General features: G+C 43.2%; 24 protein-coding genes, 2 long non-coding RNA genes and 1 other non-coding gene across 54 annotated transcripts; 11 read left to right on the top strand and 16 right to left on the bottom strand.

The window, feature by feature from the left end:
• The first annotated feature begins 5,418 nt into the window (after positions 1-5,418).
• On the top strand, positions 5,419-17,134 carry LOC108162388 (serine/threonine-protein kinase GA29083). Of its 3 annotated transcripts, XM_017297104.2 has the most exons (7): positions 5,419-5,687; positions 5,842-6,039; positions 13,956-14,601; positions 14,676-15,720; positions 15,797-15,942; positions 16,019-16,168; positions 16,242-17,128. In XM_017297104.2, exons 3-7 carry the CDS (start codon positions 13,957-13,959, stop codon positions 16,521-16,523), a joined length of 2,268 nt encoding a protein of 755 aa, XP_017152593.1. In that variant the 5' UTR covers positions 5,419-5,687; positions 5,842-6,039; position 13,956; the 3' UTR covers positions 16,524-17,128. The 3 variants fall into 3 exon arrangements, with proteins under 3 accessions (XP_017152593.1, XP_017152594.1, XP_017152592.1); XM_017297105.2 differs by lacking the exon at positions 5,842-6,039; XM_017297103.2 differs by lacking the exons at positions 5,419-5,687; positions 5,842-6,039 and adding an exon at positions 13,790-13,892 and having other exon boundaries at positions 16,242-17,134.
• A 321-nt stretch (positions 17,135-17,455) lies between these two features.
• LOC108162391 lies at positions 17,456-18,485 on the top strand. Of its 2 annotated transcripts, none has more exons than XM_017297108.2 (2): positions 17,456-17,560; positions 17,622-18,485. In XM_017297108.2, exon 2 carries the CDS (start codon positions 17,648-17,650, stop codon positions 18,350-18,352), a length of 705 nt encoding a protein of 234 aa, XP_017152597.1. In that variant the 5' UTR covers positions 17,456-17,560; positions 17,622-17,647; the 3' UTR covers positions 18,353-18,485. The 2 variants fall into 2 exon arrangements, with proteins under 2 accessions (XP_017152597.1, XP_033250039.1); XM_033394148.1 differs by lacking the exon at positions 17,456-17,560 and having other exon boundaries at positions 17,569-18,246; positions 18,322-18,485.
• A 116-nt stretch (positions 18,486-18,601) lies between these two features.
• Positions 18,602-23,684, top strand: LOC108162387 (vacuolar protein sorting-associated protein 41 homolog). 2 transcript variants are annotated; one of them, XM_017297101.2, is made up of 12 exons: positions 18,602-18,691; positions 18,745-18,873; positions 18,937-19,107; positions 19,169-19,286; positions 19,342-19,695; positions 19,756-20,083; positions 21,444-21,512; positions 21,751-22,152; positions 22,210-22,396; positions 22,466-22,705; positions 22,767-22,893; positions 22,963-23,684. In XM_017297101.2, the coding sequence occupies exons 1-12, from the start codon at positions 18,665-18,667 to the stop codon at positions 23,346-23,348; spliced, it is 2,538 nt and encodes an 845-aa protein (XP_017152590.1). In that variant the 5' UTR covers positions 18,602-18,664; the 3' UTR covers positions 23,349-23,684. The 2 variants fall into 2 exon arrangements, with proteins under 2 accessions (XP_017152590.1, XP_033250038.1); XM_033394147.1 differs by lacking the exons at positions 18,602-18,691; positions 18,745-18,873 and having other exon boundaries at positions 18,993-19,107; positions 19,155-19,286.
• LOC108162389 (beta-1,3-galactosyltransferase 6) lies at positions 19,987-21,623 on the bottom strand. The gene has a single exon (XM_017297106.2). The coding sequence runs from the start codon at positions 21,296-21,298 to the stop codon at positions 20,153-20,155; it is 1,146 nt and encodes a 381-aa protein (XP_017152595.1). The 5' UTR covers positions 21,299-21,623; the 3' UTR covers positions 19,987-20,152.
• Positions 23,600-25,170, bottom strand: LOC108162390 (60S ribosomal protein L5). Its single transcript, XM_017297107.2, has 4 exons — positions 25,064-25,170; positions 24,628-24,891; positions 24,113-24,550; positions 23,600-23,888 (listed from the first exon to the last, which is right to left on the bottom strand). Exons 1-4 carry the CDS (start codon positions 25,064-25,066, stop codon positions 23,694-23,696), a joined length of 900 nt encoding a protein of 299 aa, XP_017152596.1. The 5' UTR covers positions 25,067-25,170; the 3' UTR covers positions 23,600-23,693.
• Positions 25,171-28,604: 3,434 nt separating this feature from the next.
• LOC108161912 lies at positions 28,605-31,360 on the bottom strand. Of its 5 annotated transcripts, none has more exons than XM_017296322.2 (3): positions 30,745-30,835; positions 28,894-30,685; positions 28,605-28,814 (listed from the first exon to the last, which is right to left on the bottom strand). In XM_017296322.2, the coding sequence occupies exons 2-3, from the start codon at positions 30,649-30,651 to the stop codon at positions 28,692-28,694; spliced, it is 1,881 nt and encodes a 626-aa protein (XP_017151811.1). In that variant the 5' UTR covers positions 30,652-30,685; positions 30,745-30,835; the 3' UTR covers positions 28,605-28,691. The 5 variants fall into 5 exon arrangements, with proteins under 5 accessions (XP_017151811.1, XP_017151813.1, XP_017151810.1 ...); XM_017296324.2 differs by lacking the exon at positions 30,745-30,835 and having other exon boundaries at positions 28,894-30,420; positions 30,474-30,563; XM_017296321.2 differs by having other exon boundaries at positions 28,894-31,359.
• Positions 31,361-31,415: 55 nt separating this feature from the next.
• On the top strand, positions 31,416-32,550 carry LOC108161917 (iron-sulfur protein NUBPL). Its single transcript, XM_017296331.2, has 2 exons — positions 31,416-31,703; positions 31,765-32,550. Exons 1-2 carry the CDS (start codon positions 31,514-31,516, stop codon positions 32,472-32,474), a joined length of 900 nt encoding a protein of 299 aa, XP_017151820.1. The 5' UTR covers positions 31,416-31,513; the 3' UTR covers positions 32,475-32,550.
• LOC108161918 (deoxynucleotidyltransferase terminal-interacting protein 2) lies at positions 32,508-34,088 on the bottom strand. Its single transcript, XM_017296333.2, has 2 exons — positions 33,368-34,088; positions 32,508-32,905 (listed from the first exon to the last, which is right to left on the bottom strand). The coding sequence occupies exons 1-2, from the start codon at positions 33,851-33,853 to the stop codon at positions 32,534-32,536; spliced, it is 858 nt and encodes a 285-aa protein (XP_017151822.1). The 5' UTR covers positions 33,854-34,088; the 3' UTR covers positions 32,508-32,533.
• LOC117189210 lies at positions 32,965-33,265 on the bottom strand. The gene has a single exon (XR_004473266.1). It is a non-coding gene; the product is annotated as a small nucleolar RNA U85 (small nucleolar RNA).
• A 106-nt stretch (positions 34,089-34,194) lies between the features above and the next one.
• LOC108161913 (RNA polymerase I-specific transcription initiation factor RRN3) lies at positions 34,195-36,652 on the top strand. The gene is made up of 6 exons (XM_017296325.2): positions 34,195-34,662; positions 34,730-35,211; positions 35,275-35,766; positions 35,830-35,999; positions 36,062-36,311; positions 36,380-36,652. Exons 1-6 carry the CDS (start codon positions 34,450-34,452, stop codon positions 36,600-36,602), a joined length of 1,830 nt encoding a protein of 609 aa, XP_017151814.1. The 5' UTR covers positions 34,195-34,449; the 3' UTR covers positions 36,603-36,652.
• LOC108161914 (zinc finger protein 28-like) lies at positions 36,567-38,082 on the bottom strand. Of its 2 annotated transcripts, XM_017296327.2 has the most exons (4): positions 37,889-38,082; positions 37,440-37,819; positions 37,219-37,376; positions 36,567-36,884 (listed from the first exon to the last, which is right to left on the bottom strand). In XM_017296327.2, the coding sequence occupies exons 1-4, from the start codon at positions 37,985-37,987 to the stop codon at positions 36,874-36,876; spliced, it is 648 nt and encodes a 215-aa protein (XP_017151816.1). In that variant the 5' UTR covers positions 37,988-38,082; the 3' UTR covers positions 36,567-36,873. The 2 variants fall into 2 exon arrangements, with proteins under 2 accessions (XP_017151816.1, XP_017151815.1); XM_017296326.2 differs by having other exon boundaries at positions 36,567-37,376.
• Positions 38,083-38,183: 101 nt separating this feature from the next.
• Positions 38,184-38,951, bottom strand: LOC108161921 (60S ribosomal protein L21). The gene is made up of 2 exons (XM_017296337.2): positions 38,844-38,951; positions 38,184-38,710 (listed from the first exon to the last, which is right to left on the bottom strand). Exon 2 carries the CDS (start codon positions 38,690-38,692, stop codon positions 38,213-38,215), a length of 480 nt encoding a protein of 159 aa, XP_017151826.1. The 5' UTR covers positions 38,693-38,710; positions 38,844-38,951; the 3' UTR covers positions 38,184-38,212.
• A 162-nt stretch (positions 38,952-39,113) lies between these two features.
• Positions 39,114-42,990, bottom strand: LOC108161916 (uncharacterized protein YJR142W). Of its 3 annotated transcripts, none has more exons than XM_017296329.2 (4): positions 42,603-42,990; positions 40,772-40,905; positions 40,035-40,695; positions 39,114-39,965 (listed from the first exon to the last, which is right to left on the bottom strand). In XM_017296329.2, the coding sequence occupies exons 1-4, from the start codon at positions 42,673-42,675 to the stop codon at positions 39,766-39,768; spliced, it is 1,068 nt and encodes a 355-aa protein (XP_017151818.1). In that variant the 5' UTR covers positions 42,676-42,990; the 3' UTR covers positions 39,114-39,765. The 3 variants fall into 3 exon arrangements, with proteins under 3 accessions (XP_017151818.1, XP_017151817.1, XP_017151819.1); XM_017296328.2 differs by having other exon boundaries at positions 39,208-39,971; positions 42,603-42,989; XM_017296330.2 differs by lacking the exon at positions 42,603-42,990 and adding an exon at positions 41,361-41,582 and having other exon boundaries at positions 39,208-39,971.
• A 609-nt stretch (positions 42,991-43,599) lies between these two features.
• LOC108161919 (mitochondrial import inner membrane translocase subunit Tim23) lies at positions 43,600-44,897 on the top strand. 2 transcript variants are annotated; one of them, XM_017296335.2, is made up of 5 exons: positions 43,600-43,832; positions 43,956-44,238; positions 44,299-44,468; positions 44,528-44,705; positions 44,766-44,897. In XM_017296335.2, the coding sequence occupies exons 1-4, from the start codon at positions 43,781-43,783 to the stop codon at positions 44,641-44,643; spliced, it is 621 nt and encodes a 206-aa protein (XP_017151824.1). In that variant the 5' UTR covers positions 43,600-43,780; the 3' UTR covers positions 44,644-44,705; positions 44,766-44,897. The 2 variants fall into 2 exon arrangements, with proteins under 2 accessions (XP_017151824.1, XP_017151823.1); XM_017296334.2 differs by having other exon boundaries at positions 44,758-44,897.
• LOC108161920 (thyrostimulin beta-5 subunit) lies at positions 44,881-45,774 on the bottom strand. The gene is made up of 2 exons (XM_017296336.2): positions 45,557-45,774; positions 44,881-45,475 (listed from the first exon to the last, which is right to left on the bottom strand). The coding sequence occupies exons 1-2, from the start codon at positions 45,574-45,576 to the stop codon at positions 44,983-44,985; spliced, it is 513 nt and encodes a 170-aa protein (XP_017151825.1). The 5' UTR covers positions 45,577-45,774; the 3' UTR covers positions 44,881-44,982.
• Positions 45,775-45,855: 81 nt separating this feature from the next.
• On the bottom strand, positions 45,856-49,184 carry LOC108161911 (kelch-like protein 10). 2 transcript variants are annotated; one of them, XM_017296318.2, is made up of 5 exons: positions 48,674-49,184; positions 48,311-48,595; positions 47,897-48,161; positions 47,738-47,823; positions 45,856-47,662 (listed from the first exon to the last, which is right to left on the bottom strand). In XM_017296318.2, exons 1-5 carry the CDS (start codon positions 48,991-48,993, stop codon positions 46,267-46,269), a joined length of 2,352 nt encoding a protein of 783 aa, XP_017151807.1. In that variant the 5' UTR covers positions 48,994-49,184; the 3' UTR covers positions 45,856-46,266. The 2 variants fall into 2 exon arrangements, with proteins under 2 accessions (XP_017151807.1, XP_017151809.1); XM_017296320.2 differs by having other exon boundaries at positions 45,856-47,619; positions 47,701-47,823; positions 48,674-49,183.
• A 947-nt stretch (positions 49,185-50,131) lies between these two features.
• On the top strand, positions 50,132-50,886 carry LOC108161922 (thyrostimulin alpha-2 subunit). Its single transcript, XM_017296338.2, has 2 exons — positions 50,132-50,625; positions 50,687-50,886. The coding sequence occupies exons 1-2, from the start codon at positions 50,323-50,325 to the stop codon at positions 50,777-50,779; spliced, it is 396 nt and encodes a 131-aa protein (XP_017151827.1). The 5' UTR covers positions 50,132-50,322; the 3' UTR covers positions 50,780-50,886.
• A 292-nt stretch (positions 50,887-51,178) lies between these two features.
• On the bottom strand, positions 51,179-54,299 carry LOC108161910 (carnitine O-acetyltransferase-like). 6 transcript variants are annotated; one of them, XM_017296315.2, is made up of 6 exons: positions 54,135-54,299; positions 53,743-53,825; positions 53,033-53,674; positions 52,520-52,968; positions 52,207-52,458; positions 51,179-52,143 (listed from the first exon to the last, which is right to left on the bottom strand). In XM_017296315.2, the coding sequence occupies exons 2-6, from the start codon at positions 53,767-53,769 to the stop codon at positions 51,585-51,587; spliced, it is 1,929 nt and encodes a 642-aa protein (XP_017151804.1). In that variant the 5' UTR covers positions 53,770-53,825; positions 54,135-54,299; the 3' UTR covers positions 51,179-51,584. The 6 variants fall into 6 exon arrangements, with proteins under 6 accessions (XP_017151804.1, XP_017151803.1, XP_017151802.1 ...); XM_017296314.2 differs by having other exon boundaries at positions 53,747-53,825; XM_017296313.2 differs by lacking the exon at positions 54,135-54,299 and adding an exon at positions 53,915-54,097 and having other exon boundaries at positions 53,747-53,825.
• Positions 54,300-56,749: 2,450 nt separating this feature from the next.
• LOC108162427 (scavenger receptor class B member 1) lies at positions 56,750-79,226 on the bottom strand. 4 transcript variants are annotated; one of them, XM_033394199.1, is made up of 10 exons: positions 78,384-79,226; positions 63,351-63,442; positions 62,928-63,088; positions 62,718-62,862; positions 60,728-61,156; positions 60,534-60,651; positions 59,805-59,971; positions 58,573-58,698; positions 57,890-58,480; positions 56,750-57,448 (listed from the first exon to the last, which is right to left on the bottom strand). In XM_033394199.1, exons 1-10 carry the CDS (start codon positions 78,400-78,402, stop codon positions 57,293-57,295), a joined length of 2,004 nt encoding a protein of 667 aa, XP_033250090.1. In that variant the 5' UTR covers positions 78,403-79,226; the 3' UTR covers positions 56,750-57,292. The 4 variants fall into 4 exon arrangements, with proteins under 4 accessions (XP_033250090.1, XP_017152644.1, XP_017152642.1 ...); XM_017297155.2 differs by lacking the exon at positions 78,384-79,226 and adding an exon at positions 77,143-77,224; XM_017297153.2 differs by lacking the exon at positions 78,384-79,226 and adding an exon at positions 69,969-70,606.
• Positions 79,227-79,868: 642 nt separating this feature from the next.
• On the bottom strand, positions 79,869-81,155 carry LOC117189144. Its single transcript, XR_004473212.1, has 3 exons — positions 81,112-81,155; positions 80,238-80,980; positions 79,869-80,130 (listed from the first exon to the last, which is right to left on the bottom strand). It is a non-coding gene; the product is annotated as an uncharacterized LOC117189144 (long non-coding RNA).
• Positions 80,812-86,532, top strand: LOC108162425 (meiosis regulator and mRNA stability factor 1). The gene is made up of 8 exons (XM_017297152.2): positions 80,812-80,899; positions 81,572-81,702; positions 81,886-82,681; positions 82,746-82,877; positions 83,007-84,806; positions 84,881-85,142; positions 85,225-85,895; positions 85,960-86,532. The coding sequence occupies exons 2-8, from the start codon at positions 81,683-81,685 to the stop codon at positions 86,161-86,163; spliced, it is 3,885 nt and encodes a 1,294-aa protein (XP_017152641.1). The 5' UTR covers positions 80,812-80,899; positions 81,572-81,682; the 3' UTR covers positions 86,164-86,532.
• On the bottom strand, positions 86,488-93,405 carry LOC108162429 (congested-like trachea protein). Of its 5 annotated transcripts, none has more exons than XM_033394201.1 (7): positions 93,308-93,405; positions 93,107-93,239; positions 92,871-92,998; positions 92,498-92,639; positions 92,007-92,439; positions 86,821-87,000; positions 86,488-86,763 (listed from the first exon to the last, which is right to left on the bottom strand). In XM_033394201.1, exons 4-7 carry the CDS (start codon positions 92,615-92,617, stop codon positions 86,576-86,578), a joined length of 921 nt encoding a protein of 306 aa, XP_033250092.1. In that variant the 5' UTR covers positions 92,618-92,639; positions 92,871-92,998; positions 93,107-93,239; positions 93,308-93,405; the 3' UTR covers positions 86,488-86,575. The 5 variants fall into 5 exon arrangements, with proteins under 5 accessions (XP_033250092.1, XP_017152651.1, XP_033250091.1 ...); XM_017297162.2 differs by lacking the exons at positions 86,488-86,763; positions 86,821-87,000 and adding exons at positions 88,272-88,581; positions 88,654-88,833 and having other exon boundaries at positions 93,308-93,401; XM_033394200.1 differs by lacking the exons at positions 86,488-86,763; positions 86,821-87,000 and adding exons at positions 88,272-88,581; positions 88,654-88,833 and having other exon boundaries at positions 93,111-93,239; positions 93,308-93,401.
• LOC108162428 (platelet glycoprotein V-like) lies at positions 89,621-91,967 on the top strand. Its single transcript, XM_017297160.2, has 4 exons — positions 89,621-89,779; positions 89,846-90,155; positions 90,214-91,061; positions 91,122-91,967. Exons 1-4 carry the CDS (start codon positions 89,696-89,698, stop codon positions 91,890-91,892), a joined length of 2,013 nt encoding a protein of 670 aa, XP_017152649.1. The 5' UTR covers positions 89,621-89,695; the 3' UTR covers positions 91,893-91,967.
• Positions 93,406-94,160: 755 nt separating the features above from the next.
• LOC117189049 lies at positions 94,161-94,470 on the top strand. Its single transcript, XR_004473104.1, has 2 exons — positions 94,161-94,215; positions 94,274-94,470. It is a non-coding gene; the product is annotated as an uncharacterized LOC117189049 (long non-coding RNA).
• A 4,306-nt stretch (positions 94,471-98,776) lies between these two features.
• Positions 98,777-102,000, bottom strand: LOC108163668 (guanine nucleotide-binding protein subunit alpha homolog). Of its 2 annotated transcripts, XM_033393271.1 has the most exons (7): positions 101,599-102,000; positions 101,171-101,499; positions 100,606-100,744; positions 100,323-100,528; positions 100,116-100,247; positions 99,915-100,054; positions 98,777-99,839 (listed from the first exon to the last, which is right to left on the bottom strand). In XM_033393271.1, exons 1-7 carry the CDS (start codon positions 101,600-101,602, stop codon positions 99,479-99,481), a joined length of 1,311 nt encoding a protein of 436 aa, XP_033249162.1. In that variant the 5' UTR covers positions 101,603-102,000; the 3' UTR covers positions 98,777-99,478. The 2 variants fall into 2 exon arrangements, with proteins under 2 accessions (XP_033249162.1, XP_017154580.1); XM_017299091.2 differs by having other exon boundaries at positions 101,171-102,000.
• Positions 102,001-105,891: 3,891 nt separating this feature from the next.
• Positions 105,892-107,651, top strand: LOC108163084. Of its 2 annotated transcripts, XM_017298163.2 has the most exons (4): positions 105,892-106,072; positions 106,368-106,838; positions 106,998-107,220; positions 107,322-107,651. In XM_017298163.2, exons 1-4 carry the CDS (start codon positions 105,988-105,990, stop codon positions 107,533-107,535), a joined length of 993 nt encoding a protein of 330 aa, XP_017153652.1. In that variant the 5' UTR covers positions 105,892-105,987; the 3' UTR covers positions 107,536-107,651. The 2 variants fall into 2 exon arrangements, with proteins under 2 accessions (XP_017153652.1, XP_017153653.1); XM_017298164.2 differs by lacking the exon at positions 106,998-107,220 and having other exon boundaries at positions 105,896-106,072; positions 107,322-107,415.
• Positions 107,652-107,847: 196 nt separating this feature from the next.
• LOC108163083 (monocarboxylate transporter 13) lies at positions 107,848-115,484 on the bottom strand. Its single transcript, XM_017298162.2, has 5 exons — positions 115,154-115,484; positions 111,537-111,630; positions 110,019-110,246; positions 109,839-109,965; positions 107,848-109,774 (listed from the first exon to the last, which is right to left on the bottom strand). Exons 2-5 carry the CDS (start codon positions 111,625-111,627, stop codon positions 108,259-108,261), a joined length of 1,962 nt encoding a protein of 653 aa, XP_017153651.1. The 5' UTR covers positions 111,628-111,630; positions 115,154-115,484; the 3' UTR covers positions 107,848-108,258.
• Between the last annotated feature and the right edge of the window lie 11,041 nt (positions 115,485-126,525).

The raw sequence follows: 126,525 nt of genomic DNA, 5'->3' as shown, positions 1-126,525 counted from the left end.
CGAACAGCATTTCGTCACAAACTGCATTCGCCTAGAGTCCGGAGCTTACTCCGTGCGTTTGCCAACCAAATTCAGTCTAGAGGAATTAGGAGAATCGTATCAGCAGGCGCTACGTAGATTTCTCAATTTGGAGAGGAAGCTAGCAAAAAATGCACAGCTTAAGGCAAAATATATGGAGTTTCTTCAGGAGTATCGTGATTTAGGACACATGTCGCCAGCTTCGCGGCAGTCAGACCTCCCGCAGTACTTCTTGCCTCACCATTGCGTCCACAAGCAGGATAGTACAACCACCAAATTACGCGTAGTGTTCGATGGATCTGCCAAAACAGCGTCTGGAGTATCACTGAATGATGCGCTTATGGCTGGACCCACCATCCAACCTAAAATTCTGATAACTCTGCTTCGTTTCCGCTTTTTTAAAGTCGCCTTGTGTGGCGATATCTGCAAAATGTACCGCTGTGTACGCGTTTCCCATCCCGATACGCACGTGCAGTGCATCCTATGGCGCAATGACCCGAAGGAGGAGATTCAGGTGTTCAAGTTGGAGACTGTTACTTACGGAACCAAACCTGCCGCTTTCTTAGCAATTCGTGCTATGCATCAATTGGCAAATGATGAAGAGTTGCGTTTTCCGCTTGGCGCTGATGTTGTTCGAAGAGATTTCTATGTCGATGATCTCATATCTGGAGGGGACAGCATTGATTCTGTCATCAAAATTCGTCAGCAGGTAAAGGAGCTACTTTCGAAAGGATGTTTTCCCATACGTAAATGGTGTTCCAATGAACCCGCTGCTTTGGAAGGCGTATCGGAGGCGGATCGCGAAAAGTTCCTTACCTTTCATGACGGGACTGAAGTAACCAAGGCGCTTGGTCTAGTTTGGGATCCCACCACGGACAATCTTCTGTTTAGCTTCGCTCACGTCGGAACCGCTGCAGGCCCAATATCGAAGCGTTCGGTCCTGTCTACACTAGCTAGGTTCTACGATCCTCTAGGGCTCATCTCTCCCATCATCACAAAAGCTAAAATATTTATGCAGTCGCTATGGAACGAAAGCCTAAAATTGAATTGGGACGAAAGCCTGCCCCAGGATCTACATACGACTTGGATTGAGCTGACTTCGCAGTTGTCGATGGTTAAAAACTTTAAGTTTCCACGTTACGTGCTTCGGCAGCAAGCCAGATTAGAAATGCACGCGTTTTGTGATGCGAGCCAAGCAGCATATGGCGCCTGTGTATACATGCGTTCGGAAGCTCTTGGCATTGTGCAAAGTCATCTCTTATGCTCTAAATCCAGAGTCGCGCCCTTGAAAAGTATGACTATCCCCAAGCTTGAGCTGTCCGCTGCCCTCGTATTAGCCGAACTAGTGTCCACCATAGTTAAGGGATTATCAGCTCCATGCCAAATACATTGCTGGTCGGATTCGTCCATAGCCCTTGCCTGGATTCGAGAATCACCATTGAATTTTAATATATTTGTTTCTAATCGAGTTCAGCGGATTCAGGAGCTCACCGCTGGAATGACTTGGCATCACGTGCCCACAAAGTTGAATCCTGCCGACATCATATCACGTGGAGCCACGCCCGCTGAACTAATGGATAGCAGTCTTTGGATCTCTGGACCACCATTCTTGCGTCTTGAGAGCTCAGAGTGGCCTGCAGGCTTGCAATTGCCGACCGATGTACCAGAACGTCGTCATGCAGCATTGGTTGTTTCAAACGAAAGGGATGTATCGTACGATTGCAAATTTCAAAACTCATTCGGATCCATGCAGCGCGTCTTTGCTTACATATATCGATTCTACATTCTCAAGGACAAAGGCATAGCGCGGTCGAAGGGTCAACTTACCGTAATCGACATCAAAAATGGTACGCATTTGCTCATAAGGGCAATACAGCAGCAACAATTTTCGGAAGAGATAAGGGCCCTCGCCAGCAAACAGGCCCTACCCCCAAAAAGCACGATGGCCTCACTGAATCCATTTCTGGATAGCTTTGGATTGCTGCGTGTTGGAGGCCGCCTCCAAAATGCCGAATTGGACTACGACGCGAAGCACCCGATCCTGCTTCCTAAGGGACATCCTGTCACTGTCTCTATTATTATCTTCTTTCACGAAAGGTTTCTCCACGCAGGAGCTCAAGGATTGCTCGGACTGCTTCGGCAAAAATTCTGGCCTATTGGCGGACGCAAATATGTTGCGGGAATCATTCGCAAATGTGTTAGATGCTTTCGTTTGAAGCCAGTGCTGAGGGAACATATCATGGGAAACTTGCCTGCGGATCGCGTAAGGACTAATCCAGCATTCCACACAACGGGCGTTGATTTTTGCGGACCCTTTTATCACAAGTCGGAAGTCAGAAGCAGGCCTCCTATCAAATGTTACATCGCTGTCTTCGTATGCTTTAGCACCAAAGCAACTCATTTGGAAGTCGTTCGGGATCTATCTACAGAATCCTTTCTGGCAGCATTAAGGCGTTTTATAAGTCTACGTCCCAAACCTCGAATCATCTGGTCAGACAACGCTACAAATTTTGTAGGAGCAAAAAATGAGCTTTTGGAGCTTCGGCAAATGTTCCTCAGCGATCCTCATACGTCGGCTGTGTCACATCTCTGCGTTTCTAGTGCAATCGACTGGAAATTCATCCCCCCTCGCTCACCTCATTTTGGGGGTTTGTGGGAGGCGGCTGTTAAAGCAGCTAAATATCATTTTCATCGCATCGTCGGGACCTACATTTTTACTCTTGATGAAATTCAGACCTTGGCTTGTGAAATCTCTGCTTTGTTAAATTCCCGTCCGCTTTATGCAATTACAGAAAGTCCCGATGATCTAGATGTGCTCACGCCAAACCACTTTCTCAATGGAGCCCCGAAAGCTGCATTCGACGAGCCAGATGTGGCGCATCTCCGGGTCAACCTACTTAGTCGATGGCAGCGGCTGTGTCAAATGAAGCAGGCGTTTTGGAGAAAATGGAGCACGGCGTATCTTTCGATTCTTCAGGAGCGGAGCAAGTGGCGGTCATCGTCTCCAAACATCAAGCTAGGAGCGCTCGTCATGATCAAGGAGGAAACGCTGCCACCATTAAGGTGGCCGCTTGGCCGCATTGAGAGCGTCATCCCAGGAAAAGATGGAACCATCAGAGTAGCCGTCATCCGCACTCAAAAAGGCCTTTTCAAGAGGGCCGTTGGAAAAATAGCGGTTCTGCCCCTTCAGGATGGATCTGTTGAAAGCCTTTGCCTTCCAACGGGGGGTGAATGTTCGGAGCAGAACCCAGCCGATTAGCTGCTTGCCAAATAGCACCTAATTCTTGGCCCTCAGCCGCTTATTTTGTTTGTTACTTATGTCTATGTCACTCATTTGTTTGTTAAAGCTCTGCGCTTGCTTGCCCTGCTAAACGCTCTCTGCCAGCTCGCTCTTCGCTATCTCCGCTTTGCGTCTGCCTACCGACGTCGGCCGAGCGAAGCTGCGCTTAGCGATCGGAGCGGCAATGTAAAGGGCAGGCAAGCCACACTTGCAATTTGGATGTCACGCATTAAAGAACATATCGTAATTTTATTTCTGCGCCGAGTTTTGTTTAATTCGAAATAATTAGTCGGCCAATTGGGGATAAAAAACATTATCTCCACATGCAGGATCTGCAGAAAGCCGGGAGTGAGATTGTTTATGAGAAGCCGGGTGTGGGCAAACATTGGTTTTCCATTTAGGCGAGTGTCAAAGATTGGGATTGCGGCGGGAGCCCTTGAGATTGTACATCTTAGAAATCAATTAGGCGGAGGCCCAAGATTGAAATTGTTTTCGTTTTGGAAAGCCAAAGATTGTTTACAACTCGTATAAGAGCTCAATAGAATTGGGTACGTTAACTTGCACCCTAGCGTTTATTCCATAAATATGTAGTTGACTTGTAGCAAAACGTGTATAAATGCCAAAAGTAGAATCATTCCCGAAGTTGAGATCCACATCTTGCGCATCTCTAGAATTTCAGATAAAATTTTCGACAAAACTCAAACCATCTAGATACGGCGTCTACAGATGCATACAAATTATATGAATATATGTGAAGCGATGATGCATGGATGATGCATTAACCGAGCCCTATTCGATCTTATATGATTTGTCTAAAAAGGGACTTGTTCTCCTTCAATACTGTTCTCTAACAAAAGCATCGCTAATTGTTTAGATGTTTACATATTTATAAGGGCATTTTGTAAGGCACTCTTTAGGCACTACAATTAATTATACACTTTATATATATGTTCAAGGCATGGATGGCTATGACTATGGATGTGGATCCTTCCTCAACAAGGACGTGCATTGGAGGAGATCATACAGTAACCTGGACGTGACTCACTTCTCACTTCATTCCTTTGGGATTTACCAGTCCAATGAACGCAACAACTAGTCGGTCTCTGTTTTAAAGCTGTCTCAACGAAATTTTGCTGTTAGTGATCTTCTTACAAAGACCAAGAACAGGTATCGGGATTGAGATATTTATTAGTAATCGCTCAAATCAGCTTGGAAAACAAAATTTTAATGTTAATTAAATGCAATAGGGTATCACTTATGTTTCAAGCTTTGACCTTTTTTATTTTAACCTAATTTTAAATACAATAAAAAAAAAGGACTCCTCATAATTAGCCAATCCTGTCGAAAATTAATTTATCAATCTGAAAAAATTATGTGTTCCGAGCTAAGGGTCCTGTCCTAGCTGTGTCAATTGGAATATCCAAATCGAGGAATTTGATTTATGATCATGGACAGAGAACGATGACCCCATTGTCGACCAGTTGGTATTGAAATACACTCCACGAAAATTATGAAGAATTTAAGCGCAGTGAAAGATGTGGTGGTGTTTTTATTTTTTAAGTAAAGAGAATTTACACAGATCTAATTTTCGCGGTTTTACTCAAGTTGTTATCATGTTAAAATAAAGGGGGTTCCAGTTGGCCAAGTTCGTTTTTTTAATCGGTGTATTTACGGTATATTTTGAAAACGAGACGCTATATATTTCTGAGAGGCAGACTCACTCCTGCAACGAAAAAATGAGATTTTATTTTCAATGGCCTATAAAAAAGGGTATGGACAACGGGCAAAAACAGCCAAGGAAAATTGCAATGTTCCGTACGTACCTCACCTCGCGTGTGAGCGAATTTTGTCTCAAAGTATATTGGACAAAAGTAGTGGATTTTACCAGCATGCGTTGCCATTCTGGGCTGTTTTACCCATTTTCCATACCCTCTTTTTCCTCTCATTATGTAGCAAATGTGTAGTTACCGTGTAAATTGAGCAAATGTAAACATTCGAAATATCTGGCCGATATGGCCGCCGCGATACGCTAGTAAATATTGTTAAATAAATTAGTTTAATTCGTTATTCCCTACACGCGCACGCACACAAACACAAATCGGAAATTTTATATTCTAATAGTTTAAGCAACAAACAATATTCTGACAAGCGCGTTGTGCCGTGCGGACTAAACGATGTCACAATGTATCGATGGTTTTCCTGCTCTAGTACGCGGCTGTTATCGTACTATCTTTTCCGCGAGTTCTATTTTGTCCTATGATTTTCACTAATATTTAAATTTAATTAAGTGAAAAGTTCTATTGGCAGTCAGCAGCATTGTCTCGTACGAGATTCGCGCCCAGCGTTAATCTGTGATCTGTGATGAGGGAGTGTCGCAAGCGGTGGTGAGGTGAGCGGTTAGCGTGAGCCCGAAAAAGCAGGCCAAAGTGAAATGTGCGAAGAAGCGAAAAAGCGAAAAAGGGAAACCAAGCGGGAGTGATTCGAGTGGAATAGAAAAGTGTAATTTGTTTTAGCTAATTATACCCAAACGTTTGTGCTTTTAGCTGGATTCTTGTGAGTACAGAGAGGCCCGACCCCAACCCCAACCCCAACCCCAACCCATCTGCAGTGAGTGGACTGGTGCAAAGCACTCACAAAGCAGTGGAGAAACACAACGAAAGCGGACCGAACGGGAGGAGGAATAAAACAAAAACTGCCTTGTTGGCTTAAGCGGACTTACTGTGTTTGGTTTGGTACACAAGGTGAGGCCACGATAAAACCAAACAAAAATGCATATAAATAACCCATTGCGACACTTGACATCTGCCTCTATGAGGAGGCGGGGCGGGGCGAGGCGAGGACCGCACCCGCACCGCACCTGAATGTGAAAAGAAATCGTAGATAAGCCAGCGCCGTTCGCTATTTTGATAGCAGTCCCTCCCAGAGCCGTGGGGAGGAGTAGGGTAGGGTCTCTGGGTCGCTGGCTGGAAAAGAAAAAAAAAACAAATCGCGCCGTCTTCTGCCGTGCATTCGCAACGTTCCAGTCAAAAAAAAAACAACCCGTTCTCCCCGCTAACGTGATTTTGCCATACCCTCGTACTCGTGCTCGTGCTCGTACGCGTATTAGTTCCCCCTTTCAGCTATCTCTCTGCTGATTTTGTTTGACTTATCGCCAGTAAACATATTCGTTCTCTCCAATCTACTGTCTCCGCTCCGTACGAGCCACCACACCAGGCAGACCATCGAATTCTACGGGCTTAAAGCTGTGTTTTCTCTTCTGCGGCAGAGGGCGAAGTCGGCTGGATGATTCATAGTGCTCACACATTCTCGCATGCCGACTGTGCTTGGGTTCGTTAGAACGAGAGTGTTGCCCGAACCGCCTTTGGTCTAGTTGTCTCTGCTTGTAACAGCCAGAGGTAAATGGATTGCTTCTACCTTGAAGTAAAACTTTCACTGCTGTCCGCATTATGAGACGCACGCGGATTCCATGCCCTGCCGCCCACCAAGCCCCCGAGATACTCAATTGAAAAGTGAAACCCAAACAGAGGCCAATTAAACTAATATGATACGAACAGAAATTCCTGCTCAGCATCGCCTTTATTGTGGCCACGAGCCGCATTTGGCGACTTGCCCTGCCGCCATTTGCAGATCTCAGCAATGATGTGTGTTGGGGCTCAAGAACAGATTTGAGTACTGTCCGCATCCGCATCCGCAGGATGAAATTTGAGTGGAATGCAGCCCCAATTCCCGTTTGTTCTCCAATTCGATCTCCAACGTACCTCCGTCCGTACAACAGCCAGATCCAGACCCAAGCCCTGCCGCAACCCCTGCCCCAGCGTCTGCCCCAACCCCTGCCCCGAAAGGCTTCAAGTTTCAATGAACTGCAACGGTTTTTGTTTACCAGCTTTTGTGTTGCCTTGTGCCTGGTCTCCCAGCTGCTGCTCGGATTGCGAGAAGCGCCGTGGCAGCAGTCTTACATGCATACACATGTAAGTAGATACATGCATATGCACACAGTGAGCACTCGATGTGTGGAACCAGGCAACGCTACCAAAGGAACATTCCCTTGCGCTGGTCCACCGGTCTTCCAATTTGGTCCGACTTTCCGACACTGCGTTTCGTTCGCTAGTTATCCCGATGACCGCTTTGCAATTTTCATTTTCATTCAGCGAACAGTGAACCGGCTCGGTAAATCGGACTCGAATCGAAACGCCATGCATAATGTTTCGTAGTCGTTCAATAGCCGTTTTTATACCCGATACTCAAAATGAGTATTGGGGTATATTAGATTTGTGGTAAAAGTGGATGTGTGTAACGTCCAGAAGGAATCGTTTCCGACCCCATAAAGTATATATATTCTTGATCAGCATCAATAGCCGACTCGATTGAGCCCTGTCTGTCTGTCCGTCCGTCCATCTGTCCGTCCCTATTAGCGCCTAGTGCTCAAAGACTATAAGAGCTATAGCAACGATGTTTTGGATCGAGACTTCTGTGATATGTCACTGCTACAAGAATATTTTAAAACTTCGCACCGCCCACAATGGCATCCACAATTTTAAAGATACGAGAAAACTAAAAACGCAGAGTCATAGATAATGACCAGATCTATCCGGTTGCTGAATCTGGATCAGATCGGATCGTTTTTATAACCAAAAGGAACAAATCAATTCGCAGTGGCTACGCAGCGCCCGACGTCACGCTCAGACTGATTTTCTGTCTCTCTCGCACGCACTCTTTGTCGTGTCGTTTAATATTAGCGCCCTCTGGCGGCGGAGAACCATACTGACTAAGTATCGGGTATAAATGTAGAGTTGCGGTCTCCGCAGCAACTCTCAACGTTCCCTCTCGTTGTTTTTGTGTCTTCAGCCAAAGGGATTAAAGTGTTCGTTCCTCCCACCCATCTGACGCTCTCCTTCTTTCTCTCTCTCTCTATCTCTCTGTGTCCAGTGGTTCCAAGTTCTGAACTTCGCTTTATTCGCATTATTTGGAACATTCTGTATGTATAAACGTTTCGAAGGGATCTTCTTGCGGGTCTGCATATTTGTATTTGCTTTAAAGTGATCCCTTTTAGTGCACTGGCCAGATAGGGGGTTAGTTTTCGTCGAGGGAAGGCTTGACAGAGAGACGGTAATAGAAGTCAAACAGCTCGATGGATCTATGGATCTGCACGGGTCTCAACAGCACTCGCTTCCATTCTCCGTTGCTCGTTGCGGGTCTCTTTTCTGCAACTAGCGGAAACAGAACAGAACAGCAAGAAACAAGAAAGGGCAGCTGCCCCAGCCACGATTCTTATGAGGGTCCTGCGTGCTGAGACTTCATTCGAAAGAACCAAATGAACAACTTTGGACGGCCTTGCCCTGGACTGACGAGTGATTTATGCCTAGGGATTTGTACACACGATGGATGCGGATATTATATGCATATAATATGGCCTACAATATGTACATGAAACATGAATGTTTCTCATTCAATGATTTGCCTATTCGAATTCGACCAGTACTATCTGGGTCTGGTCTCGCGAGTCGTAGGGCTGGCATGATGAATGTTCAAGGACAATTCTGAGAACAGCCCCTTGGCCAGAGGTTGGCGTCGGTGGCCCTGGGGGAGAAACAAGAACGAAAAGAGTCTTCTCTGGAAAGTGCAAGAAGCACGAGAGGCGCAGCACAAGAGCTGAACTTTTACTTTTCCATTCCGTAGCTACGGCTGTAGGATGTGCCACATCGCTATGGGTCTTGTTTTCACACTCCTTGAGGAGCCTTTCTGTCCTTGCAGCCTTTTTACAGTACGTTAGATATTTCTTGGGAGTCTCCCATGCCGTCAGGTGTTCCATTAAAATTGAGATAGTGCCAGCTTTGTCTTGGCTCTGTCTGGATGGGAAGTGTTTCTCTTAGCCCCCGGTTCCGGGACCGCACACAGCAGACAGTGTTGGTGCAGACCAGCAGCCAGAAGGGTGGCTTCTCTCAATTGAACGCCTGGCGCTTGCACATCCAGATTCTTTAGGAGTTTGCATTGCGGGAATATGCCTCGCCTTGCCCCCACTCGTTCGCCCACAACTTCCGACGTCTTTCAGGGCAATACTTCCGTATTTTTGTGTCGCATCTCAAGGGTTGCTGAACACCTGGCAGAAGCCACCATAGCCGCCACCTCGGCTTCAGCTGCTTATGGCCGGATAGCTGTCTGGCGACTGCCAAGGACAACTGCCCGTCTGTCCCCTTGTTCCTCGCTACTGTGGTTCATGACCTAATCAGCCTTACAAATACCCTGACTGGGCGCCCATTGTTTGATGCTGCATTGAGTGTTCGCTCCCTTTTGCTCGCCCCACCTACGTACAGTGGGACAGGCAGCCGATATTTCCCAACATGCAGCCCATCAAAGTCGAATGTTTTATTTACTACTTTACTACGAGTCGGTGAAAGAAAACGGTGGTGAAAGACACAGACTCTCTGGACTTTGTGAGCCTGTAAATGAGGTAAATTTTATGAATGAAGTATGCACTTTCCAAAATTAGAGAAGACTTAACCAAATGTTGTGCCAACTTGTGCCAAAATGTGCCGCAACTCGTTAAATGAATGTTCCCTGGACAATTAAATCCAAAGCAGTTTGCCGGAATGCCGTGGATATATGAAAAATTCAAGGAGATTCATTTTGAATGGCTATTGTCGAAAGCAGGCAAGAATGGTAAAAATAGCACCTTTTAAGGGGCGGAAATCTGAAATTTTAGTGCAGTTCCTATTTGTACATATGTATGTATGTATACATATATGTATATATATTTACAACATTAACATTTAGCCTACTGTGCAATGGGGGATGCATCTGCAAAGGGTTCTTCACAGAGCGAGACATTGATTAATTTCTCTTTGGGCGAGAGTTCTTTTTCACTACCCCGACCACTACCTCATTTTGAGATCCACAGGAGCGAGGAGCATAGCTGAGTATTGGATGGCATTGGATAGATACCGCTTTCGGCGCTCCCTCGAGTGAGAGTACGATTACGTCTTAATTAACAACTTTTATGAACTATGAAAAAATAAAACGAGAGGGAACGTTGTGAGTTGCTGCGGAGACCGCAACTCTACATTTATACCCGATACTTAGTCAGTATGGTTCTCCGCCGCCAGAGGGCGCTAATATTAAACGACACGACAAAGAGTGCGTGCGAGAGAGACAGAAAATCAGTCTGAGCGTGACGTCAGGCGCTGCGTAGCCACTGAAAATAGATTTGTTCCTTTTGGCTATAAAAATGATCCGATCTGATCCAGATTCAGCAACCGGGTAGATATGGTCATTCTCTATGATTCTGCGTTTTTGGTTTTCTCGTATCTTTAAAATTGTGGATGTTACAGATTTTCGTCCTTTTTTGGGGGCGGAAGTGGGCGGTGCGAAATTCTGAAATATTCTTGTAGCAGTGACATATCACAGAAGTCTGGATCCAAAACATCGTTGCTATAGCTCTTATAGTCTTTGAGCACTAGGCGCTAATAGGGACGTACAGATGGGCGGACGGACAGACAGACAGGGCTCAATCGAGTCGGCTATTGATGCTGATCAAGAATATATATACTTTATGGGGTCGGAAACGATTCCTTCTGGACGTTACACACATCCATTTTCACCACAAATCTAATATACCCCAATACTCATTTTGAGTATCGGGTATAATAAAAGAAACGAAACGAAACGAAACGAAAAGAGAGCTAAACACAGCTTTGAAATGTGCTGCTTGCCATAGACTTTGCTGTTGCTGTTGTTGGGGGCAACCACCGAGGCAACAACGCACCTGTTCAGTGAACACCCCTTCGATCCGAGTCGGCATCCGTTCCGGCTCCCCCGGTTCCAGTCTGTTCCAGTCGGGGGTCTCTCTTCTGTGACCATCGTCATAGTATCGTTTTCGTAACTTGCGGCCATTTTCGGCGAATGTCAGTTCAAATATTTATTCGTTCTTGTTTACAAGTGAAATTTAATTATAAATTCGATATCTGCTGTGCCGTCTGTCGTCTGCGGTCTGCCGTATGCCCTCTCGGGGGGATCGGATATCTGTGTGGAGCTCCGTCCCTCTCGGGTACCCATTATCGCACTGCCCACTGCCTACTGCCACTGACGTCGGTTCTCCCACTGGAAGCCAGACACACAGCCAGTCACCCAACCCACTGGAAGCCGCCAACGCACATGCTTATCGATTTTTAGCGCAGCTCAATACACGAACACTCCCTCCGCAAAAGTCTCTGGCAGAACTACCTTATTCCGCCCATGCAAAGGGAGGGGTTTTGCCACATCCTCGCGTCTTGCAATACGCCATGCACCAGCAGATGCACGATGCTCGCTGATGTGCAATAGGAACATGTCTAGATGATGGGAACGATCGATCTGGAAGGGTATTAAACACTTCGGCCCACGATGCGCGTTGATTTCTTGTCATAATTTTTCCCATATTTCCCTTTGTAAATGTCATCCTCCTCCGAACACCAAACCCCAAACCCCCACTTTAGAGCCACAAAAAGGTCAAATGACTTCTAGACGTTGCGACGCGTCGTCGTCTGAGCAACCAAACAAAATGCCAAGAGTCATGCCCGCTGCACTCCATAGGCTCCATTCGGCGCCAGTCTTCAGGTCGTCAGGTGGCCAACTCGGAGAACTTTTGACCCACTTGCAACAGCAGGGGGAGGGAAAAGCCCTCGTCTTTGGTCTAAATAGTGATTGGGGTCAAGGGGGAATGGAGCCATGGGGGCATGGAGGAATAGGCCAGGAAGTGCATGAGCACCTAGTCGATATTCCGGGAGCGCCTTGCTCTGCCTCGCGAGTCGTCTTGGTTGTGTGTTAATTACGTTAACAGCCAATACACTAACGAGCACTTATAGTGCGCATAGTCCCCAGTCGCGCCTCAGTTGTGCCTCTGCTGCAGGTGTCGTCATAGCAAGTAGCTCCCATAATGCGGTAATAGAGTTGCAGCCACATGTCCATTCATACTCGTGCACGTGTAACCAATCGACAGCATGGAGGAGAACGACATCCAGGTAGCAAGCCGACAGGCGAAAGTCAACAGGCAACAGGCCGACCAACATCGCCATGGACATCGGCATCAGCTCTACCAACGGCAGAGATACAAATATCGCCATTCCAAACTGCCGCCATTCCAAACAAAATACAAAATGCCTGAAAGCAGACGCTCTCCGCTGATCCCCTGATCCGATGGACCGAAGCTTCCGGAATTCTTCGGAAAGCTCAACTTAAGAATCGTCTCACACATTTATACATCATTATCATATCGTGTCATACGCATACCATACCGCAATGAATTCAGGAATAAACTACTTTCCGCAAGATCATGATACATATGTAAATAGGCTTTATATACATAGGATATGACATAGTCCATACTATACTAACTGCTGTACTATACAGTACAGTGATCCCCTCCTGGGGGTTGGGACGCATAGTGTACATACAGTACAGTACCTACAATAATCTGTAATCTACTTTTGCAGTCCATTTGATAAACTAAAGATAAACAAGATATTGATGTGAAGAATGATGTCGATATAGCTCTAGGGTACCCGGATTAATTTTTAGAAACCGAGTCAATTTCGCAAAGGTGCATTTTTCGCGTACAAATTGGAAAAGTGTGTTGTAGTCAGACAAAACTTCCAACGGCCAAGGTCCAAGGCACTCTATTAAAACGGTTAAAACGGTCCAATATTCGTCCAATAAACTGGATGTAAATGAATAGGAAATGCCGTTTATACTTTTTCCTACAAAATGATTGATTTTTCAATGTCATTGTTATTGTAATTTTTGTACACGCTATATGGAAAAGCAACGCCTTATACCCGGGTTCTGTACGCTGACATTGATCTGCCTGGGAAATTCGGTGACCTAAGAGTATTCCTTCCTTCCTTCCGTCCCACCAATCTCCTAACAGCAATGAAGTTCCTTAACGACCAACCAGACGAGTGACAAAGTCCCGGCCCGTGCGTGTCTGGTTTCCTGGAGCTGGCCGGCTTCCACGCCTTTTCTGTTGGTTGATGGTTCCTCCGTTCCCTGAGCTGAGTCAACTCTCCCTGAGTCTTTCTGAAATAGGCCACGGCACGGACACGCCTGTTTTCGACTCCTCTTCTGTGTGTCTTTTGCGAACGGTGGCGTCATCGGCAGCGGAGCTCCTGGCCCGGAGAGGGCATGGCAGAGCACGGCAGGGCAGGGCTGAACTGGGCCTAGAAAGCGGGCAAGAAAGCTTGTGGCCCCACGGAATCTAGTGCAGCAGGCCAGCCAGATAGCAGAAACAATTTACGTAAATTAGCGTAATTACGGTTTGAAACTTCTGAGAGATAGTTTCTGAGAGAGTTGCACAGCGTGGCCGGGGGGACTGGGGACTCGCTGTGGGTCAATCGAGAACCGAACCGGTTTGCCAGTTCGTGCGAGAATGACTGTTTGTCCAGCAGACTCCAGCAGTCAATAAAATAATAGATAATAGGCGCTGCTCAGAACATTGTCATAAAACAAAGGAACAACAGACATCTGTATAATAATAAATATATATAAAGCGGAAAGTAAATTCAATCCAAATCCAGCAACGGAATCAGCACCGAAACGAAGACTCCCTAGAAATGACCGCGCTCCCGTAACAGACGATCTCTTTTGGCCCGATCTAATAGACTGATCTCTTCTTGTTGCTTCTTTGCAGCATGGAAGTGCACAACAGCCTGCATTGCACCGCCCCTGTGCTCTCCTCACTGCAGGCAAGCGCCTCCGGCAGTGGGACGCCCAAGAAGACCGCCGCCAGCAGTGCGGCAGCCCGAAACTCAAAACAGCTCCTCGACCAACTCAGCCAGCAGCAGAAGGCCCAGGAGGAGGCAGACACCCACAGTCGGCGGGACTGCGATAGTCCCGCCAGCTCCAACTCAGAGCCGGAGAAGGACCTGGACGAGCTGAGGGACCTGAACGGCTCGCTGACCGGCAGTGGAAGTGTTGGCAAGTCGAATGGCTCCCTGAGCGGCGCCTCTTCGACCACTTCAGCGCCAGCTGGCACGAGCACCCCTGGCTCCGCCAACACCAATGGCTCCGCCAGTGGCGCAGCATCGCTGAGCATCGTGTCAGCCACGGCCCATCTGAAGAAGCGCATCACAAGCAGCCGCACACCGACCCGCAAGGCCCATCGCATCAAGTTCTATCGCAATGGCGACCGCTTCTATCCGGGCATTACCATACCCGTGTCCAGCGAACGATATCGGTCATTCGAGAGCCTCTACGAGGACTTGACGCGACTCCTTGAGGAGAATGTGAAAATACCGGGTGCCGTGCGGACCATCTACGACATGGTCGGAAAGAAGGTGAGTGATACATCAATATACATCCGCCAGACGAACAAATAATCAGAATAACTGATTGTCCCATCTTCCCTTAGATTACTGCCCTGGAGGAGCTCGAGGATGGCCAGAGCTACGTTTGTTCCTGCAATAACGAGAACTTCAAGAAGGTGGATTACAATACCAGCTCCCAGCCACTGGCCAACCTCACGCTGGCGAACAACAGCCGCACGTCAAGCCACCGCTTGGCCAAGCTACAGCGCCCCGTATCCCCCTTGAAGAACGGAGTGCTCAACAGCAGTGCGCCAGTTCCAGTTGGCGGAGGAGCCGCTGCCAACGGCAGTCCGCTGAATACCTCGCGATTCAGCGAGCGAGACAGTGTGGTACATCCGCGCATCGTTACCCTCATTCGGAACGGAACAAAGCCGCGGCGCATAATAAGGTTGCTGCTGAACAAGCGCAACAGTCCCAGCTTCGATCATGTCCTGACCGCCATTACGCAGGTGGTCCGCTTGGATACGGGATATGTGAGAAAGGTCTTCACCCTGTCGGGGGTCTCGGTGCTACAGCTGTCCGACTTCTTCGGCTCGGATGATGTTTTCTTCGCCTACGGTACAGAACGGGTCAACACCGTCGACGACTTCAAGCTGGAGTCGGAGGAGCAGCGCGCCATCAACGCGATACGAAAGACGCTGCGCACGGCGGGCACTGCCTGCAAGGGTCCCAAGCCCAAAATGCCTGTCAAGAGCAAAAAGGCGTACCCGCCAGGGGAGCTGAAAGCCCAGGCCGAGGCCCAGCTTGAGGCGTCGGCCGCCCCCGCCAACGAGGACGAGGAGCAGGCAGCGCTACTCAAGAGCACTGGCGTGGAGGTTGCCGAGCTGCCAGCAGCCATACGCGACAACTACACGCTCAGCCAAATCATCGGCGACGGCAACTTCGCCATTGTGCTGAAAATCAAGGATCGCCAGACGGGCATTCCTCACGCGCTGAAAATAATCGACAAGAGCAAGTGCAAGGGCAAAGAGCACTACATTGATGCGGAGGTGCGCGTCATGAAGAAGCTCCACCATCCGCATATAATCTCGCTCATCATGGATGTGGACCAGGACACCAACATGTATCTGGTGCTGGAGTATGTGAGTGGTAGGTCCACGAACGATCCGCTGCAGCCTGAAACGTATCATAAATTCCGTACCGCAAATTCCTATTCATTTCGCAGGGGGCGATCTTTTCGATGCAATCACCCAGGTGACGCGGTTTTCGGAGAGCCAGTCCCGCATCATGATCAGACATCTGGGCTCCGCCATGTCTTACCTACATTCCATGGGCATTGTGCACCGAGATATTAAGCCGGAGAACCTCTTGGTAAGTCCCAAAATGAAAGATTGATCCGAGTAATCCTGTTGACACTGTTGCCTCTGTGGCCTGCTCGCGCCCGCAGGTGGAACTGGACGACTTTGGGAATGTCGTGCAACTGAAACTGGCTGACTTTGGACTGGCCTGTGAGGTCACCGAGCCTCTCTACGCCGTCTGCGGCACGCCGACCTATGTGGCACCCGAAATACTGCTGGAAGTGGGCTACGGCTTGAAGGTAAATACTTCACAAGTGTGTTTTGTTAATGCTGCAATACAATTGATCTGTTTATCTGTCCTGCTCACCGCAGATCGATGTTTGGGCCGCTGGCATCATACTGTACATACTGCTCTGCGGCTTCCCGCCGTTTGTGGCGCCTGACAACCAGCAGGAGCCGCTTTTCGACGCCATCATCTCGGGCGTCTACGAGTTCCCCGATCCCTACTGGTCGGATATTGGTGACGGAGTGCGCGATCTAATCGCCAACATGCTTCAATCCGATCCCGATGTTCGCTTCACCAGCGAGGACATATTGGATCATTACTGGACAATGGGCAACGAGGAAATCGGATGCGGCGACTACAGCAGATGAATTATGGCCGTGTGGGGTGTTTAGACAGAACAGAACCTAATCACGCCCACTTTCGATCTTCTCGACGCTGTCGCGTAGTTTTTGTATTATGTATTTTAGAACGCTATGATATAGGCTTTTATTTATTCACACATTACCACATACACCACGATAATCCTGTAGTGTAGTGTAGCGGTAACTACAAACAAATTAAGACAAGAAAAGACACTACGAGAGAAGCAAACAGACAAAAAACAAAAACAAAAAAAAAAGCAAACCCCAATATTACTCGTACAATAGGAGTTTCGAAATTCCAGTCTCCAAACCGTTTACGGTTGGTTTCGCTATCATTATATTTAGTCTTATTGTAACTCCACTTATGTATTTATAGCGTATGCGTATGCAAGCGAGAATCATATTTTTTATTTGGTACTTTTGAAATGTTTTAATTGGTTAATAAACCGCAAGTTGTGTATATTTTCATAAGAGGTTCATTTTCCATTGTTCTCCCTGCTGTCGTATTTCTTTTGATTTGCTTAGACCCGCACGGGAAAACAGAAATTAGACTAACCCAAACAATAATTAAGCGCATTTATGAGAACACCAATAAAAACATTGGAAATATACATACACATGTACGTACAAACATCTATTATCAACGTGCTGATCACGAATCTGCGTAGTCTCGCTTGGCGTTTTATTTCCCGTGGACCCGACACTGGGTTTGATTTGAAAGTCCCCACAAATCGCACAAGTCTCTTCTTGGTCTTTTAACATTAAGAAAAGCAAAGAGCATGGATGAAGGTCCAAATAAAAACGGGCGGGAACGTTGTCACCTCCTGACCAGACAACTCTGTCGGTCTCTTTTGTATTGATTGCATTTATCCACCGCCGCTTCTACTTTCGTGTTATCGCATCCAGGTGCACGGCGACTTCCGATGGGACTGGCTTCCATTTCGCCTCTTTGCTGCCTTTTAGTTTTATTCGTTTAACATCAATCAACTGAGTGGTGTTACGGACTGGCCCCATTAGTTTGGATTTTCCAAGCAATACTGAAAGTAAGTCAACTAAATTTATTCAAAAACTACACTAAGCCTTTAAAAAACAATTTTTGTTTAGATTCACGCTTAAATTCAAAGTTTGCCATGCTAAAACTCAGGGACATTATATATTTCGTTCTCCTCACCGCAATACACGTCTGTGCAGTGGTCCAGCCCACGGTTGAGGTTAATGCTAAACTCAATTGGAGCAGCTCGAACGTGGACCGTAGCCTGCGGCTGAACGTTGGTTACCAGTACAAGCCCTTGATGCTGACCCGGTCCATGATGTACTCTCTGCTGACGATGATTGCGCTGTGGCATGGGCGCCATCGAGATGCAGTGAAGCGGGCGGAGAAGAGGCGGGAGGAGCTCGAGAGGCGGGCACGGCGGGGAAGCATTCTCATTAGATCCTATTCCAGCCAGCTGGAAAGCGCGCGGCAGATAATGAACGAGTGGGTGCGCTGGCAAAAGGAGGCGTCCTCATTGGACCTCCAAGACGACGAGGCTGCGCTCGACGTGGAGCTGAATCAGTCGGAGGGCTCCTATTTTCCTTGGAGGAAGTTCCTCCTCATTGCCCTGCCCTGGACGCTGACGTTTGTCGTCGCCGGAATGTTCAACTACGGCCGGCTTTATCTGGTCATCCAGAACTTTAGCCTCACCCACTGGCAGACGGTCATGCTTTATGCGAAGATCCAGATGCTCTTCCTGCACCGCATGATTGAGGTGTCCTTGGCTTCCTACTGGCGGCAGTTTCCCGTCACTGTGGACAACTACATCAGCCTCGAGACGCATCTGCTGGCAACGAAATGAGCTCTGTTCCCACACATATCCAGCCTCCAATCAGAACTCGATTCATGTACTGTTAGGCCTATGCTAGTCCCTCCGCCCAACCCAAAAAAAGACCCCTTTGCCATAAATAAAAGGCGTTTCGAATCAACAACAAGCAAACTTTGGCAAATATTTCAAAATATTTTGTCGATCCGAGTAATATCGGTATTTTTGGGATATCGGTAATATCGATAGCATTGCATCTTTTGCACGAAACTATCGAGCCAAAGCAACAAATAAAGACAAATAGCAAATGTTTTGATAAGAGCCATTGATTCGTAATTGAAATTGAAAATGGCAGAAAAGCTGCCAGCCAATAGCGTAAGTGGAAAGAGAGTGTGGGTGCACTGAAACAATACCTGTCTCTTGTCTAGGACTCTGGAACGGAGAGCACCGAGGAGGAGGAAGAAGTTGAGCCCAAATTCAAGTACCAGCGCATAGCCAACGATCTCAAGAATATACTCAACGCAGATGTGGTCACATGCACTGCTGTGCATTCCAAGGTTGGCAAAATTCCCCTTCCCTTCCCAAAGTTCCACGGGTCTTCCCTACTAAAGAGATTGCAGTTTCTTATATTTGGCACGTTTCGTGGACGCGTCTACCTGCTGGATCACCAAGGAAACTCGGTCGAGTCGAATCTGAGCAGCACCGAGCAGCACACGCACAAAGTGGCAGTTAACCAGGTCGACGTCGACCCAAAGGGCGAGTATGTTGCCACATGCTCCGACGATGGCAAGGTGAGTCATTTTGTTGTATGGTGGGTGGTTGCGGCAATCAAACACAGGCATTTTTTCGCAGGTCAACATAACGGGGCTCTTCAGCTGCGAGAACAATCAGAATCTTAGTTTTGGAAAATGCATCAAAGTTGTGGCCTTAGATCCGGATCCAAAGTCTCGCGTCAGACGGTTCATAGTGGGTATGTTCAGTCCACATTTGTGGATCCAAGATCTGTTCTAACTGACTCACCCTAGGCGAGGACAAACTCACCCTATATGAGCGCAATCTCCTCAAGAAGCTGAAACCCACCGAGCTGTGTGCAGTCGAAGGCAGCGTCTTGTCGATTTGTTGGCAGGGGAACTTTGTGGCCTGGGCAAGCCACCTCGGCGTTCGCGTCTATGATTTAAGTGAGAAGTGCTCTTTAGGATTGATGAAATGGGAAGTTCCTTCGCAGGCGCGGCTCGAAAACTTTCGCTGCCACTTGCGCTGGTCCAATGAGCACACATTGCTCATTGGCTGGGTGGACACCATCAGGATTTGTGTGATACGCAAGCGGAATGGGATTGAAGCCGCGTCTAGCAATTTACCGGGCTATGTTGTGGATCCCGGTAGGTACAGTGAACTTATGCAGCTATATTTAGTCGTATCTATTCTTTATTGCATTACAGTCTCGACATTTCAAACTACTTTCTATATTTGTGGACTGGCCCCACTGGCGTCAAACCAATTAGTGGTACTTGGCTACCGTAAAGAGCGCAGTGCAACCTACAAAGCGCTTCGACCCGTGCTGTGCGTCATTGAGTACAAGATGAATAGCAGCGAAGAGATCTGCACAGACAGTCTGACGCTCCGTGGCTTCGAGGAGTACACTGTCAACGACTACAGTCTAGGCTGCATAATTGAGGAGAATCGGTATTTTATTGTGGCTCCCAAGGATATTGTGGTGGCGAGTCTTATAGAAACGGACGATCGTGTTGAGTGGCTGATTAAGCACAGGTAAATAATTCCTATTCATTGATTGCCTTAAGCCATACGCCATCATACGCCAGTCTTACGGTCCTACGGCTAGACAACTATGCTGTCGCAGCATTTATCCGAGGTCCGCGTCCAGTCATAGTAGTACGCCAGTAGGGTGCTTGGGCCAATTCCGCTACAATGTTGGCCGTGGTAGATTTCTCTCATCATTTCCTCAGTCCGCTTGTGCAAGAGCAAGTGATACGTTTGACACTTGCGGGCCATGTAAGCAGTATCAAACCGAGGATCGTGCCGCCGATAAACGTGCCGCAGCGGGGATAGCCAGGTGCCAACCGACACATCTTCCGAAACGTACGTGGAGAGCAGCTGAGAATTATTAACGACATGCTCGCAGAGCTTTCGGGAGAGCACATATCCACCACCCAGAGCATAGGGTAAATAGCTTTTGCTCAGATAATAATTAGTCTCCTTCCAGGGACCTTTTCTCTTGACCACTGCGCGCCCGTTGAAGTAGCCCCAATAGAGCTGCGGCAGGGGCTCGTGCCCGTATTCTGGTGTCTTGCGCAGCATCTTGCGATCGTAGGAAATCAGCTCATTGAGCAAATGGTCCAATTTAACGTACGTATCGTCGTCTACTTTGAGCAGATAGGAGAAATTGAAGTGATGCGTCACTCCATCCAGGGCCTGCAGCAATTTCTCTGTGAGATTGCCGTAAGTGTCTGCCAGCCGTGGGAGCAGTAGGAGATCTTTGTGTTGCACCTGCTCACTTATCAACTCAGACTTCAGACCGCTGGGTATCTGCTCAGTGCCGATCGCGAAGAGGTGCTTTACTTTAATCTTCCGCTGGGTTCTTTGTGACCCCTTGCTAGATAGGCTCTCCTGCCAGCTTATAAATTTCCTTAAGCGGACTGCTTGTTGGGCAACCAATTCCATTTGCAAGTGCCCATTAGGGCCATAGGTAGGTAAATAGATATGATCTTCGGGATAGTATGGCTGCTGCAGAGGCTGCACCAATCGAAGCCAGGTCTCTCGAATGCCATTCCGCTGCTCCACATTGCGGGGGCCGCTCAGCACTAGCACTATGAGAAACAGATCCGGGTGCGGCTCCAATTTAGGCACTCCACTCCGGTGGGACGGGCATTTGTCCACTGAACTCAGTATTTTTGTAATAAAACTGCCAAAAAAGAAGGCAGTAATGGCAGTGAAAAGGGTCACAAGATTGTTTAAGCGCCGCATATTTTTGGTGGACACTCGTCGTGTTACGTTTTTTGTGGATCACGACGAGGACAATACAGCTAATAAATATATTTCTTAAGGCCTGTGCTGTTCGTTGATTCTATTTACTTTCTGCACGCTTTAATTACATATTACATTCCAACAGTAAATTCGAGGAGGCTATCGACCTGATATCGACACATGGCGGCAGCTTGCCAATTCTTTCAGTTGCCAGGTGCGTCCTAATATTTCTATATATATCTTAACACAATAATTTGTTTAACATGGCTGAAATATATATTACTTGAATTTATTGTTAAACAATAACAAACAAAATAACCTAACAAAATATCGATAGTAATATGTAATCGATGAAACGCAAATTTGAGCATTAATAACCGAAACGAAAATAACTGCTAAGAAAGCTATATTTCTTTTAACTTAACTTCCAACCGCAATATCTGATTTCACAGGTTGTATATAAACCACCTGCTGACGCTCAAACAATACGAAGATGCTGCCAAACTTTGCCTGCGAATGCTAGGCAACAATAAAGCGCTTTGGGAAGAGGAGGTCTTCAAGTTTGTCAAATGTCAACAATTGCGCTCTGTTAGTGCCTACTTGCCGACCTCCGAGGACTGCAAATTGGATCCCCATGTCTATGAAATGGTTTTGTACGAGTTTCTGAAGTTTGACGCCAAGGGGTTTCTGAACCTGATCAAGGAATGGCCGCCGCAGCTCTACGACGGGTTGGCGGTGATAAATGCCATACATGACAACTTTCGCAAACAGAATGCGAACGAATTGCTAGAATCGCTTGCCCTCCTCTACTCGTATCAAGGGGACTTCGAGAGCGCCTTGCGGATGTATTTAAAGTAAGTACTTCGATTATTAACGGATAACGGATACCCAGTCAATATTTTGGTTTGAAGATTACAGAACAAGGATGTTTTTGAATTAATACGTCGCTATGAGCTCTACGATGTAATTTCTAAGTTAATCATTCCACTCATTCACTTGGATCGCGAGAGAGCCTTCAAGATATTACTGGACAAAAAAAAAATAAAGCCTGAAGTCGTCGTGCAGCAGCTAGAACAGAATCAGGAGTACCTATACTGGGTATACATCCTATATATATATATATATAAACCTCAAAACAGAAGAATAACCACTCTTGCCATTTTTTAGTTCTTGGACGACCTACATAAGATCGACAGCAGCAATGTATTTCAACGAAAATTAGTAGAGTTGTATGCAAAATACGATCGGTCGAAACTATTGCCCTTCCTACGACGTTCCAAGGAATATGTCATACAGGATGCGTTGGCCATTTGCAAGCGCGAAGGTTTCTACCCGGAAATGGTCTACTTGCTTGGCTGCATGGGCGGAGTAGAAGCTGTAGAAGCCCTTAATATTATCATTCACAGTGTACGATATACCTACTACAAAAGTTTAAATACAACGTTTGATCGAGGATTTTCTTTTTCAGATGAACGACATTGAAATGGCTATTGAGTTTTGCAAGGAGCACAATGACAATGATCTGTGGAATGTGCTTATTGATGAGTCCACAAAGCAGCCCGAAATAGTGACGAAGGTCTTGGACGGCATTGTCGGTTAGTTATTCAATTACACCTAATTTTCTTCTCAAAATGTACCATCTCAACTCGTTTCTTCTCTTTTAGACTATGTGAATCCGGAGATAGTAGTTAGTAAAATAAAACTTGGACAGACCATACCAAATCTGCGTAAATCGGTAATTAAAATGCTCTGGCACTACAACAGCCAAAAGGAGGTGCTCTGCACGTCCCATGAGATTCAACTGGACGACTATTTTGACAGCCATTCAGAAGTGGTTGCCTTTCGGCGACGTGCCCAGCATGTAACCTACGACCACCACTGTCCTCAATGCCATCGTCCAGTTCTGATGAAAAGCACGTCCCACCGCAATGGCCTAGTTGCATTCAAATGTGGTCATATCTACCACCAGTTGTGTATTCCCGGTAGTACCACCAGTGGGCAATGCGGCGAGTGCAATATGGGGAACAGTGATCGAAGCGAGGAGGAGTAGTCCGGACGTGGATGTTTTACCATCCCATTCTCCTAATCTTCAGGATGCATTTTTCCACTGTTAGCTTTAAGATTTGCGTGATTGTTTATTTATTGCTTTTATTTAAAATAAATATTGAATTTGACACCGATTCTACTTTAGTTTCGAATGGAAAAAGCCATTTGTACTAAAACGTATTAATTCGTTATCGAATCCCCGAACAAATAAAAACAACTTTCTGCCGTTTTCCATAATAGAAACAACTTGCGGCATTTAACGTGACACAGACACATTGGCAATTGTTTCTCACTACAATTTTTATTTCTTTTTCACACCAATACGAACTGCAACAGGTGATAAGCGCACCTAGGCCTCAGTCTCGGACTGAAGCTTGGCCACATAGGCGGCCTTGTGGGCGGCAATCTTAGTCTTGCGCTGCTCGTTTGTGAGTTTCTTAGCATTCCACCTCTTCTTCGTAACGCCAGATGTCTTTTTGGCGGCGACCTTGTGGGTAGGGTCGTTACGAATGGCCTGGTGGGCTTTTTTATAGATATCTTCAAGCTGCAAGAAATGCACATAATTAGCAAAACAAAATCAAATATCCTTCTATTGGAGTGAAATGTGCAACCATAACAGGAAGTGCGATCCATTGAAGGGATTTAACTTCGAACACAGGTCACTGGGCTTTCATGTGGTCCACTTTTGGCACAGCCAGCGTTGTGGGTGACAGAACGCAGCAGTAATTTTGAAAATGGACGTAGACCTAGAAGTATCTTTTTACTTACATCATCAGCACGGATGCCCAGTTTGATGTAACGGCTGAACTGGCGCTTGAAGCTCTCCTCGTCTTCCTCCTCCAGAGTGCGCATGTAGTCGGCAACATGCTGACCGAATATGTGAGCGCGATGCACATCAGCATTGAAGCTCTTGGTCTCTGCAGAGTAGCCGGGGAAACGCTTCACAGAGTGTGGAATGTTCAGTCCACCATCAACAGCGCCCTTCATGGCACCGAACACACGAGCTCCAGTTGTGGTGCGCGCCAAGCCGACATCCAAGAAGCAACGGAAAGCACCAGGTCCATCGTCGACTGGTTCCACGTTGAACTCCTCTCCCGTCACTTCAGTGCAGCCGGCATACAGCGAGTCCAGGCCCAACTTGTTCAGCACACGGCGGGCAACCAGAAGGCCAGTGCAGTATGCAGCGGCATAGTTAGTCAAACCGACCTAAAATAATAACAATATAAAACATATGATTATTTACCCGACTTTGATCTTGAATCAAATTTCGCTATTCCACTCACCTTAATGCCATACTTCGGCAACTCGTGCGAGTAAGCGGCACACACAACGCGGTCACCCTCAATGCGAGCATATGCGATCTGGACAGTGATGTCCTTGTTGGAGAGACGCACAATCAAACGGTACTTGGGCGTGTTGTACTTGTTCTTATCCTGGAACGTCAAGCGCTTCCTGGCATAGTAATCGGTCTTACCCTCACGACGCCTGCGGAATTTAACCTGGTAGCGCTTGAAGTACTGCTTGTTCTTGACTACCTTAACGAAACCCTGCAATAGGCGAAACAAACAGAAACACAGAAAACTCAAGTTAGTCTCGACGCAAAAACTAATCCAACGAATATCGCGGCATCTTCAAGCTCTTTCAAAAAGTTTAAAGGTTTTTAGATAGCACACAAACTGATTTAGGCATTTATTCTGATATAGGACTGAAAATGCTCACCATTTTTCACTTTTTAATGAAAATTTAACACCGAAAACACGATGTCTTACACGAAGGTGAAAAAGAAAAGGAAGGAGCAGTGTGACCACTTGGTCTGAACTTTAGAAAAAATACCAAAATATACCATCTCTTTTGTGAGATATACCGCAAAAATATAACGAGTAATGTACCGAACTGGCTGGAGGTCGACCTGGACGGATCCTGCTGCTCCTGCACCTTTTTCACCAGCAATGAGCCCCCGCCAAAGCTCACAAAAAAAGATGACACTACTTGGCGAGCAGAGATCGGCAAAGAATGCCTAGAAGAGCAGAAGGAGCATCACAGAAAGAAGGAGGAACGTGATGAAAGGCAGGAAAAGCTCGTCCAAACACAATTTTAAAATAATCTGTTGGTAGTGTTAAGAAATAAAAATTAAATAAGTTTTTAATTTTCATTACGGTCCACACAATATTCTGACTGATTAACTTTCCTGGCTTTTGTTTTTTTTTTAGGTCAGATACTTAGTCAAGCATCTCATCCTCGTCAAAGTTATAGTCATCATCATTATTTATTTGCGGCAACATTATTAGTTGGTGCAAGAATATGTTTTGCTGTTGAACCACAAGGTTACAAGGTTTTCCAGTTCCGAAATTTTCCCAGTTATATCCATCTGGGATGTTCCTAAGCCACACCACCGATCATACAGTATATAGTTCAGTTCATACTAGAAACCGTCACACGATGGGTTACCAGTTTGAATACCCCAGAGACTTCGGCTCTGGCGTTCGGGTGCTGACGCGTCATCATGAGAGAGCGCAGAGAGAACATCTTTGCATGTGTTAGTACACACGCAATATGTTTCGACAAAAATATGCGTTTGTATGCTTTTTTCGTTTTCATTCGTTTTCTGTTTTCTGTTGTGCCTCCAGCATATTTGAATGTGTGCACACGATTCTCACGTACTTTGCGTGTGTATGTTCTCGTATTGCTGGCCGCTAGAACTGAAATTAAAGTTTGGGTCTTGTTTTGGATCTTTTGATGAGCTGACCTACCGCCACAAAATAAATGAAGAATGGGCAGGGGGTCGGGGTATGGTACACTAGGGCGCGGAAAATAAAATAAAAGCTGTTATTTGTTTGATTTGTATTACAAAATATAAAATATTACAATAATATAATTACACATTTATTTCCTTGTTTTACACAGGTTGATTATAAATTATACAAATTATGTAAACGCCGTCGGTTATCGACTTCTTTGTTTATTATAACTAAAATAATGATGTATCTAAATAATGAAATTGGTTTTACATATATTTCAAATCAATTGTCAATAGCGCGCTTTCCGATGGGAATGTGCAAAGCAAAAAAGTACATAGATGCGTGTCGCACCATGAATACTCTCATGGACAATACCCAACAATTTTCTAATTAAATTATGAATCATCTTATGTACATACATACATATGTACGTAAATATATCAGATTATTACATTCGTATATTGCCAATGACAAGTACATTAAATTTCCGCGGAAGATTTATTAATTTTTTTTCTTTTTAATGGATGGTTCAACAGCAAAATATGCGAACAGCCCGATAGCAGCAACAGTTCTGGTGATTTTAATCAGTCAGCAGAACAGATACGATCTGCAATCGCAAAATATTGTTTAGACCGTAATGCAAATTATAAACTTATTAATTTTTGTTTCTCAGCACTTCCAATAAATCCAGGAGTCTAAACCCTATACAAAAACATGGCTCTGAAGAAGTACAAATGCAGTCGATGCTCATTGCAAGGCTTAAAATGTGATGATTATATTTGTACTTTCTAGATTTAATATAATTTTTCAGTCTAGCAAAGCTGTTATTTGAAATACTTATATATAGGGAGTACTGACTTAAATTAAATAGATCCAAGCATTTCGTAGAGTTGAGTATACAATTAAAGAAAAGGTTGCCCTTTAATGAGAAGGTTTTTAAACTTCTTTCATTCTTAAACCCAGAAGACATAGTCTATGGTAAATTATCAGATGTGCATGACCTGTATAAAAAATTTCCTCAACTTATTAAAGATCCGCAGTAAATCGATCATGAATTTGTCCTCTTAAAAAATTATGAGGTTCTTTTTAGTTTATTAAAAACACAAAAGTCCTGGCCATTTCTGGTATACATTGGGACAAATAAAAGATTTCAAAAATTAATTAAAATATAAAAAAATTGCAAAATTTGCAGAAGTATTGCTTATAAGAATTTCTCGGAAGTGAACTTAATCAAAACAAACACAGAAATAGATTTGGGAATATAAATGTTTCAAGCCTTTTGCATGTGAGACAAGGTATATTTAGTCGCTGCCAGTAACCCCGCTTATATTTCAAAAGGTAATCGCGAAGCATAATACTATTTGCAAATTCTTCTTGAAGATCCATCTCTTTACTTAGGCTAGGTTAGGTTTAGGCGGTAGCCTGGGGGAGCGATAAAACCCCCCCAAGCTCACTTGGACCTGTAAAAAGGTCCGTTGTGATGCCGCATGGACGTGTGCCCCTTCTCAATGCCTAAAAACCGTGGGGAACAAGCTGTTGCAAATTAAGGGCAGTCCCATCCGGAGGCTTGGATGAATTTACACAAGGTCCCAGGTTTGATTTTGGAAAGGTCCGAAATGTGTCCGATGAGCGCTTTTTGGATCGATGAGGCCATATCGATCTCGAGACTTTACAGGAGATGGTTTGCCCTTTGCCTTTTGCTCGAATATTCCGTGCGTAAGAAGCCTACACGTAGCCAAAGGCACCGCTACCTGCTCCCTCTCTGATAAGAGAGGAATTGTAGTGACATGCCTGGCCAGCTCGTCGGTGCCATCATTCCCCAATATGTCCCTATGTCCGGGGACCCACGTAAGAAAGATATCTAGCTGCTCTGCGATCTCTTGCAGAGACTGTCGTTGAATTTGACGATAGTGAGCCTAGCGCTTTGATAGCTGCTTGGCTGTCCGAGAAAATGCTCACCACGTGAGTATCTAGGGATAGTTTGGAGGCGATACAGATGGCCTCTTTGATTGGCTCAACCTCCGCTTGGAGCGCACTACAGTGATCCGGAAGCCTGAAGCAATGAATGATGTTAGTAGCTCGTTAGTAGACTCCGCCACCCACGCCGCCGTCTAACTTTGAGCCATCAGTGTAAAAGTGGACCGCGTTTGCTGGTCCCGGTTCGCCCATCTCCCAGTCCTCCCTAGGTGGGAGGATTGATACCTGGAAAGGCGACGAGAGGTGGCCCCTAGGGGTACAGTAATCTGTCCTCTCTGGTAATTACGGTAGTCTTGTCAGGATTCCCGAGTGACCAAACGCGGATGCTTTCCATAGTTTGGCTTCCCTCATTCTGAGGGCGGAGAGTGTTGCAACCTTATCGGGCTTATTTTTCTTTGTCAATTTTAAATATTGCCATAAAAGAATAATATTAAAAAATATGCCATAATATTCGCATATACACTCCCCGACACTTGAAAACATTTGATGAAAATTTAAATTCACCGTTTCTTTGGATTGTGCTGGAAATATTTGTTCCTTAAATGTACATTTTTAGTGTGTCGGGCAGTGTATATATATATTTGATTTATATTATAATTATTTTTTTTATTAAACATGCTCTTTTCAAATGGTTAAAAAATTGTATTTCTAATGGCAGTATATTGCGATTCCAATCGCAATCGAATATTAGTTCCACAGTCCGACCCATCTCCGCCTTGCGTACCATATAAACGTTCAGTTTCACATTGAAATTTCTGTTGAATGTTTAAATATTAGCCGAGGTGTATTAAAGTGAATATAAGAAATATATTCAAATTAAAGTATACAAATTACCATAACTTGATTTAATATTGTAGAATCTCTCTCAGTATCCAATTGATCCATATTTAAAAGTAGATGGCGCTTGAAATAGTAAATGGCAGAGGGATCGTCACATTGAAGTGTTAGAGGTACATTAATTTCGTCCCTATCCTCTGTATTCCTCTGTAGGCAAAGCTTGATATCTATAAAATATAGTTCTAAGAGAGATTTCTTAAAATTACCAGCCGCATTGAACAGATTTGCCGTTTGCTTCAGAGTGAAATCATTAGGTACTCGAATCTTTTGACAAATCGTTGGACCTTTCTTTTTATTGAATATCGGTAGTTGATTATCGGACCGTACGTTTATGTCCGACACAATCACACTTCCGCCAAAAAGGGCGCTGTATGTGGACGGATTTTCTTCAACAAAAATGGGTAGAAGCACAGCACTCAATTGACCATGCAATTCAATAAAAGCAAGCAACTGCAGTGTAAAATCAGGCAGACGTTCGTTTCTTAGCTTTCTCAAAGAAACTATTAAATTACACCTTCTATTTAAAAGAAGATCTGCTGGCAATACATGAACATGGGCCTGATGGTCATAATACACCAATAGCTGCCAGTGGGTGCTATGCATTAGCTGTTCACAGCTGCCAAGACTTAATTTGAAAATGGCATAAACGCAAGAACTATGAATACCCAACTCCTGAGCTGCTTGCACGAGCATAACAGCGTCTGGACAAAGAGGTATCTGCCGATGAAATTCTAATGAAGCCTTGCAGCCTCCAAGAATCCATTTCCTATTTCTGCCCACCGCTACCAGTTGCTGTTTTTGATACTCCTTCTGTATGGCCAACTGCAAAAGGACTGGCTGCCTTTCATATTTCTCCAACTCATGGGTATTTTGTCGCAGTCGCTGTATTGCTGCTGGCGTAAAATCACTCATCAAGGATGTAGTCTTCTTGGGCGCTTCCACATCGCCTCCACAAAAATCAATGCGGTAGAACATGTTGTTCTCACTGAGACATACCAATTGCTCGCTGTGGTTTTCCCAAGTGCAGGCCTGTATGCCGGGCACAGACTTGGCCGCGCTCTGAACAAGACACTCGTCTAGCTGGGCGTTATATTTAACTCTCAGCCGCACTAACTGCTCTCCATTGGTGTAATATAAGTCTCCGTTATCACTGGTGGCATCAAGGTCATAGTCCAGCCATTCCGAGCCTGTGTGATGCATCTGGCGCTGCTTAATGCCCAATAGTTTTGACACGTACCATATGTCCATGCTGCCGCTGCTCAGAATGACCAAACAGAGATTCTGGCGAGGCAGAATGCGTATAAAGTGAATGGAGGCAGCATAGACACAAAGTAGTTCAATGTGGTAGCCTGCCTCAGCCTGTGTATCGGAAGCCAAGGCAAATACATGTCCAGCTATGCTGAAAATATGTACATACTGCTGCTTGACCACGTTGTTGGCTCCAAACAAGCGCTGCATGAAATGTTCCGCCTCATCAGAGACTTTCAGTGTAGTCAAGGTGTATAAGTCGTTTTTCCAGTCGCACTGGAATATATTCTGTTCATCATAGGTTATATCGAAGGTGTGCTGCAGAGTACTTTCACCCGTCACCAAGCCAGGAAGATCCAGGTAGGTCTCCAGCAACAGGCGCTGCTCTCTCTCGCGAATCACGCTAAAGCCCTGATCTGTTGGGGCGAAGCATCTCACTCCAGTCAGCCAGCTAACAGAGTGGAAGGCTTTGATCGACCCAAAGCAATATATCTGGCCGTCCGACATTAGCAATATTGTATTATATTTCAGGGTGTGTATGCTGCGGAGATGGTTTCCTTTATTCGTTGGCAGTGGAATTCGTACTCTAGTCATTTTCACCTTGTTCGATCCTTTTGGTTTCTTGAAACGAAAATTTAGCAAATACAATTCGTTCCATGTAATAAACACAGACTTGCAGGAAGGCGCCGCACTGACGCTGATCAATCCACAAGCCCGGAAAAGAGTGTCATCTTCAATTGACCACTGCTCGTCGTCGCTTTGGCCCAAGGTAACTTTATTCTGGTCATGGCTACTTGTGGAGTCCATCTGGCAGTCTTAATTTAATTTGGATTTGGTCGCAGCTATTCTATATACTGCGTGCACTGTAACTCTCTATGATTGTTGTTATTATATTGATATATCGATATGGGTGATATCTTTTTATTTTTGATACCATATTTTCGGTGCGATATTTTGGTCGACGACTATATCACCATGCATCCCTTCCGGAGCAGCTTTCCGAATTTAACATGATCAAGATAAATCAAATTTTATAATCAAATTTACCAAAACTCCGTAACGTGTAATTTTTGCGGTAAAGTTGTGAGGACAAGTGGAAATACACCAAACTTTCGCGCATATAATAGGACTAGACATCACAGCGTTTTGGCGTATATGCAGAATCCTATATTGTTCTAATGTATAATATAATTTTGTGTATTTAAGAGGAGTTTTAAATTTGATATATCGACATGCGATATTTGTTGAGAAATTCATAGCCCCTGGTAGCCAATAAAAATCGGACAATCGCACAGAAATGGCATTCCGATAACTCACTCAATAATAAATAATATTTTATTTTGTTAATAATATAAATCTTAATATAACCATGAATAGCAATTGGTTGGCGTTGCGTCCACTAATGCGCGCCTATCAGCGACGCTTTGCCGCAAACCTGACCGACCACCAGGCGGCAATGATGGCGCGCGGTCTGCCCAAAAGGGAGAAACTGATTGGGGTCGAGGATATTATAGTCGTAGCGTCTGGAAAGGGGGGAGTGGGAAAAAGTACCGTTGCAGGTATGAGCGTAACATTGCATTTGAGAGATCGTAATGTCCTAATCAACTTGGTTTATTGCAGCTAACTTTGCCTGCAGTCTGGCGAAGTTGGGAAAGCGTGTGGGTCTGTTGGATGGAGACATTTTTGGTCCGAGCATTCCTCTTTTAATGAACGTGCACAGTGAGCCGCTATTGAATAGCCGGAACCTGATGATTCCGCCTCAAAATTACAACGTAAAGTGCTTGTCAATGGGCATGCTTATGCCACCCGATGAAGCCATCATTTGGCGCGGTCCACTAGTGATGTCAGCCGTGCAGCGACTACTCAAAGGAGCCGAATGGGGTCCGTTGGATGTTTTGGTCATAGACACTCCTCCAGGCACGGGAGATGTTCATCTCTCCCTAACCCAGCATACACCCATCACAGGTGTTATTCTGGTGTCCACTCCGCACGCCGCCGCTGTGGAGGTTACTCTGAGAGGTGCGAAGATGTTTGAAAAGTTAAAAGTTCCCATCTTTGGTCTGGTTGAGAACATGAGGTTCTCCATTTGCGACAACTGCAAGCAGCGCATAGAATTTTTTAAAGATGCTTCCTCCTCGAAGTCGCTTCCTGACAGGCTTATATCCTTACCACTTAACTCTCACATAGCCGAGTGCGGCGAGGAAGGAGTGCCTGTAGTTATAAAATACCCAGATACCGACTATTCCACACTCTTTACTCAACTGGCTGGACACATTTTACAAGTTATGGAGGAACGAAAGACCGCTTCAGGGCAAGATTCTAGACCCTAATGGCAATTATATGATAAACATGTTACAAAATCATTGAAAGACAAAGTTGTGCAATAGATTTATTTATTTTTCTTTAGTTTCTTCATTTTTTTCATGGTCTTTCGATGTGCGTATTTGTCTGTGCGTTGGATTACCTCATTGTACTTCCGCTTATTGAACTTCTGGAAGGCCTCGTCCTCCAGAAGTTGATCAACAAGTGACTTCTTGGCCTTCCTAGTGTTCTTTTCTTTGTAGTGATCTAATGCCGAATGTTGAACGGTACCTATCTGGAAGTATTTGGGTAGAACTTTTAAGTCGTTCTTCTTGTAGAACTGCTTGGGATTTAGGACCGATCGCATCTGAATGATTTTTAGTTCGTTTCGCATTTCTTCGGTGACTTCTGTAGCTGGCAGATCGAACCATCCGCTGCCTTTAGTTTTTGCACGTTCCGCCTAAAAAATTAGTTTTTTAGTATATGATATACTATACGTACTTCATATTTGAACTACTGGTCTATCAGATTACTAAAGACGTCGTCAATGTGGCTTCTGGCTCAAGCCTTAGCAACTGCTGTGTGGGTCGACAATAACTTTTTAGCGTTTCATTATATGGAAAGAATATTAGCCCAGCTCTAAACTATCTGCCTTGAACTTGACGACAGACAGCAGTCTAGCTCTATGGCTGTTGATGTCCCGTTGGCCTTACAGCCTCTACAACATGCTCCAACGTAGCAGCTAAGATTACAACGGATGAAACTGGAATAGCTAAAGTCTGCGATTTTGAGTCTTGTCACAGCAGTTGCCTCAAGCAGCGTGAGCCGAGCACTTGCTACGCCTATACGCGTAACTTCCGATGTCGAAAATTTCATCATTTGTATGTGCATAAATATTATTCACCTTCTTCGAACCACTTACTCTGTTCATTATAGCTTGTTTTCTCTTGCCGAGGGTAGGCAGAGCATTGCGCTGCTCCAGACCTGGATCCAAAGCTCGTCTCGACCTTATCATGTCCTTTTCCACATTTTCCATCCGAATGCTCACGTCCGGTTCACAGCTACAATCCAACTGTGTCCCCCGCTTCAGCGGGTATTTTTTGTGTTTGCTTGAATTATCCACCGCCGCTTCTACTTTCCGTGTTATCGCGTCCAGGTGCATGGCCACTTTTGATGGGGCTGGCTTTGTCCCAGCTAACGAAGAATGCACAACATTGCTAATATCTTTGCTGCTCAACTTAAGCCCAAAGAGTTCCGTTTCGCCTCTTGGCTGCTCGTCATCACTGCTCCCAGATTCGCCATCTGATAGCAAGAACCTGTCTTTATCTTTTGTATAAAAAACATTTGGTCCTTGCTTGCTCTGCAACTCCTGGTCGCCAGTTTTGTCCACTAAAAATATGGAGTCCATTTATTTTCGTTTCTCTTTTTTTTCACTTAATTAAAAAAGGCGCAAAACACATGGCGTGCATCTGTTTTTTTTTACTGAACATTGAATAAATACCAAATGTGAACATCAGCTATGGTATTTTGGTATAAAATGGCATAGTTCTGGCATATTGTGGTAATTTAAGGTATATTACAATAACAGGGCAGAATATAATAGCTTTAAAATTATCTCAGACTCAGACTGCTAGTTTCCAATGCATTATGGGAACGAATTTAGCTGAGGTACATTGAATGAAAACCACAAGACAATTATAATTCCGTGGCCCCACTTCTGGCCACACTACCTTGCACTTTCTGCATTAACTTTGGTCACTCTTAAATACAACGTGTTTCAACGCAAACCAAAACAAAATCCGTTTCAGCAAAAACCATACTAATATTATTGAGTGGAAATTACAATTATAATGAGAATATTGTATAGTAAAACTCCAAGAAAGTGTGTAAGGAGCTGCTTAACTCGTGAAGCGTAGATCGGTAGATCGTCGCACATTGTACATTGCCAGACTGCTTCGGGCCACATAAAATTGCGCATTATTGGGAAATTAAATAGTTATTAAAATGTCTGCCTACACAAGCAAAACGGGAGTGACTTCCATTTTAAAGTCGTTTTCTAGTGCCGACCGGGAGCGAGCTAAAGCTGCGGCAATCAACAAAGTCAGATTCGCCACTCCCAAGGAGAAGGGTCTTTTGGAATCGGTGCGTGCGGCACAAGGTGGAAATTTTCACCTTGTCAAAGAATTTTCTTACTATCTTTTAGAAGCGGATCTTGACGTAAGTCTAAACCTTGCAATTACAGGTGATTTTGTATACTTAAATTAACAAACCCATCGTCCAACAGGACGACGAAGTCTTACAGATCATGAAGGATGGACGCAAAATTGTGCACAGCTTGACTCCAGATTTTGCTGACGTTGTTGAGGCTCTGCTTTCCTTTAACTGGCGAAAGCGCTGTCCCGAAGTTGTTGAAGCTTACACGGAATTCAGCATTGACATTATGGTGGCCCATAATACATATATTCCCATAGGATTATCAAAATGTATTGTCCATTGGATACCCGGGGATCTGCAAGCCGCCGACTGGGTCAATGGATGTCCTGCGGAAGGAACGCGCACTGAGCTGAAAACAGTTCATGACATCCTCGACCGCATTTTGACCGCTGTTCCGATGGCGTTCGATGTTGTTATAGATGTTATATCCGCTAAATTTCCATACTTCAAGAAACCAGCACATGTCACAGCTGGCTACCTATACAATGTGCTATGGTTAATGGAGTACAAACCGATGTTTGAGGAGCTCGTTTTGCAGCTGGTTTTGCAAAAGTAAGTATCTTATGGTGCGAATTGGTTTGATTTATTGGTTATTGCCCTTATTTGATACTATAGACTTCTAATATTGGATGTAAACGCTCCAAGAGATGAGATCGTCGAAACAGACGAGGAGGAAGACAAAATGGACGAAGGCGGCGTCTTTACAATAGATGATATAACCAGTGACACTGTGGTCAAGCAGCCGGAAGATTCGGTTGTTCATCCCATCGGACGCACGCTAGACACATGTCTGTCTATGCTTTACACGTTTGTGGACAGTAAAACTAGAATTCTGCCCGACTGTAGCGAGGGTAAACGGTGGGCTGCAAATCGCTTCTTCAAGACGCTGCTGTATATCTTCGACGAGGTCTTGCTGCCCAGTCATAATACCCATCATGTGCAATTTGTCATCTTCCATGTGTGCAGCATTCGCTCGGCATATTCGGAGGCTTTTCTAAGCTCGCTCTGGCTGAAAGTGCAGAATCCTAACGTATCGGCTATTATTCGCCACGCTGCTGTCGGCTACATAGCTAGCTACTTAGCTCGTGCTAAATTTGTCCCACTTAGGTAAAGAATCTATAAAAGTGAGTTCCAAGTTCATAGATGAATATTCTGATCTCTCTGTTCTAGCACAATTAAATTGTATCTCAACGAACTGAGCAACTGGGCGAATAGCTACATAGGCGACTCGGACCAGTACAGCAGTCAAAATGGCTCGTTAAAGGCCAACATGGTTTTCTTCTCCGTCTGTCAGTCGATTTTCTATTTGATTGCCTTTCGGGCAAAAGACTTGACAAAGGGTAAGGCCTTAGAAATTCTAATTTGTACTTGACTTCATTTTTGTTTGTTTGGTCGTTTATAGATTTGCACTTCCTTCAATTGCTTCCCCTCTCCCGCATCGCCATGTCCCACCTAAATCCCTTGCGATATTGTCTACCAGCAGTGGCTACTGCATTTGCTGGTGTGACGCGGACCCATCAACTGGCCTATTGCCATACAGTTTTAGAGCGTAACGCTCGACGAAAGTTGGCCACCGTCTATGGCCATGACAAGGCGATGCCTGAGGAGACGCTCGAAACATTTTTTCCCTTTGACCCCTACTTGCTGAAATTGTGAGTATAAATTAATTCGCTCCTTTTCCATTCCCTTCCTTTCAACTTATGTAAATCGACTCTTCCAGATCTAACAAATATATTGAGCCCAACTATCTAGTCTATAAGGCGCATGAGATGGAAGAGAGTGCTGCGACAGAAACTTTTCGGCGCAAACGCGGCGACTCTGAAATGGTTGAGGAAGACGACTTTATACTGGCAGACAAACGTCAGAGGATGAATGAACTTTCCAAGAGCCAGGAGTTCGACAAGCACTTTCATTTCGGAACTTCGCCAGGCTTTAATTCATAATATGTTATACATAGTATTGATAAAATTAAAATATACCTTCGCATCTGTTATTTTTATATGAGTGATGAGGGAGGTAATGTGCGATGACGCTCAGCCCGCATATGTTCGATCCTGTGTCCCGAAGTTCGAAAAGTTTGCTGACAAATCTTGCACTTGAAGGGGCGCTCGCCGGTGTGTAGACGCAGGTGAATCTGTAGAGCCGACTTAGAGCCGTACAACTTGCCACAAACTTGGCAATTAACCGAAGGTCGTTGAGAAGATTTGAGATGGGTTACCAAATGCCTAGAAAGCGTTGATTTAAGGTTAAATGCTTTATGGCAGAGGTGGCATACGTGCGATTTTGTATTAGTGTGTGTTAGTAAATGTCTGGATAAATCGTTTGTATTTTTAAAGGGTTTGCCACACTCGAGGCATCTAATCGGTGAGCTATTTTTTCTACAGTGTGGGTTCACTTGCTTCTCGTTTAAAAAACGGCTTAAATGCGTCAACATATGACGCCGACAGTTGAACTTTCGCTTATATATCCTACTGCAGTAAACGCATTTGTAGCTTTTGCCTGAAGTAATACTCTGCTGTGGGCACGGCAATAACTGTTGAAGTTCTGCGAGTTTCTGACCTCTTTCAATTTTTCGCTGCTTCTTTTCGTTCAGTTGGCAATTACTCGATGTTCTATGCATCCGCTTTTGATGCTCATTCAACTTGGTTCGCGTGGAGAATCGCCGAAGGCAAGTGACACATGGATACGGCCTTTCCTTGGTGTGCGAGCGTCGATGTCTGAGAATTGATAGTTACCGTTATAGTTCCACCGCACTTATTAAATTCTCGACAAGTTCTTACCTGATTAGGTCGTAAGACTTGAAAAACTCCTTGGCGCAAAACTCGCAGACATAAAAGCATTTATTCGGACACCGCTGTATTCTTTGAACGGTTAAGGTTTTTAATTGCCCAGAAGGATCCAATCTATCCAAAACCGCTACGATTCTGCACTGTGGATGCTCTTCCATAGTGGTTTGCATGCTACCACACTGCGAAGGGGAATTTTGTGGTTTAACTAAAGACTCCATTCCACTCTGCAGGTCTAGAAGAGCACTCAATGCTTGATGGGCGACTTGATCGGCATCTTCAAGCACAGGACTAGCTTCGGGTCTTGCATGCTTTATGCGTTTGTGACGCTGTAAAGAGCTCTGCTGGGAAAAGCAGCGTGAACAGGTTTCGCACTGCAAGAGACCAGACCGTACTCCTTAGCAAAATCGTCACAGTAGACATGTTTGTATGCACCCACTCACTGCGTATGATTTATCTTTGGTATGCACAACTTGATGGCGGCGCAAGAAAGTAGGTTTTGCGAATTGCTTTCCACAAGTGTTACACGTACTATAACTCATTATTTTGTCCTGAAAAATAAATCTCGATGCGACTGGATCCGTATATGAATCTAATCGATAGCAGCTGTTTATCGAAGAGAGATGCCAACTCCTTTCAACAATTTTCCCCTTTTTTTTGCCAATAACAAAATGCCTTGTTTACAATTGTATAGAAAATCGATTCTTTTTTACACTTGAATTAACGAATCTACACAAATAGCAAACACAATCCGTTTATTAATGAGCTTAGGCAATGAATTCGTATGGAATTGGTGCCAGGGCGATGGGCTCCTCCAGTTTCTTGACGAAATGCGCCTTCTTTGGCTGCTCAGGCTGACGCTTCAGAGTGACCCACTGTCCCTTCTCCTTGGCATCCTTGAGCAGGCGCTCATTCTCCTTCACGCGACGCAAGAAGTCCTCACGGCACTTTGAGTGGTGAATGTGCTCGATGCGCACATTAACGCGCTTGGCTAGGATCTTGCCGCGTACACGTTTGTTTACAATGACACCCACTGCATGCTGTGTTACATTAAAGATGCGGCCGGTCTTGCCATGGTAGGCTTTGTAGGGCAGACCCTTTTGCACAGCACCATGTCCCTTGATGTCGACAATATCTCCAATCTTGAAGACGCGCATATATGTGGACAGCGGAATCACACCATGCTTACGGAAGGGGCGAGAGAACATGTCTCGGGTGCCGCGACGATAGCCCTTTGAGTTGGTCATTTTGTAATGTGTAGTCCCCTGCAAAAAACAGCACTGTTAGAAGCGTTTCGCATCTCATTTACACGCATAGCACTCCAGCGCAACATTTTACGCGTTTTGCATTGCATATAAATTAATTATTTACAGTATTTTGGGCACAAAACCAGCTAACCTTTTACGTATCGACGTCCACGCGGTCGTGAAGTTGGGAAAAGAAAGAAAGATGGCTACCTGAACAGAGTTGCCACGTTGTTGAATTTTTTGACGTTCGAACAGGGCTGCACGACTCTCTTCCATCACTGTCTTAACGATTAGTTTGGCGCACAATTGTTTTGTTTGAAAATGTTGGCAGCCCTGATCGGTTCTTAGAAATTATTTATTATTTGGCAATCGTCATAGGGTCGACCAACAATTTGGGAAGTAAAACTAAGCAACATGCGAATTTAGGTTCTATTTCGTTTATCCTTTTATTAGGGGAAACATTTTTTTAAAAATTCAACAGAAAATTAAAATTACTTCGCGTTTTTACGTTTGAGCACTTTGGTACACACATATAATAGTAAATATCATTTAATATCGTTATACAATTTTTTATATTTTATCTATCGCATATAAGTGTTGTATAGGCATGTTCCTATGTATTAACTTGTCCGTATTGTTCACAAAAACTCTAAGAATGTGGCGTCACGTTAATAAATGGAATATCAGAGCACAAAACTATAATAGATGTCATGTCATTGTCGTTTGTCAAATACATCGGAGATTAGGTTATACATAAATTTGTATATATAATAAATATTGTAAATAATATGTATATGTTTGCGTATACCAATAGAAACAGCACATACTTTGACGTTCAACATAAAAAATAAGATTTAACTTTAAGTGTTCTTGCCATTATAGTAATAATTAGTTTAGATTTAGAATAGTAGTTTATACATGTGTCGATTTGTTTGGTTATTATAGTTCGGGTAATACATGCATGCATTACGTTTGCCTGTTGGCTTGGACTTTAGAAATCCCACTACATAAGCAGTCTCTCTCATATACTCGTACATATGTTTACTAGAATGCACTACGTAGTCCCATGTCGATTAGGCAGCCTTCTTGTGTCCGTTCTCCAGAGGCTTAATCGGCAAACTGCCACAGTTGCAGTTGCTCTCATCGTTGGGCAGCTTTTCCTGCTGCTGCTGCTGCTGTTGCTTCTGCTGCTTCTGTATCTGCTCTAGGCGCGTCTTATATATGTAAAGGGACTGCAAGGGGACATGCAGGAGCTCCACAATTTGCGTGAAGTCTACCACTGAAAGAAGTCGGAATCAAGTCTACTGTTGTCTATCGGTAACAATCTCAGTTGTTTTCTCACCGTCATCAGCCGTAATATGACCGTGCCGTATTAAGAAGTCGATCACCACCGGCGCTGAGGTTGTTTTAAAGTCCGGCGTAAACACTCGCTCCACACATTCCTTGGCTGGTAGCAGTTCAAAGGCCTGCACCTCGCCATCAGCGTTGTGGGGAACGAAGTCAAGAGGCAGCTCCAAGTCGAACACGTACTCAGTGTTGGGGAAAAGCCCTTGTCGACTTTCAAAGAAGAAAGAGACACATCCGGCTGACACTAAGTTCTTGACAAGATCACTTGGAATGGATGCCTCCTCAGCGGCTTCTTTAATGGCCGTCTCCTTAATGCCAAAGCCCACAGATAGGCCGCCCCCCACCATATTATCCCACTTGCCTGGCCAGGTTTCTTTGGTATTGGAACGCTGCTGCAGCCAAATGCACAAGCCTTGCGTCGGATGTCTCACATAGCCGTTGATGTCGACGCCATATTTGCGTACTCCAAATAGGGGCGTTGCCGCCCGCTCCATTTTCAGCAAAGCCCTGTGATCGGACTTCACCTCGAAGTACTCATCCCGCCATCCCTGCAGAGCCGGGAACAATTCCTCGCTGCGCAGGTTACGCAATACTTTCTCCAGCTGCTCTGTGCGCTCATTATAGTCACGAAATGCCGGGTTCAGCTCCACCAGTCCCTTGGGTGGATGAAATATAATATTTGCATTAGCAAAGGACCTGTAAATGGCATTCGGATAAGCACAAAAGACCTACCTGTTTCGTCTGCTCACAGTCACGTATGCAGAACACTTCAGGATACTTAACGAGCTGCTTCAGAACATCCGATTTGATGAGACCAACTTGTTGACCCTCAACCAAAAAAGGACGTATGTCGCCCTTGTGAAAGCCTGTTAGTTGTGAAGATTATCGTTAATTGGATATGTTTATGTATGCCGCTAGAGCTCTTTCCAAGTCACAGCTCAAGCAGAAAGAAATTATAGCGAAAATTATGAATAGATGTGTACATATGTACGTATGTACATATGTCTGTGGTACCGTCTACTCAAAATAGTACTCGTATTATGTAGTACAGAGTATTATTTACCACGGGATTGCTGGCTTCTAGTCTCTTATCCCCGAAACATTCATAAATAGGTACATTAATAGCAAGTGAAGTTAGAGTGATTTTTACCTAATTTTGACTGTAAACTACTCACTCTATTTATTAATATGGTGCAGTACACAAAAACCATAAATCATAGGAACTTGATTCTCTTAATCGGGTGATAAAGATTTGTTTGTTTCTTCTATTGATCTCAAAGTTGTCAAACAGTACAAGTTCATTTAAGTATTTATTGCAAACCTTTCAGCATGCTCATTCCGATTAGATACGGCCTTTATGGAGAAATGCGATTAGATTCCAGTTAACACCTGTTTTCCTGGATATACTCCCAAGTACATATCGTTCTGCAGATACTGATTTGTGTCCAAGCGAGTCACGTTTGAAGAGTAGACATATAGTTTTGCCAATTCAATTCAATTCAGCTGTTTGACAAATTGTCAAAGGTCGTTTCCGCGAATTATTTCGACTTACTTTAGATTATTCTGAATTTATTTCAAAAGCACTACATTGAACCTGCTTATCACGAGGAATACTTCCCACAGCGATAGCTGAAGTAAGGGTATTCCTTATTTAAATGACGACCACGCGACACATAAATATGATACATGTGTATGTTTACAGTTAACATGTGTCGGGAAGTGCTCGAGAGACGGCTCTGGATGTTAAAACTTGGCTGTGAGAGTGTGCGTTCTCAGAGTTCCCTCTGCCGTTGCTCCCTCCTGTTTATTATACATACACTACACATAAAATATGCATATACATACATGCATATGTCAAAAGCTTTGATCGGCTCAAGTTGACGCGTAGAAAATCTTGTGGCAACAAACAAGGAGAAATATTAGTTGATAGTTGACAATAACACCCAAGCGCAGCGGAGCCAAGGTTCCCAATTATAAGAAACCAATTAGGCTGGCCGCATTATGTACACACATATGCACAGATGTACATACATATGTATGTACAATGTATATTTAGCTCTTGTATTCCGCTTGATAAAAATGATCTTGCATAAGAGCTCTGGCTCGATTGGCGTTCTATTGAATTCTGTTAGTTTCAGTTATTACAGTTTACAGTGAATGTAAGCTGATAGGGAACAGAATATGTAGGTAGTTGTTGAACAATTTGGTGATTATTTTAGAGGTTGCAGGAGCTCCGGTCTGTCGAGCGCACTCAGCAGGCAGCAGGCAGCAGGCTGCGGAATCAGAAACGCACTGGCATACACATACGCACCCACACAGCCAAGTAAACAAACTAATCGATAAACAGCCGTACTAGTACATGTACGTATGTATATTTACCGTCTCTGAATCAGTTAAAGTTAACACTGGCTGCCGCAGCCCCTCTCTTCCACAAGCGCCACCCACACAATCCACAATGGACATACATACGTACATATGTATGCACACACACCCGGAAGGCAACGACCAAACCCATTTTCAGGGCCGGGTTTTTTGTGCATTTTGCGCAAACTGCACTTCTTACCTGTCAGATAGAAATTGTTAAACTTTTGCGCCAGGATCAGCAGACGAGACAGCTTTACTTCGGTTGAAGACATTTGTTTTGAGTTCAAGGTAAAAGTAAAATAAATACACTCCAGAAACGCCGGCACCTTTTTCTCCCCTCCTGACTCTCCCGTCCAGAACTCACACAACAAACGATTTCTTTGGTTGAAGCCTTTGATTTTATGTTAGTCAGTTGTTGTCCCTTCTAGGCCCTGCAGCATCCGCGTACGCACACACACGCACTCACACACTTAACATATAACTATCTTTATATATTTCAATTCTGAAATGGGAATTGTTATCTTAAGAACAACAAAACTCGAAGCAACGAACACAGCACAGCCGCCCCATCAAACAATGAAAACAAAACAGTCATGGGCTATATCGATATGTGTATATATCGATACTGGCGATTTTTTTATTTGTATACGATAGTATTGGTTCGTGATATTCCCCGACGACTCTTACCATATAGTATATAGATGTGTCAGTTCATACAAAGAAAATGTACCAACAGATGTCCCAGCTCTCTGTTCCAGCGTATTTCAATGTAAATTTCATATATTTATATATTTTTTTTCATATAAATTCATGCTTCGCTTTTTTTTTAAGTATCTTTGGCGTAGGAAATAAAATAAAAGCTGTTATTTGTTTGATTTATTTATATGGATACGTAAATTATTTTACAAAATTACAAGAAATAATTGCACATTTATATTCTTATTTTTATACAGGTTCTAAGTCATATAAAAACTATTTAAACGCCGTCGGTTCTTGAATTCGTTGGTGCCGTATTTTTAGCTTTATCAACAAAATTCATTTTTCAAAGAGAATTTTTTGTATGAAAAATTTCCTTACAACTTTCTAAATATTATGATATGGTTATATATGCATGGAACTTGAAATTTATAAAATATATCGATATTTTCGATGGCGATATTTAATTTGTTCAAACTGTATGTATATGTATCGAAAGTGCTCAAAATCAGGCGTGCTCCCCCCCATACGTCACGCTGACCAGACAAACTAGGAAACTAAGAAAACAGGAGGAAATCGTTTGCATCTGTAGTGCGAAACGATCTTTTATACAATTGACCGGCTGACTGAACAACAAAATTAGTACCATTCCCTTGGCAAATCAAGCAAACAAATTCAAAAATGAGTGACGACTTTCTGCGGAAACCATTTTCATTGGCGCCCGCGCCAGCCGGTAAGCAAAGAACTACGTTACGCAATGTGACTCGTTTGTTACATATGTACTAGCTGTGGATTTACCTGTTGGTTTTTCCTGAATGAAAATACATTAGCTTAATAATTCTTAATCACGGTGCAGTTGAAGAAGCAACAACATCAAACTACACATCTGGTGCAAGCAAATTTAGTAGCGCTCCGGTCTCGCCATACCTCAACTACGATTCACGCTTCCTGCAGCAGGCACAGCCCGAGTTCATCTTTCCCGAGGGAGCCAACAAGCAGCGTGGCCGTTTTGAGCTAGCCTTCTCCCAGATTGGCACTTCGGTTATGATTGGCGGCGGTATTGGAGGTCTAGCGGGAGTATACAATGGTTTTAAGGCCACCAACGCGCTCAATCAGACGGGGAAACTGCGGCGAACTCAGTGAGTACATTATGCTATTTAATTTTAAGATGCTCTAATACGTGATCTCTCCAATCGCAGGTTAATCAATCACATTATGAAGCAGGGTTCTGGAACGGCAAACTCTCTGGGGACCCTGGCGGTGCTCTATTCGGCGTGCGGTGTGCTATTGCAATACTCTCGTGGCGAGGATGACCATGTCAACACAGTAATTGCGGGCTCTGCCACAGGCCTGCTGTATAAATCCACAGGTGAGTGGTTCAACTTCACTTAAATAGAGACAATTAATCGATTCGATTCCTTTTTTAAGCTGGCCTACGGAGGTGTGCACTTGGCGGTGCTATTGGCCTAGGCATCTCGTCTCTCTATTGCCTATACCTGTTAGCGCAGGAGAGAGGCACTAACTCAAGTCCAAAATTCCTGTAGATAACGATGGCTAAGCTTGCCAAGCACGAGCACACAGTAGACGCTTCGATGGGCTTGACCACGTAATATGAAGTTTTGTTTTATATTATAAATACATATATATATATATTTTAGGTTATCAGGACGTATATGATCGTTTCATGTTCATCAGGCTTTAGACTATAAGAAAAAAACGCTTGTAGCTAAGAAAGTACACACAGTAGATGCTTCACCAAAAATTGTATAAAAGCTTCGGATGTGTGCTTTAAATGCAACGTGCTATAAAGTATGTTTTATTGTAACCAAAGAAGCCCCCGTACTGCACTACACTGAACCATAAACCAGTTTATGTACATTCGTCTAATAGTCCAGGTCCACGGAATCGGCTCCAGTGAGGGTCAAGACTTTGACAGCCTTGCTGCCCTCGTCTAGCACGTTATTAGCTGGAGCCTCGCAGCTGGTGTCCTGTGTGGAGCATGTATGGCAGTGGCAGTTCACCGCCTCCATGTAGTGATACTTGCTTATGCCCTCATCGGCTTCGGGGTGACAGTTCTTGAGTATAGCTTCCGCTGGCTGCCGCTGGGCGTGCACGCATACTGGATGAAATGAGCGTTTGTATGGAAATTTCCAGTCCGATATTTCGCTAGAGTCACAACGCCCCCAACAGGACCAAACGCTCACATAATCCCAGCACTCATGTCCCAGCAAATCGGATTGGGTCACCTTGTATGTGTATACGCGTCGATGGCAGCCCAACGGAGCTACCGTCGGACCACTGTTGATCGGTTGGAGCTCCACCAACTGCGTGCCGACAACATGCAACAGGGGTGTGCTCAAGAACAGCACCAAAATTCTGAAAGAGAGAGTGAAATGTGCTTTAGACAGAGTCTAGGCCCCCTTCCAATAACCGCACTAGGTTCTTAGTGTCCCTTACAGAACTGCACAGCCAGCCATTTTGCCTTGGTTTAGAGCAACCGTCAGAAAAGTGGACTCTTCGCTGCCGACCGCGTAGTGGCTGACTGTGGCGCCTTACGTCTTCTTTTTATATGATAGCTCAGCCGCGACTACAGCGACTGCGCTGCGGCAAGCTCTTCTATGCATCCACCCACCCAACTCGTCCCAAGTAAGTGTACAAATAAACGCTCTAATGGTTTCGAGCTCAAATTTTGCATATTCAATTCCGCTGATTCGAGCCGTTACCAATTTGAATTCTAATTTGATGGCAGGGATTCATTTACTACTATTACAATGCAGCGATTTATTAATTTGAAGTCTGCACAATGCCAGGAATTTTGATATGTGTATCTTCGGTAGAATTTTGAAGTATACTAAAATTTTGATTTGCGAAGGGGCTGAAAAATCCCAAACTTGGCGGAATCGTTCCTGGCAGTTTGCTTTTGACTAAACGGGAATTGCGGCCGAAAGGGTAAACTTTTTAAGTTTTAGAGATATCCAAAAAAAACGGTTCCAACGGACGTGGGCTACGCTGCATGATTTCTCTATCGGAAAGTCTGCAGCCCACGCTAACGCATCCTCTAATATGATATGTGTCTTTTTGTCTCGGCCGGGTATTCACAGAGATATAGCAGGTTACGGAGTCAAGGCAGGGGGAAGGTTTCGGTGCGCCTTCTATGGCACCAGCGCCTAGGCGCGACGACGAATTTCATGATGCGAACCATACCGCTGATTACGCAGGTGCACGCGAAATCGTCGATTATTTTCTTGTCCGCGATCGTCCACCGTCCGATTTTCTTGTCCTGGGGCAGGTTGTGGTTGGGCCTGGGCTTGGGCTTGGGGTTGAGCTTGGGCACCACCTGGAGCAGCAATGGCCGGCTGCCCAAGGGGCAGAGGGGGTACGGGCAAGGGCAAGGGCAAGCCTAGCTGCTGCAGGGCCAGTTGCGGCTGATCATGACCATTGCCATCTTCGTCATCGTTGGGACTCTCGTAGTCATCGAGGGCCGCGTCGTTGGTTGCCACCAGCGAGTGTGGCGGATTTGCATTGCCAACTTCGTCTCGGGCCATGGCCGAGGCCATCAGCCGCTGACGGCGCTCCTCCATTAGACGATCCCTTTCCTTGTGTATGTAGTCCCGTTTATTGGGCAGTCCAGCCACATTATTGGCCGACAGGGCGGAGCGTACGATGTTCATATCTGTGGCCTCCATCCACTCATCTGTCTCGGCCACATAGCACTCGGTGTGGGATATGGTCGAGACGCCGTTGAATCCCCCAATGGCGAATATCATATCGTCGATGATCTCTAGACCGAAGTTGCTGCGCGAGTGATTCATTTCCCTGATAAATTGCCAGGCCTGGGATTCCGGGTCAAAGCGCTCTCCGGTGGCCAATCGGGCAGTGCCATTGAAGCCCCCAATCACATACAACTGGCCCTTGAAGGCGACACAGCTCACCCCGGATCGACGGTGGTTCATGTTCGCTATCCGCGTCCATACATTGGTCGTCGGATCGTAGAACTCGGCGCTGTCCAGGCACTCCTGACCATTGAATCCGCCAGTGGCATATATACGCCCCTTCAGGGTACAGGCACTGGCATCAGACCGTTGCATGTTCATGGGTGGAATGATGGACCACTGATTTGTCTTGGGGTTGAAGCGCTCTACAGTGTTTAATCGATTGTGTCCGTCGTAGCCCCCGATCGCATAGATCTGACCATTCAGCTCGGCCACGCTGACGTAGCAGCGGCGGCAGTGCATTGGGGCGATTTCGCTCCACTTCTTCTTCACGGCATCGAATACCCGGCATGTGTTGAAATACTCAACGCCGTCGTAGCCCCCAATGGAGTAGATCTTGAAACCGATCACGGCGGTTCCGTGGTATGCGCGGGGTCCAGCCGGGTCTTCGGCATTGATGTTCACCCAGCGGTCAGCGCGCGTGTCGTAGGTCTCGATGCATCCCTTTGAAGTGCCACCACTCCAGCCGCCAATCGCAAAGATCACCTCGTGCGGCAAGCGCGGCATGGCCAGCGGCGGCGTGGTGAGCTTTGGTTGGAAGGGCATATTAAAGGGGACGAATAAGTAGTTGCTGCAGGCAAGAGAGAGAGCATTAACCATTAACATTACCTCATCGGCCTGTGGGTTTAGAAAGTCCAGATCATACATGAATTTAAAGGTGTCCACTATCAGGGGCTTGGCTTCATCGCACTGCAGGACATACGGGTGCTCCTTGACCTCCTCCATAAAGCACTGCAGATTGCGATGGGTTTCGATTAGAATGGCATCCCGATTTGTATTTGGAGTTTCGGACTGGTCTACGCACCTTTGGGGTCATTAGACCCAAACGTACGCCTGTCATCAAGTGGGCAACGTGCTTTTTGCGGTTCTCGGGATCCCGATCTATCCACTTGACACACATCTTCCACACGTAGTCCTCCTCCCGCGTGTTTAGGTCATCGTCGCTAATTATGGCGTAAAAGTCCGTCACGTTCATGTCCAGTATGTCCGTATTACGAGCAGCCACCTCCGTGAAGTACCGAAGTGTGTAATTGCGCGCCTTCACATGCAAGTCGTCCAGGAACCGAAAGCTGTCACCAATTAAATATGTAAAATCCAATCAAATCAAATCAAATAAAAAAAAATCAATTAAAATTGGCTTTGGCTGATGGGAGCCAATTATGAGGGGATTAGTGCACTGCTCTGCAAGCGGCGCAGTGCCTTCCCTTCCCCAACTCACCGGGCAAATCCCATGATGCTGACACAGTTCTCCGGCGTAAGGGTACGGCTGAGGTACTCCTTGCACTGCTGGACCAGCCCCACCATGCCCACGTAATCCGCACATATTAAAAGCTCGTGCACGTTGTCGTCGCAGATGTTGGTCTTGCGAAGGTAGGCGTACTGTATGACACAGTTCATGATGGATGCTCTGACGCCTGGTATGTTGACGACGTGGATTTGTTCGCTGGCGCCCCCCTCGGCACCAAATCCTCGACTTACGGCATTAAAGCCCGTAAACTGTGCGCTAGTTTCCGTAGAGAAGCGGAGATTTGGTATGGGCTTGGGGGCTTTGTCGGACTTGACTGCACTTGACTGGACTCACCGAAAGTAGGAGCTGCAGGAGCACATGATGGCACGATGAACATTGAAGGCATGCTCCCCCACTGAGATCTCGGCATCACACAAAAGATTAGCCTCGCGAAGTTCATTGAGGGTATTAAGCGCCTGATCGCTCACAGTGGGGGCTAAGAATTTGCTAGAGGAAGTCTGGGTGGACCCGAGCCCGAGACCACCATTGGACAACTCATCTCCTTGATGGTTGTCCTCGATGTCCACCTCCACGGCTTCAAGCGGTAGATCTGGTCCCAGTGGAACGCCCTCATTCACACCGTGAAAATGGTTGCCGTTTTGGTTACGATGCATTTGGCAGTGTCTCGATTAAAGGTATCTGCTTGCAGCAGAGCACGGAAGGAAATGTATTGGTATTAATTGGGCAAAACTGTGTGGGTGTAGAAATACGGCTCAATAAATATTTAACGACAACGAAGCTGTTCTCGCCACTAACGAAATGAGACTACAGAGGCCAACTGAACTGAAACTGAGCACATACTGAGTTCCTTGTGTATTCCTCGTACTGTGGGCCCAGCACAAACACCTATGTATTCGATTATGACAGCTATTTTTGTTTAATGGAAATTGTAATGTCCCACTTGATCTGTATTTATTATTAAAGATAGCCTTCTATTATTATTATTAAAAGGTGTTGTTGTTTTTCGACCACATATTGACCTTTTTTGTTCATCGGCCCAAGATGATGACATGATTTTAATAGCACAACCCTTAATAGGATCGTTTTTAGAAATTTTGACATCTAAAATATGTATGGTATCAAAATAATTTTTCAGATCTTCAGATACGAGGGCTGTCTTTTATGTGCATAACTTTTTCATCTACATAAGAAAGACAACCTCCAAACAAGGAATTGTAGTTTACTACGAAAATCCGATCGCTCTCAGATCGCCTCAAAACATCGAAACCCTTCGATTTGTCATCTGCCTTGCAGACATGTCCTGTTTAAAAAAAAACAAAACCTAGTAATGGTTATAACTAACCATAACTATACTATTCCGTATTCTGAAACCATCAATGTACACATTGAGAATATCTATCCGACAATTCTTCATCACCAATTCTCATTCAAATAAAGTATAATTCCTTCGACGATAAAATGTCCGATTTAGCCATGTTTTACTATTGAACGATCTAGTCCTACTACTGCAAGTACCATAGTAAAAAACAAAATGCTGTTCCCAGTGATAAATGCGAATACACAGAAATCCCAAATCTGGAAATGGAAAACCTCACACGAGGGTAAGCAGTTCAATTTTCTCATAAATATCATCATATCAAAAATGTATCAAAAAGTTTTAAATTTTCTAAATTGATAAAGTTTAAAAAAGGCTTTTAAAAGGGATGAGGGAAGATGATGGCTGACAGTTGACATTGGTTGTTAGGGCTATTTCCAGTTTCTTTTCAATAAAATATGCATGTTTATTTATAGATCTTCTTTATTTACGCCTTGAGCATAGTTAAATATTCCAGAAGCAAACCCTTCCCTACCATCCCACACGGCCATTCAATTTTATTCAATTGCCGCGATGGTCAACTCTTGGGCAGCTCTGCGCAGGCGTCAAAGTTCCTTCAGCACGGATAAAAACAAGGCGGATATCTGGTAGAGCCACAGTTCCCAAGATGAGGTCGGCCCAGTGGTTTGTACTTCTCTGTTGCTCTTTCTGGTTCTTGGGCGGCGAATGCAGTTTGGCGGGCAAGGATGCCTGGCTGCGCCCCGGCTGCCACAAAGTGGGCAACACGCGCAAGATTTCTATCCCTGATTGTGTGGAGTTCACCATAACAACCAATGCCTGTCGGGGATTTTGTGAATCATATTCTGTGCCGTCGATTCCTTGGGCAGGGGCCTCGCTTACTGGACTGTTCAAGCCACCGAAGCCGGTGGTAAGTGTCGGCCAATGTTGCAACATGATGAAATCCGAGGAGGTGGGTCGACTCTTAAATTTTTTCTGCTTCCCCAATCTCTAGATCCTGTTGTTCCTTCCAGATACAACGTCGCGTACTGTGCATTGAGGGCATTCGAAATGTCACCTTTAAAAGTGCCGTGTCCTGCAGCTGTTATCATTGCAAAAAGGACTAGAGCCAAATTTTCAAACAGCATTGAGCTAAGTGTATGCCTGAGCCACTTGATTGATTTTGTTTAGCAATATGTATACATAAACTATCCTGTAATTGTTATTTCCTCGATTGGCGTGTTTACTTTTTGGGGCCACCACAAAAACAACCCATCAACTTGCGCACCGCAAAGTATACAGACCTAACAAGTGTTTCTCTAGCTCGTGTATCCTGCGATATGCAAAGGAACGGACTAGACTAAATGTGCACAATTTGTTTACCCTAGAAGAGGGTATTTCTACATTGGTACCGCACAGAAGGCATCTCAACTCCGACTCCATATGTAAAGTATAATCGTCCAAAAAACAGAACTGCTTTGTTTATATAGATCATCGAAGAAAACTTTCACTTTTGTATAAGCCTGTGGTTTTACTTAACTCAGTAGGAGTTTGTCCCTAATCGGACCACTTTATTGGTGATAAAAAACATCTACAACTTACGGGAGGTTTGTCTCTAAATACATCTGCACGAATTTTATCTCTATTAACGACAGATATTTGGGTATTTAAAGTAATATTTAAGTATTTTAATGGCAGCACAGAGTATTAAATTCTCTCTTCAAAATTTAGTACGAAAGATGATAGCTGCAAAGGCACTTTTTAAATTCATTTATATACAGTTTGTAGTGTATATATAGTAGAGTATATCGTTTATATTGAAAATTTCCGATATTTTAGCTGTGAAAAGTTGTGCCTTGCCAGCCTTGCCAAGACAAGGATTTAGATCTTTCTCCAAAAGTGTTATAACTTGCCGAAATATGTATGCATACACTACAATTTGGATCTTGGCTTATCGCACTTCTCTAATACATCTTTCATTTGCAAGAAGGACTGTCCCAGGATTTTGGCGAACTTTAAATGATCTGTCGTTTGGCAGTGGCGCCAGGCAGATATAGCCAAGATGATGTCCTGTTCACGTGGGTTATAGCAGCATGCGTACCCATCATCCACAGCAGGTCCATAGCCCATAAAGGCATCATAAATCGTGGCCACCTGCGAAGTGGACATGCGAAAGTGCGAAGACTTGACGACTCCCGGCGAAGAGAAGAACTTCGGGATGGGCTCGCCGTTCTCCTGGGCCATCAGTTTCAACCCGAGCAGATGGCGATCGACACCTTTTCCTTGTAAAGCTAGCCTCGTATAGGCCTGGTGGCTGTTTACCGCCGCACGTAGTTTGTCTTCACGCTCCTTGTTCGTGGCTTTGTCGTCCTGCATTGCGAGACAGAACGCCAAAGATTCATTGGAACACGACCGTATGGTTTCCGTACGCCCGCCTTCGAATATACGCAAATGGGCCGACTCGTATTGTGCCGCTGGCTCATTGTGCATTCTGCAAATAATTAGGCACATACTTAATTATGTTTGGTTCCAGTGAAAAACATACGAGTTTTACTTGAAGAATGCCAGCTGCAACGCCATTTGCACAAAGCTGTCAGGTCCCAGGCGCTGTTTCTTAATGAAGCCCTTTCCATAGCCTTCAAATTTGAGCACCTTCATCTGCAGTTGATACGCGAGGTTGTCAATGTTCTGCCTCGCAATGAACAACCATTGGTCGATGCATTCGTTAATAGGACAAAATTTAAGCTTCTCAGCGGGAGTGAAGTTGTCCGTAGCACCGCATTCGCCAAAGGATGGATCCTCCTTCCTAAGAAAATACGTTAGTGATATTTGTTTTTATGCATGCTTGTATGCTTTTCGCCACTTACATCTTCTTAACCACATAGTCCATCATCATGGCTATGGGCTGGCCCTCAGCAGGAGAGTGCTCGTAGGTGAAACCGACATTTCCATTGGGATTCACAACTAATTGAATAGTCTTATCCATCCAACGGTTGCCGCTATTCACCTTACTGCCACCACCATGGATTAGCCCCAGAATCAGTTCGTTGGTCTCTTCACTTTCTGGAAGATCGGTACATTCATCCATCGATACAGTGAACAAAGCCCCTTGGATGGCGTCAAGGGTGGCTTTGTTTCCTGGAAATGATGACAATTGCTCGTAAGCCTCGGCCCAATTGTCCCGCGAGTCTGTGGTCAGAATGCCGTAGGGCACCCCAGGTGTTGTCTCCTTGGTAATAATCTCTTCCAGCTGGCTGGCCAGAAGGCGAGCGGCAATCAGCTTTCCCTCCTTATTGTAGAGTCGCATTTTGTAGAACTACAAGATAGAGGAAATCGAAGAAGGTGATACAACATTTCAGCAACAGCATTGCTTAGCTCACATGATTCTTGTGAATGACAACAACATAGTTGGAACAGGGGTTATAGACAAGCTCGTCTGTAATTCGTTTTGGGATGCGACAAGTGCCAAATACTTTGCCAAACTGTCCATTGTCCAGCTCATTTTTTCCCATCTTCACGACGGGGATCTTTTCGTCATGCACAATGTCGTTAAACTCGCCCAGGCCAAAGATAACTTTGGACGTGTATTCGACAACAGCATGCGCATCTTTGAACTTTTGCCTTGGAAAAGTCATTCCAGGGCTAACGTAGACAGTAACCGGAGACCTATATTGTAAATAAGCGGTCTTAAGCCAGCGATGAGCCAACCAATTCTTCTCTGCGCTGCCCACATCCTCCAAGAGTGTCTGCAACTTGTCGCCCTCTTTATACTTGAAGTCTTCAGTGATTTTCTTTTGAAGTTTAAGTTCTTCAGGGGTCAGCAGGGGCTCAACGGTGCTAATAAAACGATTCAACGTCTCTTCAAGCGGTAGGACGTGGTAAGTCAAGAGATTTTGTTTCTGTGCAGCTTTAGAAGACTTGGGCTCTGATGATGGTGCGGGGGGTTCCTTCCTGCTGCTATAGCTGGCGGGATGCAGCTTGGCAAGCGCATTGGGCGACTGATGAGTGATGGAGCTCTTTGTCTGTAAGAAAATTGCATTTAGATGATAGTTATTGGAAGTAGCTTTTCAATACAATTTATAATAATCACTTGCCAAGTTCCATAACACCTTGCCATTGCCCAGAAATCTCATTTCGGCGTTGGGCTTCTCAAAAGATCTATCAAACAAAGGGCTAGGACGAGAGGTCGAACAATAAATATGTGTAGTTGTTGTGCACCATTTTTGCGAGATAGCACTCCCCCTCCTGGACCGTAAATTCACCTTTGATACTTGTACATAATCTCACTGAGTATCGCTATTGTTAAAGGCGATAAACAAATACCTTAAGATTAACGACACAGACTACGTTCCATGGGGCAGTAGACGATCAACTGGCGTTAAAGTCCACGTAGACAGTAAGTGCAGCAGAGAGAAACTGCTACAGCGACGTTTCCCATTTTGCCAGAGTTTTATTTGAAAGTGAGAGCGACTTAATACTCACATATGTATGTATGTGTATTATGTAGGCCTTCCGATCTTTGAAGTGAACGTCTGGACTTGACCCTTTCTTTCAAGTATGCGTGCCACCACCCGACAGCGTTCACCGTCAGCTGATGTTCTTGTAGCTAAAACTATATTATATGACATTTAAATAAAATATATTTTTTTTGTTTTGTTTTGTGGTGGGCATCATCTGACCCTCAGAAATATACCGAAACATATCGTCTAATTTTCAAAATATACCGTAAATATACTGACGAATTCAAGTTCTATTTTACATATTCCTCGTTTTTGATCTTCCGTGGAATATTATTAGCTATATAGAACTTTCAACTATGCCCACATAATTTAATCCGATTAATGAATCAATTTTCTAATTGACTTGCTTATTTTAACCACTTACTTTCATTGAATCTTGCGTATAAAGAGGTTTTAGCGAAAATGGAAAAAAAAACGAAAGAGGATAGTCGTTCATATTGCTCAATTTAGAGATTCCGTCGAATATCATTAGCTAGATAAAACAATTTGCCATGCCCACATAATTTTATACGATTAATAAATCAATTTTCTATTTGACTGGCTTACTTTAAATAATTGCTTTTATTGCATTTTGCGTAAAAATAGGTTTCTTGTAGCACGAAAGAAATCTTTGGGGAAGCTTCCAATTTGCAATCATCGATTTCATAGATGTTTGTACATTGCAACGATACTTTTTTCTAAAACATCGGTGTTTTTAGATTAAATTTAAATTTTTGATCGGGCGGTAAGTAGTATAGACCGGTTCAGGGGTCTTATTATTGGGGTTGACACCCGAGCTCATGGATTTTCCTGTTCTGTTAGGCTTTCACTTCGCTCCTTACCTCTAGATCCATTTTCGAAATTCTTCGAAAGCGACAAACAAAGAAAAAGGCACATATACTGTAATGTAATTATATTCTCTACTTATTTATTATGTTCTTTTATTTTTTCGTGGTGATCAATTTTCACTTAGCTTATACATCCCACATTAGCCAGCCTAATGGACTTCAAACCGCGTAGAATATCTCTTTTTCAAAGTTTTACTTCCCTGCAATTTGCTAGAGTACAGTGCGGCTGTTACATAAGGATATATAAAGATTTTGTAGGCAGCGATGTTGAAGGCTGTTTGATGCGACTCATCCATGATGTTCCACCAGAGCGGCCCCTGCGGAAGGTCCTAGCGTCCAGCGATACTTATGACGAATACCTGGAAAAAGGGAAGTACAAGTTCGATGATTAATGTTACATTTATTGTTAATAACTGGATACTTTCAGACACCCAGACGGAACCTTTATATGAGACGGTTGCAAGGTGCACATGTTCGCAAGGTGCTTTGGGCCCCGCCCTGAAAGTAGATGTAGTGGATTAGGGACACCACTAAAAAAAAACGCACCAAAAACTCGACCTCTTGGGTGGTTTGGAATGAGTTTATTTCCATAAATAAATAAATCTTAAATATAAAATAAATATATCCTTAAATACGTGTTTCTTGTTTTATTTCATTAGCTGGAAACAGGCTTTCCGGTCCCGCAAGATCTGGGCCACTCGCTACTCGTTCTTTCTGAAAGCGTTGGCCAGCTCAACCTTTAACTGAGCTCCTTTCCTCGCGGCTGGGTATGCAAGTAAGCGAGCTGTCTGGTCCGACGTACACGGATCCTGATGCCTCTCGCGCTCTTGGACTGTTTGACCGGACTATACTCCGTTAAAAACTTGACTGCTGTTTCATCAAGGGGATAGCCAGAAGCCATAAGAGAAGGAGTTGCCTCAGGGAATATATTGGTGGACTTTCGCTTTTCCATAAGCATGTAGAAGGCGTTTTAGTGTTGCCATCGGGCTTGACTTCTTCCGTGCTTATTTTTTTGGGTTTCGTTTCCTTGTCCGCGTACTATGCAAAGGCGTAGAAGGTTACCGGAAAAAAGAACTTTCCCATTCTGACAATGGTCGAGAATTAGCCAAAAATGTGTCATACATTTGGTGGTAATTATACTTACTTCGACGCAGCCATTAAAGCTCGATACATTGGCTCGGTGCGGCTCTTGCCGGAGCGCTAGAATATCAGAGGCAGGGCCATGCTCCGAACGAATCGTCCGCACCATCGGTAGCGCAGGGCGGCCGATGCAAAGCTGTGGGAAAGTGGAGTAGGATATTGTTAGTTTAAGAATTTAGGCAGATATCGTGGATTTCCACTCACCTTGTTGATAGGACACTGGGACACGACCTCATCGTGGACATTCTCACAGTTGTCACAGGTGGTACCATCGCAGATCAGAGCCTTGACGCTGCCCTCGGCTGACTGTCAGCTGAATTCGCCGGGCAGTCCTTTCGTCTCAGCGCCAGAAGTCGGATATACAGTCGTTGTTCATGTCACCACTGCCGCCACTTAAAAGTAGATTAGATTGTACAATCGATCCATATTTTTTGTCGGACCGTTTCAAAATCTAACTGATGTTGCGCCTCTTCTCTACCCAGCAACATATACTGCGCAGTGTTGGGGAACAAAACCGTGTTGCGAGAGTAGAATTTCCATAGGCCACAACGATACTTTGTTATCGCTAGAGGCGCCAATAAATCGTATTCAAACTTAAAAAAGCAGTTCCTTCCACTTTAAATAAAATGTCGCTTTTATTATTAGTATTACATCACTAAAACTAAGACAATTACAATTCTAGAGCAAAACGTTCAGTCCTGCTTATTAAATTCTGCTTCAATGCAACATCACAGCTATTTTGAGCAACTAACTGATGTTTATCGTGTAATTTGCTTTAATTCATAGTTAAACTCAAATTATGGTTGTCGCCTCATGGAGGCGACTACGGCTAAGACTACAATTTCGTATATGTACATAAACAATGCCATACCATACCCCTGTTAATTTTAACAATGGTATCGAGTGCTGGCTATTTACATAGGATGTATGGGTTCTGTTCTTCCTGGATAATTTGGACAACGACTATCGTTTTTTTTTTGTTTTCTAAAGCTATCACAGTATTAAAACAGCAACTTGGCTTTTATATTATTTACACTAAATAAAATGCTATATAAAACCAAAACAGCGATGTTGATGCCCAATATGCCCGAAATACGACGCTACGATGAACCTAAAACTACCGACAACATAATCTACCAGCCAACTAAAAATCCTAAACGTGTTTCGGGCTTGTTCCCCCAAACTGATGGGGCTGTGCGTAGGGCACCCAGCCTTTCCCATCGCTGCTGTCAAAATTCACATGGGAGCTGGAGCTCTGAATAGAGGCGGGCGAGCTGGCGAATCCGCTGCTGACGAAGCTGACGGCCAACTAAAAGAAGAAAAGAAAGCACTTCGGTTAATTAACATATCAATGTTATCCAACAGCTATGAGATATTCCCGCGCTGGCCCCTCAGAACGTGCCGTGTGCGAAATTGGTCCGCAGATTACGGACTGTCGATGGACCGAAAACGGGTTTGGTCTGCAAACCATCAATTCATTTACGAGTACTGCTGCCGACTGGTTGTCTTAACGTAGTTCATTAAACGTGCCAAGAAATTCGTCTATAAACAACAGATTCGAATAATCAACGCCCGCCGCAGACATGTTAGACGGCTTGGCGTCGATTTCCTTACAAGGCTGTGGCTCTCCAGATGAAATGATATAACCGACCAGTGCTGGCATAAATGTGGCCGTGTTTGCCTATTTAAGGCCACTTCTTACACGATTCCCGTACCCGTACCCCCTTAATCAGCAGAAAGCTTCACTCACTTGATGCTTGGCCTCGGCCCCGTCCGCACTCCTCCCGGCCAGCTCTGAATCCAGAGGGTTTTCGTCGAAGCACTCTATGCAGATGTCGTCTTCTCCATTGCAGTGCTCGATTTCTATGCAAGAGCTGGATGTCGTGGAGTTGCGGCTCAAGGTGAGTGTATCGCACTCGTTGCCCTCGTCGCTGCTTTCTCCTGCGTCTGACAGGGCCGGCTCCATGTCCAGAGCGTATGCCGACTTGCGACGACGCTCCTGGAAGGCCAAGTCCTCGTCAGTGGATCGTCCGATCATATGCTGCTTGTTGGCACCCGCCGAATTGTCTATCAACTTGAGTTCGCAAGGACTGTACACCTGATTGGTGGCACCTCCCGTTAGATTTTGAAGAAGATTCGCTCGGGCGTATTTTCCCTCAGAGATATTGGCTGCCTGGCGGGCATAGCTTGACATGTGGAGGGTGGCCCTCGTAATGGCGTAGCCCAAGAGACCCACGCCCACAATTAGGGCAATCCAAAAGCCCAGAGGATTGACGAGCGGCAAGATATTCAGGTAAAAATTGAATCTCGAGTCCAGTGAGTCCGGCAGACTGGGCATCATCTGAAAAGGACGGAATAGGTCAGTCCCGCGCTCCAGATGATGCTATAGTATGTATCATACTATACATATGTGTACTCCGGGTTAGTACTTACAATTTCGAACCAAAGCATCGGTGCGGTCAGGTGGCTGAACCTGGCGACTGTCGGGAAATTGCTCAGATCCTTGAAGTGCATGTTGATCTGAACTTTCACGGACAGAGACAGTGGTAGACCGGATTCCTGAAATTGACAATAACGAAAAGCTAAAATTGTGAGTAAATATATGGTGGTTTCCAAGTACGACACCGTTTCGGCTGCACTTGGCCTAATTTTGGCTAATTGCGCTTAAATGTAGGCCTGGGCATACGGCTATATGCATGTACGATGTGGTAGTTGTCCTTAGTGATTTATCGATTTTTTTGCGAATTTTGCCGTCTGCCGTCTGCCGTTGTTGTTGTTGTTGCTACTCGTATTCCGTTTTGTTGCTTATGGTTTATTCATTGTATTTTTCATTTCGAAAAACCGGTAAAACTTGAGGCGAAATTGCTATTGACTGACTGATCAATTGATCAAATCTTGCTCTGATTCGATAATATTCCGAGGCGCTAAGAGCTGGACAGCGACTCCCAGCTCCGACTCCAACCACTAGTCATCTGGCTGGTGGGTGTGAGACCCAAAGGCAAAGGCTCAGTTGGCCATGATATTGAAATTAATCAGGCAATTAACTGTTTCATTGAACATAGGACAGTTGAGCGGAAGCAGTGAGCACTTGTGCACATTCGATGTGTCTGGGATTGCATTGGAATCCACGGCTGGAAGAACATATTAACTATGTTTCGTGGCCTTTAAGCTAGTAGCTACTGCTCTACACCTCCCGCCTGTCTCATATTGACTTCCTGTAGATTCCGCTGAAAAGCGGCTAAATCGTGCCAATCAACCAGTTTTAACGATTACTTAATTAGCCGGAAATGTAAATGCGAGTACATCGTACAGCCTCAAATCGTTGAGTTCTCCAATCTGGTCGGAAGAAGAGGAAATCGAAAGATAACGGGTAACAGAATAACGGGGCACCGCTACTATCAACTATCGCTACTTTGAGTTAATTATGACATTTAATTCGAACGAACTCCTACTGAAACCTTCCTTTTTGAATTTTTCATTTAGTCAAGCAGCTTTCCGTCACTGTGACACTGATGATTGGTTTGACGCATCGAAAGTATCCGCGTTATTGCGAAATAAGCCGTAACAAGAACAACAGGCGGCAAGGCGGCAATGCGGCATTCACTCCAGTTTTTTCTCGTACGAGAATTTTGGCCAGGCCAAGGTCGAGATGGTGTATCACCTACCGGTTGTATGACAAACGCCGACGAGTGCTGGGCCGGATCAGGATTCATGCCGGTCACATTCTGCTGCAGCCCCACATCGCCATTCATGAAGTGGGGGAAGCTGAGGGAGATGGGGAAGCCGTAGTAGCAGTCAGTGACGTCAATCAGTCCCACCGGCTGGCAGTCACCTGTGGAGAATAGAGAGATGCAGGACAAGGATTGTTACAGGAGTGAGTCAACAATTCTCGACAACAGTCCCCAGTCCCCAGTCCCCAGTCCCCAGTGCCCGTCCCCAGTCGCCCCAAGCAACAGAGCAACAGTGCCCAAACTTTTCCGTGACATTCCGCGACGTTTCCTAGACGTTTCTCAAGAGTACTCCCAAGAGTTGTTGCTAATAGCGTGTCTCTGTCTGAGGCACACAGCTTAAAATTGCAAAATACAGAAGCAAAATAATAATAACAAAAATAATAATACATATTGTAGGCGGCACGCGTGGTCCCCACGTGCGTCACTGCCTCAATTTTACGGAATTTTTTTATTTTGTACTTTAGTAAACAGAAACTTTCCATACAAACTGGAAAATATGCTACGAGCTCGAGTACTCGGAGATCAATTAACTGCAGCAATGCCAGTGGAAAACTAGAACTGGTGCTCGAGACTCGGCAATTACGAGTATTAATTGGAAAGAGATTTCTTAAATAATACTCGTACAATCTGACATACAAAGTGACATAGCGCCATGAGTCTTACCTTTGCGGCAGAAACATTTGTTGGCCTCATTGGTGGCCCCGTTGTCAAAGGCGTTGTCCTCGAAGACATAGTTATAGCCCTTCAGGCTGCCAAACGTTCTCTGCTCGCCCACACGATACTGAAAAAAGGCATCAATTCAATTCACAAACAATTATTTTACGCGTCCGACCCTGGGAATAGCACTGAAAACTTACCAAATTGATGGGCCTGCACATGCTCTTTCTGAAGAACTTGACCGTCTCGTTGGGCTCGATGAAGCTCTTGAACTTAGTGCCGTCTGAGGCGTACTCGATGTTGCTGCAGTGATCGCCCTCCCACTGGGGCAGAGTGGTTTCCCCGCGATATGTGGCGTACAGGCCGGACAGTGCCGGGTTCGGCACGCCCGTGTAGAACGTCTCGAAATCCGTGGAGAAGTCGTACATGCGATCGATGAGCCCGACCTTCTCGAAGGATATCCAGTTGGGGAGGAAGGTGTTGCCGAGTCTGGCCAATGCCGACGGATAGCCAAACATGAATTCCTTGGCAGTGGTCCGAACGATGGGCTCCGCCTGAGTGCTCACGAAGAGGGTCTTCAGGGCCATTCGAACGAAGAACGGGTGACTGGCAGTCAGGTGGGAGATGGCCTGAAAAAGGATATACACACGTGTGTAAATGAAAATGTTACTCTACGAAGGCAGACACTTGAGTACAGCATCTAAGATTCGCGTGCTAAGATTCCTCAGATAAAGTGCAGTTGTGATTCAGGTATAAGGTATAAGGTATAAGGTATAAAGTATAAAGTATCAGGTTCATGTGTGTAACTGCCATCCCGGTTCTAATAGTATCTAATATCGGTCTCAGCGGCTCGTTACTGCAGGCTATTACAGTCAATAAATATTACATTTAATTAATACAAATTACGTATTTCCTGTGCTGCGGGATGGATTGATGGATTGATTGACTGATCGACAAACTAGGCCCTATGCATTATTCAACGTTTCGGGCTCTGGATCTGGATCTGGACCTGGACCCGGATCCCTTCCCCTCTCTTCCTCTTCCTCTTCCTCTCCCTCTCCCTCATCCCCCTTCACTCTTTAGTTCTTGCAGTTGATTGTCTCCTTAATCATCACCTAGAAACAGGGCATCAGGCATAAATTAAGCGACTTAAGCTCTATGCTAATTTAGAATACTTGTAATTGAAACATCGTAAAGACAATTAATTATAGTTTTTATAGGTGCATATACATATTAAATTTGTTTACGATTTGCAATTGACCCGAGCGTCAAACGTCAGTGAAAATTGCTGCCAATCATTTGACAAAGCGAACACGCCCCCCTCCCAGCTATCTATTAAGGCAACGATTCCAGTCTGCAGTCTCCAGTCTCCAGTATCCAGTATCCAGCCTCCTCTATGTTCATCGGTGGAGTAAATTTAGATGTCCCGCAGACACTGCCCTGCCAGGCCCTTTGTTCGCTAATTAATTGCCCGCCATTTAGCCGGTTCCCAGTACTTTTTTGCGCTGCTGTAGAGGCTGTTAATGTGAATCGTTTATTGACCTAAATGCGCGCAGTGGGGCTGCTGCTGCCGCTGCCGCTGCCGCTGCCCCACTCCGCCATTTGCTTCGAGAGGAGTACTCGTTGTTGCTTTTTTCATGCTGCTCCACACAGCGGAAATGAGTATTTTTCGTCGTGTGCGCGGCACGCGATCGCTCAGCCTGTGCTGTTTGTTTTTCTGTTCTGTGTGTACTACTGTGTACTGTGCACTGTGTACTGGCTACTGGCTACTGTCTTCTGTCTACTGGGTACTGTCTGTTTGTGTCTCCCAATTTGCATATGGAGATATCGATAGGGCCCACCTACTCTATTACGAGATATTACAAGTGAATGAACAAGCCATAATTGGGACGGAAAATTACATCACTCTAGAGAGAGAGGGAGAGAGAGAGAGAGCTTTTCAGAAGGCTTGCACAAGTGGTTCGTGACGTAAGGCAGCTTCCTCCAGTATAGCTTCTGAGCTTGATTATACACATCTCATTGGAGCGAGTCTGCCGCAATGACAGAACCTGTTGAATATGCTAATGGCAATGACGGGCAATCTTCACTGGACTCCCCGTACCCACTGCCTTTTGCCTGAAGAAGGTTCTACTTAACATGACAGTAGTATCCAATCAGATATGAAATATATCAACATATACTCGTACTCACCAGCATTGCAATATTGAGCATTATCACCTCATCATCCTCGCGACGACCTTCGGACATATGCTCCTGCCAGACCAGGGGATGACTGGGGGTTGTGGACATGGTGTTGTTGTCATTGAACGTTATGTTCTCGTGAGTCATTATCTCCCTAATCAAACCGCCGAGTGAGTACAAAATGACGTCAAAGCTCCAACAAATTCGCGGATAACTTACTTGTACACGTAGGGACCGACCTGCTCCACCTTGAGCTGTTCGCGGCCGGCCAGGAACGCCTCGGCGTTGGTTATGTTGAAGAGGTAGATTTTTATATACAAATCGACTGGTGGCTGGGCCCACAGATTGAAGATTTCGCCCTTGTCAGCCATTATCAACTTCTGCAAAGAGAGCGTCGAAAGAGTTCAAAAAGCTGTCGCCCGAGTAGTTCAAGAACGCGCCAACTGCCAACTTGCAGGCGCCTAAACGAGCTGCATTTATGAAGGTACGTGCCAGCACCGAAGGCTGCTCTGCGTTTGGGGGCCTGGGGGCCTGGGCTCTGGTGCGGGCCTCCAATAGGGGCATACTCACATAATTGGCAAACAATTTGACAAAGGCTAAGGCCGGCAGTTAAAAGCTTTAGTTTCTGTTTATTGGACTTACCCATTTGAATATCAAATCGTAGGGTTGAAATACTTTAACCAGCACCGCCGTTGTTATGGCCAAAAACCCAATCGCTAGAAGCAGAAATGCGCCTGCAAAATGAGAGATACAATATGAAAGATCGTTCAATACATATAAATTTCCTCATTAAGTTCATTAAAATCCAATTTCATTATGCATAAACAGCCAGGCACGTGTACCACACGCGAAAATCGAAGAAGGTAAAAATAGAATATTCATAGAATATTAGCGTCCATGTTTCCAAAACTGATCGTCATCCCGTCTCCTATGTATATTGTATTCTGATCGGTCTACTCCGAAATGCTACTCCACCATAGCCATGCACACGAGCAGTGTCCGAGTGTCCGAGTGTCCGAGCATTTCTCGCCAGAAAGATCGATTATTTGCACGGCCCGGTATGTACAGGGTATGGTATGTACATATACAAATATGTATTCAATTGAACTTGAATCGTTTCTCATTCGAGAAAGCTACGGATGAAGCTGTAGTGAAGCGCCTTTCTTTCCTGTTTGCATGTCGCTAAAGTCGACCTTGAGAATCACAGTGGCATGCCGCCTGGAGTCTGTTGACACTCGCTACACTCTTACGCCTCTCTGACATGAGTTATGCTAATTGCAGGGAATTGCATTATGCCGTACATGACAGACGGAGACAGCTGTAGACAGCAGCTGATCGGACGATCAGGCCGATCTGCCGATCTGCCGATCTGCTGATCTCCTGCTGATCGGGCGTATGCGGAGTATGCTTGACTGTGAGAGACCGTACGAGAGAGTGCGAGATATGTACTTACTTACATATGTATGTACATACGTCTTGTGCAATGTGTCACATACATATGTGGCTATAGCGTGTACGTAGTGTAAATTATTTGAATTTTATGGCCTATTAGTCACGATGCCCGACAGTTCTGAATGCGTGCATATAAATGTCTTCATTGAAACAATAGCAGCAGAATAACAGCATTCACGACGTCAACAGCAAAATGCTTATGGTCATGTGAGAGTGCGCAAAATGGACAACCTGGCCAACCCGCTAACCTGTCCACCCGTTTCTCCCGATGCCCAGGCAGCTTCTGCATCTGGGAATCTGCATCTGCATCTGCATCTGCAGCGATGTATCTCATCTATTATTGTGGCCATATGCATGTAAATCCAATACTTAAATCCGTGGCTAGGACACGTGATGCGAGAAGATCTGCCGATAAAATAAGCCTTCTTAAGGTGCCCACCTTAAGACCAGAACTGGTTGCTGCTGATTATCATTCCGTCAGCCGTCAGAGAGAGGTGTGTTGTGCACTCCACTGGAATTTTACTGATCTCTGGCTAGGGCCTCGACTCGTTTGGGCCTTAATGAGATACCTACTCTATAAAAATGAAAAAAGATGTGTATACTTATTCGGAGTGCAGGGCCTTGATGGGCTTGTTGCCGAGCGGACACTATTAGTCCCATTAGCTGCCTCAGCTGTGGGATTCTCAGAAATCCCGTATCCCGCACTGCGAACCACTTATAACTCGCGTAATTGATTAACGATACACATACGATAACTCATGCACACAACACATCGTCTGGCAATAGGCCCAGATCTGATACATCGATGAATCAGCACAGCAAACCACTTGTGACGCGATCGACCGCATAGAGCATATCGACTTCGTTGTGGCCTTGCTCGGGTCGTTCTGTTGCTTTTGTCTCGTGTTCCTTGTGGTTATGGCTTTGACTCTGACTTTGACGTTGGCTTTGGCTTTGGCTTTGGCTTTGGCTTTGAACTTGTTCTCTTGTTCGTGTTCTTCACCTTCCCTTCCATATACTTCAACGATCTCTGCGTCCTGTCCTGCTGCGGGGATCGTCGCGGGCCCTTCTATGCGGCAACCAGTTTGGAGCAGATTTTCCTTTCACAGCTTAATTCCCTCCACTCCCCACTCCCCACTCCGCACTCCCCTATTCAAGTATTTAATGGCAAATATTTGTGCTGCTGCTTGCCTAGTATCAGTGTGGCCTTGGCTGGGCGGAGCGGAGCGACTCTCTGGAACTTCTGGAATAGAAGATCCTCGGACCCGCCCCCGGATCCCCGGCTAACTTGGATTCCTGCTGGGATTGGTATGCTTGCTTCTGATTCTGGCTTACATATCACTTGGCGTCGGTTCCGCAACTGCTGGAAGTGGCGGAGCTTCTCCAGCGAGAAGCGACGGTGCGAGTACAGTGCGCCCAGAAAGTCTTTCATCGACTGCCGCCGCATATGGCGGCGTACCACAGTCATGATGGAGATGAGGATGGGGGCTTTCGTATCTGCAGTGTTCGCCGGGCCAGAGTCAAAATCAAACTAAGAGTGAGTGCCTCGCTGGGGCCCGATGGGCCCTCGGGAACTTTCATTTCCTTTGAAGTGATGTTTAATGGCCCCGAGGGCGTTGCTTTAGCTATGGCATGCGTTTCGACGAGCTGCCGTCTCCCCCCAACCTTGCCCAACCTGGTCCTACCATGATTTGAAGGGGGGAATCAGCCACAATCCGAGCTGTCACTCTCATGGAACCTATGATTCCGTTGCGTGAGGGTATTCGACGGTCGCATTGCTGCAACCACTCCACATCTCTCCCACTTAATTAATCGCTTTGTATGCAGTGGAGACCGTTTCATATTTGTGGCTAGATGCAAACGTCAAAAATGATGAACAAAGAACTCGGCTATATTTAAACACAGTCGCACAGTCGCACAGTCGCACAGTCGTACAGTCGTACAGATGTACGAGTACATACTCGTATTTATTGAAATTGTACCTGTACATGCAAATTATGTTGTGCTGTGTGGCTCTTTGTTTAATTGCTTTGTTTGTTTTGCCAAATACTCGTATCGGTTTCGGAGAGTTCTGATTGGACTGCCGGGCACGTACCGCCAGCTGTTGGGGCCTGCCACCCACCGAGCTGGCCCTGCTCGTGGGAATGCGCCGCTCCATTGGCACTCCACACACGCCGTGCACGCGAACCCGCTTCAGTTCGGGATCGGGTTCGGCTTTGAGCTCTAGGGGAGGGCCAGCATAGAGAAGAGTGGACTCGAATGAGTTTGTGCCAAGTTTGTGCCTGAAGTCTTTTGTATGGCACTCGCCAAGCTGCAAGAACGCTGACTAAATGGGGGCAGGATGGTGGCGGGGCTTCCTGGCTTCTCCGCTCGGCGATTAACGGCCACAACAAAACTTTTTTGCGGGTCAGCATCATTGAAACCTGATTGGGGTCTTCAGACAATTTCAATTTATTGCGATGACGTCAGCCAATCAAAGTTCATTGAATCATCCAGCACGAAGGTTACTTGACAAAATGCTAAGTGAAAGTGGCAGCTGATGGAGACACTTCTTGAACTTGTTGCCTCCGTCTCCGTATTCGTCTCCGCCTCCGCCTCCGACTACACTTCCAGGTTGCTTCACCTCGCACACTTAACCCATTTGAATCGGGGTCTACAGCACCTTCTCTGGCTGGCATCCCCGTGGGACACCTCTTCACTCGCGCCATGAATCACTTTTATTGCTCACTGACAGTTATCATCATGATCCAGCACACAGTACCCAGCTAGAGATTTCTGTTTGCTCAACGGTGATTTGGCAATATTTGGGCTTGAGGTAGCGGGGAATTACCCAGAGCCCCATACGCTAAGAGTAGGGATGGTCTGGAGCGCTGGAGCATTGGAGCATTGGAGCGTTGAAGAGCTGAGAGAAGAGTTGATGCTATTGCTTCTATAGAGCCTTTTGAAACTGCTGACAAGTGTAGCCAAAGCTGCCGCCAATTGATTGCATCGTAAGCAGATGGATGCTGGATGCTGGATGCTGGATGCTGCAACATGTCGCAAACTCTGGCCAGGGCTGAGTCACAATTGCTGGCAAACTTTTTTAGTGGGACTCATTCGATTTTTTGTTGTCCGCTGTGTCCCCTGCGCACCCGCCTTTGGCGTGGGGTATTTCGAAATTAAGCGCAAACTAGAACTCGTCCCCCAATAATTATAATTATGGATGCCATGCCCCAAACTCGTTTTGCCACTTAAACATACGCATACCACCGTGCCCACCCAGTGGAGGGAGCTAGCTCCCTTCTCTTTAATCACCGCCAGATCCGTCTGCCCATAACTTGACGCGTCTCAATCAATATGGTGTGTTTGCAGAATGAATGTCTGGGGATCTATTCTGTTTTTCGGATTTCATTTCGCGTGTGTTCTTGGTGTCTTCTTTGTGATTTCGGCATTATCTATGTGTCCGCTTTTTTGCATAAATAATTTTGCAAGTCGAACAAGAACAAAAATAACTTATAGCGAATAGCGTATAGCGTATAGCGTCTAACGTATAAATAAAAACCATCCGATAATCCTGTTTGGCCATGAACAGGCACTTTTTTATTGAAATTATTTATTGTGAGGCAAAAGCATTTGCCTTTGATAACCGCAACAAGCCACATCACATTTGTTCTCCGGCCAATTTATGCGAGCGAGGCGCGAAACTTGTCTGTTCGGTTCGGCTTGGGGCTGGGGCTGGGGCTGGGGCTGGGGCTGGTGCTGGGAGCGCCCCCAAATTAACAATAAGTGTGAGGCCGTCGAAATTCCGAATCAAATCGCCACCGAATATTCATTTGCATTGTGTCTTCTGTTCACTCCGAATCCAGTTTCTGGCATTGCATTGCACTCTGCTCGTGGAATAGCGAAGCATCTGCAATTCCCCTACGACTATGTACTATGTACATATGTATCTCTGGACTCTGCGGCTAGATCGGTGTCTTGAGGGGTCGACCAATTGTGACTATTCTTCTGTGTGTTTGCTTTGCCGGGGGACTGATGGGGTCTGATTCATAGACTTTGGTGGCCCGTGTCAATGCTCTTGGCCAAACTGATCTCCATATCATATCATATCTCCATATCAACCTGTTCTTTGGCCCCCAGCGGCAACTATGTGGTTGTACGTACCTACAGACGTATCGATTGTGCATAAATTCATTTAGCTACAGACTCTACATACGCACTTCAGCTCATCTCAACTGAAGCCATAGCCATACATTCATACGAGTACGTATAATATGCTAATTTGCAGATACATGTGTATCCTATTGTAAGGCCCTATTGTAAGCTCAATTCATCCACAGAACGTGTTGGATGTTTGACTTCCAGAAAGGAGAGGAATTCTGGCAAAAGACAGACAATTAAAGATTTAATCGCAGACACGGTTCTTTTGGACTCGTAACGAATTGTGTAAATCAAACAATAATTGCTCTTACCCTACCTGAACCCTGACCCCGTGTCTATTAATTAAAGCTGTGTGATTTCCGTTCCGGAGTAGAGGGCTGAGTAGAGTCAGCGTTTAATTTTGATTCAAGAATCGGCTAAACGGTCTCAATTTGCAGTCGATTAGGCTCTCGTATCAATAAATAATTGGCAAACTGAACTACAGCTCAAAATTATTCCCAGCCCCCCATCACTCCACAATATTGCGTATAACATCACTTCTGCCATAACACATTCAATTTCACTAATTAAAGTCGGACAAAAAGTATCAGGAAGTACTCGACGAATGCTTTAGCCAATATTCACATCACTTGAAGGCAAATGGGGTGCACATGCTCGTAGAGTAGATGCCTGTGTGCGCCTGTGTATTTCTTGGCATAGAATTATTAAGTGTTTGTACTTTTCTTCAGAACATACATATCGCGTTCTGCAAATAAAAGTGTGCGAAAATTCGTGCTGTTCGCGACTTTAGCGAAAATACGAGTAATCAAGATTTGTGTTCTAGGTAAAGTTTTTGCCGAATTTCGCTTGTGCCGCATACATATGTATGTATGTATGTATGTACTAGCACACAGCTAGGTCGCCAGCTGCAATCAGAGGTCGGCGATGATACGTATGTACATATCTACATGTACATATAGCTGTCGCGTCGCCCCCTTGACGGCGGCTGCTGCCAGAGTTGTCAGACCGCTGGCTTTATATTTCGATCGGCTGTAATTCGAAACTTGAACTTGCCTCACGGCTCCAACAGACATACATATATGGAAGGTGGCATTTGTCTCGATTACGAGCATGTTATGGTCAAGTTCAGGGTCTAACTGCATTGGCAATTGGCGACTGGCAATTGATTCGGAAATGCTTTGGGACCGCTCTTTCCGATCTTGCTTGGCTGGTAGCTTCGCCAAGATAGTTCGAGAAGATTTCGAGCCAAACTATGTCATTGTCGAATCGGTTTCGGCTGTTGTTGATTTTCGAATTTTGCTAATCAATGCAACAACAAACATAAAGTGCTATGCTAAACAGCTTCGATGGCTTTTTGTGAGCGGCTCGCATAGTATCGTATCGTTTCGTTTCGTATCGTTTCGTTTCGTTTCTTGTTTATTTGTTCCGCATGTGGCAAAAGCGCGCGATTAAAAACGCCTCGGACAACAACTTTTCATAATTAATGCAGCTCCAAATGATCTTCAGACGCACAGAAGCAGAAGCCGAACCCGAACCCGAACACGAACCCGAAGCAGCAGCAGAAGAAGTACGAGCACACACGAGCACTTGTCGGAAGAGGATGCCGTGTAGAAATTTCTAGTCATAGAACGCATCACAACTACGAGTACTCGAATTATTGCAACTTACGTGTGGGAACTCGATTGCGTTTGCCTTGGTTTGGCTCATTGAAGAAGCTGCCCAGGATGTCCATCGGCTTCATGGATCGATTCGCCTTTAGGCTCTTCCGGCGCTGGGCCCTCTGCAGAGCGGCTAGAGCGGACGCGGCGGCGGCAGGATCCGCCTCAGGCAACGCGCACATGCTGGATCCTGTTGGCATCGGCATCGATTGCTGTTGCTGGTGGCCACTGGCGTTGGCGTTGGCCTCTTCATCGCTCACACAAACTGCACTATAACGTCGCGCAAACATTTTGCCAAAGTCCTTCATAATAACAGTTTGTGTTTGGGTACTTCGGGGAACATAAATATATTGATTTGCGAGTCTTTAAGTTTATTTTACTGTTTCTTTTGCTTTTTCTTTTACTTTTACTTTTACTTTTTCTTTTACTTTTACTCTTGTTCGTTTTCTGTTAGCACATTTATTACACTTTGCTTGAAATATTTTAAATGATCTTTTCAGCCGCGGCACTTAAAAACTAGTGTTGGCCTTTGCTGCTGCAGCTCCTGGATCATGGAATTCCCTTCGTATCTTATCTTATTTGTATCTTGTAGCTGGACTTGGGCCTAAGCGCGTTGGCGTCCATTCGCTAGCAATGCTCGCTTATGAATGAAAACACGGACGTGATGCGATCGACCAGGTAACGTACGGCTTTAGTTTAGTAAGATCATCTAGAGAGGGAGAGCTGCCAAAGGCCAGCGAGAGAGTGAGAGTGCCAATGCGAGTGCCAATGCGAGTGTGAGTGCGAGAGGGGAGCGCGAGCGAACCCGTCTAGGGTCTCTGTCGTGTCTCTCCTCGCGGCCTACGTTACGTTGACACCTCCGCCGAGGCTACGTAGCGATCAGATCGCAGTTCGCTCAGCTGTTGCTTTGTTTTGAGCCGGTCTTCTGATCGATCTAAGCCAGAAGCAAAAGCAGCAGCAAAAGCAGAAGCCAGAGCTAGAAGAAGCTTCAGTCCAAACCTGTTTGGATATTGGCTGGGATGCTATAGCCGGCCCGATCCGATCTGGGCCTCGACCTGCGACTGGGACTGGCTTTGGGGGCTTTGGGGAAATACCACTCCAGCTGAGCTGACGCGTCCGTGCCTTGGACGGCACATTACTCATATGACGCGTGGTTGGTCAGCATGGAAAACTTTTCGGTGTTTAAATTTAACGATATTCAGTTGAGCTCGAGTCCGTCTCGATATCCGTCCAAATACGCAGTTCAAATAATGTTCATTATTTTTCCGTCCGTAAACAAAGTCTCCGTTGTTTATGTGTCTGCGCCAGAATACTTGTATTTCTCAAAAGTCGCGTCCAGCGCTTGTTTATTTCATTTTCGTTGTCATTTAATAAAAGACAAATTACATTCAACTTTTATGGCCAGAGTCTCTGTGGTCTTAAATCAGCGTCTACTTCGGTTTGTTTGGCTTAGAAATTTCACGAACTAACAGTGGCCTAAAGGCTAATGATAGCCCGGCGGAGAGCTGGAACTCGTTGTGGCTTGTCTGCTGGGTGGACAATGGAACTATTGATTTACTTTTGAACGGTTTTGGAACACGCCTCTCGCCATACCGACGCGTTTGGTAACACTTAAGTGGCCTGATATGGGTTTCATTCGATTGGCTGTGACAGGTGGGGACAGTAATATACGTACTCCCAGAGAGTCGTACTCGTATTTGGGAGGTGAGCTGCCTGCTGCACTGATGAAGAATGCTGGTTAATGTCGATCGGATGGATTTCTCAATTTTAAGTATTGGGTGCACTGTTTATTTGAATGGTACCTACATATATGTACATATTCGAGTCCGTAGTATGCATATGGACATATGCGTATGCCAAATACCAATTGGTGCAGATTTTCCGCTGCTACCCCAGCGGGCGGTACTATGCTGTTGACCAGGTGCTTGCATTGCATCACAGAGAACGAAACGTCTCCGACCACATGTGGTACAGTCAACAGTCGAATGTCCGTCGGTTCATAGGAGTCCCTCAGTTTGAGAGCTATGTATTTGCATCGTACAGGTCTTTCCATTGGGATGCCTTTAAGTGTGCCTTTAAGCGTCAAGCGGAATAAATGCGGGCGTGATTCCAGAAGTTTCAGAACTCCTTCTAGAATGACGTTCTGTTCCCCAAAAAGTACAAGTGCGAAGTGACGTAACAGGAGAACTTTGCATTGCACGTACATATTTGGATTTGTCAGGTCTGGTCTCCAGTCGCTCTGGTCGCTCCTCATACGCCCAATATGGGTTTGCTCTTTGTTTGTTTTTATTTATTTGGGCTGTATGCCCCAATTTAAATTGCACTTGCCTGCTTAACATTATCAATTGAACCCTTGTCTATTTCTGTTCCCAAATCTAATGTAAATCGTTTTAATTTGTTGGATTTGGATTTGGATTTGTATTTGGTTTTGGGTTGCGCTCGGGTCTGCTGAGCTGCGCGGAGAGGGTAGGGCACCTGCAACTATTGTGATTTCGTTGGTAATTAAATATACATGAGCCAAGAAGCGCGAACCTGCTCGCAATTCAGATGTGGCTGTCCTAGGGCGTTCCAGGGCGAAACAGCGCGACGTCAGTGCTATCAATACTAATGATAGTGCCGGAGATTGCTAATAACTCCTGACCCTTGTGAACCCTCTGACTGTGTTGATGCAGTGGTTCCGAAAGCCAGTCGCAATTACGAGTAGTATTTAATCAAAGCGAAAACGGCGACTGGGCTGACACTACCATTAATGAGGGTAAGGGTAAGGGTAAGGGAGTAAGCCAGCAAAACGCGCTAATTGGGACCGATCCGCCAAATGGACCCGCGCACCGAACGGAACCAGTACGGAATGCGATGCAATGGGACCGATCCGATCCGATCCAATCCGCACAATGAACTGGAAAATGGCCAATTAACGCCAACTCATATCAGTAACAGATTTAATTTTGATACCCTGTTCGCCGTTAGATCCGTCCACTGGCATGCGAGGCCTCTCTAGGTTCTAGGCAGGGCGGTCCTTTCTTTTCCTTCCTTGCATTTTCTAATACAATACGGGTCTCACCCAGTTCATAGACTATATAGACTATATTTTAAAGCAAAGATTGTCTTAGATTGACTGTGATCTGGTCTATGATCTGGATCTCCAGTCTACACTCTACAGGATATCGAACGCTCAAAAATGCCCAGTATTTACCTGACTCTCTAGCTTTTAGCTCTTAATTATGGCATATGTGGCTGGCTGGCTAGCTAGCTATGAATGCATAAAACTGGCTAATTGCGATTTCAATTTGTTAACAAATTCTGGGAAATGCAATGGAAAACAAATAATCAAGGCAGCAGCAACGATTATTATAATGAAAACATCACCTTGTACCCACAACCCATCACATCTGCACTGCAGGTAGTAAGTAGTTTGTAGTATGTAGTATATGTATATTCATTCGATTATTTTGAATCAAAGAGTCGCAAAGAAACAGCTGGCCGACACCGGCACCCGGTACCCACGCTCTCAAGACGTGTAATCCTATTCTAAACTTGTATACAATTTGTTTGTCAATTTCTGTTCATTTTTGCTGTATGGTCTGTGTTTTGTTGCTGTATGTTTTGTATTTGTTTCTTTTTTTTAATTTTTTTTTTATCAAAAATGAGAGTTCAAAAGTCTTTGGCAAGGCCAGGGTCTGGGTTAAACAATGAAATAGATTGATATCTCTTCAGTCTCTCGATTGGAAACTAGACATTTTCTCTGAACGGTATTGGGGGGTTTTATTGTTGTTATTTCTGTTCTTGTTTTTGCTATTGTTGTTGCTGCTGCTAGACTTGTATGTATGTACACATATATTCCCTATTAATGAATCAGAGATTAACGGCAAACGAAACGTCAATGCGGAAATTGTTTAAATAAGAAATACGAATTTATGAACAATAAGCCAACAAAAACAGAAAAATTTTAATAATCAATTTAATTATCTGTTGGAAAATGCATCGTATCGTATAGTTCAATGACACATTTGCATGCGATTCAAAATGGAACAAGTATACGGAATATACATTGATCTGATGTGGGCATTTTGTATAATATTTTATTGCACTGCGAAAAGGTTTGGAATGTCAAAACTACATAAGTACGCTTGAAGTATTTGATGTACATTTGGCTCTGAGAAATGGCACATTCCAGCCTATACGGGATTGGACCTACATAGGACCCCAGGCAGAAACGCAGCCTATTCGAATCCAAAGAAGAAGCACTGAGGTTTACCTCAGATGTACTCAAAGCCTTTGACAGCATTTGGGGCGCCTTCTTATTAACTACAGCTATTGGTATGGTTTAATAAAAATGGCTAGTTCCGTCCATTCCTACATTATAAAAGATTTTTACTATCGCGCACTACCGTCTATTAAATTTCAAGTGATTTTCTAAAGGTTAGTTCAGGTTAGTTAGTGTGATAAAAAAGTTGTTTATTTTTGGATTATTCCTCATTCGAAATCTATGACTCTGTTCAAGTGCACTTGAAAACGATCGACCATTAGCATAATTACTGCCTAAAAGGTCGCCAAATACAGTTTTTCACAGCTTTCGGTTAACCTAGTGTAGGGTATGCGCGATTATGTTGATGAGTTGTTGATGAGAAGGTTCCCTCCAGGCATGCATAAGCACCTTGTGGATGCAATTTGGATGCGGCACAACTGTACTTGTAATCAATTAGAATAGACAGACGACAGCCGATTTGTTCGCTTCCCTAGTTAAATCATTTGTCGATCATTAGCTCTCCCTATCATTTGAACTCGTATCTGAGAGGCGATCAGTCAAAAAGGCTTTTGCTAATATTAGAGAACTTGTTTCCATCCGCTTTGCTCATTGCTTGATTGATGATATGATACGCGTATAGCCATAGCCCGTATCCAATTCATCTCCCCCCACCCTCCGGCCCATCACACCCATTAACAACTGATGAGATATCTAATCAGTAATATCAGAAAGCACTCGTAATATATCAAGAAAAGTGCAATACAATGAGTACCAGTGTCGAGTGTCGAGTGTCGAGTGGAGAGTGGCGAGTGGCGAGTGGCGAGTGTCGAGTGGAGAAAAAGTACAAGCGAACTTCGAGCAATGCCATAAATCGGAAGACTTTGTAAACTAGCAGGCATGCAAATTTTTGCCATCGGACGCCAAATTTGTGTCTAACAACTCGTACTGTACTGGGCGAAGCGTACTTTGAGCTCGGCCGGATCAACACATGCTGCTAATGCTACTGCAATTATCCCGCAATTATCAATTAACATTGTTTCTGAATCGATTCTTGATTTCTTCAAGTGCAAACACGGCGGTAATTAAAGCTGATACGGCTCAGGCTCCGGCTGGATCGACAGCAATAGGAACGTTAGAGTTTAATAATACGTTTGGACTGGGTGTTTGACTTGTTCCGGTTGTCGCTTTTTGTTGGAGTACTCCAATCCAATACGTTATACACTCATATGTAATGCAAAGCGACAACGGGATGTCGACGCGAAGCGCGTGGAAACGTTATCGGCTTTTGGACTCCGCTAAGTCCCCGAAACCATCAGAAATCCGTCACCCGTCATCCGTCATCCGTCATCCTTTGTCAGAACAACTACTTTTTACGTGTACTTCAAACGTACATTAAATAAGGATGACGATCCAGGGTTAATTAAGTGTCATCGCTCCACAAGTTCCAGCCGAGTTCAATCTGACATCGTTATCCATATCCCCAATGTGCTGCTTTTCTGCTTTGTCAGGCTGATGCAGTCAAGGAACTTCCCGTGGCAGACAAACAAATGAAGCAATCCCAGCCAAAACGTACGCAATGAGCTATGAATATTCAACGCAAAAATAAAAGGCAGGTATTTTGCAGAAACAATTCAATGATACAGGCAACAACTCGATCGAAGAACAGGTCCAGCTGTCATATGTATGTATGTACATCTGTATATATGTATGTACGCTATGTACGAGAATACCCGTGAGTATGTACATACATACATATGTACATATCTAGTCAGCACTTTTCTGCTTTGCCCTGCTGAAGTGTCGCAGAGCTGCTTGCTGATGATGATGATGATGTTTTATCTCTTTTCCAACTTCTATGTTTTAAGAAGCTTGTGCAAAAAACTTTGTCTTATTGGCATAACAAATTGTACATTTGTACACACATGTGTATGTGAATCGAGACAATCTGCGGCAATCGCAAAACGATGCTCGAATGCTCTTGAAGTGTGGATGAAACACATCAATGGAGGATCTAATTACATATCCAAATAATAAGGAAAGTATACCCTTGTACAGATGTTTTCTGTTCAACATTGGTCATTCTATGGCAAGACGATCAGATCTAGCGATGTCGGGCTATCTTTCATATAGAATATTATGTTGAAGTCGTCCGGATCGGTCTTCTATATGGGATATGGCTGGACTCTCAACTTACTCAATCGAAAAACCCGTTGGAGAGTGTTTCATTTTTTGTTGCCTGAAGCTGGAGGCGGGGTAGGTATGGGAATAAGAAAACTCGTAGAGGCACAGACCAGCCCCCGAGCCGTTAAAAAGATTTACGGATTTTTGACACCATATTCCTCACTTCACATGTGATTTTCAACGCCATTTATTTCAATGTATACTTTTAATGGCCGACGGCGATCTACAAAGTATATAGAATTCTTTCGCTAAGCCTGCCAAACCTTACGACAATTTGTAAGTACCCCTTCAGGAGGGAGACCATCCGGAGACCGTGTGATTTTGTTTTGTTTTGTTCATGTTTTGCGTATTTCAGTTGGCTAATCATGAGTTTGCACAAAATTACCAGTGAATCAACAATTCATTCCCCAAAAATGCTGTGAAGAATTTCGAACAACCTATTGGTTGCGTTTTAAAATGTAAATTACAAAATTCGTTTGTTCTGCGCCGCAAATTAAACGTATCAGGGCTTCGGGTTTGGGAATAAGGCATAATAGGCTTTTTTGTACATACGAGTACGTATTAAAAATTATAATACATAGCACAAAAATTAAGCATTACGCTCAATTCCCCGTTCGTTCCCGTGGCGAGCACGGCAATCGTTGTCTGTGGATGCTGATGGCCTTGTAACAGTTTTTCCATCGCAAGTCAGCGTACAACACGTTGCTAACTACGATTTTGTACGTACATATGTACGTACATACGTACGTATACATACCTCTGATTGATCGGCTGGATTGGGTATTATCAGTGTTGCGAGTCGAGCCAAGTTCAAGTTCACGCATCTCAAGTACGACTCAGTGACCATCCAGGCAGCAGCTTACGTACATACATATGTACACATGTATGTATGTACATATGTGCATACATACAGACGTACTTCATCAATTTAAGCGACAATCAAATTGTTTTATGTCGGGTACACAGCTTACACGCATTTAAAAGTCCATTAATACCCATAAGCGCAGCGCCGTCCAGTACAATAATTAAACAAAAAAGCGTACTGGTAATTGCTAAGTAGAGCTCGAATGTGCGAGCATAATGAAGACATTTATAAGCTGCTGGGGCTCATAAAAATACCCATAAACAATGCTCTAATTATATGGATTATTGTTGGGGACATTCATTTTGCAAAAATTAGTTAAGCAAATTGTGTGAGAATTTAATTATCGCCATGGGGAGGGCCGCAGAGTGTGACGAATGGGCCAATTATAGGAAATTAATTTATCTTCTATTTCATTCGGATTTAACAAGTGCTTACGAGTAGGTCAAAAATTTAAATTTAAATTTGAGCATATGCAAAATATTTACATGGATACTCCTTCCCCATTATTGCACCCTTTTGAGAATTTTACTCCCTGATTACTGCGATATCTGGCACTCGGTAGCGAGTTCATTGATCTCTGGACAATCTCAAAACGCTCGACTTTTGGTGTTGTATAATTGTCAATCAATGATGACGACCCAAGTGAACCCAGCTAAAAAAATATATAAATTAATTGAAATAATCTGGAAAACTGTCTAAAAGTACACATTTAAATAGAGAGAATCTCAAAATGTAAAGATCGCGATCTCAATTCATATTAATTCACTTGATGCACATACTATACACAATGTACATAAATAATGTACATACATATGTAGGTATGTATGTATGTATGTATGTATGTACATGCATATGCATAATAATCCACAATCAGCAGGTACGGGTACGGCGCACTGATCGATTTGTTCGGAAACTGCATTTATAGATTGTTTCTGGTTGACTCCTCAGAATCGAACAATAATACGTAACTAACCTATCACAAAGTTTAACTAACATATTCTTTGCCGGATTTTATTTGAACTTTCCGACGGCTCTAACATTGTTGGATCAAACACGAATAGTACAATCCCTTATTCAAATAGTATTATTTGCGTGTTCTAAACTTATTTCTGCAGTAGTGTATCGTAACTTACTCTTTTGCGTCGTTAACATTGTTGTTACTTTGATTGTGGGCTTTTGTTGTTGTTAATTGTTGATTGGATTATGGTACTTCACGCACACACCGCCTACGGTAAGTCTCTGAAGGAGAAGGCTCCTCTGGAATGGGAGCCGGTATTTCGGATTAACCGCGGCGCGCAATTACAAGATAGGCTGCTGGTGACTGCTAGCAATTAAATGATTCGATTTCCCGAACATCTTGGGTGATTGAAATGTTTTTATAAAATTTCGTTATTTAATGTCCGACATCGGAATTTACATACATACATTCAAGTGTATTATAATTTAGTACATTCGCGAGCAGAGCTTTTTCGAACGATGCCGAGCTTATCAGAAGCTCGACAGTCAAGAAGACAGGCAGAGGAACAGACAATGACAATGGAAGTCACAGGAACGAGGGTCTGTCCAAGGCATGTGTACATTGATGTACATATGTAGGTTTAAGTTTCGGAAAAGCCGAAACAGCTGTCCGGACTCAGGAGTCGGTCTGCTCCTGATCGTGCACTGCACCCCTCCCTGGCTAAAATACGTGCATGTTTGCATACATACTACGGGCAAGTATGTATGTATGTACAAAGCCACACACAAGTGGATCGGATCGCTTCTATTTAAATGGTTAATCAGCTTGTGCACTATTGAAGTCGGTTTATTTTTGCCTTTGTCACGCCGTGAAATGTCGTAGGCCCAATTACCCAAATCCCTGAACTCATTTTCCTCATTTATTTCCTTATTTATTTCATTATTTTTATTCACACACACAAGATTTACACACAGGCGCACGCAACAAAACCGACTAACTGGCAGACTTTACGAAAAGGAAAGACTTCAAAGAAAATGTTTAATCAAAATAGTAAAGTATCCCAGCCACAGCCAGAGACAGAGACAGAGAGTCGTTGAACGCAGACGAAAACGGCGACGCAGAAACAAAAGGAAATCTAAAGGCAAAAGTACGATAGCAGAAATCCGAAAAGAGAAACTTGAGGAGAGACTTTGGTCTTTCTCTCGTTCTCTGTACCTCATTCCCTCTCCACTCACCCCTCTCTCTAAGAAGGAAGCATACCATTGGAACGAACATAAACATGGACATGCTGGTCGGTATATGCCCTACTTAAAACGATTAGCAACTTGGATCAAGAACAGAATGTTAATATTGTACATATTGTAGCATATATGTACATATGTACATGCATGCATACGTATGTTTAATATTAACTGGAAATCCCTTAACTTTTCCTGCTTTGCCCTTGCGAATAAAGATGAAAACAGCAGAAGTTCTTTAAAACTGCATACATTGTACATACATACATATGTATGTACATATACGCACCGCACATAAATAAAATAGCTGACAAATTGTTTCGAGAACAAAAATTATAGATATGTACATTTACATATGTATGTATGTATGGATAAGTAATTGTACTTTGTGTAGAGAAACGCCCACACCACAATGAGTTTGCTCAGATTTGATTGCGTTTAATTATGGGTTAGGTAATCCATTAGCATGTATTCAACTTTCATTTGGACACATTTACCTTTTTATTATTATTAATTTATAGGTTACTGTATTTATTCAAATTTAAGCAAATCCCGAACATTACTATAGTCTTCCGTGCTATTCTGTATCATATGTATGTATGTATGTATGTACATACCACCGGACGGCTGCGGCTGCGGTTGGAACCCACCATTAATGCAAATCGAATGCGTTGCGACCGTGTTCTGTAATGAAAGTGCATTGATGATACATATCTTAACAGTGTATGACGCAAATCTAGAGCGTTGCAAGAGGAAGTGAAGGGATTTCGACGCCCAACTTCCGCACTTACATAAATATGTTTCTTGTACAGCTTCCCTTTACCGTCACTGACCACGCCGAAAAGAGTCAGGCTAGTGCATCAGTTCAAGGTTTTCCACCAGCGCCAGGGGACGCTCCCTGCCCCGTCTGGCAACTCTAAGCGGCTTGACACCTTCCAGCCTCCAGGCACCTCTCTCTCGTTCTCCACACGTGACGCCGCTCAGCCACTCCACTCATCAGCAAATCGATGATGGCGATAAAGCCGCGCCAAACCATTTCCAGTCGCCTCAGATGTCCAAGTGATCGCAAGCGAATATTTGTTTGTCCCTCTGTGTTTTAATTGAATTTGTATGGTGCCCGGCGAAAGAACACGCGGTTTATTATATTTCGCACATTTTTGTTTTCTTTATTACCTCTTTTATCCGAGTATAAATTCTTTTATTTAAAGTTAACGATCTTCTCATTAAGCAACCGATTCAATTTAACGAGACCTTTTTATTTGTATTTGTCAATTAATTGATTTTCTTATCTACAATACTGTGAAATTGATTTTGTTGTTAATAATTTTTTATCGGCTCTTAACTGCAATTGTTGCGGTGCTCGAAGAACACTCCTAAACTTACTTAAACGGAAATCATAATTATTGATTTCAAGCGGAGGAAAGTCTATATTTTGAGCATTTCAGTGGCACAAGTGAGTATTTTGAAAAGTGAAGGGTAGGGTATGGGAGAAATGAAAGCATCGGTGCAGCGAAATACTCGACACGACACTGCTCTGAAATGAAAATTAATAAACAAAATTAAAACATAGAAACTTTTCTAAGTAATAACCAAGCCCTTGGATAATAGCCCTTTAATAAAATGCATACTAGACAATTATGTACATATGTTATTCTTTACCCTTACATTTGATCCCACTGTGCAACTAACTGTCCTATTGGACAGTTAGGTGAGCAAAACAACAACGAAACGAAAATCATGCCTTGAAACTGTTTTGCGCGGGAAGCTGTTGAGTGCCGTCTCTCTCCCTCCCTCCCCTTCTCCTTCTCGTTCTCGTTCTCCTTCTTTACCTGCACCTCTCTCTTTCAGCGTGTGCTGACATGACACTATCAACAACAGTGGAGCAGCCTATTTTTCATTTTAATTCCATTTATTTAATTGATATGCGAATGAAAATCATTTCATTTTAACAGTTTTATTGGACCCCCCACACCCCGCGCAAAGGCATGAAACAAATGAATAACACAATTTAAATGTTGTTATTCCATCGTCAGAATATTATTATAAACCAAAATGCATACAATAATTTAAGATGAATCTCAAACTATTCCGTTCGTGGGTTTTTCTCTAATTGTATGCATTCCAGGTAAACCGCAGACGTACCCGGTTTACCAGAGGCGTGCCAAGCACCGATATCAGCACGTGAACCACTGGGGACAGCATAAAACCGACCGGCAGCGCAATTGCTTTCACCGACATGGGCGAACGTTTGTATAGGTACATACATACATACATACATACAAATGTACATATGTATGCAATAAATTTTAGAGTAATCAGTAACAATAATTTGCATTCCGATTATATTGAATTCTAAGAAACGTCTGATGTGCATATGCATATGTATTAATTAGATTACTATGGTAAATACGTTTGGTATTATCTTTTTCAACCAAATAGTTGGTCGTGTGACAGGGCTGGAAAACTACCGACTGCTTTCTATGCACAGGCGCAGTCGCAGGCACAGAGCCAGGTACAGGCACAGGCACAGGCACAGGCACCGGGCGTACTTTGTGCGGATTTCAGCAATGCCGGAGCCTGTCTAGCGGGGGGATTGCGCTACTACAACAGCAACGGATTGGCCGGGTACATGCAGCCACCAGGAATGCTGCCAGGAAAGTACGCCAGTATTCCGTCCACGCCTATGCCGACCCAGTTGGATGTGTGCCAGCATGCTCATATGAATGGTAGCGCTTCCTGCTTCAACCGAAATCGCTATATGCCGTACAATCACAGTCGCTCCTGCGCGGCTGCAGCGGCTGTTGCCGCCGTAACCGGTCATCCGTTGCTGCACAACCATCCACAGCAGCAACAACAGGTTGTGGCGGCCACCTTGAGCTTGACCCGTGGCTCCCAGACGTATCAGTCATACGACTCCGTCTATCAGCCAAACAGCATGTGCCCTCTCCCCCTGCCCATGGCCCCGACGGCAGCTCCCCCCGCTATAAGCGCCTCAGTCAGCAGCAGTGTTGCCACGGACCAAGCCAGCAGCATTGGGGAGGGGTCTGGTCAGACCTACGCCACCATTACCGATCCCAGTGATGCAGTCACTCTGCAAATTACCAATCTAGACTACTCACTGGATGAGTCAAGTCTGCGCAACTTCCTTATGAACCAACTGAAGCCCATCACGCCGGTGGTGTCGCTGATCTTTGAGGGCAGCTCCTATGCCAAGGTCACTGTGCCGGATCTTTATGTGAGCGCCCCACTGTCTGATCTCCCCGAATTGTTAAACTATTTTTGAAATTCCCTCTCCCAAGTTTGCCAAACAGGTCGTGTCCAATTTGCATCGAAAGAAGATTGGGCACAAGCGCATGCTGGTCAGCTACACACGCGACTCTTCTCTGACCGAGGTCAACACGTTGCGTTGCCAGGTCGCTGGACTGCTGAAGGTACGAGCAACTTAGATTTCCACATACTCGGATACTCGCATACTCGTATACTCGAAAACTTGTATTCATATTCATTTCAGTTGTGTTTTCTGTCTTACCATTTTGTGCTTCTCTTTTTCTCTTCCCCAGGATGTTCCGTACTATACACTGCCGATGTATAAGTTCCGAGAGCTTTTCCAGTCGCGTTTTAAAACCTCAATCAGTGTTCTGGATTTGTACAAAATGCAGGACATCTGTACCATCAACTCGGATAACAACGAGGATAAGTTTATTAGTCTACAGCCAGAGCTCGTAAACACATTGGAGAGCTCACCTCTAATGGAGGGACTGCAGCACAGTGTCCCTTATTGCACCGTTCACTTCAAGAAGGAGCAGCACAAGGGATGGGCAGAGCAGGATATTGAGCCGCTGCCCAACGTGTTTATGACCATCTCAGAGATCCAGAAGCTCATTTATCCGCTGCTCAAGCATCATCCAGGTGACATACCCGTGGCCACTCTCCTTCACTGTATTGAGGGACAGTTGAAGGTGTCGATTATGGCCAACGAAAGCGGTGTCAACCTGGAGCACTTGGTCTGCTGTGTCCAGGGCATACAGATACAGGTGAATAACTTCGGCATTAAGATTCTCGGCTGGTTGGAGCTGAACAAAGAGATGACGTCCTCGATTGGAGCCACCTCCTGCGGCTCGAATTCGAGTAGTTTAAATGGCAGCGACCGTTCGAATCTCTCGGGCGGCAGCTACTTTAAGAACTCTGTCGCTGATCCGCTCTATCAGATTTCGCGCGAGGTAATCGAACTGGTAAAGATGTCGCCAAAGTCGACGATGAAGTTCAATCGCTTTATCCCGGCATATCACAATCATTTTGGCAAGCAATGTCGAGTGGCAGACTATGGCTACACCAAGCTCATTGAGCTCTTTGAGGCTCTGTCCTCCGTGGTCCAGATAATGGGTGACGGAGAGAATCGCCAGATCACTCTAACTCATCGCACTCAGATACGTAGATTCACGTCCGACCTGCTGCGGGTCCTACGAGCGCATGGTAATAACTCGGTTCTGCTTTCCCAACTACCGGGCATTTTTGCTCAGACCCAGAGTCGGAATTTTGACGTAACTGACTATGGAGTGTGCAACATTGTGGACATTCTGGATGGCCTGGTCAACTCCAATATTGTGGTCTTGAGCACCGTGCAGCAGGGAAAGGACATACTCATTTCAATGCCGAAGCGCAAGCAGACAAACAGCGAGCTCGAAAAAACCTGCGTTTTTGCGGGGGAAATGGTGGAGCTCTTCCAGAACTCCCTCCAGTACACAATACTGTTTCAAAAGTTCGTACGTTCGTATCACTATCACTTCGCATACCAGTGTCGTCTCAGCGACTACGGGTTCCTGAAGCTGGCCGACCTCATGGACGCCATTCATGGTGTGGTTGAAATGGAGTTGACCGGTGATGAGGACAAGAAAATCCTCCTCTCGCCAAAGGTGGCCAGGCGTGTGTTTGCAGAGCAGTGCGAGGACCTCATACGGAATGTCACTGGCAACTCCACGAACTGCATGAGACTGGAGCAGGTGCTGAAGTTGCACAAGAAGAAGTATGGCTACCAGATGCAGCCACAGACCTTGGGTGTATCGGATATAGCCACAGCCATCGAGCTGTTGCCCTATGTGGAGGTACAGCACAAGGACCACGCCACCTGGCTGATTTGTCACAATGATGATCTAGAATTCCGCCAGCTGTGTTATCGGGCCTGTAAGCATCTACTGCAGCAAGAGTGTGCAGCGCCATCAGCTACAGTTCAATCTGCCAGCTCGTTAGCATCACTTGCCCCCGAGCCTTTCCCTAAAGCTCAATTCATTAGCGAATTCAACGCAAAACACACGATCCAGCTTACAGAGACGGCTTTGCTTGCCATGCGACACACCATCGAGGTGAGTACTGTACTCCATCCTTTGTACAACTATTGGCTAGAGCTTTTAGCCCATTGACCATGCCGTCTTCCCAGATCTACGAGGAAAGCGATCAGCAGTGCGTTCGCCTTACCAGCTTTATGAGGTTTCTGATCTCGATAGTCCGAATGCTGGAACAACGGCCCAGCATGTATCTGTACGAGATCAAGAGCGGACTGGACTGTGGGCTCAGCACAACCTTTGAGTATGGATTTCCCAACTTATATTCGGTGGTTGCCGCGCATGAGGATCTCTTTACGATTAACAAGGGACCCACGCAGGAAAGGAGCGATGTGTCACTGAATGTGAACTGCGAGTGTAAGTAGAAAAGAGTTGGAAATATGAACTGACCTACTCGTGCTCCACCTCACCTTCTGTACCTCCCTCATTCCGTCTACAGTGCGTATCAGTTCGGGTGTCAGTCACCAGCATTTGTTCGGCTCCCTGAAGTTGCCCTATGCGAAGCACAAGGCGCAGCGCCCCTACCGTACTCCCCTGGGCGAACACAATCGTCCACCACCTGCTCAGGCGCCGCCGCCGCACAAAACCCGAAAAACTGAATATGCGAACAGTGTGGTAGGTGCATCCAATGCGTCCTTCAAGCCGCAGGTTAACAGCTTCCAGAACTACCAGGAGCAGTATAACACCAAGTGCTCTCCACCGAGTGCGAACTCCTCGTTGCTGAATAGTTTTGGGTCGAGTGCGGGAAACCTTAGCTTGTGCAACAGCTGCTGCAACAAGGAGAACTCCCTAAACACGTCCCTCCAGCTGTTCAACAGTTCGTTCAACTCATCTGGAGAGCTGAACGGTAGTCTTGGAGCCGGAGACTTGACCAACATTACATCTAGCACTGCCATAATGCCCGGCACTCCGCACGCGCATTCGTCGGGAAAGCTATGGCATCGCCGTCAGGCTAGTTTCTATCCTCAGCAGATGCAGCATCCACTACAACCCTCCGCTGTGCAGCACTCGGTAAATGCATCTGGCGATCTATATGATTTGGTTAGCTGTACTGGAACGTCGATGGGCTCCATCTATGAGTCAGCCAATCCTGATGCGCACCCCCCAGAGGTAAGAGATGATGCCCTAAATTCTTGCATTGGTTATATTTGTATTCTCAAATTACTCTTGACAGAAATTACCTTTTTGGATCGATCCCGTTTGGAGCAATCAATCGGAACAGCAACAGCCCAATCAAAATGTACTCAATATTCGTCTCCCCGAACTAAAGTCGCTTAATGTGTTGCCCATGCTGCTGTCCCCGTATACTATATCCAAAAATGAGAACATGAAGCGACAGCTATTTAATTTCGACAATCATGACCGTAAAATAGCTTAATAAGGCGGAAACAATACATTTCTGTCCTTTTGATAAAGCTAAATATTTTTTATTTTAAGCGCCTTTTTTCAACAAAAACTTAGCACTTAAAATTGTAAAGAAGAAGAGAAGCAAGAGCGAGAGGGGGATCAAGTAACATAGCACTCCAGGAGAGTCGAAGTCATTAAAGTCCCAACCAACAGCCTCGCCTCAGATATTTGCAATCGCTTTTGATTTTGATTTTGATTTTGATTTTAGGCGGTGCAATTAAACCTTTTTTATAAATCGTTAATTAAAACAGATATTTTGTATTAGCTTTTATGAACAAATTTGTATTATTCAATTTTTTCATTTGTTTTGTATACTTTATTAAAACGCTCTATAAATTGATATATTTTTTAATACTGGCTGGCCTAAAGCATTAGCTAATGTTCTAAAAGTCTGGGGCCACAATACGAAAAAAGGCATTGGCCAGCTCGATACCAAAGAAGGTGGCAGCATTCGCTGGAAAGGCGCGCAACATTACCGGGGTAATTCCTCTGTACAGCGCCAGTAGACCGTCATTTTTCATGAGATCCATGAAAACGCTTCGTATCCCATGCTTGTATGTCCCCTCAGGAGCTTCGGTTAAGGTTTTGGGTAAGATTTGGTCAGCATTCGAAGGTGAGCTTAACTAACCTGACTGCAATCGACTCTTAAGCACATCGGCTGGCATTCCCCCGATCCAATAGAAAATGCCCGCCATTCCACCGGCTAAGATGGCCGGAAATAGATCCACGTTGGGTCTGTCATATCGTCGCTTGTACTCAGAGGTCAGTATCTCGTAGCTGAGAAAATATAGCCCATTAGCGGGTAGATCTGTAAAGTAGAAAGAACACTTAAATATTTCACACAATAACAATCGCACAACAATCAAAACCACCTCATAAATAGTATTAATTGCCGCGCTGTTACATCAAGCCCATCAAGCGCTGTGGTTATCTAACATTTATTAGATCAGATCAGTTTTTGAAAAACTGAGTAACATGTAATGGGGGATGTAATGTTCGTCAACCGAATCAATTAACAAGAATGTCAAGAATATCGCAATAATATATGTACAAGGTAGTACCCGCTGCTTGCATAAAATATAATTTTCCATCGGCAACTGTTCTTTACAATCAAGTCAAATGGGATGAAGTTCATGTAACAAAAGTTGAGTACAGACGGCGGACCTGGACTTGGTTAAGCTGTTAAGACCCAGCTGTTAGCCCATTCCGTCCGGTCATATCATGTCTCGTTCGATTTTCAATGAATTTTTTATTCGCCTATCTGTTTCCTTTTTTTATGATATGGCTGTTTCCCAGATGTCGAACGGGACAATCGTACAGTTTACAATTTTTAAAAAGATCAAAATAAGACGGGTTTTCCAAATGGTTTTCCTATTATAAAGTAGGTCTTGACTAACCCTATAATTGGTGCTAAGGTCGAGTTTCAACATTTTTAGAGAATAATATCGGGATTTTTTGGCCTTGGTGGACTTTTTCATGGAAATGCCCATATCAATGTTAACGCCCAGATGTGTATATTGTTATCGTATGAAACGTTTTCAGATTTCATAGCTCCAGTTTTTAATTGTCCCATTTTGTTAGCTCTTTTCCTAATCATTTCCTGAGAAAAAAAACTCTGTATTACTAGTTCAAAAAATTGTAGTAAAGCCGCGGAAAATAATTTTGTTGTTTTTATTATTTTTAAATTTTCTTGTATATCTATTCTTTCCTTTTAATTAAATCAAAAATTACATTATAGTTTCTATATAGACGGAAATGTCTGTATCACATAGTCTATTTACGCTAATCGAGATTACTATTAGTACTCGTATTTCCATGGTGTCGCAAAAGACACGTTTAAAGGGGCCATAGCCCCAACTTATAGCTCTTAATTAACCCCAAAATTGGTACTAAGGTTGACTCTGGGCAATTTTTCGTTTTTCAGATAACTGCAGAAACCTAAGACACTCGGACGGGACAGATCACGGGAACCCTCTACAAGGGCGGAATTGCTTTTGTAATTACATATGAATGTAGACACATTTACATTTTATATCGTAACATTTACATTGATTACACTGACATTATAAAAGTACAAACTCCGGTTATTATTATTTAATCGTTTCATATCAAAAAATGCATTTATTTAACATAACTTTATGACTTAACTGAACATTTTTATATTCATGACGTTCTCAAGAGAGAAAACAAACTGTTTGCATTTAGAACTGTGGTGCCACGGCATTGAAAAATTTGTTCGCCAGCTCAATACCGAAGAAACAGGCCGCATTGGCTGGGAATGCGCGAATCATAATGGGCGTAACGCCTCGGTACAAGGCCAGTGGACCATCCTTGACAATCAGGTCCTTGAATACACTGCGAACGCCATGTTTGTAAGTACCCTCAGGGGCTGTAATATAAGAATAAACGTACTTAGCTACTTCCCCGCAACGGAAAGCAGTTTTTGGTCAAAAGTACTCACCGGACTGCAGGCGACTCTTTAGGACATCAGCGGGCATGCCCAAAATCCAGTACGCCATCCCAGCAGCGCCGCCAGCAAAAATGGTTGAGGCAGTATTAATCTGGCCTGTTTCCGATTTTGCCTTGACCACATCCTGTATATACTCATATACCAGGAAGTATAGTCCGTTGGCGGGTAAATCTAAAAACATGGTTTTGTTTTGATGTATTATTCATTAAATTAAACGTGCGAAAATTATCTAACTTTTAAAATCGAATCTACTAATGATTTGATGTACTTACACAATAATACAAGTATTTTTTAAATTTTTGAGCCGTTGGTAAGTGGCAAGTCTAAGTATTTTGACCAATGTCTTGAATTCCTAATTATCGGATCCATCTAGCAATGAGCTTGTGTCAATATTTCTTATAAATGAATAACATGTACATACTTAAGTGATACTATCAATATAATACAATCAATCGTTGCAATTGTCACAGCAGTACGAGCAGTACATAAGTACAGAAAACTTTGATCAGCATCTGCGCTAAAGAGTGCCCATATAATAGTGTTATTCCAGACAAATACAGAGAGGAGGTGGAGGAGATTGTTCTAAATCTTCCACAGAGCATAAGTCATCAGGCATCAGAGGCATCCAAGGCGTCAGGACCTCGGGCACTGTGCAAAATTGAGTGTGCACCTGGCGCGTTTCACTTTGCATCAGTCGAACTAGTTGCGCTTTATCTGTGCCCGATGGACTTTCTCGCCCAAATGCTCATACCATCAATTTACATACATATAAACGAATATCTCGATATACGAGTGCTACACATGCACACGTTATACAATTCATGTTTTTCTTATTTTGTTTCTTATCCAAGCAGAGGATGTTCTTATCGGCGACTTCCTTTAAAGCAGAGACGACGAATAATATGAAAACAATACTTCGAGTTCAAATGGGAACCGCCTTCATCTCTCAGTAATTGTTCAGGCATGTGGCAGTTGCGCTGCGGTCTCGTTTTAGTTTATTAATGGCATTCGTCGAATAAAGCGTGACGCCAGAATGAAGATGAGGGGGATCGTCCAGGGCTCGTCAAATGGTGCGATAGGGTGCAAGATGCTGCTGATCTTTCTAATGGTGACGAAGGTAAGTTACTGCATTCGGGCTGTATGTTGAGAACACTGGTATACTGGTATCTATGCCTAAACATAGCCGATACATGGATCTGCGCTGGGCAATGTTCTACGGCCTGAGTCCGAGCCGGACCTAGAAGTTCTCACTTGCCCAGGCAAATGCGTCTGTCAGTTGGAAGCATTCAACGAGCTGCCCATTGCTCGTTGGGTCAATCACATGGCCAGGGACTATGGTGATGATAGCTTCCTGCAGCAGCCCACACACACAAAACTGGCGACGTGCCTGGTACAGTCGCAAGAGGAGTGGCAGCAGCTTCGGGATTACTTGCCAACGGATTTGCAGGCCTTGATTTTGCTCTACACGGGCAACGTGGAAAACCAACTGGCAGGTGTGTAACGACTTTTTATTCGGATAGGTATACCAGTAATTTATAATTCATTTCGCAGTAAACACCAGCAGCTTACGGCCACTCAATCAGCTAAGAACTCTCGAAATCCGTGGAACCGGAGCCACTCTAATCATCGATGATCCGCTGGAGTTCTTGCAGCATGCCAACTTTGAGCATATCAGGTTGCAGGCCAGCGATCGGCTGCAACGTCCAAAGTTCTCCAAACTACCCAGTGAGGACTATGAGTATAAGCCGCCGAGTGAGCTCCTTCCACCCAGCGAATACTCCACCAAGTACCCACTGCAATTTGAGGATGCCGCCTCTGATATTGTCACCTATGAACAGCACATGCAACGACTGAAGCAGACCAGGATGCCCAGCTTTTTTGGATGGGGCAGACTAGAAGTGCTGCGCATTGTGGGCTGTAAGCTGGACAAACTGCACTGGCAAATGTTCGATGGACTAACCCAACTGAGGGACCTCAATCTGGAGAGGAATAGCATTGAGGAGTTGCCCCCGTTCGCTTTCTCGGGAGCTCTGCACCTGAAGAGTCTCTCCTTAGCCCACAACGCCTTAAGGCGATTGCATTATCTGGGTCTGGCTGGCTTACTCCAGCTGGAGACACTCAATTTAGCTGATAATCGACTGGAGCGCCTAAGTGAATTAAGTTTTCCGCCCTTGCCAAAGTTGCAGAAGGCAGATCTGCGCAGTAATCCTGTTAGATACATCCTTCCTGGCACGTTTTGGGTGATGAACGATACGAGGGAACTTCAAATGGGCAGCGATCAGGCGGCTTTGGATCTGCGCACTTGGTTCATTTATGGACAATTTGATTCCCTTAACGAACTACGCACTCTAATACTTGGCAATGTTTCCACCGAAACGCTAGAACAGGGAGTGTTTAAGGTCAGCAAGGCTCTTTAAAATAGTTTCGTAACAGCTTTTAACTCGAACCTTAATTTACAGGGTCTTTATAGCCTGGAGTTTCTTAAGCTGCGTGGGAAAATCCACAGCATACAGTTTGATGTATTTGCAGGCATGGAACACCTCAGGGAACTGGACATTAGTCAGTGTGGCGTTTCAGAACTGTCCATGGATGCATTAATGGGCGTGAAGCGACTGAAGTTTCTCAGCTTGAGCCATAACAATCTTACAAATATACCCCATGGGTTGCTGGACGACCAGCAGAGGCTTGAGGAAGTCCAGCTGCAAGGAAATCAGCTAAAAACACTGCCCACGAGTTTTTTTCGGCTGCCACTTGTCCGGGTGATTCGTCTCGATCAGAATCCGTGGCAATGCAGCTGCCAGATGCAATACTGGAAACCATACTTAACCAATGTGGTACGGGGGCCTATTGTAAAGAGGTGTGTAAAAGACATAAATGGCGATCCCCTCTCGTGCAGACACGAGGCCCCCTATGAGACCGATAGGAGTCTCGTCCCCCGCTGCTCAAACTACAATGGACGCAGTGTCTACTACGTTCTCCGCAAGCAACTCCATTGCGGCGACATACAAATCCTTCAGCCGCCAAGTCACAACAGGATCGGAACAAGGGGGCTGCCGCTGCCCCACTGGCGGAAGGTCGAGCTGCAGGAGGAGCAATTCAAGAAGGCTACGCCCAGGAAAATAACACACAAGCCTACAAAGCAACGCAACACGCTGCAATTTGTGCTAAGGCAACAGAATCAGCAGCCCCACCCGGAGCCGCTCGAATTGGAGATTTCGAATGAGATTTAACCATTTAAATCATACTCTAAGTTAGCTCTAAGTTTACTCCGAACTTGAATATAATTGTAATGTAATGTAACCACACAGCCAAGAGTAGAAATGATAAAAGTGAGCTGTACTTACCCCTGAGCATGGTGGCGCAGCTGCCCTTGAAGACACTGCGCAGTCCTCCTTCCTTATAAAGCTTCGCAGCGCAATCGATCATTCCATTATATTTACGCTGGCCACCCTGCCCCTGTTGCGTTTGAAGCAGGACTTTGATTCTCTCTCCCGGTGCCATAATCAGCGTGGAGAAGAGCCCCGAAAACGAACCGGCGACAAAAATTTGTGAGTAGGTGAGCCTTGCGTCCTCCCCCCGTTGCTGTAAACGTTTTCCCAACGCATAGCCCGCAAAGCACATGGCAAAAATAGGTGCAACACCCGTTAACGGAGCTGACATGCCCTTGTAGAGCCCGCGAACACCTTCGTTCTTTATGGTTTTCGCAGCACAGTCAAAGGTGCCTTTGTAAAGTGGTTGCTCACCCGGCGCCGGCCGCGGCATTGTCTGCAAACGTACCTGCAGTACAAAGTATATTCCAAATTAGTTCTTATTCGCAGTAGTTAAAATAGCTCACCTTTATGGTATCTAACGGGTGCCCAGAAAGAACATTACAGATCCCACCGAAGCCGCCAGTGATGAAAGATTTGGCCGGATTCGCCTTTCGCTCCGTGGACACCTTTTCGACGGTTGCCATAGTGATTCCAAAAGGTTTATTTCTGAAACACAGTTTGAGTTCAGATTTTGTTTTATGTAAAACATATTTAGCCAAGGCCTATCAATTGTTGGAGTTTGCACCTAGACGATTATTGAATTGGGGCCCTAATCTAGGGTCTACTCTTGCGATAGTTTCAGCCAATCAGACAATACCGAGACGTCATTTGTTACGCCATCAAGGTGAATGTGAATTGCAGATTGATGATTTTGCAAGATGCTGCAGCATGGCTCACCTGGTCGATGGTAGATTAAAAGTGGTCCCAAAATATTGACTCGTCGGCCTGGAACCTGTTGCTGCTGGTCTGGGTGTCAGGTGTCAGCCACGAAACATTTACTAGCTGGTCTGTCAAAGAGCGGAACGCTAAAATTCACAAATGTGATTACGTTTGTTATCAGCCCGAAATGTTTCCAAATGGCATAGCAGAGGTATTTTGTGTTTTAACAGTCCGAACAATTAATTAAAAATTACCTACTGCCGGCTGCTGGTTACTGGGAATGTGCGCGGGTACAAAGTTCGGAATTTTCTTTCTCTTTTCCCCGTGCTGCTCCGAGTCGAACCTGGTATATGCCCGCGCGGTGTCTTTTGATGAAGTTTACCTGGCCTGCTTCAATTTATTATTAGTATTTTGCATAATTTAATTTTTCATTTCTTAATAAAAACCATATTTACCATTTTTAAGTTAACATCAGTGTGACCGCGGACTTATTGTCCGACCCTCAGAAATATACCAAAATATACCGTCTCATTTTAAAAGTGTACCGTAAATGTACTGCCGAATTCAAGTTCTATCATACATATTGCTCGTTTTTGATATTCCGTTGAATATTACTAGCTAGATAGAACCCTTAGCCCTGCCCACATAATTTTATCCAATTAATCAATCCATTTTCTACTTAACTGGCTTGTTTTAAATACTCGCTCTTATTAGTTGTTGTCTATATGTAAAAGGTAAGAGAAAAATCGTTTGTCCGTTGAATAATAGTGACGAGACGAACTAAAACCCTTAGCTTTGACCACATGATTTTAAACCATTGACGTATAAATGTTCTACAAGATTAGTTACTTTTAAGTACAATTTTTATTTATTGTGTCTAAAACAAGGTTTAAACAAAACAACAGTGACAACGTAAGGGAGTATGGTTGCCACGAAGAGAGGATATCCCACAAAATATAGCGCAAATCCCAAAAAAAAGGGGATGTCCCGCCAAACTTGAGCGCCAAAGTCGAATAGTTTGAAAGTGGCATTCACATTCGCGACAAGGATTTAAATGCAATCCATTGGACTAAATGATGCACGGAAGTAGGATTTAAGAGAGCGAGAATTTTAAAAAATATTAAAATTGAAAATTCTTTACCATTTGTTCTTAAATATCCCTTTAAAAGTTAAGTTTAATAGATGAAATTGATAAAATGCGCAAACTCGATCCAAAGGGGGAACGGCTACAAAGATTGAATTTTAGTTAAGTTAACATTAACATACCAATAACATGTCGCTGTTAATTTGCGGTTCAGTTCGTTTTAAGTTCACTTGAACTATGGTTTTTCAGCTGGTTTTTCTCCGCTGAAATCGATTAAAGGTAAAAATCAGCTGATTTTGGACCGATACAAAATTTTTAAATTGCTTAAACTTTTTAGGTTTTTTTCTACTTTGTTCTTACCTTACTCGCTCTTTCATACATATGAGCTGAGCATATTGGTGCATGCACACATCGAAAAGGAAACGGTAAAAACTTATTTGCCAAGGTATTAACGCCACACGACAACGGCAGTTCTCGTTCCCATATATGTACATTGCCCTAATTACAAATAAAAATAAAATACGTATAATTTAATTTTGGTTTATTTGTAATGTTTATTGAATCCTTTCAGTCTTTTTGGCATGGGGACCGCCGGTTACTGATATAGTCCCTCTTTGGGAAGGAGGTTTTCCTATACATTCGAATGGAATGTATTCGCGCTGCCCATTCTTTGGCGCAAGTTATGTTTCACCTCTCGGATCCTTTTTCCTATCCAGCATGGCCTGCAGCTGCTTGTCGAGTAGTTCTTTGTAGTAGTTCTTTTCTTGCGCTCCATGATCTCCTGATCGCCAATAGGCACGTAACTCGATGAGGCCGGGTTCTTTCGGAAGGAGAAGCTGCTTGAGACAGTTGTACCCTAGCTCTGTACAAACGGATTATAAGTAGGTGTGCCCGTCCGCGGCATCGCTGTCATCACCCTGAGTGCTTCCATAGTCTTCGACCAGAGCCTCATTTAAATAGTCATCAATGCCAACCGAGACTTGCGACTAGTTAACCGAACTGTCGTGGTTAAAGAAGAAATTCGGATCGTTTTGAATGCTAATAATTGGGATTCAGCAGTTCGCAATCATTGAAACAGTGAATCCTCCCGAAAATCTGAGCGATGCTTACGGTAAGAAAATTTCAAGTGAATTTAAGCCAATTTTAATTTATTTATTGCAAAAGCTATGCTTTGGAGGATGCCGGAAGAACCCAGAAATGGGGTCTGGCGAAAATGATTAAACAATTAAATCTTACTGAACCCCCTTCTGCCTTACCCATTGCAGGCAGAATATTCGAAGTTCTGATATCTTTACATACATAAAGAAAAATTAAGGGGCCCCCAAAGAAAATGTAGGGGATTAGTGTCCCATTGGGGACACTACTTTAAAAAAAACGCATCAAAAACTCTACCTCTTGGGTGGTGTGGAATGAGTTTCTTTATTTCATAATATATATGCTATAAAATACATATCAATGTTTCTGAGAAAAAAATATACTTCATATACGTGTATCTTGTTTCATTAACAATAAATCAATCTTTAACGTCTGTAAGTGTTGAAAATTGCTTAATTTGCTTTTGACCACATTGACTTGGCCTAAAACTCGCCCAACTTCGAAACTTGGCCATGGCTGTGAAAACAACTTTAGGACAAATGTTGCAAATTCGAAAAAATACCTGTGTGTTAGGTCCAGAACGAAGCGTTTCCGACCCCATAAAGTGTATACATTTTTGATGAGCATCAATAGCAGAGTCGATGTACCTATGTCTGCCTGTTCTTTCATCCAGACTTCTGTGATATCGCACTGTTGCAAAGGTATTTCAATATTTCGACCCGACCCCCACTAACACCGAAAGTCTGTGGCATCCACAATTTTAAAGACGCGAAAAAACTAAAAACGCATATCTGCAGAGTTCGTATATGACTGTATTGCGTATAGTGGCTACGCAGCGCCGTCCACGAGATTACTCATTTTCAGTATCTCTCTCACATACTCTTCGTCGTGCAATGTTTTCGCCCTCTGGCGGAGGGGAGCCATTCTTACTGAGTATCGGGTATAAATGTAGAGTCGCGACCGCAATATATCAAAGGTGTCTGGCAACAAAAATTAGATGTATTAACGCAACAACAGAATCATAATAATAAACAGAAGATAATGCAGATATTATTTTCAGTAATATATTTTTCTCACCTTAATTTGTTTTATTTTTGTTTCAAAATTGTACCCAAACGACATATCTTTTCTAACAGGAGGTATAATTTTGGATTTCAGCGAGCTAATAGCCAACATTAAATCACCTAGCAGTCTTGTCGAATTGGGATTGTTACTTTGGAAGTTTTTATTTAAGCACTGGATATCTTCAAGAATTGACTTCAAAAATACAAATAGTTGATATCGTTGTGCAACTCGCACAAACTAAAAGCTTTGTGGCAAACTCTAAGAATTTTAAGAAAAGTCTTAAAAACTAAGGGAGTTGTGCCGGTTGCGGCCCTCTCTAGTTGTGGGCAACCCTCCCCTACGCAAACTTGGACAGCACGAAAACCCTACTGATCTGAGTATTGTTATACCCGATACTCAAAATGAGTATTGGGGTATATTAGATTTGTGGTGAAAATGGATGTGTGTTAAGTCCAGAAGGAATCCTTTCCGACCCCATAAAGTATATATATATTCTTGATCAGCATCAATAGCCGAGGCGATTGAGCCATGTCTGTCTTTCCGTCCGTCCGTCTCTATCAGCCCATAGTGCGCAAAGACTATAGAAGCTAGAGCAACGACGTTTTGTATCCTGACTTCTGTGATATGTCACTGTTACAAGTATATTTCAAAACTTCGCCCCGCCCACTTCCGCCTCCACAAAGAGCAAAAATCTGTGGCAGATACAGAAAAACAAAAAACGCAGAATTGTAGCGAATGACCATATCTTCTAGACTGCAGAATTTGAATTGGATCGTATCATTGTTATAGCCATATGTCATTTTTTCTCGCCCTGTCTCTCTCTCTCTCTAACACACATGTATCATAGCCGGCTTTGCTTAGCGCAAAACATTAGCGCCTAGATCTCAGAGACTATAAGAGCGAGAGCAGCCAAAATTGTGATCTACACTGCTTTGATATCGGACCTTGACGAGTTTGTTTCAAAATTTCGCCACACCCCCTTCCGCCCCCGCAAAGGACGAAAATCTGGGGCATCCACAAATCTCAGAGACTATTAGACCTGACTGTAGAGCTCTCACTGTTACAAAACTATTTGTAATTTTTCACTGCAGAACTCACTGTTACAAGTGTATTTCTTTTTGCTCACTGTAGAGAGCTCACTGCTACTAGTGTGTTTCAAAATTTCGCCCAACCACCTTCCGCCCACACAAAAGACTTAATTCTGTGGCAACCACAATTTGAATATAGGAGAAAATTAAAAACGCACAATCATAGGGAATGGCCATATCTACCGGATTGCCGAATCCGAATCAGATCGGATTATTATTATAACCAAAAGTAAAAAATCAATTTGCAGTGGCTACGCAGCGCCAACAATACGCAGTAGCATAACAAGATAATGTTCAGTAAAAAAACAGTTTTTAAAGTAAATATATAAGAAAAATTGAGTGTTTAATTTTGTTTGCAGCATTTCTTTGAATTTTGAGATTTATCGTCGTTTATCAAAAATGTATGCATCCCATAATTTGTTGGTCTCTTGGAAAAATGGATGGGATTTCCGGTTCGTTGATGTTACCGGCTGTGGGCACCCTGGTTTTTATCCTATTTAATGCGTGTGTTTGATTGAGAAACTGCGTATACCCCTTTTTATGTTAAAGTAATCTAGCGATCAGTAGGTGTTCATTCCATTCCATTCCTCATATGAAATACATCCCATCCATGCACGAATAACATGCAGGCATGGTCTTAAATAACCACCAACAGTTGTCTGTTGTTTCGTTCAAAACAATACGCAGTGTAGCACCGATAAGTAGTTTGGAATCGGCACCACAGGAAAATACAAATAGCGGAAAGTTTTTTCCGTCTGCATTGATGGTACTCATGCACAACAATAACAAAATTCATCGGAAAACGGTCCATATCTGACAATATATTAATTATGTCTGCGCTCTGCAACTTATTCAGGTGTACGTTCTATACGTCTAACGGCTGCATTAACGTCATTGACAGGAATTTAAGCAGTGTGTTGTAGTTGAGGGTCCTATAATGGTTAATTTAGAGTGGAAGGAATGCTTCCACCGCACAGCTAGAATTGATGCAAAAATGACATACTGGTTTAGGTGGTCATTATCTATGATTGAATGATTTTTCTGGGCGTGGAGAAAGCTTAAAATACACTTGCATCACTGTGAGATGACAGGACAAAATCGAAACACAAAATTGTTTTCTCTTGCGATAAAGTCCACGGCGTGGCATACGGGTCATGGTTAACACAAGGCAAGCTATAAATGATCTCGATAGCCCATGACATAGATACAAAACACCTACATATACCTACGTATTTTTCTAAAATATCTCTGAAAAGTCCATATCATTTATATGGTATAGACAAGATTAATCGTCTGATAAGAGACCCTAAATAAACAGAACTGCGAAGAGTCCCAATTTGCTCTAGTATTGCTATTCAGTTCTAATATCGTCGAACATGTTCAAATAAAGTATTAAACGCTCCTTGGCCGCAAGAGCCCGAGTGGATTCCAATCCAGTCAAACCAAAATAAAGCATCTGACAGATCAGTATTGCGCTTGGAGCCATTTCCGCATTTAAATTCAACTGAATAATACACTTAAAATATGGCTATGCATGTGTTAGGTAAATATTGTAACTCTAAAATATAAGTAAATATTTATCTTTATTTAAATTACATTTGAATTCGATTGGTTCCATTTATTATATATTGATCGTTTTCATTTAATTGGTACATTTGTTGGTTACGTTGCTGACTTTACTCTATGAGAAAGCGCGCTTCTTAACATTAGGCTCGTTCTCTCTCACTTTTTATATACTGCAATATATTCGATTTTCGACTAATTTATATGTTCGCTTGTAAAAAGTTATTGTAGCAAAAGGCATAGAGGAATTTACCTAAATTCATTATACAAAAAATGGGAGCACGTATTATCAGTTTTTGGTTAGTTTATGTATGCATATGGCGTTGAAGTCTGTTTGATAGCAGGATCAGGAAGCGATTACGAACACATACAAAATAATTTATATACAGTTGTGCATAAATAAAGTAGATTATACTATATGTAAATGCTAAAAAATAATAAAATTTCCTTTAATACAAAATTAATGAATAATTAAACCATTTTAAAAAGTTAACAACAATTTGGGTTGGGGCGGCCCTTTAAAAAATTAAAGATTCCTGACAGCTGGCACTTGCGTTCGTTATATGGATATGTGCGGTAAATATGTAAATGCATACACGACATATTTGTATATGTGTACATATGTATGTATAACTATAAAAAGATTGTCAGTCTGGCGCGAAACCCCTAGACCTGGTTCTGGTTCTTGTTCAGGACTACACCGAAAGAAGATGATCGAATTGCGAATAGTACTACTGCAGCATCAAAGCATTTAAATTACGCTGCAATATCGTATCTTTGACCGAATTGAACACAACATTGATGTTCCGCGTATCTATGGCAGTAGTGAAGTGATGGTAGATCCGACTGGTGCTGCTGCTGCGGCGAACGCTCATGAACATTTGCAGTATGAAGTTTTGGACGTCCAAAAGGGAGTGCGGGTTCCCATTAAATTGCGGATAGTACCAGCGTATATCAGTCTCTGGATTGCGTACTTTCTGTTCAAGCAAATCCGTTTTGTTCAGAAATAATATAATTGAAATACCTTTGAAGGTGTTATTGTTGACAATGGTATCGAATATGTTCTTTGACTCCTCAAGGCGATTGGTTTTTCTATAGATTGGAATGTAATATAACATTTAGTTTTTCTTTGATATTCGCTTAATATTTGGAACAGTTCATATGTACCTGTCTTCGGCAAGAACCTGATCGAACTCTGAACTAGATACAAGGAATATAATTGACGTGACGGATGTATCAAAGCATTTTGTCCACTTCTGGCGTTGCGTCCGCTGGCCGCCCACATCGACAAACACAAATGGAATGTTCTGCAACTCACAACGTAAATACATGGCAAAGCAAACTAAATCTATGTCTAGAGAGTCTCACCTGCACTTTAACACAAAACTCGTAGACACCCTTGGTTGCCTTGCGACAGTGCAATATATCTTTGTTCGTGGGGACATAATCCGGTTTGGCCAGCCGCTCGATTTCGTCTAAGAAATAGCTAACGGAATCGCTCTGCAAAATGCATAAAGAGCCGGATAAGAAATATAACATTCATATATAATAATAAAAGCTACAATAAACGTTTACAATTTGAAATTCACGCCGTCTTTCGTAAGCTCTTCTAATGCCGCGATCCTGCCAAAGGCGGCGTATTAGCGGTGCAAATTCCATGAATCTGAGTGCCTCTATTGCGTTGCATTCCATTAATTTGGCATCGTTAGCGTCCTGCTCGCGGCCATCGTTTCCCCAGGAGATGTCCAGTTTTTCCCGAGCGTCTAGCAGTACTTGCATTCCTTAAAAATATGTTTATTGGATTGGATCAACAGTATTGGTCATATGTACATATACTTTTCCACAGACAGTTACGCACCTCTTATAACGTTTTGGTATATCACATGTTGGTATTCGCGCAACAGTTCGGAATCAAAATTGACGCCGTGTATGATCCGCATTTGCTTGAGGAACGTTGACTTGCCAGACTCCCCAGCACCCAACAGCAGCAGTTTTACCTGGAATAAGACTTATCACTACCATATCCATGACTACGGGCGACAATGGCACCACATATGACAATAATTTAAGTCCCCACACCAACAAAAGCAAACAGACGATTGAGTTAATTGAATGGCTTTTGTATGAGTATAACTTCGTTGATGACTGGATCAAATGATGCAACAACAAAACCCAGAGGCTGCATTCGGAGTAAAAGCCAATCCCCGCGGTACACAACAACGGAAAGTGAAAACTTTGTTGACGAATTTTTTTTGCCTGCTGCCAGAGAGGTTATCTGCTGAAGGGAGCTTAGTCGAATATGTTTTTGGGTATACGCACATGCATGCTAATTAAAAGACCAATCAATATAGGGATGGGACTATAGGGATTCCGGGCTTTTTTGGGGTTCAGTTGGTCGATTCAAAGTCCAAAATATAGCTTACCTGCCGCCGAAATGTATGTTTCTCCTTCTCCAAAAACTTATCAATCTCTTTGGATTTGTAGCGCTGTTCCAGCTCCTCGGGCGTGCTGCGCAAGCGCACCAGATAGGTGAGAAAGTTGCCGCAACATCGTAGGCAGGCAAAGCGCGAGGTTTGCAGTCGGCTGCCCTGACGTCGTAGTCGTTCCGCACCATCTGATATCAGTCCGCCCGCAGGCGTTGTCGCTCCTCCTGCTCCCGCTCTCGACTGGTGCTCTTCCATAAGATGTGTCAGAGTTCCTGTGCGGGTATCGTTGTTGCTGTTATCGCTGCTGCTGTTGTTGATACCTCTGCCTGCGTGTGTTAACGTGGTCAATGTAATTCTGGACATGGCTAGCCAACGCCTGACGTGCACACTTTCTACACACACACACGGACGCGCTAGACACTCACACATGCAGACAGCTGCTGCAGCTGAACGTTCAGTTGTTGTTGATTTCTTCCCTTCTGTGTGATATTGTAATTGTCTTATTGTTGCTACACACGCTAAAATTAGAATCGCTAATTCGTTGCGAGTTTATTGGTTTGGTTGTAACGTCGCCATCTCCAAACAATATCTTGACCACGACCACAAACCAACCGCCGCGGCAAAGTTCGCACTTTTTATTTTGTATATAAGCATTGCACCACTTCTCCAAAAAAGAAGAATCGACACTCGTGCACGACCGCACTCCACCAATTTACAACATAATTAACAGCTCCGTCGCTGATATTAATAATTTAATCAAATTATTCTATTACGCGTCTTTCACGTCACGTATCGCCAAAAATTTGTAAATAATTCGCATTTTCATGACATATGAGCAGTGTGACCGACCCTCCGAAATATACCAAAATATACCGTCTCATTTTAAAAGTATACCGTAAATATACTGCCGAATTCAAGTTCTATTACACATACTTTTCGTTTTTGATATTCCGTCAAATATTACTAGCTAGATAGAAACCTCAGCCCTGCCCACATAATTTTATCCGATTAATGAATCCATTTTCTACTTGACTGCCATTTTTTAAATACTTGCTCCGTTGTCAAACAAATAAAACTTAAGAGAAAAATCATTTGTCCGTTGAATAATACTGACGAGATGAACTAAAACCCTTAGCTCTGACCACATGATTTTAGGCCATTGACGCATAAATGTTCTACAAGATTAGCTACTTTTAAGTAATATTTTTAATTATTGTGTCTAAAAAAGGTTTAAACAAAAAACCAGTGAACCAAAAATTATCGTTGAAATACCTTTACAACAGAGACTGACAACTTGTTTTGCAATGCATTTTTTACGATTTTCATTGGCCGAAAGAAAAAATCGCGTCGTTCAGTTGGAAAACAGTTTTTTTTTTACCAAAACCGGTTCCGTTAATGTACGATATATTTTAACCTGTAAAAAAGGGCACCCAAATATATAAAAAAAAGAAGTTATTTTGATATATTTGATATATATTTTCCAATACCAATTTTAATACTCGTCCCTGGGGTCCGGTAAACTGACCAACATGGTAGAACCTGAAGAGCATGAAGGCAGAAACGGCCACGGACATCATGTTCGGATATGTCGTGTTAATATTCTCCAATAATTGCGGCATATTCACCCTTAGCGACTTTTCGAATGTATTAAAGTGGTATACCACACAGCGCCAATTTTCACCGAATAATATTCTGAATCTGCTCCACCTACTGAATATGACCATCACGTACATTTCTTGTTGGGTTGGGAAATTTCCTTTTCAATGGTTGTCAAATGCAGTTCCAATCCTCACCATATGTCGATTCAAGTACAGTAGTTAAAGTACATAATTTAAAAGTATGGAATGGGACTTATTGTTGCTACAGCTTCATACCCGATTCAAAGAGAGCGAAAAAGAGAGCCTTTACCGATTCAAAGCAATCAAAAAGAGCCGACGGGTGCGCGCCAAATAGAAATTGTTGGAAAGTGAATGAGCGAAAAGGATTAAAATCCAATCCATTGGAAAAAATTATGCACGTAACTGCGATGCGAGCGAAAATTCAAAAAACCTGCGTATGGAAGTTTCTATACCACTTGTTTTTCAAAATGTGTAAATAATTCGTATTTTCATAACATATGAGCAGTATGACCGACCCTCTGAAATATACCGAAATATACAGTCCCATACCGATGAAAAAACCAACTTGGCCACCAAATCCTCCTCTATTTAAGCAGATATCAACGACTTGAAGTAAATGGCGGTAAATCTTTCCATCTTTCCTCTGAACTTAAAAACCCACGATATCTTTCACCTGAACTGCGCTAAAATGATTCAATTTTCATTATTTTCGGTGGCATATTAAAATACCCCTTTGGTCTACAATGGGTTAACCGTTCGCCATTAAGTTGGAATTGGAAACCATGTTCGCATTTTAAGACTGAGGCGTTTCTGGGCATCGATATAGGATTCAAACAAACGTTTTTGACGTGTTGCGTTCGAAGATGTCGATAGGCCTAGGGAATTATTTTCAGACTCAGTTATGAAAGAAGATTTTCGATCTTATCCCATAACGGAGTCCCGCAGCCAACTCACCCACACCCCCAAAGAAAAGAGAGTAGCCAGCATCCCAAAATCAGCCCATGCCCTTGAACCTGATCCAAGGGCAATAGAAGAGAACGCTGGCGATCAGTGGCACGAAAGAACTTGATAAGCTAAGAAGGGGATCAGATAAAAAAACCCGCAACGGAGGCTCACGCGAACGCGTAGCCCATTGACTGAGAAATTGTTGTGAAGTTCGGTTTTTGAAAAAAAGGACCAGGATCAGGGGAAAAAGCAGAACATTTAGAGCTGACCTGCGGGTTTAAATGAGGGGAAGAGAAACCACAAAAACGAGAGAGTGAGAAAACTGCTGCACATCGCTGGGAGATTAAAAATATTCTGAACCGGCTACGTCGGAGGTAAGACACCGACACCTCAACCTGGTCCACGTCTATGTTGAGGGGAGTACATGTAAGATTTTTGTCGAGTAGAGTCCGTTTGTCCCCTTTTCGGTTATTTTTGTTGTTTCAATTGTCCGAGATAGTGCGACCTGAGGGCTTGGGAAGCACCCAGCCCTGAGAGCACGACTCTTTCGAAATTCTCTCGAAGGAATTAATTAAGGAAGTCTGCGGCGAGACACCTTTTATGCCCTTGAAGATGAAATATTCCAGTTTGAATGGAAATGGAGTCGCCAAAATCCGGATGTGGCCATTAAGTCGTTGGTCCCGTGCGTACGTCTTTCACTCTTGACTCCCACTCTCCCAATTGACGAATGCGGTAGGTCCCTCCAGCCTCGTCGAGTCGGGAAAAACATTCGACCCTATCGCCGCCGAAAGTTACTGATTTATGGAGAAGGAGTCAAATGTTAAAGCAGAACATATACTTCGCAGTAATGTTGGGGACCTAGGCAAGATTTTTCTAACCGACCGAGTTAAGATTACGCATAAAGGGACCGCCTGCCACGTTGATGTTTCTTGCGATAAGACTCACTGGGAACGGGTGGCACTGTACATTTCAAACAGCGTCATAAGCGAACGATATATACACTTCACTGCGCCTCCAGTTAAGTACGTTCGGGTCGTGGAATCAGAGATTGGACGCCAAACTCAGAAATGTGTTGTGAAGCTGATAGCCGGAAACAGCAGCGACCCGTTAAGGGGGGAGGGGGGCTAGTCTGCGCAGCTCTGAACAGTTTTTCCTTTTTATTTTGATCAAATATACATATCTTTTTCATTGATTTGCTAAATCTAGGCAGACCCGTCTGCGGATGAATTGCTAAGTGAAATTGAATATTAGTATTACAAGTAAGGTTCCACACACTTATCATCATCTTTAGAATATCCTGACAATGTCAGACAAGGGATCCATTCCCTTTTTTTCTTAGATGTATGTGTTCACATGCAAAACCACCGTCTGCGGATGAATTGCTTAGTTTAATTATATATATTATTTTGGAAGTGATTTTCAGGGAACATCATGATCTTCACATATGTATATAAATGAGTTTCTAATTCAATATTTGTATTACAAGAAAACACCGAACATTTGGATAGAGATGGAGACCATCTTCTGAAGAAGCATTCTTCGTAACAAACGTCATTACTCTACGTATCGATGACATTAGATTTTGCTACCTGACTGACTGCAAAAACAGAGACAGACCTATGAGAAAAGCATGTAGTGAGAGCGAGAGAGAGCATATGCGTCAGAATGGCTTTCAGTTGAGCTGAGAAAAGCTAACTCGGCCAAGTCGAACGCCTAACAGCTATAACCATATATAGATGTAACTGTTCATGCAACGAAAATCTACCAAAGGAATTAGTTGGATTGTGTCCCAGGACTTCGGCTCTAGGAACCGTTCGTCCCGTTCGTTCAGCGACTCGAGTCGCATCATGTCATGAGCCAGCCAGCCCAGCAACCCATTTGCGTGTGTTCTTTTAACTTTTAGCGTCTGATACGTTTCTATTTTTTCTGTTCTAGCGTATTTTAATGTATGCGTGGACACAATGAAAACTGAAAATTCGTGTTTCGCTTATGTTTCCAGTTTCTAGCTTATCTACGATTTTACCTGACCCCCGTGTTGGGAGCGTGGGAAATAAATACAAACAGTTAGTGACAAAGTCTAATGTCATATGGCCATATTCAATTCATACGATACTCAAAGATCGCTCCTCTCTAATACCGCCTTATGACAACTCTGGAGAGCGGGTGCCGTTGTTTACGTTTTACGTTTGTTTTCCTATTGGCAGTGTGACAATTTCGCTTGCACGTAATTAATTCAGTCAATTGCTTAAAATGTTTATAAATACTGGCAAAGCTTCTTTGGTGTATGCAGTACGCTTACCTGGCAGCGGAATACAGAATTTAAAGAGATACACAGGTGAGTTAAGCGGCAGTGGATTCTTGTCCAGAGGTCACAAAGTTTAAAATCATTACACACATACACTCGCACGGTCCATTGGGACAATCAGTTGGCAGATAATAGAATCAGCCTCGACAGATGTCATAGATTGAAATTAACTCGCAGACAAAGTAGGAGGTACATATGTATGTATGTACATAATATGTCTGCATGTGTATATTCAGCTGAACTTTGTACCCTGGTCTGCTAAACTGCGCAGTACCCCTAAAATAAAAATATTTTCGAATATTAATTATCCTTACTGCTTATATAGCCGTTCAACCTTTTCATACGAGCTCTAAAATACAAAATTATGCCGCCGCTGCTGCTCTCCCTCTCCCGATCAACGTGGATGCTGCTGAGACAACACGCTTCTCACCACAGCGCTCCAGAGACATCACTTGCACAGTAATGATGGCACAGGCGCCCATCTCAACCATCGACATTACCACGGATAACAGCAGCAGCGCCAGCCTGTCCGGTTCAGGGTACCAGGATCCCCATGTCCAGTCGTACGACTGCTTCGGATCCATCAGCCTTAATTCGGTGATGCAGAGCAATGTTCCCACACCATTTGGAGGAATGCACAAGTTCTCGCATCTCAACATGCCTGGAGGGCAGTGGTCGCAGGAATATAAGTTTACATCGCAGAACCTCCATAGCTCCCATTACAGCTCTCTTCGTGATATCGCTCGTGCAGATTGGGGAAGCTACGATCAGAATGCAACCCTTGGAACCAGCAGAGGTGAGCATCCTTCAATCTGTTGTTTAAATTGAATGACTACTTGCATGCCAGCAGGCGCTTACTAACTTACTAGTTGTACATATTTGATATTTCATTCGGGACATTTCTAATGATGATCATAAAACAAAATCGCTCGCATGCGTGGCTCATGTTCTGTAGGCGTTTCTACCCGGCGCAACTATAGTACACATTCTGCGCCACCCTCTTCCGAAACGACTCCACCGCCGGCGAGTTCAACAACAAAAGATCTCCCAACGGAAGCTAAATTGACAAAAAAAGAGAAACTGAAGCAGGCGTTCAAGGAGTATGGCACTACCATAATAACATTCCATGTGGGCATCTCTTTGATTTCGCTTGGAGGCTTCTATATACTGGTGTCCAGGTAAGGCGGTAATCACTCGCTCATTTGCATTTGCCTGCTAACTAACTTGTTCTTTAAGGCACTAAAAACACACCAACTAATGTGGTTTTCCTTCCTTTCAGTGGAATAAATTTGGTGCCCGTTCTGGAATTCCTCGGAATCACCTCAACTGCGATTGCGGAGAAGGTGGCCACTGGCAGCACCTTTGTGGTGGCCTATGCCGTTCACAAAGTTTTTGCTCCTGCCAGAATAAGCATTACGTTAGGCGCCACTCCATTTATTGTCCGCTTTCTGCGCTCAAAGGGATTCCTGAAGTCAAAATCTAACAGCACTTAGTGCAATTCGAAAACATATATACATATATCCTCGTTATCAGTATACCATGATTTATACATATTTTATCCCTGCATGCAATGTGATCGTTATTCGCAGAATAAATAAATAAAAAAAAATAAAAACAAGTGGCTATCCATTCAAACCTTTAATAGTGTTCAATGGAATTCTTAGAATTCAAATCAATTTGATCCACGTATTCGCTGTCCGTGGATACTTATAGTTTTCTTCCGCCTGCTACAGACATTTGCACGAACGAAATATAAACCGAGACCACACTCAGTTCTGGGTTCTTCGGCATCAATGACAACAATAAAGAGTTCAAATAGATATGTATTTCCCTTTTTTCAATTATATTTTTGCTCATTTTTTTAGTTTTTCTTTTGTTTGGCATATTTATAGAAAAAATAGTTATAAAACTTTAGCTTTCTCCTCTGCTACACACTTGCGATTCATCGATTTCATCCGGGCTTATGTTTATACTGCCTAGACTATAAATATATTGGTATTAAGTAAACAATAATTGTAATAGTTATACAATATTAAGTTAAGACTTATCAGCTAGACGAAAAAGATGCTGGAAGAACCAAATTAACAGTTTCCAAACTTTCAATGCACTCTTCAACTCCTGATCCTGATTTTCCTGATTAGCTAAACTCCTCCTCCATCACTGTTTGTACGCTGTTTAAAGCTTAACATCTAATTGTAATTGTACGTTATCCCCGTTCAGTAACCGTCGACAGCTTCCTCGTCGATTTGTGCCTCGAGTTTTTCCTCAGCTTTGGCCTTGCGTCGCTCTATCCATGGCATGAAACTCCACAGGCTGGCACCCGCGAGTAGCGTTAGTCCCAGGGCGTGGAAGAGCGGATTGTAATCGTCAACGGCCTCGTACCAGTAGTTGCACAGTGGCGGGCCTACCAACTGAAGGATGCCGTTGATAAAAAGACTGATGCCATAGGACGATGTCAGGCGTTCTGTGCCAAGCATGTCAGCCATTATGACCGCGGTGATTCCCACATAGATTCCGGAAGCGAGGCCAAAGAGGGCACACCAAAAGCAAACCGTGCTGTAGGAGGAGGCAAATGGCAGTAGCGTGAGGGAAAGACCCGATATGGACAAGCCGCCCACAAAGTACCAGGTCTTGGGAATTAGTCCCATGTCCGAAAGAGCTGAGCCGCCAATACGGCCAATCAGGTCCGTGGCGGATACAACAGAAAGCAGGTAGGCCGCCAACGATTTATTGAAGCCCCTGTCAGCGCCAAAACTGGGCAGCAAAATGATGAAGTTTGTGTAACTGATGGCATTCGTCGAATTGGAGATTAATATGACCAAGTACATGGGATCTTTAAGCAGGCTGAGGTCGAAGAACTTGGATCGCTGCGAGGACTGTGTCTTTCCCTGAGTGTCGTCAGTTGCCTGGGCCTTGTCTTGGCCAGTTGTGTCCACTGCTGATCCATTGCTGCCTACCGAGCGCAGCGACAAATGCGATGAGAATTCCTTTGGCTGAAAGGACAACGTGCTGCCGTGGTACGGTGTGCTGATGTACAAGAAGCTGCTTGTCGAAGGCGACCGCTTCGACAGTCGGGACCGCGATAAATTCCTCAGAGTGAGCTTGGAACTGGAGCGACCCTCGGGCACGGCGTACAGGGATGATTGCGAATTCAGTTGGCCCGGCGTGAATGTCTGATTTCTTTGGGGCAGTCTCACCGGCGTGCTGATCTTTCTAGTGCGAGGCTGGAACTCATCGCCGGGCTTTGCGTAGCTCTGGACAACGGCCTCCGAGGCACTTCTCACGAACTGCTGCTTGTCATCGTCGGGCAGATAGAGCGGCGATGGTGGCGAATTGTAAGGCAACAGCTGCTTGTCAGACTGCTCGTGGTTGGTTGCCGTTTCATCGACATTCTCGAACTTCATCACTATTCCGATGTCTTCCTCCTCGGGTATGTCGTCTAGAGCCTGGCGAGCACGGGGCACTCGAACCATGTGCTGTTCCACGGGCTCGTAGAACAGGGCAGCCACAAAAACGTTGAGTGTGATGCCGCCCATTATCAAACAGGAGCCATGGTAGCCATAGGTCTCCAGCAGCCAGCGCAGCAGAGGCGGCAGAATAATGCTGCCCAGAGCACTGCCCGAGATGCACAGACCGTTGGCCAGTCCGCGCAGCTTTACAAAGTAAGACGTCACAATATACACTGTGGGCGGAAAAGATAGCCCAGCGCCAATCCCCACCAGGACTCCATAGCTAAATGACGGAACGGCAGAAAATACATCAGTTTTGGAAACCAAATGGGATTCGATTGGCTCACCTGATATACAAATACTCAACTGACGATGCCCAGAAGGAGAGTATCATTCCCAGAGATGCTGACGCTCCTCCCAGCAGGGTGACCGTCCGATATGAATACTTCACAGAAAGAATACTCGATACAGGTCCTGGAATGAGCAATCAGACAGTGAAAAGGGACACGTGACAGCTGGAAACTTACCCAACGAACTGTAGAGGAAGTAGCATATTGCCGGGATCCACGAGGCCTTTGTCGGCGTCGCATTAAACTCCTCTACAAACTCAACGAAGAGTACCCCGAAGCTCTTGATTGTGCCAGGAATGAGTATGTTGGTCAAGCAGGAACCAAACAGTACTAGCCAACCCCAGCCACCGTCGGGCGGCACCAGATCGTACTCCTCGCTGTCATCTTTCTGGTTGAGTAAGCTAACTGTGGGGCAGTCGAGAAGAGAGTTAATGGATTACTCAGAATGGATTGACTCTACTTAACTCTACTCAAGTGCAAGATACATAAGTGTAGCAATAAAACAAAATCGCGAAGTTCGAACCACTTACACGTCTATATCTTTCAAGAAGTTTGTTTTCCGGCCAGAGGCCCGGCAGAATTACGCCTGCATTGCAGAATTTATTTATTTTCCGGCAATCGTCGCATTCGTACGTGGGTTCATACTTTAGATAAAACTATTAACTAATCTAATAAATATAAATATTAGCGGTTATCCCTGTCCTGGTGATGGCGCTGATTGGTGATCCCAGGCGCGGATTCGAGTCGAGTTTTATTTGCACAGATACAAATGACCGACGTTATTTTCTGCATGTATGCGTTCGGAGATGCTTCCTTCCGTCCGCTACAAACTCGGACTAAACTATTTGAATATACCCTCTTTAGAGTTTTTAGCGCTAAATCGTGGAAACAAGTACTTTTTTCTTTGGTAATTTGTTCTTGTCCTAGTCACAGCTACTAGCTGCCATAAATCAAGTCATCGCTTATGATTTGGGAGGCCTCTCCACTGTTTTTTGCTCGAATTGAAGCAAAAGCAACTTCTGAAGCGCATTTATATTGTTGTTAAAAGCTGTGCTAATTGAATTCCCCGAATACAGGTAATCTGGATATTGCAAAAAGACAAGTTCTTATCGCCAAAATGTGATCAAATGAAGCATAAAATACCCTAAAATGGATCTGCTCACAGAATCGATCGAGTGCGCCCGATGCCCATCTTTATTGAACAGATTGAACCCATAGGTACTCCATAAATACCTCCAATAACTCTTTCTTTTTATATTTATTTCTGTGTATAGACCATACATATATGTATACAATACATACTATACATATGGGTCCTGGGTTGACCTTGGTACTGATCAAGAACCTGTAAGCATTAGGGGTCGACGAGTCTCCTACATTCTACTTCACACTGCGAGTAAACGATAGAATACATATGTATCTACTTTATAGGTACATGCATAGGTTATGTATGTCTAAGGCTTTGTGGGTTTGTTAAGACATGGATGTGATCGATGGAGGTCATCGATCAATAACGATAACAAATCGAATTTAAACCCACGTACATATACCAGCCTCTTCAAGCAATCAAAAGCTGTATTAACTGTCGATGGATTGTATGCTACAGCCTTAAAGGTTTTTATCTTGTTAATGATGGATCCAGTGTTGATGGTTCATGTTGTTGTTGTTCTTTTTGTTTTTGTATAGTTTACTGACCTTTTTTATTACTATTTTCATTTTTGGCTCCATTTAACTTATGATCTTTGCTGTTTGCTTTCTGTGTACTTATAACTTTTTCCTTATGCATGGTCTGTAAGAAGAGAAAGAGAGAGAACATGTTTTTCTTGTTGTTTGTTTTGTTTGTTGGGTGTAATGAAAGCTTAAAAGCATACGTGGATCGTGTCTTAAGTCATGTTTTTCGGCTGGTGCAGGACCATGGTAAACCTATAGCAGAAGCAAACATCAAGCACATTGGGAATTGAGGAACTCCAAAGCAGACATTGATCCATTGATTGGTCCACCGAAACTAGGAAAACTTCCTCCCACTCAATAATGGAAAAGTGCTGTGAGATTATCAATTTCCGTGACTGGTATTGAGAGGTGCAAAACAAAGACACAGCTTACGGAGGAGGGAGCTCCTACAGGTACCAGGTGTGATGAATGCTTAGTCTGGACTTACTCGAATACGTTTCGTCTGCCCCAAAATCTGGGGTCTTGCGTACTACAAGTAATCTATATGCACCTTCTACTCCCGATTCATCATCTACGCAGCGTAACAAACTTTTATTCCATCATGACATTGCTGCTGATGTGCGTCGTACGCTCGAAAGATCTTCTCATGCCCGGTACTCATCAAGTATGGATTTATCATTAAAAATAGCCGAGTCGGTATCGTGATCGTCCGACTTAAAACCGAAGCGATCCCAGTATTGAGAGTGTGCCACAGCAATGTAAGCCTCGGATATTGTAAGATTTATATGAAAGTCGGATGAAAGGCAGCACTTAATCAATTGAACTGCAACATCATTTTACACAACTCAGCCAAATCTGATATTAATCGCCAAGAATCCCACTGGAGCCCACTGCTCCCATTTTCCACTCGCATTCACCGAGATAACCGGCGACAGGCAGACGCACAAGCGAATGCCCGAGAATGGAAAAACAAAATACATGCAGTTCACGCACAGACCCAGACAGATCGCTGCTCGACTCGAGTCGAGTCTCGCTGATAAGGCTTTTTATACCTGGTACTCGAAGAGAATAGCGGTATATAAATGAGCATCAATAGCCGAGTCGATATACATACATACATACATATGTAGCCATGTCTGTCTGTCCGTCACTATGAGCGCCTACTGCCCAGGGGCTAAACTCCTAGAGCACCTCCTGTAATATCACACTGTCACAAGTGTATTTCGCCCCCACAACGGACGAAAATTTTGGCATCCACAATTTTGAACATACGAGAGAACAAAAACGCAGAATCAAGGGAATAACCAGAGACTGCCGAAAGCAAGAGAGATAGCAACACACATACTGACGGAGTACCGGGCATAAAGCAGTACCGAGACAGAACGTTCCCGTTCGTTTTTTGCTGCGTTTGTTGGTTCCAGCAGCAGGGGCTGATGGTCGTTTGCCCGGTCGTATTGAAGGCCATTTCCTGAACGGCTACCGCAGAAAGTAAATGAAAATAAATTTTTGTTGGCACTGGTAACAGTTTCGAATTCAATTGGCTTCTCCAATTGAAATGCGTTGGAAGCAATTACGTGAGTTTCCATTTAAGTGAACGCGAGGTCTAGCCTCTAGAATTTGTCATACATAAACAAATGTATTCTTTTATCGCTGGGCCGCTCCCCAATTGCGATCATTGGAGCAAAGGAGGCTCTTGAAGCGGATCAATCATACTAAATTGTTGATTGTGCGCGAGACAAATCGAAAACAAACAATAAACAAGAAACCAGTTTTAGCATGCCTTTTCAGAGTTTCAGTGTTATTAGCAAGCAATCTGTGCGTCGTTTGTGCTCGTATTGGTCCATATACACATTTACATAGTACATATGTACAACATATGTACATATATGTACATCCATACATTGTACATACAACATATGTATGTTTGAAAACAGAAAATAATAACTTTTGATCAATTGCCAACGTGAGAAGCGCAACAGCTGTGAAAATCGATTACATCCAACTTTAATGGCCAGTGTTCATGCGCTCCTGTGTAGACCTGTACACTTGTTCCATTTGTGAACTTTTCTAATTTTCCAAGGCCAATTTTCTACAAATTTTTTAAGCAAACGAGCGCCGCGTCACGAACCATCCCGCCCGTTATGCCAATGTCGGTTGCCAACGGCTGATAAAAGCTACAAAGTCTGCATGCTCCGATTCCTGCGCTACATGCGACAGTCTTATGCGATTTCCTTATGCGGTGTATACCGCTTTTCCTCTCGGAACAGTAACAATACGACGAGCTAGTAGTTGGAAAGATAAGCTTCGCAGTCCGTCCGGATTGAGTTGGACGATCGTTTGGATCACTCTTGTCGGATAGTGGCAGCGGCGAGGCAGAGGCGACGCCGGCGGCGGTCGATAACGATGAAATTTACCCGGCTTAATCCAGTTCCTGGAAAAATCACATTTAATAATGTTTACAGAGCACTAAAACGGGTCGCTGCAGCGGCTTTGTTGAGACAGGTCACAACTGTTTCGGGAACGGAACTACGAAGTGTTTCTTAAGCCAAGTGCAGGTAGACAAGGCCTCCAGACATGCTGACGACGCCATGACTCGGCATAGTCTTTTGTCGGATTCGTCACAGAACAATCAAAAAAAATGAACAAAGGCAAATGAAATGCGCTTCCTGCAGCCTGCAGCAACAGCTGTTCGAGTGCATTGGCCCCGCCGATCAAGAGTATATATGCACGTATATGTATATGTACATATGTATGTCCAAGCAGAAAATTATTTGCATGAATGTTCCAGCTGTAGTCACGATGCAAGGGATTCAAGAGAATTGAAAGATTTTGCACAGATTGCCGAAAAGCAACGTTAAAAACGATCATTTAAAAACGGGAACACCACCGCAACGAAATTGTTCGACTGCAATTCTCGGCTCAGTGATAATCAGCTTAGCCAACACAGCGGGTAGCGGGTAGGTGGTAATGAACTGGCGACAAATCAAGCGGTTATATCCCTCCAACGAAGTACAGTTCAACTAAATGTACCATATAATACACGGACATGTGCGCAGCATTGACCCACATTGGTATACATTTTCGAGTGAAAAGCAAAGTAAAAATAAAGCGCGATAGCAACGCATACAGCACAAACAACACTGCCTCACCGATGAAGTCCCCACTAACACTTGGGAGGGCGTATCGTACCCCATCCCCGTATCGGGCAACACGAGTCAGGATGGGAAAAGGTTAGGGCTACTGTTACTTCCTTTTAATGGAAAGGAACCCGGTTTTCCAAAGGAAATTGGACAAAGGCGAAACAGCAACGGCGAAAACGCGATGTCCCACGATTGCCTGTTGTTATTGTGGTTCAACGCCCTTGAGGCTGCGGCGACTCACTGGCCGCCAAACAAGAGAACATGCACGATGGTGGGCGGAGAAAGGGTGGCTGGGATGTTGCTGGGGCAAGGTAATGGTTTTCCGTTTCTGATGTTGTTGTTATTGCTGAGACTTTTGCTGTGTACGAGTATGCGTCAGCTGTTCCAAGGTATTAATTTAATTGAAACCTACATACATATGTGCATACATACATACATATATACCTTGAGATATTCTTTTTAGTGTGCCTGTCGACAAAAGGTGTCTCATTGCCCACTCACCTTAAAAGTAACTGTTTAGTTAATGTAAATTCGTCTTGGAGAGGGCTGTCAACACCCGCACATACACACATGTGCATACAAACATAAACTGACGAGACGCACGTTTTTTCTCTTTTATTTTGAATTGGGTTTGTTGGTTTGGTGTTATAGGTGTCGGCTGTTACATGACAATAGTCATTCGTTTTGGTTATAGTGGCAATATGTTTTCGCGTTTTGGCGTAGAGACGTATATTTACAAAAATATTACACTATGTACACAATTCTATACTTATATTTGTTCAAAATATATACAAAAACAAAACGCGAAAAACGAAAGACCCGTCCGTCGATTTCACGCGCACGCCATCAGTGACCGCGGATTTATCGTTAAAATATACCGTCCGACTCTCAGAAAAATACCAAAATATACCGTCTCATTTAAAAAATATACCGTAAATATACTAACGAATTCAAGTTCCATTATACATATTGCTCGTTTTTGATATTTCGTCGAATATTACTACAGTGGGTAACTTTAACATTCGGCATTTTTTTTTTTCAACTTCAAACGCGAATAAAATGCATTAAACTACAAAAAAATAAAAAAACTTTAATGAGGGAATAAAGCTTGAAGTTTTACCTTTTCAGAGAGGTATATATAATAATGATTTTATTTTAAATGAAGATAGAAAATATAATAAAACAAAAAAAAGCTCAAAATTTGCGTTACTTTAATATTCGGCATTTTTGGGAAATCGCATTATAAAACCCTGTGGCAACTCCAAATAGCCCCAAATGGCACAAAAAATGGGTTTCCCCGAAAAACAAACACTTGACTTACATTCATGATCAGCAAGCACACCGCTAAATCGAATTGTTCCACCTAAAATTAAAATGGGCCGTAAAGGGATTAATTCATCCTTGGAGCAGCGAAAACTTGTGCTCCAGTTGCATTTAGAGGGCAAGACCTACAAAGAAACTGCCCAAATTCTGAAAATGAAGCTGAATACGATCGGTGACATCGTCCGCAGGTTCAAAAATGAAGGAAGAATCGCATCAATTAAGCAAACCGGACAACCGAACAAGTTGACTAAGCGCGAAGAAGCCGATATCATAAAGAAAGTGAAGAAAAATCCACGACTAAGTGCACCGGAATTAAAAGCTGAATTATTTGTCGACCACGGAAAGACCGTTACAGCCCAAACTATCCGACGCACCATTAAAAAACAAGGGTACAACGGCCGAGTTGCAAGAAAAAAGCCTTTACTCTGTGAGCGCAAACGGAAAAAAAGGAAAACGTTTGCCCTGGAGTACTCCAAAAAGAACCAAAACTGGTGGAATGATGTTATATTCTTAGACGAGAGCAAGTTTAACATTTTTGGCAGTGATGGCAAGACCATGGTTTGGCGAAAACCCAATACGGAGCTGCATAAGGAACACCTAAGACCAACAGTGAAACACGGCGGTGGGAGCGTTATGATTTGGGGCTGCATTTCGACAAAAGGAGTAGGGAATCTGGTTTTTATTGAAGGGATAATGAACCGGGAACAATATCTAAAAATTTTGAGAGAAAATTTAAAGCAGTCGGCGCAGAAAATGGGCATTTCCGAAACATTCAAGTTATATCAGGACAATGACCCGAAACATAAGGCCCATAAGATAAGGTCCTGGCTGCTTTACAACTGCCCAAAGGTCATAGATAAGCCACCCCAATCACCTGATCTAAGCCCCATCGAAAATTTGTGGAGTGAGCTGGACCGCCGTGTGCATAAGACACCAATATCGTCCATACCCGAGCTTCAAGAAGAGTGGGCCAAAATTGGTCATGAATATGCACAAAATATAATAAAAAATATGCCAAAACGCCTAGCCGATACCATAAATAATAATGGCTATCACAGAAAATATTAAATTAAGTTATTTAAGTAGATTAAGTAGTTATTTTTTAGTTGTATAAGGCTTTTGAGGCTTTGAGGCTTTTTTTGTTTAATTATATTTTCTATCTTCATTTAAAATAAAATCATTATTATATATACCTCTCTGAAAAGGTAAAACTTCAAGCTTTATTCCCTCATTAAAATTTTTTTATTTTTTTGTAGTTTAATGCATTTTATTCGCGTTTGAAGTTGAAAAAAAAAAATGCCGAATATTAAAGTTACCCACTGTAGCTACGTAGAACATTTTGCCATGCCGACGTAGTTTTATACGATTGATGAATCAATTTTCAACTTAACTGGCTTATTTTGAACAATTGCTTTCATTAGATTTTGTCGTCCGTCGATTGTTCACATTTTACTAGCAAGAGGTTAAATTGACCGCGATAAAATTTGCATAGTGTATTCGCAGTTTAAGCGAATTCGGTATATTTCTCACGGGCTCAGCTGATCTGTTCAAGCTTATAATATTATCTCAGCTGTTCTTGGCACCAAGTCAATCCAAATTTTTCGAATTTTCTTACGGTGATGGAAACTTAATCGAATTTTGTACATAATAAATAAATAAATAGTATGCACATTTTACCACGGCCATTTAATTAGTCCGCTTAGTGTGACCAAATTTCACGCCATAGAGCTGCCAACGTTGTCCGACCCTCAGAAATATACCGTCTCATTTAAAAAATATACCGTTATTATATTACGAATTCAAGTTGAATTATACATAGTCTTCGTTTTTAATATTCCTTGAAATGTTACTAGCTAGATAGAACCCTCAACCCTGCCCACATAATTTTATCCGATTAATCAATCCATTTTCTACTTGACTGGCTTGTTCTAAATACTTGTTCTTTTTGGGTTTTTGTGTAAAAAAAGGTTTTAGCGAAAAAGGTCAAACCAAAAAAGTGACAACGTAAGTGAGTATGGAATGTCACGTTATTTCTTACTTGCAGCTTGTCAACCGGAGGAAGGCCCATTTTATACCCTATTTCGTTAATTTATTATAAAGATGTTGTTTAAAAACGTAATTAGTAAAGACCTTTTCTCAGATTGATATCTTTTAGTCATATTCATGCTTATGATTTGTGTCTTGTATACATATATCTCGATCCCGATACCAATTTTTGGTCTCTGTAAGAAGACAAAAAGCTGAAATTGTTGAAATTGCTTTAAACAGAGACTGACTAGTTTCTGCAATAAAGTAAAATAAATAATATTAAAAAAACAATATAAGTTGTTATTTGTTTGATTTGTATTACAAAATATAAAATATTACAATAATATAATTACATATTTATTTCCTTATTTTCAACAGGTTGATAATAAATTATAGAAATTCTGTAAACGCAGTCGGTTCTCGACTTCTTTGTTTATTATAACTAAAATAGTGATGTATCTAAATATATGATACAAGAAAAAAAATATATATCTAAAATATAAACATGCATAAATATAAATGGAATTGGTTTTACATTTATGTACATATGTATTTCAAATCAATTGTCAATAGCGCGCTTTCCGACGGGAATGTGCAAAGAAAAAATGTAGATGCGTGTCGCACCATGAATACTCTCATGGACAATACCCATAAATTTTCTAATTAAATTATAAACATCTTATGTACATATGTACATAAATATATCCGGCTATTACATTCGAATATTGCATGAGGGTATTCAAAATTACAGTTGTCTTCATGTTAGGTGGCAAGCTTCTTTAAAAAGTTGTAATACCTTAACATACTCTAAATCAAAGCAACGAACCAGAACAAAATTCGAATTGTGTGCAAATTAAATAACTGCGGTAGCGGATTGTGTTTTTAAAAAGTTTTTATTTTACTTCTAACTTCACTGATATAGATTTAAGTAGAGGGTCACAAAGGATTCCGGGCAAAGGGTTTGCGCGATCTTAATTTTTAGCTCGACTTTGCGGTGTCGCTTCTGGATCAAGACTGACTTGAACTTTCTGATCTTTGCATCGTTGATCCCTTTTGGGAATAGTTTTTCTATAAACATTTCAATTGATTTCGCCATCCCGAGTATTGGATTTCGTCATCCAAAGAGAGAACTGTAAAATGCCTAAAGTGCAGGATCTGCAGAAAGCCGGGAGTGAGATTGTTTATGAGAAGCCGGGTGTGGGCAAACATTGGTTTTCCATTTAGGCGAGTGTCAAAGATTGGGATTGCGGTGGGAGCCCTTGCGATTGTACATCTTAGAAATCAATTAGGCGGAGGCCCAAGATTGAAATTGTTTTCGTTTTGGAAAGCCAAAGATTGTTTACAACTCGTATAAGAGCTCAATAGAATTGGGTACGTTAACTCCCCCCATTCTTAAATGTTTCGTCCCGATACATTTTGAAGTTCTGATAGAGCTCTAATTTCTTCTGACAGTATTTGAATGTTGCTTTCCACTATTTCTTCTGACGGTATTCTTATTGATTTAATAAGTACAAATTTGGTTAATTTATAGCCGAAGTAAAATAACATTATCAATATCAAAATGATTAAGAATAATGTTGTTAATGGTAAGGCCGTATTACCTAATGTTATAAGGGGATTTAAAATATTAACATTATCAAAAGAAAATTGCTTATCATTCGATTGTATATAATCAACTAATTCAAAATCGCTATATCTATGATGCGATATATATCTTAGAATTTTACCCTTATCATTTATGTGGGTTATATTATTTATTACAATTGTGTTGTTGAATATAAGGAGATACGATCCTAACAAAGTAGTATTGTCTACGATATTTTTGCCTGAAACTAATATGGCACCATCCTGAATGATGTCTATTTCTTTGTTTTTTCCCCTTTTTTTAGTGCAGTTGGCTTTAAAGCCATTAAGTAAATTGGTGAAACAGGTCTTCTTTAAATTTATTTGTGCGTAATTGTTAAAAGTTTCACTTTTAAAATTATTCATTAAATAGTATTTCTCCTTACATTCACAAACTTTTTCACTTATAACTAACATTCCATCATTTTGTGAGATGGCTCTTGCATGGTAAAACTTGCAAATATCTTTAATTTGAGGATATTTTATGTAAATGATTATTAAATCAGCATTTCGAATTATTTTAACCGTTGCAATGTCCAGCAGATCAGACAGTTCAACAGGATGTTTTTCATGCTTATAAATGTCCTCTATTTCGTTTTTATTTAAAATTTTTGTATTGAAAATGTTTACTTTTAAGAGGGTTATGGTATCAACTAAATTTAGTAGGTCAAAAGTTATTAATTTTAAACGATGCTTTCTCAGTATCGTTTCTTCATTGAAGATGACATTTTTTAATGAATTTGATAGCAATTCAATTTCTTTGAAAAATTTGGAATTTATTAAAAATTGTTTATTATTATTTTCAGTTAATTCATTTACTTTATTTTGTATTTTCAAAAAGTCGTCATGAAAATATTTAATATTTGATGTTATCTTTATGTATAATTCTGTTTCTATTGTTGATTATAATTTTATTCGGTCGATTTTCCTTAACTACCTGCTTTTTGTATCGGGATTGAAGTTTATTTCTTTCCCCGAATTTCTTTTCATAAACTACTTTTCCTATTTTATAATCTTTTTCTCTTCTTTTTTTGTTATGTAGCTTAAGCATTTTGGTCTGAGCTTCCTTAAGTAATATTGGATTATGCTTGTGTTCTATTTTGTTATACAATATGTCATATGGCATTTGATTGGTCGTTGAATGTATCGTTAGGTTATATTTCAGTGCCGCCCTTATTATTATTTCTGAATAATCTGTTAGATTTAGTTCATCCTTGATGCACCGCGCTATTTCTGTTAGTGTGGAATGTACCCTTTCTACCTGACCATTTGAGGTGCTGTGTCTGGGATCAGCATAATAAATAGTTAAGTTACTTCTTTGTATGAATGATCTAAATTGTGCTGAAGTAAAGCTTGGTTCGTTGTCAGTCATTAAAGATGTTGCTAACGGAAAGTGTTGCAAAATTTCCATTACCTTATTTTCAATGTTTAATTTACTTTGAATTTCCTTGACCACCAAGTATTTGGAATAAGAATCTATACAAGTTATGAATGTTAGGTTTTGGGCATAGTATATGTCTAAGTGTAATTGATCTCCTTCTTTTGCTGGAATGGGAGCTTCCCCAATTGGAATTTTTACAGGGTGTCTGTGATATTTGTTTTTGTTACAGATCTCACAATTTTTTATATATTCTTTTAATTTTTTGTGCAGGTTTGGCCAATAATACAGCTTAGTTATTTGTTTGTAATTTTCGTCTAGTCCTCTATGGGCTCTGCAATGTGTTTCTTCTATAATTATAGCTTTATCTTCTGAATTTACTACATCTTGGAGGAACTTTCTCGTGAAGAGAAATTTATTTATGAAGTTTTCCTTTAGCTTATTTTGGATAAGGTATAAATCTTCTAAAGTGCAGTGTATTCCTGTGGTTAAGTGAGGCTGAATAAATTCTTTTAAAATGATTAGCAGATTGTGTACCGTATCAAATTCAATAATATGTCGGGTATTTTCATAAACTCTTACTAACTCATGAACTGTGAATCTCCCTTGCGCTAATAGTAGCTGCTGTTTAAATTGGTTTAGAGGCTTGCTAGTCTCTTGAATGACGTTTTCAAAACTACTCTCTGCTGAATGCTGAGTATTTATGTCTGATTCTGATTCTGTCTGGTCGACATCACTATCTGTCATATGATTTATTTTAATCCGAGATAAAGCGTCCGCTACTACGTTAGTTGAGCCTGGCTTATAAATGATTTTTGGTGTGAAACTTTCTATGAAGTAATACCAACGTTTCATTTCAACATTTGGATTTTTTTGCGACATTGCAAAGGACAAAGGTTGGTGATCTGTATGTATTTCAATTCCACTCACTCCGTATAAATAATTTCGCAAATTTTTTAATGCCCATACAATAGCTAATAATTCCTTTTTATTCGTAGCATATAATTGCTCGGTTTTACTTAAAGTTTTAGAAATAAATGTTATGGGATTCCCATCTTGCGACAAAACTGCACCTATTGCTATGTCCGATGCATCTGTGGTTAATGTGAATTTTTTATTGTAATCTGGTTGTACTAATTCAATATGTGCTATTAAACTGTCCTTTAAATTATTAAATGCTCCCATTGCTGGTTCATCCAGCTGTATTAATGTTTTCTTGGATGCCCTTCGTGAAACTTTCCCATTTACTCCACTCAGATATTTTGTTAATGGTTTGGCAATTGTAGCATAATTTCGGACAAATTTTCTGTAATACCCTGTTAGTCCTAAGAAGCTACGTAGCTCTCTGATATTTTTAGGAATTGGATAGTTTTGTATTGTGGAGATTTTGTCTGGATCTGTTTTAATGATATTTTGGGAAACAATGTATCCCAGAAATTTGGTTTCCAATTGAAAGAATTTAGACTTTTCTAGGGAAATTTTCATGTTAGCGTTTTGCAATATCTGTATTATATGAATTAGATCTTTATAATGTTGTTCTATAGTTTTTGAAAATATTATTATATCGTCCATATAGACGTGACAAGTTTTCCCAACTTGTTCTCTAAGTATATCGTCCATTGCCCTTTGGAAAATTCTGGGAGCGTTCGTCAATCCCATAGGCATTCTTAGAAATTCATATTTGCCGTTATTTATGGAAAAAGATGTTTTTTCAATATCTGATTCCCTCATTAAAATCTGATAGAAACCTGACTCTAAGTCAATGGCCGAGAAATACTTTGCCTTACCTAAATTGGCAAGGATTACTGAAGGATCTTGCATAGGGTATCTATCCGGTATGGTGTTTTCATTAAGTTTCTTAAAGTCTATTACTAATCTATGTTTAGGAGTTCCGTCCTCATTTACTCCCTTCTTTGGTACTACTATTACCGGTGAATTATATGGGCTTTTACTAGGTCTGATTATACTTTCATCTAACATTTTACTTATTTCGTTATTAACGAAATCGTTAACCGAATAAGCGTATGGATACTGCTTGCCATATACCGGTCTATCATGTTCAGTGTTAATCTCTCCTTTTATATCCGTTCTGAACGGTAACTGTAAATTTATATTGGCATGGTCTTCTTCGATGATAGATACCATTTTCTCTCTGAGATTTTCTAAATTGTCCTCTTTGTAGGTTATACAATTTCATTTTTTTCAATTCAGAATTTGCATAATTTTGAATGTCGGATATTTCTACGACGGCGCGTTCAGGATTTTTGCATCCCAAACTTTTAAATTGTTCATTGTCGGATAATTCAACGACGGCGTGTTCAGGATTCTTTAATCCCAAACTATTCGAACTTTTAGTGTCGGATAATTCAACGACGGCGTGCTCAGGATATTTTAATCCCAAACTATTAAAACTTTGGATGTCGGATAATTCAACGACGGCGGGTTCAGGATATTTTAATCCCAAACTATTGACGGATAATTCTTCGTCGGCGTGCTCAGGATTTTTTGATCCCAAGCTATATAAACTTCCTTCTACCTTTACTGAATCACTTTTCATTTCTTTTTCTTCTTCAAAATATTTTTTTATTATATATTCCTTCAACGGAAGGATGGTTTTTCCTTCTATAAAGGTTAATTTGTTTAAAGAAAGGACCTCGTCATATATTAGTTTCTCCTCATTGTCTTTATAGCTTAAAGTCCCCTTTCCTGTATCAATAACAGCTCCGATTTTCTTTAATAGGTTAAATCCTATTAGTAAATCTGCCTCCATTCCATCTATTTCATAAAACACTTGTTTTGTGTTGAAAATAGTTATATTTTCATTCACTGTAGCAACTTTCTTATAAATTGATAATTCTTTTTTATTTTCGTAAATTCCCTTTTTTATATAACAGGAAGTTGCTCCCGTATCTATCAAAACTTTTAATTCTCTGTTTATTTTTTTATCTACTCTTTTTAAGTAGGGCAGACCTACTTCGGGGGCTGATCTAAAAAATGGTCCTCCTCAATGTTATTTATCCGCATTGCTTTATTAGCCGGTTGTTCCGACATTTCGTTTGGCTTTCGTTTCTGCGCCTGATTTTCGTTAGACTGATTATTCGGTACTACGTTTGCCCTAAAATGCTGAGCTTGGTTATAATTGTTATTATTTCTCCTATAATAACCGTTAGTATTCTCCCGATAATTTCTATTATTATTATTTCCCCTGAATTGATTGCTGTTCTGTCGGTTCTTGATTTGTATCGATTCGTCTACATCCATTGGGTCTGGGGCCTGATTTTGTTGTCTATTACCCAAGAAATAGGGTTGTCCCCATGACATGTTATTCCTCTGAAGATCCTTTTTTTGGTCGAATGGTGAACTATTAGTCCTTGATTGTCGTTGGTTGAATCTTAATGTATTGTAGTTATTATTCCCTGAATTTCTGGGGCCACTGAATTGGTAGGCAAATTGGGCCCGAATGTTATTTGATTGCAATTCCTGTACCTTTGCCAAGGCATTCGGTAAATCTGGGGGATTCAATGAAAATAGGATTTCTGCAATGCCGCCGTTTAGGCCAGTGACAAAAATGCGTAAGGCATTGTCTCTAATTTTCTTATTTGATTCTTTCGTGATTTCACTGTCCTTTCCGTGAGTCATTATTGTCTTATTTATTAACAAGGTCATTTTCTTGTTAACCTCGTTATAGAAATCTATTATTGAAAGGTTCCCTTGTCGGAGAACGCTTAACTCCTGTTCTATTATGTAAATTGGTCTCTTGTCACTGTAAACAAAGTCAAGTCGTGAAAGTATGGCATCAAAATTTAAAACTGTCCCGTGGTTGGTCAGTGCGTCATGTGCTGGTCCTGTTATTTTGTTTCTCAAAATTGTTAAGGCAATATAATATTGCTTACTTCCTTTCTTATATAACTTCACTGCAGTTTCTGCAGCTTCCCTCCATCCTACGTATTGGTTTAATCCACCATTGAAAATTGGTAGGGATTCTATTACCTTTAATGTGGTGTCATCTTTTATTGTCTCGTCTATTGTTTCTGCCTGATAATCTGATACCTGATCGGATTTAGTTTCTATTTGTTGTTTTAAATTTACAATTTGCTCCTGTACTTGTGAAATTTGAAATGCTATCAATTGTTTGACCAGATCTGCAGTGAGATCGGTCCTTGTTTGTGAGTTAATCATTTTTAGTTTTTCAAAATCTAAAGTTAGTTGATCCACCTTAAATTTTTCTTATATGTTTGTTTTTATAATCTAATATAACCTAATTGAACTTATATATTTATTAATACAACTTTTGCTCACGGACTATCCGGTAGGGGTCGTCCTTCTTAGTTTGGCTGACAGATCTTCGAACGGGTCTTCCTTCTTGATTTGGCTGACAGGTCGGGTCTTCCTTCTTAAATTTCTTTGTTTAACTGGGTCTTCTGGGGGTCTTCCTTCTTTGGTTTAGCTGATAGTTTCACTTTCTTTGTGTTTTGGTTTGGTTGGTTTTGTTTAAAAACTTTGGTTTTTTTTTGGTTTTTTTGTATTTTTGAATTGTCTTGATTAGCTTTTGTATTTATTTGTATTTTGTATTGTATTTGTATTTGTATTTGTATTGTATATTGTATTTATTTTTGCACACCCTAAGCTCCGGTTTGTTTCCTTTTTATCTCACTTTTTCTTATCTTATATCTCACAGTCACTCCGCGTTTTTATATCTGAAGGATTTATTCCATTAATTAATTGTCCTTCGGGTTTCGGCACGACGCAACACTTTTATTATTCGGTGCTTTTTATACAACGTCGCCCCACGTTGGGCGCCAATTAAATAACTGCGGTAGCGGATTGTGTTTTTAAAAAGTTTTTATTTTACTTCTAACTTCACTGATATAGATTTAAGTAGAGGGTCACAAAGGATTCCGGGCAAAGGGTTTGCGCGATCTTAATTTTTAGCTCGACTTTGCGGTGTCGCTTCTGGATCAAGACTGACTTGAACTTTCTGATCTTTGCATCGTTGATCCCTTTCGGGAACAGTTTTTCTATAAACATTTCAATTGATTTCGCCATCCCGAGTATTGGATTTCGTCATCCAAAGAGAGAACTGTAAAATGCCTAAAGTGCAGGATCTGCAGAAAGCCGGGAGTGAGATTGTTTATGAGAAGCCGGGTGTGGGCAAACATTGGTTTTCCATTTAGGCGAGTGTCAAAGATTGGGATTGCGGTGGGAGCCCTTGCGATTGTACATCTTAGAAATCAATTAGGCGGAGGCCCAAGATTGAAATTGTTTTCGTTTTGGAAAGCCAAAGATTGTTTACAACTCGTATAAGAGCTCAATAGAATTGGGTACGTTAACTTGCATGTCTTTCTCACAAGATTTCGAGATTTGGCCATCATACTCGCATACATATGTACATACATACATACTTTCCATACAGTATGACTAGTGCACCTTTTCAAGTCAAGTTTTGTGAAACAGAACTGAACTGATGTATTCATACTTCCCAACCAACACATGAATAAATGCATTTTTATACCCGATACTC

This window comes from Drosophila miranda, chromosome 4, assembly GCF_003369915.1.
Source record: "Drosophila miranda strain MSH22 chromosome 4, D.miranda_PacBio2.1, whole genome shotgun sequence".
Lineage (NCBI taxonomy): Eukaryota > Metazoa > Arthropoda > Insecta > Diptera > Drosophilidae > Drosophila > Drosophila miranda.
Note: the sequence above shows the minus strand (reverse complement) of the source record. Positions and strands in the feature narration are given on the sequence as shown.

Coding starts and splice junctions, on each gene's coding strand:
- LOC108162388 (XM_017297103.2), top strand. Junction 15,943..16,018: donor TTAAGCCGGAGAACCTCTTG/GTAAGTCCCAAA, acceptor TCGCGCCCGCAG/GTGGAACTGGACGACTTTGG. Junction 16,169..16,241: donor AAGTGGGCTACGGCTTGAAG/GTAAATACTTCA, acceptor TGCTCACCGCAG/ATCGATGTTTGGGCCGCTGG.
- LOC108161914 (XM_017296326.2), bottom strand. CDS start 37,987: ATGAGTTATAGTACGTGTAACACTTGTGGAAAGCAATTCGCAAAACCT. Junction 37,820..37,888: donor CCAAAGATAAATCATACGCA/GTGAGTGGGTGC, acceptor GGTCTCTTGCAG/TGCGAAACCTGTTCACGCTG. Junction 37,377..37,439: donor AAGTCTTACGACCTAATCAG/GTAAGAACTTGT, acceptor ATCAATTCTCAG/ACATCGACGCTCGCACACCA.
- LOC108161910 (XM_017296313.2), bottom strand. Junction 52,459..52,519: donor GACTATGTGGTTAAGAAGAT/GTAAGTGGCGAA, acceptor GTATTTTCTTAG/GAAGGAGGATCCATCCTTTG. Junction 52,144..52,206: donor TTGCAGCTGGCATTCTTCAA/GTAAAACTCGTA, acceptor AATTATTTGCAG/AATGCACAATGAGCCAGCGG.
- LOC108161912 (XM_017296321.2), bottom strand. CDS start 30,951: ATGGACTCCACAAGTAGCCATGACCAGAATAAAGTTACCTTGGGCCAA. Junction 28,815..28,893: donor CAATATTAAATCAAGTTATG/GTAATTTGTATA, acceptor AACATTCAACAG/AAATTTCAATGTGAAACTGA.
- LOC108162427 (XM_017297153.2), bottom strand. CDS start 70,266: ATGAAGGACTTTGGCAAAATGTTTGCGCGACGTTATAGTGCAGTTTGT. Junction 63,443..69,968: donor ACGCAATCGAGTTCCCACAC/GTAAGTTGCAAT, acceptor CTCATTTTGCAG/GCGCATTTCTGCTTCTAGCG. Junction 63,089..63,350: donor ACGATTTGATATTCAAATGG/GTAAGTCCAATA, acceptor CTCTCTTTGCAG/AAGTTGATAATGGCTGACAA.
- LOC108163084 (XM_017298163.2), top strand. CDS start 105,988: ATGTTTATAAATACTGGCAAAGCTTCTTTGGTGTATGCAGTACGCTTA. Junction 106,839..106,997: donor AACCCTTGGAACCAGCAGAG/GTGAGCATCCTT, acceptor CATGTTCTGTAG/GCGTTTCTACCCGGCGCAAC. Junction 107,221..107,321: donor TTCTATATACTGGTGTCCAG/GTAAGGCGGTAA, acceptor CCTTCCTTTCAG/TGGAATAAATTTGGTGCCCG.
- LOC108162425 (XM_017297152.2), top strand. CDS start 81,683: ATGGGCGAACGTTTGTATAG. Junction 81,703..81,885: donor ATGGGCGAACGTTTGTATAG/GTACATACATAC, acceptor TCAACCAAATAG/TTGGTCGTGTGACAGGGCTG. Junction 84,807..84,880: donor CCATGCGACACACCATCGAG/GTGAGTACTGTA, acceptor CCGTCTTCCCAG/ATCTACGAGGAAAGCGATCA.
- LOC108163083 (XM_017298162.2), bottom strand. CDS start 111,627: ATGCATAAGGAAAAAGTTATAAGTACACAGAAAGCAAACAGCAAAGAT. Junction 109,966..110,018: donor CTTCCTCTACAGTTCGTTGG/GTAAGTTTCCAG, acceptor TGCTCATTCCAG/GACCTGTATCGAGTATTCTT. Junction 109,775..109,838: donor GTTGAGTATTTGTATATCAG/GTGAGCCAATCG, acceptor TCCGTCATTTAG/CTATGGAGTCCTGGTGGGGA.
- LOC108163668 (XM_017299091.2), bottom strand. CDS start 101,602: ATGTGTGAGTGTCTAGCGCGTCCGTGTGTGTGTGTAGAAAGTGTGCAC. Junction 100,529..100,605: donor ATACCAAAACGTTATAAGAG/GTGCGTAACTGT, acceptor CATATTTTTAAG/GAATGCAAGTACTGCTAGAC. Junction 100,055..100,115: donor AGTTTTGTGTTAAAGTGCAG/GTGAGACTCTCT, acceptor TGTGAGTTGCAG/AACATTCCATTTGTGTTTGT.
- LOC108162391 (XM_017297108.2), top strand. CDS start 17,648: ATGCTAAAACTCAGGGACATTATATATTTCGTTCTCCTCACCGCAATA.
- LOC108161916 (XM_017296328.2), bottom strand. CDS start 42,675: ATGTCTTCAACCGAAGTAAAGCTGTCTCGTCTGCTGATCCTGGCGCAA. Junction 40,906..42,602: donor TAACAATTTCTATCTGACAG/GTAAGAAGTGCA, acceptor CACAACTAACAG/GCTTTCACAAGGGCGACATA. Junction 39,972..40,034: donor TCATATTACGGCTGATGACG/GTGAGAAAACAA, acceptor GACTTCTTTCAG/TGGTAGACTTCACGCAAATT.
- LOC108162387 (XM_017297101.2), top strand. CDS start 18,665: ATGGCAGAAAAGCTGCCAGCCAATAGC. Junction 19,287..19,341: donor CGTCAGACGGTTCATAGTGG/GTATGTTCAGTC, acceptor GACTCACCCTAG/GCGAGGACAAACTCACCCTA. Junction 22,706..22,766: donor TTAATATTATCATTCACAGT/GTACGATATACC, acceptor TTTCTTTTTCAG/ATGAACGACATTGAAATGGC.
- LOC108161911 (XM_017296318.2), bottom strand. CDS start 48,993: ATGCATCGTAACCAAAACGGCAACCATTTTCACGGTGTGAATGAGGGC. Junction 48,596..48,673: donor TCCTGCAGCTCCTACTTTCG/GTGAGTCCAGTC, acceptor TACGGAAACTAG/CGCACAGTTTACGGGCTTTA. Junction 48,162..48,310: donor AGCATCATGGGATTTGCCCG/GTGAGTTGGGGA, acceptor AATTGGTGACAG/CTTTCGGTTCCTGGACGACT.
- LOC108161913 (XM_017296325.2), top strand. CDS start 34,450: ATGTCTGCCTACACAAGCAAAACGGGAGTGACTTCCATTTTAAAGTCG. Junction 34,663..34,729: donor TTTTAGAAGCGGATCTTGAC/GTAAGTCTAAAC, acceptor ATCGTCCAACAG/GACGACGAAGTCTTACAGAT. Junction 35,212..35,274: donor TTGCAGCTGGTTTTGCAAAA/GTAAGTATCTTA, acceptor TTGATACTATAG/ACTTCTAATATTGGATGTAA.
- LOC108162429 (XM_033394201.1), bottom strand. CDS start 92,617: ATGGCAACCGTCGAAAAGGTGTCCACGGAGCGAAAGGCGAATCCGGCC. Junction 92,440..92,497: donor ACCCGTTAGATACCATAAAG/GTGAGCTATTTT, acceptor TTTGTACTGCAG/GTACGTTTGCAGACAATGCC. Junction 86,764..86,820: donor TAAGAGTCGATTGCAGTCAG/GTTAGTTAAGCT, acceptor CCTTAACCGAAG/CTCCTGAGGGGACATACAAG.
- LOC108161920 (XM_017296336.2), bottom strand. CDS start 45,576: ATGGCTGGCTGTGCAGTTCT. Junction 45,476..45,556: donor ATGGCTGGCTGTGCAGTTCT/GTAAGGGACACT, acceptor TCTCTCTTTCAG/AATTTTGGTGCTGTTCTTGA.
- LOC108162390 (XM_017297107.2), bottom strand. Junction 24,551..24,627: donor TGCCGAAGTATGGCATTAAG/GTGAGTGGAATA, acceptor TTATTATTTTAG/GTCGGTTTGACTAACTATGC. Junction 23,889..24,112: donor TGGGCATCCGTGCTGATGAT/GTAAGTAAAAAG, acceptor CATTTCTTGCAG/CTTGAAGATATCTATAAAAA.
- LOC108161919 (XM_017296335.2), top strand. CDS start 43,781: ATGAGTGACGACTTTCTGCGGAAACCATTTTCATTGGCGCCCGCGCCA. Junction 43,833..43,955: donor ATTGGCGCCCGCGCCAGCCG/GTAAGCAAAGAA, acceptor ATCACGGTGCAG/TTGAAGAAGCAACAACATCA. Junction 44,469..44,527: donor CCTGCTGTATAAATCCACAG/GTGAGTGGTTCA, acceptor TCCTTTTTTAAG/CTGGCCTACGGAGGTGTGCA.
- LOC108161918 (XM_017296333.2), bottom strand. CDS start 33,853: ATGGACTCCATATTTTTAGTGGACAAAACTGGCGACCAGGAGTTGCAG. Junction 32,906..33,367: donor AACAAGCTATAATGAACAGA/GTAAGTGGTTCG, acceptor CTAATTTTTTAG/GCGGAACGTGCAAAAACTAA.
- LOC108162428 (XM_017297160.2), top strand. CDS start 89,696: ATGAAGATGAGGGGGATCGTCCAGGGCTCGTCAAATGGTGCGATAGGG. Junction 89,780..89,845: donor TCTTTCTAATGGTGACGAAG/GTAAGTTACTGC, acceptor GCCTAAACATAG/CCGATACATGGATCTGCGCT. Junction 90,156..90,213: donor CGTGGAAAACCAACTGGCAG/GTGTGTAACGAC, acceptor TTCATTTCGCAG/TAAACACCAGCAGCTTACGG.
- LOC108162389 (XM_017297106.2), bottom strand. CDS start 21,298: ATGCGGCGCTTAAACAATCTTGTGACCCTTTTCACTGCCATTACTGCC.
- LOC108161921 (XM_017296337.2), bottom strand. CDS start 38,692: ATGACCAACTCAAAGGGCTATCGTCGCGGCACCCGAGACATGTTCTCT.
- LOC108161917 (XM_017296331.2), top strand. CDS start 31,514: ATGAATAGCAATTGGTTGGCGTTGCGTCCACTAATGCGCGCCTATCAG. Junction 31,704..31,764: donor GGGAAAAAGTACCGTTGCAG/GTATGAGCGTAA, acceptor GGTTTATTGCAG/CTAACTTTGCCTGCAGTCTG.
- LOC108161922 (XM_017296338.2), top strand. CDS start 50,323: ATGAGGTCGGCCCAGTGGTTTGTACTTCTCTGTTGCTCTTTCTGGTTC. Junction 50,626..50,686: donor ACATGATGAAATCCGAGGAG/GTGGGTCGACTC, acceptor TGTTCCTTCCAG/ATACAACGTCGCGTACTGTG.